General features: G+C 36.9%; 5 protein-coding genes across 7 annotated transcripts in view; 1 reads left to right on the forward strand and 4 right to left on the reverse strand.

The window, feature by feature from the left end:
* The window catches only part of LOC106059806 (thyrotropin-releasing hormone receptor-like), a 3146-nt gene extending 1532 nt beyond the window's left edge, over window positions 1–1614 (forward strand). The window contains exon 2 of the mRNA XM_013217484.2: window positions 1–1614. This exon is cut by the window's left edge and continues 460 nt beyond it. Coding sequence (XP_013072938.2) covers window positions 91–1119 — 1029 coding nt within the window. The 5' untranslated portion in view covers window positions 1–90 and the 3' untranslated portion in view covers window positions 1120–1614.
* A 3244-nt stretch (window positions 1615–4858) lies between these two features.
* Window positions 4859–5782, reverse strand: LOC129928372 (mucin-3A-like). Its single transcript, XM_056042588.1, has one exon. The coding sequence runs from the start codon at window positions 5780–5782 to the stop codon at window positions 4859–4861; it is 924 nt and encodes a 307-aa protein (XP_055898563.1).
* Window positions 5783–9796: 4014 nt separating this feature from the next.
* LOC106059808 (uncharacterized) lies at window positions 9797–21686 on the reverse strand. Its single transcript, XM_013217487.2, has 4 exons — window positions 21529–21686; window positions 14871–15003; window positions 11678–11837; window positions 9797–10083 (listed from the first exon to the last, which is right to left on the reverse strand). Exons 1-4 carry the CDS (start codon window positions 21541–21543, stop codon window positions 9966–9968), a joined length of 426 nt encoding a protein of 141 aa, XP_013072941.2. The 5' UTR covers window positions 21544–21686; the 3' UTR covers window positions 9797–9965.
* A 3199-nt stretch (window positions 21687–24885) lies between these two features.
* LOC106059807 (myosin-3-like) lies at window positions 24886–74055 on the reverse strand. 3 transcript variants are annotated; one of them, XM_056040216.1, is made up of 10 exons: window positions 73842–74055; window positions 71266–71550; window positions 67668–67736; window positions 34156–34248; window positions 33880–33998; window positions 32352–32447; window positions 31048–31167; window positions 29936–30678; window positions 27786–27984; window positions 24886–26293 (listed from the first exon to the last, which is right to left on the reverse strand). In XM_056040216.1, the coding sequence occupies exons 2-10, from the start codon at window positions 71337–71339 to the stop codon at window positions 26265–26267; spliced, it is 1542 nt and encodes a 513-aa protein (XP_055896191.1). In that variant the 5' UTR covers window positions 71340–71550; window positions 73842–74055; the 3' UTR covers window positions 24886–26264. The 3 variants fall into 3 exon arrangements, with proteins under 3 accessions (XP_055896191.1, XP_055896192.1, XP_055896193.1); XM_056040217.1 differs by lacking the exon at window positions 73842–74055 and adding an exon at window positions 73672–73819; XM_056040218.1 differs by lacking the exon at window positions 67668–67736 and having other exon boundaries at window positions 73842–74054.
* Window positions 74056–83927: 9872 nt separating this feature from the next.
* LOC129928373 (uncharacterized) lies at window positions 83928–86075 on the reverse strand. The gene is made up of 2 exons (XM_056042589.1): window positions 86025–86075; window positions 83928–85580 (listed from the first exon to the last, which is right to left on the reverse strand). The coding sequence occupies exons 1-2, from the start codon at window positions 86073–86075 to the stop codon at window positions 83928–83930; spliced, it is 1704 nt and encodes a 567-aa protein (XP_055898564.1).
* Between the last annotated feature and the right edge of the window lie 58104 nt (window positions 86076–144179).

The raw sequence follows: 144179 nt of genomic DNA on the forward strand, positions 1-144179 counted from the left end.
CTTACATTGAAAGAAAAATCTATTTTTTTTAACGGGGTGTGATTTATACAGGGGAGCAAATCGAGAAAAGTTTTTCAAACTGTCTGGAAAATGTCTTCTGAGTTATCTATCTATTACGTGAACGTCGATTTAAACTACCAAACGTCAGACTTTGAAAATAACTCTGTGTATCTATTTGATCTCATTAATCTGTCCATTCTTACCACCATTTTGTGTCTGTTGGGAATTGTGTCTAATATATTGAACTTAATAGTGTTTTATAAGCAAACAATAACTACAGTGGCTATTAGCTTGATAGCCTTGTCCATCACTGACCTCATCAACGTCATCTTAATGGAGTGGGTCAGTATCAGTTCGTACCCTTCCCTGCTTACGCTCAACGACCTGATCATATTTCCAAGAGACGTCAGTTATATGACCGGTGGGTTCCCACATGGCTGCATGTCTAGAATCACGGCCTGGATCACTGTGTACATGACAGCTGAGAGATGCCTCTGTGTAGCGTTGCCTCTGCGAGTGAAGTTTCTGATAACGCCAAGGAGAACTCTTGTAGCAATGTTCTTCATCTACGCATTCAACTTGTTGCCACTGGTACCGTTATATTTGTCTAGTGGCTTAGGTTGGAAGTACTCAACAGTGAGGAATCAATCTCTGATAGGCAGAGTGTACACAGCAGACCTAAGTTACTTGGAAAATATTGGTTACTTTATATCTACTGTCTTAATGATGGTCGCTTTCATTGCTGTCATCTTTCTGACCGTACTGTTGACAGTACAGCTACACAAAATGACCAAATGGAGGAATAAAAATTCTGCTGTGAAAGATGGACTAAAAAACATCACAGCCAAGGAGAAAGTGGCGCTCAGGACAGTCCTGGTCATTGCCTGTGTCCTTGTTATCACATTCATTCCAAGCTTTACATTTTGTTGGATATTTTTTGTTGTTCCAGACTTTAGGCCCGATGGTCATCTGAAAGATGCTTTCTTCGTTATTGCCTCCTTCTCTTTCGTGTTCGACTCTTTGAACGCCAGCACCAACACTGTTTGGTATTTCAAAATGAATTCCAATTATAGAAAGACGTTTCACAGGCTGTTTCTGAAATCTTTGAATCAAAAGTGAATCATTGATAATGTCACGCTAAGACTGATGTTCAAAATACCGACCTAAGTAAAGGAGTGCAAAAATAGTTGCTACTGGTTGAATAGAACAGTAATATACGAGCACGCATTTCACCAATTTGAAGTTTATAATCAGGCATTGAAGAAAAGATTTAAGCTACAGTAACTTTTGTTTGAACAAATGCCTATGAAATGTAGGCCTGAAAATATTTTTTAGTGGTAAACAAATCATCACTACATCAAAGTTTGATGTCAGTTGAGAAAAATAAAAGTTAAATAATCATTAAAAACTCATTGAATGTAATAAACTCACTAAATAAACTCAAGATTTAAAGTAATAAGATACTATAATTCAGTGTTTTCCAAGTTGTTCTGCACAACCCCAGTATTATACGAGACCTGAAAATGTGTTCCATAAACAACTGGAATAATGAACTATTAGGTCACCACGGGAAGTAACCTCTTTAAAAAATATGTGAAGTGTATAGTTCTATACTCAGTATGTGCGAAGTGTTCCATTAATTTAAACATTTGGGAAACACTGCTATGCTTCATTATTATTATTATTGTTCACGTACATCTTTTTTTTCAGATATTATTTCCATCGATAAGTAAACGTAACACTATTGAAACATAATGAAAACACTAGAATTGAATGAGCTAATTGGTTTCTTTTTACTTTTAGCATGTATTAAATCATAGAAGATACGGTAGAACTGGAAATTCTCTAAGTCAACAATCATTTAGTATAAAACAAAAACATACAATATGTGTTGAATGTTATACATGTCAATGTAATTAACAATATGTATCTCTATATCAACACAATGATCACAGGTACTGGCCGCCACTTTCTAAGCTGGTCGAACTTCAACCCAATCTAATTCATTACCTATTATCCTAATAATTACAAACTCCTTTATTCTTTTATTCATCCTTTTCTTCCTTTCATCCCCACACCACTGCATCCAAGAGGCCAAGAAAATCAATTTCTAGTTACTAGTTCATCTGTAACTTCCAGGTAATATTCTATCTTTTTAAGCACCCATATGGAACCTGACAGTGTTTTGGGAGTTTAATTTCTCATTTCAGGGAGAGACCACATTCGCATCAGTCCCTTCACTCTATCTCTCTCTCTCTCCATTGCATCCTTCATGTCGACGGGAAGTTTCATGTATTCGTAGAGATTTGTGCTTCACTTTCATGCAACTTTGACATCTGGGATCAACTTTTTCTTCGATTCCAGGTGGACAGTAGCCTGTCATCATCAGAATCACTTGATGCTTTATGTCTAGTTGCAAGGGTTCAACTAAATTGTTAATTGCATTTCTTAGTTTATTTATTTTATTGCTTTTGCATTGCATGACTTCCTTGTTTTGTATCCCAGAGCGCCATGATCCTATCTCTTCTGTGCTCCAGCTTGGGGAGGTTTTCATACTGCATTTAGGTAATCAGTTAAAAAAAACTCTGTTCAAGTCGGGATTCGAACTCAAGCCCCTTTGATGAGTAGCTGAGCTACACAACCTCTTCATTTCTGTATTTTTATCACATGTGATGTATAGTTCGAAATAAATGATACAAATAGGTCATAAAATGTTAAGCTATCAATAGCACCTTTCAGGCCCTGGACAACACACAGAGGTCCAAGTTCTGCACTTTGTAACCACTAAAGTCTTGTTATTTAGTCTAAACTATTCCGACGTTCACATTGTGTCACCAAACAGCTCAAGAAATTATCTTCAAAGAACACACACGAGTTCGTTCAGTGTTTGTCTATACTTTGAGCTGATCCTATAGTACAACACAGTGTTTACACTTGCGTTCACTGAGTCAAATAAGAAACTTATAGATACGCACACAATGTAAATATTATATAAATGACTCAGATTAAAATCTGGGACAATAAATGTGATTGAACATACAATTAAAGATGGTGTAAAGGACACGATGAGGAAACACGCCAGGATCAACACAGTCTTGGAAGCCTTATTGTCTCTCCGTGTTAAGACTTCTAATCGGTGGGCATTGAGGTTTGATTTTTTTCGGAATTGAGAAATTTCCCTTAGTTTAGACATTAACAAAGCCGTCAAAATGACTATACAACAAAAAGATGTCGTCGACACTATAGAATAGATAAAGTTACTTACTCCAGTTAAGTAGGTGTACTCTGGGCTAGTCACCAAACCTACAATAGTTTTGTTCAAAGGCTGGTGGTGAAACCAGTTAAGTTGGTTCAGCAAATACTCTGGAATAAGTGGTAGCAGAGTAAATAAATAGATAGCTATTATAGCAAGCGTCGCACGTCTAGGCGTTATCCATTGTTTCGCTTTAAAAGGTAGGGCGATACAAAGCCATCGCTCAGCTGTCATAAAGACAGTGATCCAGGCAGTGACCCTAGACATACAACCGTGTGGGAAAGCACCTGTTAGGTAAGACACGTCTAGCGGATCAAACGTTAAATCCACATTGTCACTAAACAAGGGATACGTACTTATACTGACCCACCACATGAATAGGACGTTGATGAGGTCAGTGATAGACAAAGCCATGAAGGTAATGTTGACTGTAGACTTCATCCCTTGTCTGTAAAAGACGACTATGTTAATTACATTGGACACTAAGCCCAGTATACAAAACACTGACGTCGCGATGGACCAAGTGACTAATCTTATTATATCTGTTATGAAATCCAGATCATTCTCAGTTTGTTCTCTGTTTTTTGAATCCATCGTTAAAGTTGTATATGTGAGGAAAATATTAGTAAGTTTTTCTTATCGCTCAGGAATGAGACTTAGAAAGAAAAAAAAATGTGATGGTATGTTACGTTGCTAGCATGGCAACATCCATTCGCTAGCCTGAAACTGATTGGCATATGCTGGATTTTATCTTCGTTGTAAGAAGGAGTTATACATTTGTACAAAGCTTCTATCAACTCACTCTGTCTGTTGGGTAAAATGTTTATACACTTTATTTCCCTGACACCCAATCTCGGATCAATCTGAAATTTTGCCTGACAAAACAAAAATCAATTTTTTAAACTTTGCCAATTAGTTAACTATTGATAATTAATTATTTTGTTTGGTAACTTGAACAAAGGAAAGAAATAGTACTTGACTGATGTAGTGATTCAAGTCGAATTACATCCCTATATACTATGTAGGTCACCGCCTTAAAGTTTCAAGCTAACTAGATAACTAAAAACCTTCTATTTTTTTCTATTCATTTGTAGGTGGAAGCTCCGATGAAGTCAGAGGAAATAACTTTTGAAGCCTATTTTACACCTACTTTATATTTAGTTTCCATTTTACCATGGTTTTAATTTATTGGGGACCTTTTTTATATTGGCTACAGCATTCAAAGTAATATATTATTTTGTGTTTTGGTTCCTTGATAGTGCCAAAATAAAGTTGGATTGGTTTTAAAAAATGACTTTGACTAGAACTACTCTTGACTCTACATCTTAATTCCTTGTTTCTGCTTGTGAATCCGTGACAAAGGTCTGCTCTATGCTGCCTATGAACTTCTAAGGGCCATTATAATAGATATATCATTAAGTCGATAAAATGTATTCTACTTATGCTTCAGTAGATTAGTCAAGAAACATATGGCATTGTTCCGAAAATGTTCAACAATTGCCTATAGTGTAGTGCATAAGTAGTTTTATCTTGTATTTCAGAAGATATTTAGTTCCCTGTATTTACTTGATGGACTCTGTTGATTGACTCGGCGTTTGATGGACTCTATTGATTGACTTGGCGTTTGATGGACTCTGTTGACTGACTCGGCGTTTGATGGACTCTGTTGATTGACTCGACGTTTGATGGACTCTGTTGATTGACTCGGCGTTTGATGGACTCTGTTGATTGACTCGGCGTTTGATGGACTCTGTTGATTGACTCGACGTTTGATGGACTCTGTTGATTGACTCGACGTTTGATGGACTCTGTTGATTGACTCGGCGTTTGATGGACTCTGTTGATTGACTCGACGTTTGATGGACTCTGTTGATTGACTCGACGTTTGATGGACTCTGTTGATTGACTCGGCGTTTGATGGACTCTGTTGATTGACTCGGCGTTTGATGGACTCTGTTGATTGACTCGACGTTTGATGGACTCTGTTGATTGACTCGGCGTTTGATGGACTCTGTTGATTGACTCGGCGTTTGATGGACTCTGTTGATTGACTCGACGTTTGATGGACTCTATTGATTGACTTGGCGTTTGATGGACTCTGTTGATTGACTCGGCGTTTGATGGACTCTGTTGATTGACTCGGCGTTTGATGGACTCTGTTGATTGATTCGGCGTTTGATGGACTCTGTTAATTGACTCGACGTTTGATGGACTCTGTTGATTGACTCGACGTTTGATGGACTCTGTTGATTGACTCGGCGTTTGATGGACTCTGTTAATTGACTCGACGTTTGATGGACTCTGTTGATTGACTCGACGTTTGATGGACTCTGTTGATTGACTCGACGTTTGATGGACTCTGTTGATTGACTCGACGTTTGATGGACTCTGTTGATTGACTCGACGTTTGATGGACTCTGTTGATTGACTCGACGTTTGATGGACTCTGTTGATTGACTCGGCGTTTGATGGACTCTGTTGATTGACTCGACGTTTGATGGACTCTGTTGATTGACTCGGCGATGACATTATATCACTTTTTCTTTCAACTAGTTCTGAAAGTGTGTATGTGGGAAGCCGCTCTCTTTAATCAAAGTCTCCGTTAATTATAACTGTCTTCACAAGATGCAGACCACAAATGTAGATTCTATTTTTAGATCGATAAATGTGTTCTGTTTAGGCAAGTCACTCTATAATGAGCAGTTCATTAAACTGAACTTTTTTTTTATTCCTTCAGAACGTTTACCACGTGACCTCGCCTTGACAATTAATTTGCATTTAAATCACAATTACAGTAACATGATTTTTTTAAATGAATTTTGGAACACATTTTTTGAGAAAGACATGTTGACCCAATCTATTGGTAAGTTATAACGAGACAATGTGTTAGAGCAACTCTCTTGTTAAACAGATTTTAGAATTTTAATGAAAGAACTGGTATAATTAAAAAAATAATAATTACTGCAAAACTATCGCAAGTAACCGTAAATGCTGCGTTTTGTGAATCTGCTTTCTAAATACCTATGGTAGACATATTATTACTCGTCGGCTGAAAGGTGAAGCGCTAGGCTTCCGAACCTGGTGTTCTGGGTTAGAATCTTAGTGAAGACTGGGATTTTTAATTTGGGACGCCCCTGAGTTCACCAAACTCTAATGGGTACCTGACTTTAGCTGTGGAAAGTAAAGGCGATTGGTCGTTGCGCTGGCCACATGACACCCTGCTCGAAGAAACATCATCTGCCCTAAAGATCGCAAGGTCTGAAAGGGGGAACTTTACTATGGTGAATATGAGTCATCCTTAAAAATGAACATTATTTTCTAAGATTTAAATTTACCAATTTAAGGTAGATAATTTATTTTTCTTATTGCTAACAAACAGCAATTCTTTAAAGTTGCAACTGCACAAGGAAAGTTTGGTCAACAAAAATCAAGGTGACGGTGGATTATATACTTAGAACCAGGCCAAGACATGTTGGTTTTCAGAGAGACCAAAACTTACGCCCAAGTTAAACAAGAGAAAGAGAAAGTCTTCCGCATAGAGCATTCAGTAAAAGTACACCAGTAAAATATAAAAATACTTTTTTTTTTAACCAAAGCTTATATTCAGTGAGTCAGAAATTAATTTTAATAGATCTAGACTAGCAATAATAAATTGGTGCGATCCGAAATAATTTTATTGTTATTGTTTAGCGCAACTCTCATGCCTAAAGCGGGCATACTTTGCTCGGTTCCGCTCGAACTATGACTCCCAATGCCGTCACTGTGGAGAGAGCGTCGAAACAGTGTCTGAGCAGTCATTTGACTTGTATAGATCTCAAGGTCTGAAATGGATATTTTACTTTACTAAAATACTTATACAAAATAGGTTTTCTTGTCTAAGTCTACACTTTTTTTAGCGCTCCCTCGTGTGGGCATACGATATACAATGGGAAGACTGCACTACAACTAACGATGTTCTTTCGAACTCAGGGATAGACAGTGTAGACCAGTGATTCCCAAAGTGGTCCATATAGACCCCCAGGGGTCTACGAGGACTTCCAAGGGGTCTACGGAGGTGAAAAAATTAATTGGGGGTCTATGATCTGTAAATGGGGATCTACGATAGTGGATCTCATTTAAGCATGTCTAAACTTGAAATTTCATTTTCTATTAATGATTTGTAACTTAGTTAATCCTTTGAATTTTAGCCTTGTTAGTCTAATGATTTTATTTTTACAATTTTAACATCTTATTTTAATTAGCTTAATTTTGTCTGTATGAAAGTACCTAATCTTGTACATGACCGAGTCTGAAAAGAATTGTAGAAAGTCCATTGGTTATTCATTTTGTCCTTGTGAAACAAGCAAATGCATGTGTGCTTTTTATGCAATAAAGTTTAAACTTATGTCGCTATGAAACCATTAAATCTTGAACATCATTTGAGGCAACGCCAACATGATATAATAGATTAAGATTTGAAATGTTTGATTGAATATCACAAAAGAGAAGAGGTTTGTGAACATTTTACAATACTTTACTTTATCAAACTCTAGAAAACTGCACACTGTAGGTAAAAAATAGACTTTGCCAGCCAGTGAAGAGGTTTTGCAACCTGTTTTACACAATCCTATATCCAGTGCTTTTTTTGTAAAAAAAAAAAAGTAGGTGCCGTTACTCAGTAGTTGATTGCCTAACTTTTAACTACTAAAAATTAATAATATACGTTAAAATACGACAAAAATAATATTTTTTTCAAAAAAGGTGCCGTTATGCCATAGCGGTGTGTACCATCACAAAAAAAAAGCCCTGCCTATATCTGATATCATAATCAAAAATTCCTCGTTGCTACAATATATTGATAATATAGTGTGTTATTACTATCATATTTTTCGTTTTTTTATGAATCAAGAAATCATAAAGATTTACTTTTTTATCAATGGCTCCATCACACTGAAGTATGATAGTTGTCAAAAGGCTTATGTGTGACTTAAACAGTGTGAAAACAGTTCTTGGGTGCTAAAGATCCAATTTAAAAAAAAAAAAAAAAAAAAAACACGGGAATTGGAGATGGTCTGTTTAACAGATTTGTTTCATAATTTAATTTAATGTAGTTTATTTGCTGTACCAAGGTGATTGCCTAAATTTTGTCAAAACGAAGTCATAATCTCAGTGTTTCTTGGGAGGATTAAAGGAATGTAGCGTGCATTGAGCAGCATGAATTTTTTTTTTTTTCCAAATTTAACTTAGTCAAACATTATCTAATCGAGAAGGTATAACGTTAAACCTAAATTGAAGCTCAATATGAAAATTTTATTATCAAACTTTTCTACCAATAGTTTTTTTTTTTTTTTATTAGTCAATTCATGTCATGCATATTAATATCAATGTACATACATATCTGCAAGAAAAACACATTTGATATTAATGAATTTTTTTTAAAAAATTCAGGGGGTCTACCGAAAACTGGAAAACATGGCAAGGGGTCTATGAGACAAAAAAGTTTGGGAACCACTGGTGTAGACAGATAGGCTCGGAAGGGCACATATCTCGTAAGGTGCACGACCGTATGCCAAAGGCAATCCTCTATTGATGAGCCGAAATGTGGTCGGCGTAACAGAGTTGCCGCCCTCCCCCCCCCCCCCCCCCCCGCAAACGCTTTAAAGACTATCTTTCGCAAAGATTTCTTTTACTCAAATATAAGAGAGTGCCTGGCAGCAGGCGGCTCCCTTACGCACAGCAGGAGATTGCTTTCAAAAGCATTGGAGACCAGAAGAAAATCTACTGTCGAGGACAGACGTAGGCGGCGGAAAGATAACTTAAATCAACCATCGGCAGGTAACGGTTATGTCTGCGCTGGATGTGGCAAAGTTAATCATAGCTAGGACAATTATATATTAATATATATATAAATGTTACACTCCTCATTAATCTTCGGACTCGGAGACAAGCCTTACATAAGGCTACGATTCCGGTAAATCCGTCATAGAGGAGCTGCTGAAATATTTGATGTAAATAATCCTGCAATTATCGAGTGCTAGACGTTCCTCGATTCTTAAGACGGATATCAAAGTGGTACTCCAGATGACAATGCTTACATGAGGGCAACGGGCAGACTATAAGCTACCTGCAGCCTAAAAGCTACCTGCAGACTACAAGCTACCTGCAGACTACTAGATTTTCGCAGGCTACTTGTACCGCAGTCTATAAAGTACCGCAGGCTACTTGTACCGCAGACTACAAGGTGTCGCAGGCTACATTGTACCGAGGGCTACAAGCTACCTGCAGACTACTAGGTTTTCGCAGGCTACTTGTACCGCAGACTACAAGGTACCGCAGGCTACAGGGTACAAGGTACCGCAGGCTACTTGTACCGCAGACTACAAAGTACCGCAGTCTACAGGCTGCATACGGGCTACCAGCTAGTGCAGAGATGAGGAGCCTGCAAACCATGGGTTAGCATGGCTTTGCTTGTAGGTGAATTAACACTTGTGAATCAGTAGAACGAATCCAGTTTATACTTGTCTCTCTCTTTTAGTGATAGAAATGTAGCAGTAAATGAGTAAATAATATTTTATCTCTACATTTATTAAGTTAAGGAATAAACTAAGAAACAGCAAAATTATAAAGTTTTTTTTTTGTGAAGTAAATGTATACAGAATGAAAAGTACCACTGCACCAACACATAATGAGTAAGACAATTAAATATGAATTATGTTTCTTTGTTCTGTGAGTTTTATCCCTTGTTGTCTTTAGCACCAGTGAACAGATGGAGGAATCCAGGATCTTCTACGTGGCTGGATAATGGAAGCACTTTGTTCGCCTTTCTGTTTGACATGGTAGCCATCAGGCGTCTAAACACAAAGCAAAGGTCGACATTGGTTATAATGTTAGTCATAGGCAATGCTTTTTAGAACATTAGATGATTGTTTCATGCGTTAGCTCTAATAAATGTATTTAGACTAATCATATACAGGGAGAGGAGGAAGGGGAGAGAGAGAGAGAGGACGAGAGAGAAAGAGGGAGATAGAAGAGAGGGAGAGAGGACGAGAGAGGAATAGGGAGAGAGAGAAAGAGAGAGAGAAAAAGAGAGAGAGAGAGAGAAAGAGAGAGAGGGGAGGAGAGAGAAATAGGGAGAGAAAGAGAGAGAGAAAGAGTGAGAGAGAGAGAGGGAGAGGAAGAGAGGACGAGAGAGAAAGAGAGAGAAGAGGAGAGGGAGAGAGGAGGAGGAGAGAGAAAGAGGGAGAGAGCGGGGAGAGACAGTGAGAGGGAGAGAGGACGAGAGAGGGAGAGAGAGAGAGAGAAAGAGAGAGAGAAAGAGAGAGAGAGAAAGAGGGAGGGAGAGAGAGAGAAAGAGAGGAAGAGAAAGGGTGAGAGAGAGGGAGAGAAAGAGGGAGGGAGAGAGGGAGAGAAAGAGGGAGAGAGAGAGGGAGAGAGAGAGAGAAATAGTGTGAAAAAAAAGAGAAGTACAACAAGAAAAACAGACACAAAAAATTTAAAAACAAATCAAGGCTTATATGAAGTGTAATCGTTACAATTAGTTCGGTTCAGTCTAGACCAGGCATGTCAAACACGGCCCGCCACCACTTTGCATGCGGCCCGCTTGGCCACCTTAAAAGTTATCAAAATAATGCTAAACTATTAAGCTGGAAAATAAGAGATGACAAGCTACTGGAATTGAAAAATAGTATTTGTGAAACTGAACAACGAGAGTGAGTCTGCAGTGAAAGCCAACTACATTTTGTCAAACTTCATTGCAAGCCATAGCAAATCATTTAGTGAATGTGATTTTATGAAGGAGTTTTCGTTAAAGCCGAAGTAATTTGTCCAGAAAAGGTGAAAGCATTCAAAAGACTAGCGTTAACTAAGAACACTGTGGCAGATAGAATAAATGACATGTCAATCAGCTTGCGTGAACAATTAAAGAATAGTTGATTTTGAATTATTTTCTTATGTAACGGGTGTAGCACAGTTGGCTTATTCATAAAGGGCTAGCGACAGGAATTTTGAGATAAACGAGAAACTACTTGAGTTTGTTCTATGCATAACACCACAACAAGCGAGGATGTTTTTGAGAAATAACAGGAGTCTAGGAGGGGATATTGCATTACAATTTATCTTTGGTAAAGCTAGCTAGTCTAACAACGGAAGGCGTACCAACCATGAAATGAAATAGTTTTGATGCTTTGTTTTTAGTCACTACATAATGACCTACAGTACACAACGCTTCACGGTGATAGATTCGATGGTGCGCAAGGTCATTTGGGAGATTGAAGAGTTTTGTGATTGCCAGAGAGGAACTCTCTTTTTTACAGCGACTGAGAGACCCTGAAACAGACGCCTTTGTGAGATTTAAGTCCTCAATAAAATATACTATATCCTATGTCTTCCATCACTACTATCTGTTCCCAATGAGCCAAGACACACCGCAGACGTGAGAATACTTACTGCAGACGTTTCGCTAATAGATCGGCAGGGGAGATAAGTGTGTCAATACTACTCCTCTGGTAGAAAGAGTTGATGTTATTGCCACTGTACTCTGTGTTGTAACTAGGTGCTGGGCTGGGATGATGGTGTGGGGTATAAACAGCTCCCGGTACGAACGTTTCTGAAACATATAGATTCATTATTAAAAATCAACTATTTCTCTATATCTCTCTCTTTATCTCTATCGCAATCTATATCTATATATATAGTTATTTTATATAAAAAAAAAACTTGCAATATTCACTGTATGCATTGTATAGACATTAAAGGAGAACAAGACTTAGTAGGCCTTAGTTATTTAGTAGGTATACTTATAGTGGTACTACTGTGTCGCATGTCGCCATCAGTTTGACTTCCTCTTGTAGTCCTGTTAGGTCATTGTTGACATATGTCATCACAACACCGCCGTCGTCTTGCTTATAATGATCGAAACTCGCCTTCAGCAGAATTAAGTTGTGACTTCAATACATTCTACATATCCTGTGGTGTCCTGCTTTGAAGCTGTACAGCCTAGAGTAGGGCCTCCGCCTCGTAGCTTTCAACCAGACCCAGTAAGACTGCTTAAATCTTGCCTCCCTCCCTACTTGTCAGCTGACTATAGTCTATTATTATCAATCGACTATAGTCTATTATTATCGATCGACTATAGTCTATAATTATCGATCGACTATAGTCTATTATTATCAATCGACTATAGTCTATAATTATCGATCGACTATAGTCTATTATTATCGATCGACTATAGTCTATAATTATCGATCGACTATAGTCTATAATTATCGATCGACTATAGTCTATTATTATCAATCGACCATAGTCTATAATTATCGATCAACTATAGTCTATAATTATCGATCGACTATAGTCTATTATTATCGATTAACTATAGTCTATTATTATCGATTGACTATAGTCTATAATTATCGATCGACTATAGTCTATACTTATCGATCGACTATAGTCTATTATTATCGATTGACTATAGTCTATAATTATCGATTGACTATAGTCTATTATTATCGATCGACTATAGTCTATTATTATCGATTGACTATAGTCTATTATTATCGATCACTTCAGCCCGTTTTATGCCTTCACCTTGGGTCGTCTCGTTATGTACGGACCTCAACGAATCCATTGGAGTGTAATCAGTTCTCTCAGATGCCTTTATCATGTACTAGTCTACCCACGGCGTAGCATATGCCCGCTATTTAGTGACAAGTGAACACTTCCTGAAAGCCAGTTGTCCGAAAGGGGTGGGTTAGGGCAAACGACTGTGAGTGAATGAAAAGAAAAAACTCTGGAGAAAGCAACATACAATTGTCCATGGCTGAAAACAGGTTTTGGAAAATACAGGCATATATTTTTGAATGTTTGGAATTGTGCTTTATTAATGTCTTCGCGTAAAGGTAAACGGGAAATTTGAATATGATAGACTAGAGTCAGTGATATCCTTGGAATAAGGACAGTTTGGGAGGTAACACCTGCGATAGTTTTACTCTTCAATACCTTGCGCTAAATAGCAGGGATATGGAGAGACGTTGACCCGGATTGTAAACTCGAGGAGAGTCATGCGGACGTTCTCGGAAGTGAATAGTGATAGTAGCGAGAAGTATTTGAGACATCGACACAAGTTCAGCCTCCCCACCATAGACGCCCGAAGTATTCATGTAGGCAGCGTATTGACGAGCAGAGTGTATGACTGTGCTTCCGTCACAGTAGCTATATATATATTGACTACCAAATTACGGACATGTTGAGGCCGACTATAATAATAAGGTTTGTCTTCGAGTCCAAAGGTTAGTGAGGAATGCAGCCCCAGCTGTGACCTACATATTTTGCCACATCCAGGGCTAGCATAACCATTGTCCGCAGGTGGTCGAATTAGATTTTCTTTACGCCGTTTGCGTTAGTCCTCGGCAGCGGATTTTCTTTTGACCTCAAATGTGTATCCTGCGGCCTTTGCAAGTGACCTCAAGCTGTCTCGTTCTGAGGCCGCATGCATCCAGGTGCTCTCTTCTATGTCATCTTAGGCAAGTTGACTGCCTAAGCTGATCTTTGAAGCGTTTCCGTGGGGCGTCACTGTTACGTCGACCACCTTTTAGCTCACCAAAAAAGACTGCCTTTGGCATACGTTGGTCTCCCATACGGGATACGTGCCCTAACCCAGCGTAACTTTCGAACCATAAGAAGTTCCTCTATACTGTCCATACCGGCGTTCGCAAGGACATCGCTGTTTGTAGTGCGGTCTTTGCCACCGTATGTCCATGATGGAGTGCAAGCGTCTTTGGTAAAAGCGCTCAAGTAGTCTTACTGCTTTTAGTACAGTGTCCATGTCTCAGATCCATAGAGAAGGGTTTAGAGAACCACCGCCTTGTAGACATTGATTTTTGTAGGCAGGCGGAGCGATTTGTTACGCCAAACTCTCGCATGAAGGCGTCCAAAGGCGTTACTCGCCCTGGCCAGACGGTTATTAACTTCCCTTAAAAGTGAGGCGTCATTTGATACTATAGGGCCGACTATAAGTTTGTATGAAAACACACACTACTTTTGATAATTTTTTTTTCTTTTTAACATCAATTAGTTTTTTTTACAAAGCTTATATCAAATCACTATATCTGTGTGTTTGGTAAAAAATGTGTACACACTATTTCCAAGGCTACCAATATTGGATCAAGCTGAATTTTGCATAATTATTTGTTTTACTTGACAAAAAAAGAATCAATTTAAAAATATAACAAATTAGTTAATTAGCTATTGGTAATTAATTATTTTGATTGGTTTGTCGAACAAGAGAAAAAATTGTACTTGACTGAAGTGGTGGCATAATCTAAATTACATCCCTTTTATTGGTGGCCGCTTTAAAGTTTGAAACAAACAACAGATACGTTTACACTCTTGTATTTTAAGAATACGGTTAGAAAGGCGGCTTGATGAGGCGTGAGTCATGAGCTCGTTTCAGGTCGTTAAATTTCTTTCAATTTTTTCCTTTAGATTTTAAAATCTAACCGTGACAAACGAACCAACAGACAGCTACGATGACAGACAGTTTTGAACAGATATCTAAGATGACAGACAGTTTGAAAAGATGACATATAAATAATAGAATATTTACCAAATCACGACCACTAAAGTAATAATTGTGATACATTACCTTGATGGGTACTACTTTTTAAAAATCCAGAATCAGGAAAAAATCCAGCTTTTGTGTCGACATCCGGTGACGCCATAAAACTGTCCACATGACCGTAAATTAGACCAATCAAACAAGAGAAGATAGTGTTGATCTACATAGACGAGAGATAAATATAAGATACAAAGACATTCTATTGGTCTATAATTAGAGTTCAAATGTTTACCCAAACGACTATTGTGAGCTGTATTTTTATTCAATTATTGAAAGTATCACCACTTCGTGTTTCCAAATACATCTACATTGAAGTGAAATGACGTGTATATAGGTCTACTGTAAATACATCTACATTGAAGTGAAATGACGTGTATATAGGTCTACTGTAAATACATCTACATTGAAGTGAAATGACGTGTATATAGGTCTACTGTAAATACATCTACATTGAAGTGAAATGACGTGTATATAGGTCTACTGTAAATACATCTACATTGAAGTGAAATGACGTGTATATAGGTCTACTGTAAATACATCTACATTGAAGTGAAATGACGTGTATATAGGTCTACTGTAAATACATCTACATTGAAGTGAAATGACGTGTATATAGGTCTACTGTAAATACATCTACATTGAAGTGAAATGACGTGTATATAGGTCTACTGTAAATACATCTACATTGAAGTGAAATGACGTGTATATAGGTCTACTGTAAATACATCTACATTGAAGTGAAATGACGTGTATATAGGTCTACTGTAAATACATCTACATTGAAGTGAAATGACGTGTATATAGGTCTACTGTAAATACATCTACATTGAAGTGAAATGACGTGTATATAGGTCTACTGTAAATACATCTACATTGAAGTGAAATGACGTGTATATAGGTCTACTGTAAATACATCTACATTGAAGTGAAATGACGTGTATATAGGTCTACTGTAAATACATCTACATTGAAGTGAAATGACGTGTATATAGGTCTACTGTAAATACATCTACATTGAAGTGAAATGACGTGTATATAGGTCTACTGTAAATACATCTACATTGAAGTGAAATGACGTGTATATAGGTCTACTGTAAATACATCTACATTGAAGTGAAATGACGTGTATATAGGTCTACTGTAAATACATCTACATTGAAGTGAAATGACGTGTATATAGGTCTACTGTAAATACATCTACATTGAAGTGAAATGACGTGTATATAGGTCTACTGTAAATACATCTACATTGAAGTGAAATGACGTGTATATAGGTCTACTGTAAATACATCTACATTGAAGTGAAATGACGTGTATATAGGTCTACTGTAAATACATCTACATTGAAGTGAAATGACGTGTATATAGGTCTACTGTAAATACATCTACATTGAAGTGAAATGACGTGTATATAGGTCTACTGTAAATACATCTACATTGAAGTGAAATGACGTGTATATAGGTCTACTGTAAATACATCTACATTGAAGTGAAATGACGTGTATATAGGTCTACTGTAAATACATCTACATTGAAGTGAAATGACGTGTATATAGGTCTACTGTAAATACATCTACATTGAAGTGAAATGACGTGTATATAGGTCTACTGTAAATACATCTACATTGAAGTGAAATGACGTGCATATAGGTCTACTGTAAATACATCTACATTGAAGTGAAATGACGTGTATATAGGTCTACTGTAAATACATCTACATTGAAGTGAAATGACGTGCATATAGGTCTACTGTAAATACATCTACATTGAAGTGAAATGACGTGTATATAGGTCTACTGTAAATACATCTACATTGAAGTGAAATGACGTGTATATAGGTCTACTGTAAATACATCTACATTGAAGTGAAATGACGTGTATATAGGTCTACTGTAAATACATCTACATTGAAGTGAAATGACGTGTATATAGGTCTACTGTAAATACATCTACATTGAAGTGAAATGACGTGTATATAGGTCTACTGTAAATACAAGTGAGGTGTAAAAAAAAATGCTTTTTACACACACACACACAAAAGCTTATATAAGGTAAAGAAATGCACATTTACAGCCATATTGTTCAATACTTTAAGATTTATTTCCCTTTTCTATATAAAACAAAATTTATTCATTAATTTGTATTTGATTCATGTGCTGTTATGTACAATGAATTGTTGTGCAAAATGTCAACATGATCCGACAATGGGAAAATGGAGAAATAAGATGTACAAAAATGTGTACCAGACAGACAGACAGACCGAGTTGCTTTGTAAAAAAAACGTATGTTCATTTTTGTTTTAAAAGATAATTGTTCAAATTGTTTTTAACGTTCTGCATTAGGAATACAATAGATCTACAACTACATGTTGAGAGCTACAAACCAAAGACCGTGGGCAGGATTTGGCTTGACGGCCATAGATTTGGCATCTCTGTAGCATGACAAGCGTGCCATTCATGTTTTATTCAGGTTAAAGGAAGTAGCCAGATTTTCAATTATGACTGATAACTATAAATAGTTTGCTTTTTGAGTGTTTTCAGCCAACAGACATAGGGATAGATGTGTGGATTAGCTCTGTCATTAAGAAGGAATAGGATAAAGGCTGTGCACTTTTAAGCACTGTAAAATTTAAGTTCTAAGCTCTGTCGCTTGTAGCATACACAAGTGTTTCTTATATAGTTGACAACAGTGATCTTTCAATCTAACGTCCTTAGGGCAGATGATGTCAAGATCATGTGTTTCTTTGACTAACAGTTAACGAGCAGGTTGTCATGTGGCCAGCACAACGATCAACCGCATTTACTTTCTCCAACCAAAGTCAGGTACTCATTAGAGTTAGGTAGACTAAGGGAAGCCCTGAAAATCCCAAAATTCAAAATCCTAGTCTTCCCCAAGATTCGAACAATAGAACCCATGTTCATAAGCTAAGAGCTTATCTACTCGGCCACCGCACCTCTCCTTCTTTGGCATTGTTAAGAATAGAAAATATTTCGTGAACACCTCGGATACATCTCTGCTAAGTATCTGTCATTTGGTAACCACTTCTAATCCTCAATGTTCTGTATTCAACATTTCTATTTGTCAGTGTTCTATATTCAACATTTCTATTTGTCAATGTTCTATATTCAACATTTCTATTTGTCAATGTTCTATATTCAACATTTCTATTTGTCAATGTTCTATATTCAACATTTCTATTTGTCAGTGTTATATATTCAACATTTCTATTTTTCAATGTTCTATATTCAACATTTCTATTTGTCAATGTTCTATATTCAACATTTCTATTTGTCAGTGTTCTATATTCAACATTTCTATTTGTCAGTGTTCTATATTCAACATTTCTATTTGTCAGTGTTCTATATTCAACATTTCTATTTGTCAGTGTTCTATATTCAACATTTCTATTTGTCAGTGTTCTATATTCAACATTTCTATTTGTCAATGTTCTATATTCAACATTTCTATTTGTCAATGTTCTATATTCAACATTTCTATCTGGTCATACTATTGTACACGTTATTTCTCCCACTTCCCGTTCTCGGATCAAATTTAAACTTTGCACACAGTTATTTATTGTCAATGGCTTCTCACGAATCAATAAAACAAATGAGTTAATGAGTACGGAAGACTGATTCAAAATAATGAATGCAATGTCACTAAATATAAGCAAGGTTTTTAAAGTGCATATTGTTAAATTGTATAAATCAAAGCTTTAATCTTAATGGCAGAAATGATTTTAAAACAGCTGAGATTCACTATCGAAATTAATATTTAAAGCCTGGAGTGTTTTTTTTTTTTTTTTTTTTTTTAGTTTTGTTTTAAATTAAAGTTAAGGAAGTATCAAATGAAATTTGCATTGTTTTATGTTTCAATTTTTTAACAGTTAATTAATTATGTGAGTTGTGTAGATTCTCTTTTGAGGACATTTTTTTAAAATGTTAAAATAAAACCCCAATTTGTTGTATTTTCCAGGATCAATAACTCCTTGTTCGTGTCAGTCTTATTGAAATAGATCCTTCAAACAAAATGAATGACGTTCTATCTTTGTCTCCGTGCATTTGTTTCCCTTAGCTCTTGGTTTAGGCCTTTACAAGGTAGTGGTTTCTGCTAAAGATAGCCACATCATTAGTTTGTGAGACAAACACTTGACATCAGAACGACATGACGCACGGTCAATCCAGGAAATGTAAAGAGAAACAGAAGTCCTTAGGAAACAATCAGATGGGGAGAGAAAGGAAGAGAAAGCAAAATAGTGAGAGGAAGAGAGCAAGATATAGAGATTGTGACAGAAAAAGAGAAAGAAAGAGAGAAAGAAAAGAGAGAAAAAAGAAAGAGAGAGAGAAGAGAAAAATATAAAGAGAGAGAGAGAAAGAGTGAAAGATAAAGAGAGAGAAAAAAAAGAAAGAGAAAGTGAGAAAGAATAAAAGAGAGAAAGAGAAATATAAAAGAGTCAAATACAAAAAAGAAAGAGAGAGAGAGAAAGTGAAAGAGAAAAAGAGATAAATAAAAAAAGAAAGATAAAGAGAGAGAGAGGGAGATAAAGAGAGAGAAAAAGAGAAAGAGAGAAAGGGGTACAATGGCGTAGTTAGGGTGTGGGAGATGGGGGAGTATTTGAAAATCTACAGGACCCCCAATTGAGGGAGCCCCCCAAATGAGTGTTTTCACATTAAAAATTAAATATTACGCAAAATACAGGGGCCCCAAAAGAAGTCAAGACCCCCCCCTCGACCCTCTTAACGATGGGAAATTCCTAGCTACATCCCTGGAGGTAGAGAAAGAAAGAGAAGGAGAGAGAGAGAGTTAAATAGAGGATGATAAAGAATAAGAAAAAGAGGTAGAGAAAGAAAGAGGAGAGAGAGAGAGAGTTAAAGAGAGAATGAAATGAGAGCGAATAAAAAGAGGTAGAGTAGACAGTGCAATAGGGAGAAAGATAGATGAGGACAATGAGAAAGAGAGAGAGAGTCGTAGGTTCAGGAAAGAGGGAGACGACCAAAAAGAGCAAACATGTTGAAGTATTTAAATGTCACACGCCCACATCGTGTTCATCTTCGTCACTAACACTCAGTGTCACGTGACTGTCACAACAAGGTGCTACAGGTAGAAGCAGTCATGGGCAGGGCCCTGCCTAACAATAGCTAGCATAGTGTCTAGGAGAATACATACACTAGAATGTCAAAATGAAGTCAGATTCTAGAAGAACACATACAATAGAATGTCGAAATAAAATCAGAGGCTCTAGAAGATTACATACACTACAATGGCGAAACGAAGTCAAAGACTCCAGAAGAATACATACACTAGAATGTCGAAATGAAGTCAGGGATTCTAGAAGAATACATACACTAGAATGTCGAAATGAAGTCAAGGATTCTAGAAGAATACATACACTAGAATGTCGAAATGAAGTCAGGGATTCTAGAAGAATACATACACTAGAATGTCGAAATGAAGTCAAAGATTCTAGAAGAATACATATACTAGAATGTCGAAATGAAGTCAGAGACTCCAGAAGAATACAAACACTAGAATGACAAAATGAAGTCAGAGATTCTAGAAGAATACATACACTAGAATGACAAAATGAAGTCAGAGATTCTAGAAGAATACAAACACTAGAATGACAAAATGAAGTCAGAGATTCTAGAAGAATACATACACTAGAATGACAAAATGAAGTCAGAGATTCTAGAAGAATACAAACACTAGAATGACAAAATGAAGTCAGAGATTCTAGAAGAATACATACACTAGAATGACAAAATGAAGTCAGAGATTCTTTCCAATTTGTTTACATTTCTCTAGCTAACAAGTAGATGTATCTATTTCTTCCTTGAGAATAGAATTACGCCTTAAGCGTGTCTCAAGCTAGTCGTGCGAGTTAATCAGAGACTAAAACTTTGCTAATTGTATTGTCTGATTCAGACAACCCATTCCATCCTCTAATGGCACTATTAAAAAATAAAGAGCACGTGCAAGAACTAGTCCTAGCCTATGGAACAAGAAATATGCCTTTATTTTTCTGTCTTTCTGAGCAGATCATTCGGTTGTGTTTTTGTATTTGTAAGTTTAGTGTTTAATGTACCGTTTCTACTTTAAACTCTTCTGTCCTGAAGTGTCTCTACATTTAGTGAGTTTACTTTTGGTGTTAATCGAATCAAATGGAAATATTCAGTTGCTGTAAAATCAAAGGTTCTGTTTTTCGATTGTTATAGTATTTTACAAATGTTTTTTTTTGTATATTATAACAGTGATCTATCGAAACATAGTTATGCACATAAGCTATATAGTATATGTGAATATGTTGTATCATATGATAAGCTTATGTATATATCTATCTTGTATATATATTGGTGTGTGTGTGTGTGTGTTGGACGGGATGTGTCAGCGAAATGCCACTCTAAACCTTGGCGTGTGACACAGTGCAACATAGTGTGACTTAACAGTTTAGACAACAGCTAAACTTTGTCACCAAAAAAGAATCTTACATTTCCGCATCAGTTTCCATGACTCCCTATGTTGTATTAGGTTTAGGTTAGGGTATAGTCTAACACAGATGTTTACGTTTTGACCGCATACAATCTTATTCCATTATTTATTGCATTTAGCGCGAAATAAAAAAAAACAACAAAAAACAAATATGAACAGAGAGAGAGAGACAAAAAAAAGGTTGAAGTCAACTTACCTTGACTGAGAACATGATGTGAGTGGTACAGGTGAAACTCCCCTTCTGTTGTGGCGTCTATGAATAAATCTGTTCTCTGTTTCCTGCCCTTATCCTCGTATACAACAAATATCTACCTGAAGACAGGGCTGTCACTGTGACTGGGACACCTTAGTTAGGTGTTTTAGTTTGTTTGTAAAGTTCACATTGGTTATGTATATTAAGTAGCTAGTCAATCCACCAATCAGATCTGCTCTGATTGTTAGTTTTTTGGTTTTTTTTTAATTTAAGAAAAAAAAACGTGTTTGAATCAGCAGAAAATACAAACTGCCTTTTCTTTTGTATGTAATATATCAGAAGAGTGTTTTGACATACTCTTTTCATATAGTTTTAATAAAATAAACAACGAACAGACTATTATCGGTAGTGAGATTTCTCCTTATAGTACATTTTGTAATGACCGAATAGTTAGACGCGTAGAAGTTGGTTTTAATCGGGAATCTCCTTAGTAACACGACGGTGGTACATTAAAAACAAGGAAGAACAGAAATAGCCTAGAGACAAGAGTAACGGCCAAATTGAGTCATTTAGTAGTCTTTGGATAAGGCGGTTTTTTTTTCTTGATCTGATGACATTGGACTGATCTCTTCTTTTGTTATTAAATCATTGTATTATTTTACAATGCATTCTTTTATTTCTGGTGTGAGTGTTGTTTTATAATAAAAGTAAATAGAACTCGCGACTATCAACCATTAATATCTCAAGTCACAGCAGACACACAACCTTCTCAACAGAAGTGACACTCTCTCACAAATGTATTTATTCATTTATCAAAAGGAGATATCTGCTTTTGAATATCTTTTCATATTATTTAGAATATGATTATGACGGGTGACATAAAGAAAGGTATAGCTCATAGCCTTACATCTAACGAGGGCCATTGAAAGGGAAAACAGATTATTTAATTTTTTTATTTTTTTTTTTTGGGGGGGGGGGGCGGTCTATAATAGCTCTCTGTGTGCACGGAAGGCATGCCACTGTATAAGCTGCTATACATTACATTTTGGGAAAATATTTCCTTTCCGTGCTGCCTTTACCAAAACATTGCACTGCCCTAATTGAGTTTTGAGCCTGTTCATGAACACTTTCGCTCAGTGTACTAGTGTTGTTGAGTCCTCTCTCCATTTTATCTTTATTACTAACGATTGCATTAAACCATTTGACATTAGCGGGATCGAGGTCTAAATACAAAAATTTTGAAAGGTATAGAATATATAACTTATATTACTGACAGTTTTTTGTTTTCACAAACTATGTGATTTCTCCACCAAAATACGGCACCCCCAACCAAAGGAAAAAGGACTTGTTGTATCTATCGCCTCCCACACTGTGTAAGATAATACCGATATTACTAAAGTTGAGTTGAAAGTGTGGTAAGACATGTTAGACTAACAATAAGCAAAATATGTAGATATTTGAACAATTTTGTTCACAAATTGAGATTTCTGATCAAAAATTAAATCGCCCCCTTACCTCTAGCCTAGCGGTTGGTGTTCGTGGGGGTGGGGGTGGGTGGGAGGGAGTAGAATCAATCGCATTCACTCTCCACACCCCACCCAACAAAATCTGGCAACATTCTAGAGGGAGGGGGGTGATTCATGATGTTGTTAGATCTAGAAATAATTGCTTAGTAATTACTACAGCAGTGCTTCTCGAGTTGTTGTTTTACGCTATTATGGTACAGAGTTATCACTTGAAAATGAAACTACTACATTATATATTGTTATAAACCTGGTGATGGCACAGAGGGGGGTAGTGGTGTGTGTGTGTAGTCAGCCGACGCAAATCGCCCCAGGCCAGCGCTAGACGAGCGGTCAACCGTGACAAGTTACGACGATCAGCCGAGTCGAGTGTCAACAGGACGGTTCGGGAAGGATCGCCGTCGTGAACAGAGCTCAGGGGCGTCATGAAAGTTGTAGTCATCTGACCACCTAGAAGCGTCGAGCGGCGTTCTGTCCGGTTCGAGAACCTATATAAGAGCGGAGGTGTCGCAGTCAAGACGGTTCACGGCAGGAGTTCAGAGCCCGGTTCACTACAGTCCGGTCGACTACAGCACAGTTCAGCGGTGTGGTTCTGTACGGAGCATTACGACGGTTCAGTGCGGAGTACTGTCAAGTACAGTTGAGACGGCTGGCGTCTTGATCTTGGTCTGCGATCGAGTCCGACACAACGAGCCTAGTGTGTGAAGTCGGTCCTGAACTGTTGAACCCAGTGCAAGCCCGGAACGAGACGGAGAGGCCAGTGCAAGAGTTGATACGGCGGTACAGTGTTATCGGAGAGATATTTGTACAGTGTACGTGTTGCCAATTGTACAGTATTGGCTGTTATTTATTGAACTATTAAAGTGTTACGTTACTTCGGAGCCCTGAGTTGTCAAGTTCTTTAAGTTGGTGGTGTATGGTGCAGTTTGCAGAGAGCTTGGATAGCGAGATTCGTAACAATATCTACAACTTTGTGTTTCTTCCCTGACTACTAACCTGTATGTAGATACAGAATGTTCTAGAACGTCACGAGCACGCTGTGTTAGAGCTAATATTAAATTCATTGTCATAAGCTCCTCAAAGTCTCTGCAGATAAAAGACTAAGTTGGCTTTTATGCTGAATCATTTTTTTTAGTATCTTGATTGTCTTTTTTAACGAAACACACACACACAAACACATGTATATTGATAGAACCTTTATGAATGTACAAATCAAATTTAATCATTCAATGTCATACTGTTTCTAAGGCAATCACTATAGCACACATAGAACGTATCACAAAAAAATATATAACATTATTAAATATCTACATTTTGATGCATAGACTCTCAATAACAAGTAGTTTATACATTGTTGAAAACAGTGAAGGGTGTCTTTAATAGAAATGATAAAGACAATAATACTAATACACATTTTAAAAAAAAAGATACTATAATACAAAAAGATTGTTTTAAAAAACATATTGAGCATGCATCTAGGACATGGTAAACATTCTTTCTTGTGGGGCTACATGTACAGCTTTACACAAGCCAGTAACTAAGTTGAGAGACTATGTTGAATGTCTGTGGAAGCCTGTTGCACATGTTCTAATCAAAATGAACCTAATACATAAAGGATCATTACGCAGAAGAAGAAAACCTATACTATGATTGTTAATTAACTTCTTTGTTGTAATTTCTAGGCATATTTTGTTTGTTAAGTTTTGTTACTCTTCAATTCCTCTTATCAGCTTGCTAAGTCTTCAAGGGTTCATAAATCATCAAAAACCTGGTCACGGATCATAAAAACGCCTCTAACGATTTTCCTAGAAATTTGAAATTTGTATGTTTATTTAAAAAAAAAAAAAAAACTAGCTAATTGGCTTCATAGAAAAATTTCGGTTTGAACATTATAAATTTTCAAATTATAATCATTTTAAATTTAAATTTTATCTTGAGGTCTGAGGGTTTAGACGAGTAGTCATATATCAAATATGCATGTCGCAATTTGATTAAAGTAGTCATGTGAAACACTGCATTCAGACGTAATCTTCGGAATCGTAGACATTGGCTTTTATTTTTTATTTTGCCTTTAAAAGCTCGATTAAATGGCCTCTATCTTTTTTTTGTTCTAAATATGAACAACTCCCATATTTTCTGAGTTGAGTCTAAATATAAACGCATCTTTCACAGTGACATTTTATAGATCACAATGTATGTCTACACTTCAATGTCAAAATCATACATCACCATTCAAAATATAGACAGAAATCATGATGTCAAGTATAAAACAGACATATTTAAACTCATAATACATTAACAATTCACACTCTTCACCACCAGTCTGTTGCAGATTTTGGCGAGAACTAAAACAAAAACTACAATATTTATCACTCCACATTGATATCTGCAATGCAGGAGACCATATTTACTTTTATCCAATGGCATAGCAATTCACTCATGGGCGTGGTTTTTAAGTACGTGAAGATTGGTCCCCACCCTTTTCAAAGTTGTGTGTGACAGAAACCAATTGGTCTAACCTTTATGATCATCGCAAAGACAAAAAGACATTATAATGTATATATCATTGGTCATCACTCTCAAGTCAGAGAACTCTCTATACTAATACTAATTACTATTGTCACAAAATCCTTTGCTTCTACCAATAAAAACAACAATGGCATCTGTATGCTCCTAGTAGTCAAAAGTCTGAGATGACCACTTTGCGCCATGGTTGCTATGTCACTGGATTGTCTTTTACTGAAAGAAAAAAAATATATACTATTCCTAAAAATGAATAAACTATTTGGGGTCATAGTTTTATGATGTAAGCATATCATCGCGATAAGACGTCACAGAAGATAAAGAATCGGGTGACAAGGTATCTTTGTTTTTTCCCGCCATCGCGATTATTCAATGAGCCTGACATTTCATCCAACTGACTCATGGGAAATCACGACATGGGCTTACATGAACAGGTTCACGAGCTGATTCTAATACTCCCATCCTACCAAAAATAGGTATACAAGGAAAGCTCAGGGTCATCTGAGGTTCATGTTATTTTTAGACAAACATTTTATATATCTGATGGCACAGTCAGACGAATGGTATTACTATCTTTTTTTTTTTTTTAGTATTGACATCTTTTGTGCTTAAGATAATAAACTAAATTCTAAAAGGTCATTAAGGAAAAGAGTAGTACAACATGTTCTCAACATTGGATGCTTCAACTTGTGTTTAGCCTCTAGAATAGTCATCACAGCTGCCTGGAAAAGACAAGAAAGAAAAACGTTTTTTAAAAATCTGGTATATGTAATGTTTGTTTTTTTGGTGGCTTTTTTATTTGTTATGAAAGCTTGATATCTATTTTAAGATTTTTTTAAACATGTGTAAATTTTTTTCAGCTTAGCACCATTTATTACGTCACAGGACAATGTGGATTGAGAATACGAATAGAGTAATTATGATCGGACACAGAAGATTAAAGACATTTCTCACGTGACATCAAACATAGAGGGTAAGGGACATTTCCCACGTGACATCAAATACAGACGGTTATGGACATTTCCCACGTGACATCAAATACAGAGGGTTATGGACATTTCCCACGTGACATCAAATACAGACTGTTATAGACATTTCCCACGTGACATCAAATACAGACGGTTATGGACATTTCCCACATGACATCAAAAAAAGACGGTTATGGACATTTCCCACGTGACATCAAATACACAGGGTTATGGACATTTCCCACGTGACATCAAATACAGACGGTTATGGACATTTCCCACGTGACATCAAATACAGACGGTTATAGACATTTCCCAAGTGACATCAATTACAGACGGTTATGGACATTTCCTACGTGACATCAAATACACAGGGTTAAGGATATTTCTCACGTAACATCAAATACAGAGAACACAAGTCTTCAAACAATATGCATAATTTAAACTAAGATAATTATGTGTTTCCTACACAATAATAAACAAAACACATTCATAATAAGTACCTACTATCTATTTTGAACTATAAGGTTGGTTGAACCAAAAGCAAAACGAAAAAAAAAATAATTTTGTTTTTCACTCTGGCCTCGTTTATGTACAAAACATCCAACAAGTTTTATTTTTGTTTCTAAATGTTACCTCCCCCCGCTCTACCTAAGTTATCCGTTTGTTTTATATGCTAGTTGTCGTTGCAGGGTCACGCTATAACTGTTTGTCATAACCTGGATGAAATCATTTACGAATAGGCCTTATAGGCGATGGATAGGAACTAATCTATTATTTATTTGAGCATAGGAACTGTGGTGTCCTTTCAAAAAACCAAAAAAGTCCCTAGTTTTTCTACATTTTTTCGCATGTTCCTTAAGAATTTTCCTGATAATTTTTTTCTATAAACTAGCCCAAACCACCTGCACGACAGCGTCATAAATGTGGGGAGGGTTCGAACTATCAAGACAAAAGTCCAGAGCGCATTCCACACGACCAGACAGCCATACATCCAAAACTTGTCGATCCACAGACAAACAGGTCCCCCCCCCCCCAGCTGACAGAGCTGGGAACTCATTCACTGGGCATGATACGCTATTGTATCATACTTCCTCGAATGGTGACAAGTCGAATAACGTCTTGCGAAACTTGCGCCTGATGGCTATTTGATAAGTGCCGTTTTTAGAACCTGGCAACTTTGGAACAGAGCACTGAATTATTTGAAAATACTTAGCAGTGACGACATCCAAATACCAGGACTTACATTGTGCCATTTTTTCTTCCAATATTGAAATCTGTTGACTAAGGGAGGCCAGTCTGTCTAGGGGCATGTCTGTTTCAAACATATCGTAGGGAGACGTTGACGTCATCAAGTCTTGTGTAGTTTGCTCTCTGTGTTGGAAGGCGTTGACAGAAGACTCGTAATTTGTCATTATCAAAGTTAGATTACTCTGTAAGACTTTCTATTTAATAAAAATCAAAAACAAAAATAAATACCAATGTTTAGATAAAAAAAAAAAGTTAAAAAAAAAAACTAAATCACAACTCATCAGTTCGTACACTCGGAAAACTAAACTACGATTTTGTGAACATGTAGGGTTACGTAATGTATGCGTCAAGGTCTCATGGTTGGAATATAGTCAGCCTAATAATGATTCCAACTACGTCACCGTATCATGTGTTTTACAAATAAGACTAATTTTGTAAATAAATTAAAGGAATTTTGAATCATTAAAATATGTACTCGTTGGTGCTGTAATTATCAATTAATAAATGTAGATAATTATAACACTTAATCAAGTGACTATTTATTCAGTTCTTAAAAAAAAAAAAGATTCACTCATATATTGTCTTTTTTTGTCTATGTTTTCTTTAAATAGCTATGCTTTCTGAATGTATTTTTCTATGCTATGATGCGTTATCTCATAGCTTATTCAAGAGAGGTAAACCTAAACACCGCACATAAATTCACTTAACATCGCTTCTCTCCCCTGGTATCAATTTTCCTTATTTCCCATCAACCGGTGTTATGTGACGATTGTACCTGATTGTCTTGAGAAACCGTTTCCATCAACACCGGTTTGAAGAACTGAATTTGATTTCTCACATTTTGTACACCCACGTACCTATAGAACTTGGCCTATATACTGACTATAGAGAGTTCTTAGTTTGTATTATGAACAAATAATTATAAACAAATAAAAAGAGTAACAAATTCTTGTGTGTTGTTCAGATTGTTTATGAATGACATTGTTTAGACGAAACATCATAGATCTAACTTCTGAAAAATGTTGAATAAATTGTGTAGACTTCACGCTTTCTGTATTATTGCTCAATCTTTCAATATCCTTTTCGCCATAGTTATGTAGCTTTATGAGTTTTTTTTTTTTTTGGAAAACTCATACACAATAAACTTTGTATATATATATATATATATACAATGAAACACCACTGACTCACTTACTGATAAGGACTCATCACAAAATGTGCAGAACCATTGAATGGATTTGCCTGAAATTTTGTACCCTGGATTTTTTTTACCCCTTTGGTGCTCACTAAGAAATGATATGATTCACAATGTAACAGTGGAAATGTTCGCTAAACTGCGAGCTTTTGATAGCATTTGTAAAAACTTTTTCATAAATTCCTATAACGTATCTTAGTGCATTATTCTAAAATGTATGTAGGACCATTTTTGTATTGGTGGAGGTAAGGAGGGATACTAGTATTTACGGGCCAAAAGCATGGGTTTGGGTACAGTTGAAGTGTTTTTCCATTGAAGGGAGCCAACAAAGAAACAAAAATGGATTCCGGCCGAAATAAATAACATATAGCCTATCCATTGTTTCACTGTAGCGAATGACGAGTAACAGGGGTATTAGAATTCACGGGCCAAGAGCAAGAGTGGGAAAGCTTCATGTTTTAACAGGGCACGAGAGAGATGAGCTCATATATAAGATAACTTGATTTTGAGATATCTTAGCATACACTGACAGTACTAGATTGGGATAGATCAGTTTATATGAATTAAAGCAACATCTACATAATTATGGGATTGGAGTGTATGAATATAAATGTCTTCATAAACTGTTTCAAGACTTTTAAATCTTTCGATGTAATAGAGTTTCGGAGCGATATACGAGCATAGTTTTGTTTGCAAACATTTTTCAGAATGTTTTATACTTTAAAATTTAACTATTAAGATAAGACTTATAATGCTATGTTATTAGAATTTAATAAGTGTTTATATTGTTTTCGTTCCAGGACTGCCTGTGTAATTTCAATGTATTTTTAGGATACCAAGTGCCTACTGTGTGTTATACTGCTATAAAGTTAAATTTTGAATTGTTTTGTAAGTATAAAGTTATTCCGTCACTAAAACGTTGGTAAAAAAAAAACATCAGAATACTTGACCTTATCATCTTCTAGTTGCTTTACACGTGACGTCATCTCGATCAGCTGTTTCCTTAAATCTTCACCGTCTCCAGACTCTGACGTCATCTCCATGACCCTGTCCACTTGAGTCTTCAGCCTTGGAATTTCTTCTAATACAGGTCTCAGAATTTGTAAAGACTGATTGACAGCTCGGACTTGAACCACGTCAGCCTTATCACGGGTCAGTTTGTCCAGTTGTGACCTGATCATGGTCAACTTGGATGTTGTGTTCGCCAAGAGAAACAGTTCTTCAATATCTTTATGGATCTCAGGAATGGTGTCAGCTAGAACTTTCATTTCCAGCAAAGTTTTCAGCTCTGATTTTAGCTCTTGTAAAGCCTTTACTTGTAGCTTAAGTTCCTGTAAATCGTTAACTTGCTTTTTCAGCTCACGCAGTGTGGTAAGCTCGTGTTTAACTTCTTGGAGTTCTTTGAGCTGATTCTTCAACTCCGACATAGCTGCTGTGTCGCTTTCTTGGTCTTCTTTTAGGGTAGACATTTCAATTTTGATGTTGTCTATGCTTTGCTCGATGGCACGGTTTTCCTTTAGGTTTTTCATCTGCACTTTGAGATCTCTGAGTTCAATTACATCTTTCTGAAACTCTTCAAATTTCAAGGCTCTGTTCTTCATGTCTTGAATGTCATCGATTTCTTGTCTGACTTCGGCTACACTGTCCATCTGATACATGATGTCTTGAAATTCTTTGGTACAAGACAGACAGACTGCGAAATATGAAAATACGGTGGAATAAAATGCATAAGAATAATATGTGTAAATAGTTACAATTACACTTGAATGCACAATCAGATAAATATGTAGACCTCTGAAATAGATTAGCATAAGCAATTAATATTTTTGCATCTAAAATGTTTTAAAAAGTGTTTTACATGTTTTGGATGCTCTCTCAGATAATCCTGGCCCAAACCTCCCACCGGATGATGGGGGGTGACAGCGGGCAGAGTATAAATCCTGGACCATTGAGACAACCAATCAACAGTTCAGCGAGCATTACTGCACGACCAAGCAGCCATAATCAGCTAACAAAAATTACTAACACTACTAGCGAATTTTAGTTCGAGTGGTCCACTTACGTTCACAACCAAAGCCATCTTCAGACACTTTAAATCCTTCCCGGCATGCACATTCGTAACTTCCTGGTGTGTTGATACAGATTTGTTGACATTTGTGTCTTGCTTCACACTCATTGATTTCTGGAAACACACACACACACAGAGAATCATTGCACAACGTAATGTAAAGAAAGAAATATATGTGTTATGTATTTGTAGGTTCTATTTGATAGGCTGTCTATCTAGTTTATGTGTTATGTATTTGTAGGTTCTATTTGATAGGCTGTCTATCTAGTTTATGTGTTATGTATTTGTAGGTTCTCTTTGATAGGCTGTCTATCTAGTTTATGTGTTATGTATTTGTAGGTTCTATTTGATAGGCTGTCTATCTAGTTTATGTGTTATGTATTTGTAGGTTCTATTTGATAGGCTGTCTATCTAGTTTATGTGTTATGTATTTGTAGGTTCTATTTGATAGGCTGTCTATCTAGTTTATGTGTTATGTATTTGTAGGTTCTCTTTGATAGGCTGTCTATCTAGTTTATGTGTTATGTATTTGTAGGTTCTATTTGATAGGCTGTCTATCTAGTTTATGTGTTATGTATTTGTAGGTTCTATTTGATAGGCTGTCTATCTAGTTTATGTGTTATGTATTTGTAGGTTCTATTTGATAGGCTGTCTATCTAGTTTATGTGTTATGTATTTGTAGGTTCTATTTGATAGGCTGTCTATCTAGTTTATGTGTTATGTATTTGTAGGTTCTATTTGATAGGCTGTCTATCTAGTTTATGTGTTATGTATTTGTAGGTTCTCTTTGATAGGCTGTCTATCTAGTTTATGTGTTATGTATTTGTAGGTTCTATTTGATAGGCTGTCTATCAAGTTTATGTGTTATGTATTTGTAGGTTCTGTTTGATAGGCTGTCTATCCTGTTGGTTTTTTAAGTAATTATTAACGAAAAGAAAAGGATATCACCAAGCCATATGATATTGTAAACATGTATCTTATATTCAATTAATGTGTTAGTGAGACTTATCTACCACCAAGTGGATGAAAACAAAGAACTAATTGCAGCATTGGTTTAACAAAAATTTGGTGCTTTTTATATCAATCATAAAGAAAGTAAAAATCCATCAAAATGTTAGCTACTAGGCTACCTGTTTGTATGTAGAATAATAAGAACATACTTTTGACCTACGTTTTAAGTTTCACTTAGTGTACATCGTTTCAAGAATAGGACCATCACACCATTCAAATTATCACAAGGCGACATAAAATACATTTTGGCAAGGTTCTAATATGAAGTAACAGACATTTGTACAGACCTATTTGACAACGGTATCCTGTATATCCGTCTCCACACATACACACATTAGGTGATATACACTGGCCACCATTTTCACAGCCGTCTTGACAGATGGCTAAAGTTGAGAATAATCGCAACATTTATTTCTGTTTATTTCACAGATTACCTTTAAATGTTTCATTTAGACTGGAGAACAGAGGGAAGGAAGAGTCAGAAAAAGAAGAAGAAAAGAAAGAGAAGATAGATAGATAGATAGATAGATAGATAGATAGATAGATAGATAGATAGAGAGAGAGAGAGAGAGAGAGAGAGAGATAGACAGATAGACAGACAGACAGAGAAAGAGAGAGAGAAGATAAGGAGAGAACGAGAAACAGCGAAATATATTTGCGATAATTTCACAATAACACTTGATAAGTTGGATAATACTTGAATATACTTGAATACTTTGGATAATATAATTACTTGATAATACACATCTGAACACAACCCATTGACTTCAATGATTCTTAAGATGTTAATAATATCGTACAAATTAACACCCTTCACAGGCTATGAGAATTATTTCTAAATAAAAAAAAATGGTTATGAATTAAAGAAAAGCTTTATAACTTTTTATCCAAACAAAGAATAAAGAAAAGATAAAGATAAAACTAAAAGATAACGACATAGCTCCCGGCACTCAAAATTGCGTTTCTTAGTAAAGGTCACATTCTCGTATGCTTTCGAAATTTGGGTTTCTAATGCAGAATTAGAGAATAGTGAACAAAATAAATGAGAAACAGACAAGCTCTCATCAGAATCACAAGAAGAACAATGCATCAATTATAAGCTATTCTAATCTTTCGCTTCAGAAGCGGACACAGCAGAATGAGACAACATATGTTCGGAAAGCTCAATTGGAACCAGTGAAATCTGCCTATGTGGAGTGTCACCAGAGAATGCTTATCATGTCCTTCAAATCTGTATTCTTTACCTAGAGGCCCGAACAAGCCTTGGCCTCAAAACACCCCAATAAAAAGAAAACTATATGGGGAGTTCCCTCTTCATCTCCTATATTGTAGTCATCTGAAGGCTCCAAAATAATAATGAGAACGAGGTAGAAGAGAAAAGGATGCAAGCCATGGACTCGAGATGCTACAGAAGGATCCTTGGTATCACCTACAAAGACAGCTTCACAAATGAGGAAATCCCAAAACAGGATCACAATAACAATTGGGCCCCACGACGACCTGCTGACCACTGTCAAAAAACGCAAACTAAAACTTTAGGATCAGATCATGAGATCCTCAGAGCTCGCTAAGACTTTTCTGCAGTGAACAGTACCATAGTATTGATGAAGAGCGTGAGAGATAAAGGGAATATGTGGCAAAAGACTGGAGTGGAGAGAGATGGTCAACATATCATAAGTGGTACCCCAATGGTCCAGCAGACTAATGGAAAGGTAAAGGTGGAATATAAAAAAGCACAAAGAGCTAAGTAAAAAGAAATACTAAGTATAAAGAACGACTACTTATACTCTGATAAAGAAGACCACATCTCCTTACGTTTAGAGCAGCCCTGCTCGTGTGGGGAACTTTTCTCCCAGCCTGGACAGCAACCATTGGTCTTTTGAGATTTGAGCTGGACTTTGACGACCGTCCTGTAGGCCGTTTGGTAAGTTATACTGAAACAAAAATGAAGCAATATCTATCTAGTAAGTTTTAACTTATATTTTCATGTTAATTGGACCCAGAAAGTCAATCTCAAATAGTAGTAGACAAGAAACACATAGTACAATGCTGATGTCCCTTATGTAGAAGGTAGAAGCCTTGGGTACTCACGTGTTGAGCTCAGCGTTGTATATACCCCTAGTGTAGCTTTGTCTTACGGGCACTGGTATGGCTAGCTCCTTCTCCTGTGTACACACGTGACGTCTGCAAGGAAAGCAAAAAAAATATTTTCTAGAGCGTCCTCCATCCCTTCTAGGTTTAATATTGATGTCTTTATCCTTTCTAGGGTAAAATTAAATATCTTTTTTTTTCTGGATTTAAAACATTTCTTTTATCCATTCTTCCTTTAACTATTTTCTTTTTGTATACATTCTAGGTTTGAACTTGTTTCCTTTATCTACAGACTAGGACTGTTTTTATTGATTAATCATTATCAACTTATACAATATTATATAATGAAGTAAAAAAAAAAGTAAGTAAAATTCCCCTTTTGGTCCTTGTGGTCTATACGACTGATGATGTAAAGGTCATCTGTTTCTGTGGCCCACCGTTAACAAGGGTGTCATGTTGCCAGCACAACGACCAACCGCCTTTAGTTTTCCCCAACTAATATCAGGTACCCATTAGAGATGGGTGGACTCAGAGGCGCCCAAAGATCCCGAAATTAAAAACCCCAGTCTTCTTCAGGATTCGAACCCTGGACTCCGGAAGCCAAGCGCTTTACCGCTCAGCCACCGCGCCTAATGAAGTGTGGCTGAGTGACATACAACATTTGGTTACCTAACAATGGGAAATGAGAACTATTCCTGATGTAGACCAGACATTTTGACTTAGAGCTTGACTCTACTTGTGCTGTATTGTGTGAGAGACAGCTTGGAAACTTCTCCCAGATACCACTGTTTAATGAACATACTAAACACGCTCTTTACAAAAGCAATTCAAAAATGTAAATTACTTTTTTCAAACAAGTACCATAGCCATACACAGGCACTACTTTCACATGCAATGTTTACTGACGAGAATGCCTCTAATTAATAGGATTACATTTTAAATACATTTAATCAGGCCGCATTTAATAGAGGACAGGCTACTGCCCAGGTACCTTAACAATAAAGGAAAAATTCATATTTCGATGTGTCAGAAAGTTTACTATTTTTGTTATAACTATTTCTTTTTCCGTCAATACTTTAAATTTTACTATTGGCAACACTGTCGTTGCTTAGACCAGGTTTCTCAAACTCATTTCAGCATGTGGGCCACAGTGGAAAGTAACAACCATTCAGCGGGCCACACCACAAAAAGATAATGTTTTTTCATTAAATTTTACGAACACTACCGTCACTGCAGTTAAATGCTAAAATAAAGTGTTGATAATTATTAATTACATTTAGTGTAGCACAGGCAGTTTAGTTGACCAGACCATCAACGTTAGGTCTGAGGTCGCGTGTAGTGGCAAGCCGCAAGGTTGCTCTCAGATGCTTATCAGTCAGTCTTGATCGTCATGCTGTTTTTTTTATCTTCATTCTGGAAAAAAACTGTTCGCAAACGTACGTACTCCCAAACATCGCTAGAATTCTAGCAGCTCCGCAGAATAAGTTTGGAAATTTCTCTCTGGGAAGAAACTGGTAGAAATCTGGAACACCAACATCAGCGTATTTTTGCTTCAGAACAGTGTCACACTGCAGGTCCAGTAGTTCCATCTGGACTTCCTCTGGAACGTTTTTCACTTCAACTGCGAACGGAGTGGCAACAAGGAAAAACTGTGGTTCGAGAGCAGTGAATTGCTGAAAGCGGTGTTCAAAATCTTCCAGTAGTCTCTGTCTTTCATTGCCATGAACAATGCTATTTCCCGTCTCAGTTCAAAAAATCTCTGCAGCACTTTTCCACGATTCAACCATCTGACTTCCGTATGATAAAGCAACTCTCCGTATTCCGTTTCTAAATCAGCTAGAAAGACACAAACTTTCTGTGGTTGAGACCCCGTGCACGTATGAAGTTCACCGTCTTCACAAACCTACATCACGTTCTTCATTTGTAGACTTTTGCCGCAGAGTGCTTCTTGGTGCAGAATGCAGTGTATGGCTGCAAAAGGTCCCGCCAAGCTGAGCTGATACCGTTTCTCTACCATTAATCCAACAACACCAACCTTCTCTGAACACATTGCTGGTGCACCGTCCGTAGCCACTGAAACAAGTTTTTTTCCCACGGTAGCCCATACCTGTCAATACAAGCTTCCAGTTCTTGAAACACGTCGCGTCCAGTCGTCGTTCCTTTCATGGCTAGTAAGTCCAATAGCTCTTCCACAATGTTCAAGTTTTCGTCGACCCCACGAATGAATACAGCACAGTATGCGGTGTCTGTTACACCAGTAGACTCGTCCAGTGCAATGGAATATACTACTAAGTCTTTTGCAGCGGCAATCAGTTGCTGTTGAACATTTGTCGCTGACTCAGTGATCCTGCTTGCAACTGTGTTCGCAGACAAACTTATCCCTTTGAAGAGTTTCTTTTTCTCGGGGCAGATAATTTCACACGCCTGCAACATACACTCTTTTACAAACTGGCCTTCAGTGAATGGTCGTGATGCCATCTCGCTAACAACAAAGCCTGCCTTCACAGAATCTTCGCTTGCAGTGGGCGGACACCTCATTTAATGATTTGTGCAGTTGTAAATCATTTCACGGCTTATATGTGGTCATTGTAAATTTTATCTAATTTTTTTAAATTCGCGGACGTGGTCGCGGGCCACACAAATTTGTTTCACGGGCCACATGTGGCACGCGGGACACGTGTTTGAGACCCCTGGCTTAGACTGTGCTTGCAATGTACAGAAGTAGTTCCGCATTTACTTCATTGTGTAAGCCATACATTCTTAGGCCTACATTTTCACGAAAGGGGAAAAGACGCTATTAGTTTTGTGCGAAATGTCTGTCCGTCTGTCCGTCCGTCCCGTTTAGATCTCGTAAACTAGAAAAGATATTGAAAATCCGACATCACAATATTTTAGTCCATTCAAAGTTCTGATGCAACGGCTACTTTTTTTTTTTCTGAAAGCGAAAAATCTAATTTTTAAAATCAGTTATGCAAGCAGTTTTTTTTAAAGAGAAAAAGCTAATTAGTATGCATTATAAGTTATACCTAATTTAAAATGAATAGTAATCTTATAAACTTTATTTTTCTAAACTTTTTTTTTTATTTCGGAGTTTTTTATTTTTTATTTCTTTGAGGAACCGAATAAGAGATTGAGCCTTTTCAAAACAATTAGATCAATTATAAGACATCAGTTAGGCCAGGGAGGCGTGGTGGCTGAGCGGTAAAGCGCTTGGCTTCCGAACCGGGGGTCCAGGATTCGAATCCTGGTGAAGACTGGGATTTTCAACTTTGGAATCTTTGGGCGCCTCTGAGTCCACTCAGCTCTAATGGGTACCTGACATTAGTTGGGGAAAAGTAAAGGCGGTTTGTCGTTGTGCTGGCTACATGACACCCTCGTTAACCGTAGGCCACAAAAACAGATTAACTTTACATCATCTGCCCTATAGACCACAAGGTCTGAAAGAGGAACTAGTTAGGCCAGGTTCACATCTAACTTTACATTCACTTTCACCTATCCTTTGATCTGCGGGACCGTTGAGGCACTACACAAGATCTGTTAACCTTTTTTCTCCATTCTTATCTCTCATTTGTCTTGATATAATTTCATTCGGATGTTCTTTCTGAAAATATTGAAGCCTGCCTGGGTGGACCACTTCCACACAAACTGTCTTTTGTAACCTTGTTTGTACTAAAATTTGGATATTAAATATTTTTTTTTAAACGAAGGAAAATAATTAAATTTACAAGTTTATAATAAATGTTTTATAATATGGCACATGCTTTTAGATATTAGTATTTCCTTGAATAATTTGTCTTTTATTCCAGCTTTTGAAACGTGTAAGGGGCCTGCACACACATTCTTCCCGGGCCTGCACACACATTCTTCCCGGGGCCTCCACATACTTCAGTCCTGAATTAAATTTAGATTTTTTTTTTCTAAGCAATGAAGAGTTACGTTGATTATGTGTCCAGATCAGATGTATATGTAACTACTTCCAGACACAGTACATCTCGACAGGTCCTTAGGCAACAAATGAAACACCAAAGCTCCAACCAACCTAACATGAGAGTGCACAATCTAATATATAAAGTAGAAAGTAAGACGTATGTGTGTATGTATGTCCCTAATAAAAAACCGTTTGACCAATATTGATACAACTTGGCATAGTAGTTCCTTAGATCATGGCGGAGACCGTAGTGTATGTTTAATGTTCCCGAAGGGACCAAGAAATAGACAAAAGTACTTAATTGTACCTCTTTTAAATAACAAGACATTTTAACAAATCGGGTAAACCCGTTTTCACATAAAATTTATATTCTGGCTGAACGGGTAAATCCATTTTCACACAGCACTTTCATTTTCGTGGCAAAATTAAAAAAAATGTGTTAATAGAACATTATCCAACTTTGATATAAATTCCATCCACATGATGCAATACATCCATAATACCTAAACTAAGGCCCGCAGGCCGATAGTCTTATTCGGCTAGTAACATAAATGTTTCCAAGTCAAAAAAGCTAGGATGTCTATTCACGAATCTAAAGCTAGGATGTGTCTATTCACGTATCTAAAGCTAGGATGTGTCTATTCACGTATCTAAAGCTAGGATGTGTCTATTCACGTATCTAAAGGTAGGATGTGTCTATTCACGTATCTAAAGCTAGGATGTGTCTATTCACGTATCTAAAGGTAGGATGTGTCTATTCACGTATCTAAAGCTAGGATGTGTCTATTGACGTATCTAAAGCTAGGATGTGTCTATTCAAGTATCTAACGGTAGGATGTGTCTATTCACTTATCTAAAGCTAGGATGTCTATTCACGTAACTAAAGCTAGGATGTCTACTCACGTATCTAAAGCTAGTATGTCTATTGACGTATCTAAAGCTAGGATGTCTATTGACGTATCTAAAGCTAGGATGTCTATTGACGTATCTAAAGCTAGGATGTCTACTCACGTACCTAAAGCTAGTATGTCTATTGACGTATCTAAAGCTAGTATGTCTATTGACGTATCTAAAGCTAGGATGTCTATTGACGTATCTAAAGCTAGGATGTGTCTATTCACGTAACTAAAGCTAGGATGTGTCTATTCACGTACCTAAAGCTAGGATGTCTATTGACGTATCTAAAGCTAGGATGTGTCTATTCACGTAACTAAAGCTAGGATGTGTCTATTCACGTACCTAAAGCTAGGATGTGTCTATTCACGTACCTAAAGCTAGGATGTGTCTATTCACGTATCTAAAGGTAGGATGTGTCTATTCAAGTAACTAAAGCTAGGGTGTCTATTCAAGTATCTAAGGTAGGATGTGTCTATTCACGTAATTAGCTATGATGTGTCTATTCACGTACCTAAAGCTAGGATGTCTATTCACGTATCTAAAGCTAGGGTGTGTCTATTCAAGTATCTAAAGCTAGGATGTCTATTCACGTACCTAAAGCTAGGATGTCTATTCACGTTTCTAAAGCTAGGATGTCTATTCACGTATCTAAAGCTAGGATGTCTACTCACGTAACTAAAGCTAGGGTGTCTATTCACATATCTAAAGCTAGGATGTGTCTATTCACGTATCTAAAGCTAGGATGTGTCTATTCACGTATCTAAAGCTAGGATGTGTCTATTCACGTATCTAAAGCTAGGATGTGTCTATTCACGTACCTAAAGCTAGGATGTGTCTATTCACGTACCTAAAGCTAGGATGTGTCTATTCACGTATCTAAAGGTAGGATGTGTCTATTCACGTAACTAAAGTTAGGGTGTCTATTCAAGTATCTAAAGGTAGGATGTGTCTATTCACGTAATTAGCTAGGATGTGTCTATTCACGTACCTAAAGCTAGGATGTCTATTCACGTATCTAAAGCTAGGGTGTGTCTATTCAAGTATCTAAAGCTAGGATGTCTATTCACGTACCTAAAGCTAGGATGTCTATTCACGTACCTAAAGCTAGGATGTCTATTCACGTATCTAAAGCTAGGATGTCTACTCACGTAACTAAAGCTAGGGTGTCTATTCACATATCTAAAGCTAGGATGTGTCTATTCACGTATCTAAAGCTAGGATGTGTCTATTCACGTATCTAAAGCTAGGATGTGTCTATTCACGTATCTAAAGCTAGGATGTGTCTATTCACGTATCTAAAGCTAGGATGTCTATTCCGGTATTTCGACTCTGTATCCTGCTATTGTTTACCTGCCACGCCCTCAACATAAGTCAACTGGGTTTATTCCACCAGCTTTAAGTGGCGGGAGAGATTAGGGTACGGAATGTTTCTATTGACACGAACCATATTTGTCAAGTTTTAAAAATAGACAAACAGTTGAGTGTTGGCCTTGGTGGCTGAGTCACATTGTTAGTTCATCTTGATGTCGAATGAGTTTCTATTTGTTTGGTTTCCTCACTCAGAGATAGTGCTGGCATCCTTCGTTTTAAAGTGTTGCTGTTGATACAGGTAAGATGGTGGGTCTATGTGGGGGGTTAGAATGGGAGAGAATCAAGTCACGCGTTTGAAACAAAATGGTTTACGGGCCACGAAATTGTATATTGTTGTGTTCGATGCATCTTTAGCTACTAAAGTCTGGATTAAAATGACAGCTGCGATAAGTAATCTAAAACGAACGTCGCACCGAAAGAGTTAGTTGGTTGTAACTATCTATTGTAATCTAGTACTATTAGAATGGAGTTCTCTTGGAACCCTCATAGAGACACAATTATTAGAAAATGAATTAATCCGTTACGGTTTAATAATTTAAAAAAAAAAAAACAAGAATGTAAAATGCATTTTAAACTTGGTTACAAAATATAAGAATGAGCGTTTGGGAATACATCAAGAAACTAGAACAGACATAGACAAAACAGAGCCGTGATATTTACAATAAAGGAAAATTCACATTTGGCTAGAGTAACACATTTAGTAAAATTTCTAAACTTAAGACACTTTAGGACAGAAAAATGAAGAGTAATGTACCAATAATACATACAATACTGAACCATTACTTATAAATACAGAAACACAAACTAATCATAGACTCGGACACAAAGAAAAAGACACTTTTCTTATTCTCTATGCTAGGATAAGTTTGTACAAGAGGCATTGTCGCAATTAGAGAACTCTTTTACCGGTGACGCCCCCTTACAAAAACACCAAAGGTTTTCGCCAACCAGAACTCCTCTCCCCCCTCCCCCCCCAGATGGGACCTAGAGGAAGTTCTAAAAGTGGTGCTTGGGAAGGTTCTACAAATGTAACATGAAACACTTTGTGGTGGATGAGTGGCAAAGCGCTTGGCTTCCGAACCGAGGAGACTTCGGTTCGAATCCACCCAGTTTCAGAAAATCTGTATTTAAAGCATGGAATGGGCTGACCGAACCAGCTTGAAATACCAATGACTTTATAGACTTCTCAAACTAACAAGCACGACCCATGCTTACGTGTAGAACGGATCTATCTTCATTGAAAGAACGCGTGTAATTTGGAGTCAGCTACCATTCACTTTATATTCAGAAGCCCTAAAAAGCAAAATGTCTTAGGAGCTAAAACAAGGGGGAGAAAAAAAGAAAAATGAGCTGCATAATGTCTTTCTTTTCCTTAATTTTCCTTATTAGCTTGCAAAATCTTTGTGTTTAAACTGGGTGGAACATGTGCACTGGACGGGTAAGAAATGTAAGAAAAGTTTATGTCTATTGTTGTCAGAAAAATTACTAGCTAATTTGGCCACATAATGGAAACTACAAATTGAATGTTACAATTTTTCAACATCTTACAATAGTATTGAACTGTTTAAAACAAAACTACACCAGGTATAAACGTTCTCGACTCTTAATCCTTTTTGAGTGCAGCATGGAGTTGAATAAATAAATAAATGTTCATGAGCATCTTGCGCACCGTCTACTGTAGAAATTAGCTGGACTTTAAAAATAGACCTTAAGTGTGCAATAGTAAGCATTACAAGAAAAAAAAACCCATATAGTCCAGCTTTATAAAGAAGTAATAGATTTGAAAAGAAAAACTTTTTTTTATGTTTTTGCGTATAAAAATGATTTTCTTACTATAATTTGAAAACAAAAAAAGCAAATCTTATTCTGTCTCGATTAACTTCCAAACAAAACCCTAAGAGGCTTCACTTCTGAGGCCTGACGGTATAAATGTACTCTTTGAACCTTTTTCTAGGTTGAATCCTGGCACACACATACACATGAAAAACTTTCAGTGACGTAACAGTAGGGACACAATTAAATGGGTCACCACCAGGTAAGCTGCAAGTCTATTTATAGTTGCCTACCAGCGGGCTGAAGAAGACATCTGCCAGGGCACGGAGCAGACAAGGCTTCAGATAAGGAGGGAGAAGAATGGAAGCAGCTGGAGATGGAGTTTCAAATGGAAATTGTCAATGAAAAGCTGATCTGGTGATATTTCCTTCAAACGTCGACACTGTCAGAAGTGGTGAGAGAGAGAAGGGAGGAAACCTACAACGCTCAGGATAAGACTTTCTGAAGTGTTTTTAATAGTCACCAGGAAATATTTATTTCAGACCGAAACTATAAGGAATGTGGCGTCTTAAACATTAATTTAAAAAAAAAAACAAAAAAAACCCAAGAAAAACAAGGTTGCAAAGACAGTTTGTGTAGAAACACAAACTCTAAATGGGCCCCCAAAGTGGTCCACCCAGGAAGTCAAAAGGCAGATTTCAATATTTTCAGAGTGAATATTAGATTTAAATTATATCAAAGGCATATAAGAAGAAGAATGGAGAAAGAAGGTTGACAGATCTTGTGTGGTGCCCCAGGGCCTCGAGGGGGAAAAAACATTTTCGTAAATGAATAACAATTCCTTTAGTTCAGTGATTTTTGTTTACACTACAGAAGTAACTTCACGCAATTAAATGACAATAATATTTATTAAATTGTTGTTTTAAATTATGTTCCACTTATATGTATACTAAATAGATGTTTTCTCTTTAAAAAATAAGTAAACACTTTTTTGGAAATGTTTAGTTAGTACGACAGTTCTGTCGTACTAACTAAACATTTCCAAAAAAAAAAAAAAAAAAACCACACCCTTTCAGTGGCGCAGGAATTTACCTACTTGGGTTCAACAATTGTCAGTTACCTAGACTTAGACATCGAGCTGACAAAAAGGATAGGAAAAGCTACCACAGCATTGGCAAAACTCTCCAAGCGCGTCTGGGAAAATGGTAAATTGACCACAGCGACCAAAATCCTAGTCTACAACGCCTGTGTTGTGAGCACTCTCCTTTATGGCAGTGAAAGCTGGTCAACATACATGTACCAAGAGCACAGATTGAATAGTTTCCACTTGCGCTGCCTGAGACGCATAATGGGCATCTCTTGGAGGGACCATGTCTCCAATCAGGAAGTTTTGAGACTGGCCAATATGAACAGCATGTATGCTCTCCTGACACAAAGGAGATTACGCTGGCTCGGACATGTCACCCGCATGCCAGATGGTAGAATCCCGAAAGATATCTTATATGCTGAGCTTGTGGAAGGAGTCAGACCCAAGGGCCGCCCAAGACTAACATATAGAGATGTCTGCAAGCGAGACATGAGAGCCTCAGGCATCAGTGAAAGTATGTGGGAAAACATAGCCAAAGACCGGAGTGCATGGAGACAGACTGTGCGTGCTGGGACAACCCTTGCTGAGAACAAAAGAATTGAAGCGGCTTTAATCAAGAGGGAAAAAAAGAAAGCTGCCCTGTCTGCTAGCCCTAAATCAGAGGCATACAAATGTACGAATTGTGGCAAAGTCTGCCGTTCTAGAATTGGCTTGATTAGCCACACCAGATTCTGCCCCGTCTCAAGATTAAGCCAAAACCAGTGACTCACTTGGGCGCATCCATTGCCTTTCGAGACAAAAGGAGCCATATATATACGACAGAACTTACTAAACTTACCACTACAGGTGTAAACAAAAAATGTTGTCAAAAAATCTAAAACTGTTAGCATAAATGTGTTGAAAATATGCTAAATAGTCATATCCCTTACTAAATAGCCTTCCGCGTTTGTTACTATTAATAGTGAATAATTGTAAAAATGGTCTATTTTTATGAAAAAACTGCTTTCATAGTGGATTTTAAAAATTAAATTTTTCGTATTTAGAAAATAAAAAAGTAGCCGTTACATCAGAACTTTGAATGGTCTAGTCTAAAATATCATGATGTCGGGTTTTCAATATCGTTTTCAGTTTACGAGATCTAAACGGGACGGACGGAGGGACGGATAGACCACACAAAACTAATAGCGTCTTTTCCCCTTTCGGGGGCTGCTAAAAATTTAAAAAAATACTTCGAAAATAAAAATTTAATAAAAATGTATACAAATTATAATTATTATATCAATTAGTTTGGAACAGCCATGTATTAAAATTGGTGGTAGATTTAAATCAATGACAATAAATCTGAGCGATTAATAATATTTTACCAACTGTTTTTTGTTTTGTTTAGCGCTATTTCAAGTTTTTAGCTTTCTCACTACGCTGTGATCCTATCACTTTCTCACTACGCTGTGATCCTATCACTTCTCTGGACCAGTTGGGAAAAAAGAGAAGGGAATAAAGGGATATCTGGGTGGATTTGACCGTAACTGGTTTTTAAATGAAGATGCAGACAGAGAAAGTGATGGGAAGACAACATTTACGAATGGACGGGCCTGTCACTGAAAGAATTATATCCAAGGCAAATAAACAGAGGAATGGAGAAAGACAGTCAACAGATTTTTAGTGGTGCTCCAACGGTCCAACAGACCAAGGGCTAGGTGAAGGTGACAGTGATTATTTAGGTAGCCCTGTAAATACATTTGACTAAGCCCCTCCCACCCAAGTCCAAATAATCTCTTCTTGATTGTACCCTTCATGTTGAATGCCAGGCACTACACACGAAGTGGTGGACGCCGAAGATACAAAGTTCAATCATCAAATGTGGAATCAATGAGCCCTTGTTCCATCTAGTGCAACCCTTGTTCCATCTAGTGCAACCCTTGTTCCATCTAGTGCAACCCTTGTTCCATCTAGTGCAACCCTAAGACCGTAAGCTGTTCATACAAGTCGGTGATTGTGCGGAGAGAATCCTATGAGGGAAGAAAATAGAAAATGAAAGGTCACGGCTTATAGAGCATAGATGTTTAGGCTACTCTTATACAAGAGAGGTTCTCAAATTATTTTTCTTGTACTTGGAACTACATCAATTTTTTAACTTGCCATTAGTTTTCATTGTTTGAACTGTCGCAAATGTTGACTGCCAGTCATTTCTATATGTGACAGACTATTTACTACCAACAAACATGAAAACAACTATTGTGAAATGAATAGAAAATAAATCCAAGAATCAATTTAAATATCACAAGAAGCAGTGACGTAACCCTTAGTTGACCTTTTATCTAGTATGACGTCATTTACACATTTATAAAGTTACAATTACTCCTCTAAGTTTTCTATCTCTTCATGGGGTGGAACCTAGACACCAGCATTACAAGAAATAAACAGAATGAGAAATTAAATAAGCTTCTGAAAGGAGGATTTGACGTTTTGAAATTAGTTTTCTTTATTTTTACTTGTTTTCAAGAAGAAGTTTCGGGACATTGTTTTAATTCTATAGAGTGGCCAGGAAGAAACGAGATTAGTTAAACTAAATTTATATATAGGAAAAACGAAAACAGATTCCGTGATAATTCGTTTCTTCATTCTGTGAGATAAATCTTAACCTATGAAACCTTCAGACCTTGATTTTTGTATTGTAGATTTTATGTAGTGTATTTCATTAAAGTATTCCACTTCATTGAACATTTGTGTTTCTTGCACTTGATCTCTTGATGAGCTGACATGACGCAATACGTGTAGAGAAGGAGTTGTTACATCTAGTCATCTAAACGAGTCGAGTGAGTCGAACCACATAGCCAGTGTAACAATGTATAGAGATTCATTTAAACTATTTAACAAGGATTACAATCTAAATTTCTATTAAATAGGGTATTATTATGTTCCCTTTGTCATAAATTAGTATTCTAATTATTTCATTACTATAGCGCTGTTGAGAAATGCAATCAGGGTTCAAGGCACTGTAAAAGGATAGATTAATATCGTTATATTAAAAATAAACAGCATTTGATTGATTCCTACTTAGGGTCATTCTAAGACTCAGTATTTGTAAGATCAATGTAATTAACTAAATATTAAATATTACTTCGTTCTAATGAAGTGATAAAAACTGCCCAAAATTTAATATAGACTTTAAAAATGTAAATAACTAATTGACACTTCATCTTTCATAGGAAATAGAAATCTCCAATAATAAATGTACTCTATTGCCAATCACATACAAGACTCAAGGTACTCATGTAATAAGAAAGTGAGAATGACCATTGTACGCAGACGTATAGGTTAGACATCTATCCTGCTGTGTCCTCTTGACATTTCATAGTAGTTACTTCTTGACGACAGGGGAGAGAGGCAAGGTGTCGGATTCCAGCTTCTATAAATGCAGATGCGAGTTATCCTTCTTTTCACCCTCGGCACGAGCTAAGTCTGTCTAGGTTTTACTTGTTCATGTTGTTGTGCGAAAGATTGGGATTTGATAAGAGCATGCAGTAGGTGTAACATGTTGAGATCTACGGTCCCCTTTGTTCCAAGTTGACTTTGTTTCCAAGTCATTAACTTTCTGTTTATGTTAGACTGTGTCTTTTGTTTAGGTTTTTGTTTTGTTTTGTTTTGCGCATGTGCACTAAATTGGCGCATAGGTCAACGAGAACTTTCTCTAGTTTACTGTCTATGAAAAAAAAATTATTAGGCAAAACATTTTTGAAGTTTGTGAAAGGCGAAACTCTAAAACCAGACACAGTTTTGGATTTCTCAGTTTTCTCTTTGTTAATAGAACAAATCAGGTACAATGTGAAAGAATGAAGTGTCGCAATAAGACTTCAGACATTGAATTAAAAAAAATATAATTAAATAAACTATAATCTAAAACGTCTCAAAGGTACTTCTAGCAGATCTTGAGGAAATGAAGTAATGGTCATGTTTTTATGGGCGACTGTTAACGAGGGTGTAATGGGGCCAGCACAACGACCAACTGCTTACACTATTCTACGACTAATTTCAGGTAACCATTAGAGTTTGGTCGACTCAGGGGCATCCTAAGGAATATACTTTTTTTTTCAATATGTTACGGTAATGTATGCTTAGAGTCTATATAAGAGTTTTTATCTTAAGCATTTTTACTTGATATTAGATTTTAAGTGAAGGCTTTATAATGAATGCATTGAAAATGCTTCTTGTATTATACACATGTTTAACTCTATGATGGTCTTCATTATGCTTAAAAAAAAACTACATTAAAGCAATTGTTACCAGAACCCTGCTTAATCTGAAGAACAAGATGAAATAGTTTCAACATAAAAGCGGTGACCGATAGATGACGAGGGTTTTGTGTGACCAGCACAACATCCAACAGCATTTACTTCTATTCACAAATATCACGTATCCATTAGAACCTGTGTTTTGACACAGAAGATGGCTGCGTTTACTTGTGGTTTGCGCTTCAGATTGTTATGACGATAATCCCGGGTTTGAACCCTGCCCGCTATTTTCCCCTGTCGTCCTGAAGGATGTTTGCTCTAGGACTTATTGACCTTGCTCTAGGACGTATTGACCTTGCTCTAGGACGTATTGACCTTGCTCTAGGACGTATTGACCTTGCTCTAGGACGTATTGACCTTGCTCTAGGACGTATTGACCTTCAAGTCTAAAGGAACGCCCGAAAGTTATAAAACAAACAAACACGGAACACATTCTTGATTCCACGTGTATTTGAACTTGATACCCTCGGTACACCAGACCAAGCGATATATTACTGGACCACCACACCCTTGGTGAAATGAAGAAACTCACTAGATCTAGATTTCAACATTCATCTTCAGCTAGCAGACATAATAGTTCCTCCCCCCCCCCCCCCATGTTTATACGTGTACCAAGACACGGGGCACATTCCACAGCCAAGTCTTCACATCTGCAAGCTGCCTACATTTATTAGATCTGACAGCATCGTGGGATATGCGATATACCATTGTTTTGTATTATTGTATGCTCCATATCAGTTTATAATCACGATGCAACTCCTCACATGCTTAATAATGAGCAGTCCCAAAAAACATGCGGTCAATGTCAATAACTCATGAGTTGGTCTTTGGCTGAACCACTTGTGAATAGGTCCTAGGACAATTAGAAGAGAACATAATAAGGGATGCTTAGTATGAAACAAATAGAACATAGAATGTGATTGAAGGATTCATTCAATACCTCTATTCAACTCGTATATTCGTAGAAGGCGGGTTGGGGACACGATTGTCGAGCTCGAAATTAAACAGTTGGTGTCGCTGGGAAAAGAATTTCTAGCTTATTAATAGCTCATTACTAGCTTATTACTAGCTCATTACTAGCTTATTACTAGCTTATTACTAGTTCATTGCCTACACGGGGACCATTGTATTATTTTTCACAGTAAAAAAAAATAAATTTAAATTTGGCTAGAGTACCAGTCTTATATCTAGGTTTATATCTAGATACAACGCCGATTTTGAAAGGACTATCGCCTTCTTGAAAGAACTATCGCCTTCTTGAAAGGGCTATCGCCATCTTGAAAGGGCTATCGCGTTCTTGAAAGGACTATCGCCATCTTGAAAGGACTATCGCCTTCTTGAAAGGACTATCGCCTTCTTGAAAGGGCTATCGCCTTCTTGAAAGGGCTATCGCGTTCTTGAAAGGACTATCGCCATCTTGAAAGGGCTATCGCGTTCTTGAAAGGACTATCGCCATCTTGAAAGGACTATCGCCTTCTTGAAAGGACTATCGCCTCCTTGAAAGGACTATCGCCTTCTTGAAAGGACTATCGCCTTCTTGAAAGGACTATCGCCTCCTTGAAAGGACTATCGCCTCCTTGAAAGGACTATCGCCTTCTTGAAAGGACTATCGCCTCCTTGAAAGGACTATCGCCTTCTTGAAAGGACTATCGCCTCCTTGAAAGGACTATCGCCTCCTTGAAAGGACTATCGCCTTCTTGAAAGGGCTATCGCCTCCTTGAAAGGACTATCGCCTTCTTGAAAGGACTATCGCCTCCTTGAAAGGACTATCGCCTTCTTGAAAGGGCTATCGCCTCCTTGAAAGGACTATCGCCTTCTTGAAAGGACTATCGCCTCCTTGAAAGGACTATCGCCTCCTTGAAAGGACTATCGCCTTCTTGAAAGGGCTATCGCCTCCTTGAAAGGACTATCGCCTTCTTGAAAGGACTATCGCCTTCTTGAAAGGGCTATCGCGTTCGAGATTTCCGTGTAATATGCAGCGGTATTGATTCAAGAGTGAAATAAATTAATTTTCAGGAAAATGTAGCGAATCATCGTCTAAGTCTAGATCTAAAGGCCTATCATTGGAACATTATAAAATGTAGTAGATCTATACATTCAATTGCCCAAGTTTTTCTCTCTCGTGGAAGGCTGGGAATGGGGCGGTGTAAAAATGGATTCATTGTTTTTTTCATCTAACATACATTAGTTATTAAAACAAAACAAAACAAGATTACAAAGAGAGTTTGTGTTACACAAACTCAGAGGCGGCCCCCGTCGAAGTCGGATCCCTGTCGGATCTGGATATTCGCAAATAATATTCAAGAGGTGATTTAATTTTGATGTAAAATGTTTTACACGTTTCGGATGTTCCTTCAGAGTTGAAGATAATTACTTCCTAGTCCAAACCTCCCGCAGGACGACGGGGGATGGGAGCGGGCAGGGTTTGAACCCTGGGCCATCCATAAATCTGAACGACAGTCCAGCGCGCAAACCGCACGACCAGGCAGCCATCCGATGGTCAAAAGTAATAATGTTTCAAAGATTCATTTGCCGTAAATTTAAATTTAAATTTAATAAAAAAATAGTAGATTAGTTTTAGTATTTTAAAACATTACAATATTGATCAAAACGTTTGGAAATGAAAATCTACACTTTTTTTTTACACTTTAAGTTTAGAAATTGAAATTCTACATCTTAATCTAGTCTATTTTAGTCTAAACTAGATCTAGAAATTCTAGATCTAGACTCTAAAATAATTTTAATTAGAATATAAATCCAGATCTAGATATACTGTAATAAAAATCTAGATCTAGTTTAAAAAATCTAGATTAGATCTAAATCAAGATATCATTCCTTTTTTAAACGCGAGTCACATAACGAGGCTTAATAAACATTACTATACCGAGTTCTTTTTTCATTTCATTTGAAGAATTAATTCCATATAACGTCAGAGGGAGAAAAAAAACACTACGTCACACGGCCTAGCTAGACTAAAAATCGCCTTCATCTATAAGAGCCATTTATCGAGTGTTCATAGACTTTGGTGCACCGAGTGCGTTCTTTAAACATTTCATTTAAAGAATTCATTCCATATGACGTCAAAGGAAAAAAAACACTACGTCACACGGCCTAGCTAGAATAAAAATCGCCTTCATCATTACGAGCCTTTTATAGAGTGTTCATAGACATTGGTGCACCGAGTGCGTTCTTTTAGCATTTCATTTAAAGAATTCATTCCATATGACGTCAAAGGAAAAAAAAACACTACGTCACAAGGCCTAGCTAGACTAAAAATCACCTTTATCAACACGAGCCATTTCTCGAGTGTTCATAGATATTGGTGCACCGAGTGCGTTCTTTTAGCATTTCATTTAAAGAATTCATTCCATGTGACGTCAAAGGAAAAAAAAACACTACGTCACACGGCTTAGTTAGACTAAAATATGTTTTCATTAATACAAGCAATTTTTTCGAGGGTTAATAGACATTGGTGCACCGAGTGCGTTCTTTTAACATTACAATTAAAGAGTCCATTCATATGACGTCAAAGAAAAAAAATTCCATTACCACACAATAGGCTAGTACCGGTACCATAAAAAAAAATGTCTTTATTTACACGAGATATTTAACGAGGGTTCATAGACATTGGTGCACTGAGTTCTAATAGATATTATTTAAAAAGGATCAAAGCCACATTGTTTTTGCGTTTCGTCTGTCAGTCGGTCTGTCCGTTATCTTGAAATAAAAAAACAACTAAAAGTTATTAAAAATTGATTAACCTTTATTTTACGTTTCAAAACATCGCAATAATTTTTAGGTATGAATGAACACAATTGAAAAGTTTATATAATAGATTGTTCCGGATGTTTGTATAAATAGTAAAAGAAAAAAGAGAATTTCAGATAAATGTAATACCGTTAATTAAATTTTTTGGATGGTCTCGTATAAAAATTAGATGTACTACAGCCACGTGGAGAGATTTTCATACCTTACTTTGGTGTTTGGATTCTGTTTTCCTTAAAAATCGGAACATAATATTAACGATAATTAGATTTTTTAATGTTTTAGGTAGAAAGTTAAATGTACTGTAAGAGAGTAGTGAGTTAAAATATTTTTCATAAAAATCCGTAAAAACATTATTTCGTAAATGAGAAGATTATTTGTTTATTAATTAGAAGAGGGAGTTCAAACAATTATTTGGCGTTAGTAGATTTTTAAATAAATTCGGAAATTTCTGGCGACGATTTGTAAGAAACAAAATCTGGAACTTTCTTTATCGATTACAAAACTTCAATGTTATGTTTTACAAGAAAATTAAATGTCTAAAAAGTAATTTTCAGTAATCAATTCTAGTAAATTACTTTTTTTAAAAGCCTTATGCGATTTCAAACAATCATTAGGCATAATTCATGTTTTATAAAACAATATCCGGAACATTTTTACACTTAATGAAATATAAGTCAGTATAGAGATTATGATTTAGCATTAATATGCTATTTACATAAAAAACGGAACAACATATTATTGATAATGTGTTTTTGCAACGTTTAAGCATGGAAATTGAATGTAATATAAGTTAGAAGAGCAAACAAACATTTGTTGGCGTTGATTAGTTTTGCACAAAAAAATCCGGAACAATCAATTTTAGATACTTAAAACTATTGAGATGTTATGGGAGGAACATTAAAGGGTAAATCAGATTTTCAATAGCTTTTAGAGTTCTAGTTTTTTAAATCTAATCGTGACGGACAGACCGACCAACAGACAAAACGCACAAAAATAAGCTTCTTTTATTCGGATGGGGGCACTAAACAAAAAATAAATAAAATCTGATTTTTAAAAAAAGTTTAAGGAATTGGTTTAGCACCTGATCATGTTGCGACGTTACGCTACTGCACGAAAATCGCTGCATAAAAAGTCCATTTAAAAAAATGTGCGTGATATTTACATACAAAGTGCATAATTAGACTTTATAAACAAACAGAAATGTTTTCTTTTAATTTTAGCAGCTAGTTGACCAGAAAAAACGTCTTTAACTATTATTTGTATTTGTTGTAAACATTTCCTGTACATTTTAAAAATATATTTGACTTAGTGATACTGAAAATACACAAAAATTGTCCATCTTTGTTAGCATATTGTAACATTGCCTCCCTTACATTTACGTAATTGTTTTAGAATTGGTGTATTTTTATGAAAAAATCGCTTGCATAATTAATTTTATAAATTAAACGGTTTGCTTTTAGAAAACCAAAAGTAGCCGTTGCACCTAAACTTTTCAAGCCGGATTTAATGATGAAATAATATTTTTCATATCTCTTCTAGTTTTCGAGATCTGAGTGTGACAGACGGACAGACGGACAGACGGACAGACGGACAGACGGACAGACGGACAGACGGACAGACGGACATTTTGCACAAACCTAATAGCGGCTTTTTCCCCTTACGGGGGCCGCTAAAAATCGCTCTATTATTGTATAGAGGAGATATTGTCTTTAAAACAAATGTTTTTAATGTGTTCTTGTTTATAACTAAATTTCCAAAAAGTCTTAAGAGAAATCGTTGTGTCTCTGTGTTAGTGCACGTTGTTTGACTTTAAGCAACACATTTTAGCAATCTTCAATTTTGAAATGTTACTCGCAAATGTTCTGGATTATTTCTGAGTTATTTCCCTTAGAGAATGTGATGCATTTTTCACGTTTCATCAATGACTACATTATTTGGAGCATGTCCAATGCTAAATTATTGAAGAGAATAAATGACTTTCTACCTGTTTTTCGTGCGGACGCGGTAGCTGTGTGGTTAAGCTCTTGGATTCTGAACCTCGGATCTTGAGTTCGAAATTCGGTGAAGACTGGGATTTTGAATTTCGACATTTTATGGGCCCCTGAGTCCACCCAGCTCTAATGAGTACCTGATTTTAGTTAGGAAAAGTAAAGTTGGTTGTTCGTTGTGCTGGCCACATGACATCCTCGTTAACCGTGGGTCACAGATGACCTTAACATCATCTGCCCTATAGGTTGCAAAGTCTGATAAAGGAAACGTTACTTTATCTGTTTTTCTATAATCAGACTCCGTTATCTTTAGATCCAAATATTAACAGAATTTTCTGAATAAATGGAAATGACAATCTATCGAAACATTTGTATAAGATAATAGGCATCATTTAACTCTACTCTCCTAACTGACGATACCAGCGTTGATTCTACCAGAATGTGGTAAATAATTACGGAGAGAAAGAGTTAAATAATCATTTATAGAGTCAATGTTATGGAGTAATGGATCTTGCTCCTTCCCGGTGTGTGCCTTTATTTTAGACCTGATATGATCCTCTAATCAAACACAATGAAAGGCACAAGTCAGCACGAATGAAGGCTGAAATGTTTATGTGTCTTTGCTAGGAGTGTAATAGAGAGTGTGGAGATATGCGCACACTTCCTGGCGAGATGCAATGAGATCTGATGCACTTGAAAGAAATGGTGTGTACTTTTAGAGAAAACTAGAAATGATATGAAACATGTGATAGCATTCAGACATATAGTTCTCCATTTTCTTTTTTGTTTTTTTAACTTATGAAAAAAAAAAACGGAATGAAACAGATTTTAACGATCCGATTTTTTTTTCTTTTTTCATGTTTCTCCCTCTCTCTCTCTTTCTCTCTCTCTGCATTACTTAATCCCCATCTCTCTCTCTCTCTCTCTATTTTTCCCTCTCACCAATTTATAAGAAAATATCTTTATGTTATAAGATCTTCTTTTTACAAAGCTTATATTACCTCACTCTGTCTGTCAGCCTGTTAAAGATTGTGTGCAACATATTTCTGTATGTTCCCGCACCCACTCTCGGATCAAACTGACATTTTGTTTTTATAACTATTTCTTTTACCTGACAAGACTAGAATCAATATTTAAAAGTAACCAATTAGTTAATTAACTATTGGTAATAAATTATTTTGTTTGGTATCTCAAACCAGAGAAAGTAATTGTATTTGACTGAAGCGGTGGCCTAAGCTGAATTAGACCCATTTTTTAATCTCCGCTTTAAAGTAAGTTTAAAACAAACAATAGATAATCTTCAATCTTCTTTTTTCATAAACACCTCACTAACAGAATAGTTAATATGTCGGATTGAGGAGACTTGAGCCATGAGTTCGAATTCAGAATGTTCATCCACCCATTTATTATGATTTTAAAAGCCAGATATCTCTTTTTTTTTCTCCCTCCCCCCCCCCCGTGTCCCAACTGGTCCAGTGATAGGATCATAGCGACGAAGATAGTGTATTGAGAAAGCTAAAAGCATGAAATTAGCTAAAATTAGCTAATTAGCTAAACAAATCAATTGATAAAAATAGCTTTAATCGCACAGATTTATTGTTGATGGTGTTGGTCTGGATCTATTACAAACTGAATGACTGATACAAAGTAATTAATACAATTACACTTCGTAGAAGCTTTGTTGTTGTTGTTTGTTTTATTTAAAGCATTTTTTTTTCTACTTCAATAACATTCTTTCGCCAAGGCAATCAGAATGATGTCTTATTATGATCGAATATATGCCAGCAAAGGTCTCAGCTAGTTGGGACACAGGCCATGAAAAGACATTATGTCAATGTTATTTTTGCGCAGAAATGTCCAGAGGGCTGGTATTGTAACTTGCTTCATTTCCGAGCCAACTGTATCAACTTTAAATCCATGTGAAGTTTGAGATTTGTAAATTAATGTAAGGATTTTACGCAGTGTAAATAGTTTTAAAGAGTTTCTAGTTCTCTAAATGACTTCCAAGGCTAATACACAGAGCCTTTGTTTGGAATGTAGAGTGGGGAGTACTACAAAAATATTTTTTTTTGTACAAAAATCTTACAAATATTTATTTTTAATTTGTTTAAAGCTCATTTAATATTTATACTTTGTAACATTTTACACTGACCTATATAACATCTTAGGCTTGGCAGACCAGAATGTAACACAGCATGCTAACATAACTTTACACTAGGAACAAAGCACATTGAAAAAAAGTTCATTAGTGAATCGTCAAAATGTTAAGAGAACCATTTTTTTATTTTTTTTAGTGGAAAAACTCCACATTAACACATGAATTAAAACTAAGACCTAGATGAAAACTTAGGATAAGCTATTGACACAAACTTTAATATATATCTTATGCTTAACTAGAATAAGAGCTTGGAAGCCATGAAAAAAAAACTAACACGAGACCATGGAAAGTGTCGTGTTTTTACTGAGCTCTATGTCCCATGAGGAACGCATAGGAAAGATGATGATAAAGTTTTAGAGACTAGTGATTTTCTATTTAGAAGTTACAATCTATCGTTCATTCTAGCATTAAGGCAAAAGTCACTTAGATTTAAACTGAAACACGTTTTTCTGAGAGTGTATCGTGATGTTTCAAAATGTTTAGGATATCAGTTTGATGCTGTTTATTAAAATGTTTTCAGGAACTTAAAAAAATTGCAGGTTTGACCTTCATCTTTGTGCATGACTTGCTACATTTCATGATTTCTTGATCTCTAGTGCTGACAGAACTTTATGACGCTGTGCATAGATTCAAGCCACACTGGTAGAAGAGACCAATGTTTACCACGTCCTGGTCTACATAAATACCTCCCAACGGAACCCGTACCTATGACGTCAAGCACTAGAGCTCGTAGGTTACATCCTACGATAAAATTGGCAAGCACCTCACTGGGCCTACATGAATGGAACCTGTTCTGCTCACAATAAACATGTCGCATTGACCCAGCCCTACTTAAACTTATCAGTTTACGGAACAATATGCACTCATTAGTGTAAGACCTAACAGAGAACACACCTTTGACCTTTAAGATCATGTCCAATTAGACAATAGATGCCTGGAAGTTATTTTAGTCTACTTTAGATGGGAAAGAACAGATTCAAGCCAGAAGTAATAGTATACTTTATAAAGTTAATTAGTGCCATCCTTTGGTAAAACAAACATTAACGATATGCACTAATTTTTTATCACTACAAGCTTTGGGCTGACATCATAATAACTACAAAAAAAGAGCGACAATTTTTATTTTCTGTATTACTTATAAAAAAATAAATAAATGCCGATTGTTTAGAAAGATATTGTGTAATGCATATATATATAGTATATACGTTTTGTACAATTACTTACTGTAATAACATAACAATATATTTTTGTAAACGTTTTGATTTAGATGGCATTCAGAAAGATAATAAACTAATTGAAAACTTATAATAATTAGCTCATAGTTAGTAAAATTAATTTCCCCTTTCAGACCTTGCGATCTATAGGGCATATGATGTTAAGGTCATCTGTGGCCCATGGTTAACAAGGGTATCATGTGGCCTTCACAATGACCAACCGCCTTTACTTTTCCCAAATAAAGTCAGGTACCCATTACAGTTGGGGCCCTTAGAATCCCGAAATTCAAAATCCCACTCTTCACCCAGGACCACAGGTTCTGTATCACATTTGTTTCAGCACCTAGCTTCAACTTCATATTTACGTTCACAGCTGAATTGCTCATGCCCACTGAAGCTTCTATATGTTATGTGTTTATGTTGTCCACTTGTCATTATGAGAGATACACAATTAGATAGAGCCATTGTTTGTCTAATACATGCCTAACGGCTGTCTGTGTCGGCTCTATTGAAGCTGTTGGTGAACGGATGCTGCGAGGTGGCGGAGGAGCTAGCTAGGGCTTGTGACCTTTGACCACTGGGATGGTAATTTGCATACGAGCGAAATGACTCTGGATCAGAAGAATGTTTTTTTGGACATTCCGATGGTCTAGAGGTTAAGTTCTCTTAGTGCTTTATCGCTAGCCGGTGGTGTCGAATTCAGAGTCACAGGTTCGAGCCTCGGTCGGCGTATTCCCTTATTTTCGTAGCATCTTAATTCACTACTTTCTCTCTTAAAAACTTGGTCCCTGGTGCTGCTATCCATTTATATCTAATATATGTATGTATCATATATGTAAATAAGTATAACATATTGTAAGGTGGAGTTTGAATTTAACTTTTAGTGTTTCTGTTTGTTGTAGGGATGTCAATATTATCTTGAGCATATTGCGTGATGTAATGATCGAAGGTCAAGGTCTGGTGGAAGTAGGGAACATCTTTTTAGAGACAGAAGTACGATTACAATACTTCTGATCAGGCCGCTCTGCGCTCATAATGTATCATCAAAGGCAAAAGGTGTGGTAGAAGTAGGGAACATCTTTTGAGAGATGAGAACGACTAGACTACTTATGATCTTGTCGCTGATAACTCCTGAAGGTCATCTGTCACTTTATTTGTCAGTCGTTCTGTCTTCAATATGAGCGTGTCAGTTCAAACCCTGTTTCAAACATTTTATTTATTCTAATACACGCTGACTTCAAGAATAACGCAAACACTGGCCAAGAATATACAAATGATGTACAGCAATACGAATCAAAGAATCGTCTTCTGTACCTACTATCAATAGCCAACCTTATTGATTTCAATTAACACGCAAAAGCAATTTTAACGTTAGCTCTATAGATTATATTCTATTCTTATTTATTAATGTTAATTCTTTTTTTGTTATGTAAATTAAAAAATATGAAATATTGTTAATTTCATACATTTTACAATTATTATTTGATGGACTAGAGGATGAAATGACCAGTGGATGAAATGACCAATGGATGAAATGGCCAGGGGATGAAGTGACCAGGGGATGAAGTAAACGGGGATGAAATGACGGGGACCGTATGGAGAGAAAGAAAAAAACAGAGCTAAAAATAGAGAAAAACAGAAAAACAGAGAGTTAATGAAAAATAAAGAGAAATAAAGAGCGACATATATTTATCGAGAGAGAGAGAGAGAGAGAGAGAGAGAGAGAGAAATAAAGAGAAAGAAAAGGAGATAAGATGTATGGAGAGGAAAAAAGAGATGGAGAGAGAAAGAGAAAAAGAAAGTTAAAGAGAGAAAAAGAGAGATAACGAGAGATACAGAGAAAGAGAGAAAGTGAGAAAAAAATTACTTGGTAGAAGAAAGAACTTCTTGAAAACGAATTATATTTGACGACTTAGCTAGAACTTGGAATTGTGAAACATGAGCAGGTGTTGCGTTACGGGTGTTTAATTAGCTCGACTTCACACAAACACACACACACAATTTTCAGACCAAATGCTCTGACACTAACTACTTATGACAGTTTTGACAGATGGCATGAAATGTTAGAGGTAAGTCTAAGTCAAACAAACGTACAAGTCCTATGTTTATTACCTGGTTAGTCTACGAATAAACTACAAACATAACGCCAAGTTATGAATACATTGTCTATGTTCCAATTTACTACATACAGTTTGAAGTTTAATGACTTCATTTGTTTTTGTTTCTTCAACTATTCAAAATTAAGACAAAAAAAAAGACATTAACATTTAAACACATCAACAACAACAAAAAATGGTCAGAAAATTAATGTGCCTAAATGAATGCATGCAACTTTATCCCGATTTTAAGTAAACCTAAAAATAATTCTAGGCTATAGAAAAATGTGGTAATTTTTATTACAAAACTTATACAAAATCTGTCTGGCAAAAAGTGTGTACACGTTATTTTTCCGACACCCAATCTCGGATGAAGCTGAAATTTCGCACAATAATTTCTTTTACCTGACATAACAAGAACCAATAAAAAGAAAAATTAACCAATTAGTTCATTAGCTATTTGTAATGTTAGGCGTTTCCATACTGTGTCTTATGCATATAAGTCAAACGGAGGTAACACTCAAATAATGAAATCCAATAAGGCCAACACTATAAGTTAGTCGACGCTGGTAGTGAATGTCGAACACGATTTTTAATGATAACGAAGGGAACTGTCGAATGTCGACTAGCTACATCTCTATGTCCATAAAAACTGTCTCTCTCTAAGGCCGTCAGAATCTGTCTACATTTCGCTATTCCTCCTCAATTCCTATTCTTACTTCCTATTTTTACTAGTCGCGTCCTTGTCTCTAAGTCAAAACATTTCCTTTCTATGAAACAAATAAGTAATTGCTTATCGAACATTAACAGTATTTCATTATTTTGTTTGGTATCTCGAACCAGGGAAAGAGATTGTAATTGCCTAAAGTAGTGGTATAAGCTGAATTAGTCCCCTGTATAGGTCTCCGCTTAAAATAAGTTTGAAACAAACAAAAGATAACTATACCTCACTATCTCACCACACCTCAATGGTAGACTGGTTAGTATGTTGGCTTGAGGAAATGTAAGCCATGAGTTCGAATCCAGGTCTTTCCCTTCTTTTTTTTTTATTAATGCTTTTAAAAGTGATTACAGTACAATTCTCAAATATATACCACTATTTCTTCCCCTCCCCCCATTTTCCCAACAGGTCCAGATGAGTGTAAGGATCATAGCGTATTGATAAATCTAATAGCATGAAATGGCGATAAACAAAAACAACGGCTACAAATATTTCTAGATTTAGTGTTATTTGTAAAGATCCTTTACAGACTTCATTACATGAGTGATCCCAACTAACTGATACAACTACAGTTAATATAAGGTTGGTCTGTCTGTCTATCTGGTTAAAAGTTTCTACATGTTATTTTTTCCTCACCAATTTTCTGATCAAGTTTAAACTTTGCACAATTATTCATTTTTATAGACGAGACATAAATCAATATTACAAAATAACCGATTATTCAATAAGGGAACAAGGGAAATTGATCCTTCAGTATTCAAAGATACGCTAAATATATAGGGTCTCGTCCCCTTAGATAATTGAACACGTTATTTCTCCCATTAAACAATTATTTTTTTGTACCTAACCATTATTGGTAATTATAGATAATTAATCATTTTGTTTGATTTAGGCTATGGAAAAAAACTTCTACATTATTGAGATATATAGTTGTAAGTGTGGAGTTCTTTCTCATAGGCTTTGTTGTTGTTGTTTTTCAAAGGATTTTTTTTTATAATTTTGGTTGTTCTATTGTATAATTATTGATATTTAAAAAAAAAAACTATTCAGAATTCAGAAGTTTAATATTTCAGCACAAAAAAGATTTTTTTTTAAGCTTTCCTAAAATAGAGAAAAAGCCAATATTTGTTTTACCGATACAACTAAAAATGGGTACAGAGATATAGGCAATAATAAAAGTGCTTTATCGCAAGCTAAGAAACAATCACTGATCAGACAGTCTTCAAGTTATTTTTAACAGGAAAATATTAAAGTATACATTTCATTTTATATATAATATTAAATATAATTTCAAAGGTCTAAAGTCTAAGGGTAAATCGACAGAATACATCTATAGCGTGAAGGAATGTACAATTGTGTACATCTGAAATAGAATTCAACTGCTATAGAATAATACATTCAGTACAAAGATTGTCAAAGCTATGACAGAAACCAGAGTTAAAGGGGAGTAACTAACTACAACTCAAACATTCAGATGAAGAGCTTGGCTGATGGAAAGAAATTGCTGGTTCAAAACGTATTTTAACACTTCCCCACAGCTGCCAACTCACAGACCTTCATATGTAAACACTTCCCCACAGCTGCCAACTCACAGACCTTCATATGTAAACACTTCCCCACAGCTGCCAACTCACAGACCTTCATATGTAAACACTTCCCCACAGCTGCCAACTCACAGACCTTCATATGGAAACACCCACGTGGATTATAACTCAGTAATGTGAATAATTTATTTTTTCCAACATGAAGTGAGAAATGCATTTTTTTTTTTTGAGAATTTTGAATTAATTTATAACTAATCTAAAAAAATGTGTTTGTTTTTAAAAAGCTCGCTCTATACTGTTCGCGTTATAATGTCCGATTCATGCTGTTATATAATTAAACATTGTCCAACGACTTTTTCTCGCCATCTCTAAAGGACATTGTATAGATGGAGGAAAATGTACAAATAGAAAGATGTTTTAAGTATCCGGTGTACAAAGTACTGAAGTAATGATAGGTTAAGTATTTATAAGTAACCCTATAATACTTTTAGTGCTTTTCTAAACACCTGCCTGAACAAACTATTACATCATAGTGCAGGGCGGGTCATTGTCCATTTGGTTTATACATTTTGCAATGGTCATGCCAAACTTCCACTCACAGCTTCCCCGCTGCGGGGGAATGAAACAGTCTCCCATATTCTTTTCGACTGCAAAGACTTGTAGAGTCTGTCTTGACAGGTCTCATTTCAGCCACGGTTCATGTATGGTGACAGACTCTTCGAAATCGACACTAACAGCTGGGAAAAGAAGCGGCACTGGATAGATACACATGGAGATCGAGCATAAAGGAGAAGTCTCGGATTGCAGATGCCATACACAACAGAAATAGAAAGAAGGGTGAAAATGCAACATATGTCTAACCTGAGACCGCAGCTGTGTGTCAAGTATTGGCTTCTTTAGCCACACAGGAAGTTGCACAGGGAAATGATTGTCTTTAGAGACGCACAATTCCAAAGGATAGGACTCAGTTACACACAAGATCCGGGTTTCTGTCCAGGACTTTAGCAAGAGAGGAACTGAGCCTCTCAGGCCATCACTTCAAAGTAGTTTGATGATAAAGAGAGGAACTGAGCTTCTCCGGCCATCACTTCAAAGTAGTTTGATGATAAAGAGAGGAACTGAGCTTCTCAGGCCATCACTTCAAAGTAGTTTGATGATAAAGAGAGGAACTGAGCTTCTCCGGCCATCACTTCAAAGTAGTTTGATGATAAAGAGAGGAACTGAGCTTCTCCGGCCATCACTTCAAAGTAGTTTGATGATAAAGAGAGGAACTGAGCTTCTCCGGCCATCACTTCAAAGTAGTTTGATGATAAAGAGAGGAACTGAGCTTCTCCGGCCATCACTTCAAAGTAGTTTGATGATAAAGAGAGGAACTGAGCTTCTCCGGCCATCACTTCAAAGTAGTTTGATGATAAAGAGAGGAACTGAGCTTCTCAGGCCATCACTTCAAAGTAGTTTGATGATAAAGAGAGGAACTGAGCTTCTCCGGCCATCACTTCAAAGTAGTTTGATGATAAAGAGAGGAACTGAGCTTCTCAGGCCATCACTTCAAAGTAGTTTGATGATAAAGAGAGGAACTGAGCTTCTCCGGCCATCACTTCAAAGTAGTTTGATGATAATGATGATCCTCAAGACGCCTTTCTCTGTATTTACGGTTCACACTCTCATGCTGTTAGACTGTTTACATTTTATATTTTAAATCGTTTATGTATTTCTTGTGTGAGAAATATCCATGTTATCTCCTAGAAAATGTTGGGGGCACTTGGCATCCGAATCGAGAGGTCTCGGGTTTGAATCCTGGTAAAGAGGTGAATTTTGAATTCCGGAATTTTTAGGGTGCCCTTGAGTCATTAGCTAGGCGAAAGGTAGTTTGAGTTGTGCCCCATGACACCCTCTTTAAACGTGGGTCACAGAAACATGAAATTCACTTCTGCCCCATTGTGAGGTCTGAAAGGGGAACTTCCTTTTTTTAAAAATATTATTATACGTTCCTCCATTCGATCATCTGTAGTGTAAAAAATTAACTCATTAGGCAGGTTGGGTAGCAGTAGTGTAAATAAATATACTCATTTTGCAGGTTGAGTAGCAGTAGTGTAAATAAATAAACTCATTAGGCAGGTTGGGTAGCGGTGATGTAAATCAATAAACTCATTAGGCAGGTTGGGTAGCAGTAGTGTAAATAAATATACTCATTTTGCAGGTTGGGTAGCAGTAGTGTAAATAAATAAACGCATTTGGTAGGTTGGGTAGCAGTAGTGATCAGACAGAAGGTAATGAGCTTTATATTTTATGATGAGCATCGCCATAGTTTATGGAACTACAATAGCATAGAAGCGTGCGAAATAAATAAAATTAAAATTGTAACAGTAAAATGAAATGTTAATGCTTAACATATTTAGACAATAAATTCGTGAAGGAAAATTGGTTGTTAATTTTTTTATATTACCATATTGTGTCCTATGTGGTTCTGAGACATGGACACTATACAGAAACAACTAAGACTTCTTGAGCGCTTCCACCAAAGATGCTTACGCTCCATCATGGACATACGGTGGCAAGACCGCACTACACACAGCGGTGTCCATGCGAACGCCGCTATGGACAGTATAGAGGGACTTCTTATGGTCCGGCAGTTACGCTGGTTAGGCCACGTATCCCGTATGGTGGTCGACGTAACAGAGGCGCCCCACGGAAACGCTTCAAAGACCAGCTTAGACGTCAACTTTCCTTGGCTGACATAGAAGAGAGCACCTGGTTGCATGTGGCCTCAGAACGAGACAGCTGGAGGTCACTAAGGAAGGCCGCATAATACACATTTGAGACCAAAAGAAAATCCGCTGCCAAGGACAAACGCAAACGGCGAAAAGAAAATCTAAATCTACCACCTGCGGACAATGGTCATGCTTGCTCTGGATGTAGCTAAATATGTAGGTCACAGCTGGGGCTGCACATCCACGGGAAATACTGCACTCCTCACTAATCTTCGGACTCGAAGACAAGCCTTATTGTTATTGTGTCCTATGACTTGAAAAAATTGATACATTTTTAGCTTTACCATATTGTTCCATGGCTTAATCATGTGTCTGTCTATAATAGGACTATACACAGGTTTCTTGACGCAGTAGACTGGCACTAGGCTATACATCAGAAGACAAATCAACGTATTGAACTATAAAACGATGTCAAATAAAATAATTTGTTTAAAGAACAAACTAATGAAGACCAAACCTTCGAGAGCTGGTTAACAAATATGTAGCTAAGCGGTTTTTAATCATAAGTCTTTTTAGCTCCTATCATTAGCATAGTCCTCAGTTGAAACAAGACTTAAGATCAGAGTCAATTCTATAATTGCTCAGATTTCAAAACAATATTAATTAAAACTTTATTAAGTAATTTTGATATGTAAATGGTATATGTAAATAGAGTATGGAACAGTTATATGTATGTGATAAATATTTTAAATTATATTATTTCATGTAATTGTTTAATAGGATTGTACTTTTCAATCTGCTATATTTAATAGGTGTACTTACTTTTTCAATAAGACTGTTAGTTATATATCTAGTACACAATAATATAATTATAGAGAGAATGAACTATAATTTAAGAGATTTTATGGAGAGATCATAGAGATAGAACGTATAGAGAGAACTTGAAGACTGAACAGATAGAGAGAACTTGAGGAAAGAACGAATAAAGAGAACTTAAAGAGAGAACTTTAATAGAGAACGTATAGAGAACTTAAAGATAGAAATTAAAGAGAGAACTTAAAGAGAGAACTTAAAGAGAGAACTTGAACTTGAAGAGAGAAATTAAAGAGAGAACTTGAAGGCTGAACAGATAGTGAGAACTTGAAGGCTGAACAGATAGAGAGAACTTGAGGAGAGAACGAATAAAGAGAACTTAAAGAGAAAACTTAAAGAGAGAACTTATATAGAGAACGTATAGAGAACTTAAAGATAGAACTTAAAGAGAGAACTTAAAGAGAGAATTGAAAGAGATAACTTGAAATGAGAACTTAAAGAGAGAAATTATAGAGAGAACTTAAAGAGAGAACATAAAGAGAGAACTTAAAGAGAGAACTTAAAAAGAGAACTGAAAGAGAGAACTGAAAGAGAGAACTTAAAGAGAGAACTTAAAGAGAGAACTTAAAGAGAGAACTTATAGATAGAACTTAAAGAGAGAACTTAAAGAGAGAACTGAAAGAGAACTGAAAGAGAGAACTTAAAGAGAGAACTTAAAAAGAGAACTGAAAGAGAGAACTTATAGATAGAACTTAAAGAGAGAACTTAAAGAGAGAACTGAAAGAGAACTGAAAGAGAGAACTTAAAGAGAGAACTTAAAAAGAGAACTGAAAGAGAGAACTTATAGAGAGAACTTAAAGAGAGGAACTTAAAGAGAGAACTGAAAGAGAGAACTTAAAGAGAGAACTTAAAGAAAGAACTTAAATAGAGAACGTATAGAGAACTTAAAGATAGAAATTAAAGAGAGAACTTAAAAAGAGAATTGAAAGAGAGAACTTGAAAAGAGAACTTAAAGAGAGAACTTATAGAGAAAACTTGAGGAGAAAACGAATAAAGAGAACTGAAAGAGGGAACTTAAAGAGAGATTTTAAAGAGAGAACTTATAGAGAGAACTTAAAGAAAGAACTTAAAGAGAGAAATGAAAGAGAGAACTTATAGAGAGAACTTGAAGACTGAACAGATAGAGAGAACTTTAGGAGAGAACGAATAAAGCGAACTTACAGAGAGAAAGAGAGAACTTAAAGAGAGAACTTAAAGAGAGAACTTATAGAGAGAACTTATTATAATAGAGAAAGTTCAACTTTAAAAAACAAATGTAATTTATTATTAAAGCATAATGACAACTACAAGACAACTCTAACTAGCCAGGCATCTTCGATGATATATCCACTTTAACAATACACATAGTATTACCAAAACGAGTTGCATCCCCCTTTTTTTCCTGGCTCCTGCGCCATTTAAGTTAACTCGTTAGAAAATTGAAGGTTGTGTATACAATCAATTACTTCAAGTATTTCTAAGCAGGATACCTGAGACCAGGAAATGAGACTCCTTCACAAAGACGAGGAGAAATATAATCCTCAGAGCAGAGTTTAGTAGAGTACTACATTTATTTATTTTGATAACAAACACGTGACCAGAGCCGGAACTAGTCAGGCGGAAGTCAGAAATGGTAAGGGCAGTAATAAAACGTCATTAACTGTAAGCTGTGAGTAGAGGAACTGAAATAAGTTCACTCTTAACACTAGTCTACACTCTACAGTAATGATGGCAATGTCTTCGCTTCCGAAGATCAACGTGCAGTGATTCACATGACTATACAGACCCAGTTTTGACCTGCATATTTTCCTGTAACTCATGCAGACAAAGCCGTCTATTTAAGTTTTCTTTCCGTCTTCTGCGCCTGTCTTCAATAATGGCTATTCTCTAAGTCTCAAATGTTTGTCCCGCAAACTTAGTGAGAGCTCTCCAACTGTCTCTCTCAGAGGCCATCTGCTGCCAGCTACTTTCCTCTATGCCAGTGAGGGCGAAATGGCGCATGAGTTACTTATTATACACTTATCCCGCATGGGAGACGACCGCATGCCAAAGGCTATCTTCTTTGGCGAGCTTTAAGGAGGAAAGCGTAACAGAGGTGACCCACGTAATCGATATATAAGATCTATAGTCAATAGTAAGGAGAGTTCATAATACAATTAACTCCAGCTACACAAAGAGACTAGGAATAATTGGGAAATGAGGATGGTGGTGATGATGGTGGTGGTGGTGATGGTGGTGGTAGGGTGGTGGTGATGGTGGTGGTGATGGTAGTGGTAGGGTGGTGGTGATGGTAGTGGTAGGGTGGTGGTGATGGTGGTGATGATGGTGGTGGTGATGATGGTGGTGGTGGTGATGGTGGTGGTGGTGATGGTGGTGGTAGGGTGGTGGTGATGGTGGTGGTAATGGTGGTGGTGATGGTGGTGGTGGTGATGGTGGTGGAGGTGATGGTGGTGGTGGGGTAATTTTTCGAAATTCGTTTGCGTTAATGAACATTGAGATTAATTTCATAAGCCATTGGAGAATATCCTACATGGTGTAAATACTATAAATAGCTATCATTTTGGTGTCTCGGGTGAACAAACTAAAGAGAACTGATTGGCTAAGGCAAATGTTTTGTGTTACCGCTAGAAGATACTTTTGTGTTCAATCTTTAGGATCAAGGTTGTCAGCGCTTCTTGTTTCTAGCACAACATTAATTCAATATCAAGGAAATATTAGACCTTCACTCTACGACATAAAACTCACTTAAAAACAAATGGACACCTTAGAAGCGGTACAAAACAAATTGTTACAGAGATCATTTGCTAGACATTGAGAAATGTTGATATTAGAAGCTCAAAGCTTTTCTATTTAGTTTGCAACAGAGACATCCTACTACACACACACACACACATCCATTTCGGCAGTAAATTTGGTGTAAATTCGTGTAAATGAAATACTCAAGATGAACTAAACTTAATCCAATATATTTTCTAGTGCAGATGTAATAAATAGATCAGTGAGTCATGTCTCTATTTAGTGACACTTCTGTGTTGGTGATACAAACATTGTGACTATAGTGACAACTAGGTCAACAACTTTTGGTGCATGTAATGTGTAAGTAAATCTAAACCTGCGCTCGGTCTCTGAAGTCTTCTGTACCTTGATAGAAATGTTTGATGCTAGTGGAGACTGTGTTGATCTAAGCAGGAGGTCACATAGAGAAACACGTAGAGAATTAAACAAAGGAATATAACTATCTATCTATCTATCTATCTATCTATCTATCTATCTATCTATCTATCTATCTATCTATCTATCTATCTATCTATCTATCTATCTATCTATCTATATCTGTTTGCGTTGCTTCTTCCCCGTGAGTTTCTGAAGCTGAAATAGATTCCCCAAGCACTAAGCGTTTGTCTTTATTTCTGATATACAGAAATTTTCAGAAAGAAATACAGTTTATGAAGTGTTTACACCGCAATTTTTATCTCAAAAAATTGCAGTTCAAATATCAAATATGCTCTTTAAGGCATTCTATTAATGGAGCAACAGGTCAATGTGAGTTGGTGTTTTTTTCGGTGGAGGGTATTGAACCTCAAACTTGCCTCCACCCTGGCTGAGCACATATTGTTCGAAATTCAAATTTTAGCTAGAGAAACTTCGAAGTGTGACCCGGAAGTCATATTTTATGTGTTGCTTTTTAATGTTTACCATGTCAATGGAATAGATCTACATTCTAGTCGTTAAGCTGATCTAGATCTATGGTAGTCACTCCCTAATTTGATCTACATTCTAGTCGTTAAGCTGATCTAGATCTATGGTAGTCACTCCCTAATTTGATCTACATTCTAGTCGTTAAGCTGATCTAGATCTATGGTAGTCACTCCCTAATTTGATCTACATTCTAGTCGTTAAGCTGATCTAGATCTATGGTAGTCACTCCCTAATTTGATCTACATTCTAGTCGTTAAGCTGATCTAGATCTTTGGTAGTCACTCCCTAATTTGATCTACATTCTAGGCGTTAAGCTGATCTAGATCTATGGTAGTCACTCCCTAATTTGATCTACATTCTAGTCGTTAAGCTGATCTAGATCTATGGTAGTCACTCCCTAATTTGATCTACATTCTAGTCGTTAAGCTGATCTAGATCTATGGTAGTCACTCCCTAATTTGATCTACATTCTAGGCGTTAAGCTGATCTAGATCTTTGGTAGTCACTCCCTAATTTGTTCTACATTCTAGGCGTTAAGCTGATCTAGATCTATGGTAGTCACTCCCTAATTTGATCTACATTCTAGTCGTTAAGCTGATCTAGATCTTTGGTAGTCACTCCCTAATTTGATCTACATTCTAGTCGGTAAGCTGATCTAGATCTTTGGTAGTCACTCCCTAATTTGATCTACATTCTAGTCGTTAAGCTGATCTAGATCTTTGGTAGTCACTCCCTAATTTGATCTACATTCTAGTCGTTAAGCTGATCTAGATCTTTGGTAGTCACTCCCTAATTTGATCTACATTCTAGTCGTTAAGCTGATCTAGATCTATGGTAGTCACTCCCTAATTTGATCTACATTCTAGTCGTTAAGCTGATCTAGATCTATGGTAGTCACTCCCTAATTTGATCTACATTCTAGGCGTTAAGCTGATCTAGATCTTTGGTAGTCACTCCCTAATTTGATCTACATTCTAGTCGTTAAGCTGATCTAGATCTATGGTAGTCACTCCCTAATTTGATCTACATTCTAGTCGTTAAGCTGATCTAGATCTATGGTAGTCACTCCCTAATTTGATCTACATTCTAGTCGTTAAGCTGATCTAGATCTATGGTAGTCACTCCCTAATTTGATCTACATTCTAGGCGTTAAGCTGATCTAGATCTATGGTAGTCACTCCCTAATTTGATCTACATTCTAGTCGTTAAGCTGATCTAGATCTATGGTAGTCACTCCCTAATTTGTTCTACATTCTAGGCGTTAAGCTGATCTAGATCTATGGTAGTCACTCCCTAATTTGATCTACATTCTGGTCGTTAAGCTGATCTAGATCTTTGGTAGTCACTCCCTAATTTGATCTACATTCTAGTCGTTAAGCTGATCTAGATCTATGGTAGTCACTCCCTAATTTGATCTACATTCTAGTCGTTAAGCTGATCTAGATCTATGGTAGTCACTCCCTAATTTGAACTACATTCTAGGCGTTAAGCTGATCTAGATCTATGGTAGTCACTCCCTAATTTGAACTACATTCTAGGCGTTAAGCTGATCTAGATCTATGGTAGTCACTCCCTAATTTGATCTACATTCTAGGCGTTAAGCTGATCTAGATCTATGGTAGTCACTCCCTAATTTGATCTACATTCTAGTCGTTAAGCTGATCTAGATCTATGGTAGTCACTCCCTAATTTGATCTACATTCTAGTCGTTAAGCTGATCTAGATCTATGGTAGTCACTCCCTAATTTGATCTACATTCTAGGCGTTAAGCTGATCTAGATCTATGGTAGTCACTCCCTAATTTGATCTACATTCTAGTCGTTAAGCTGATCTAGATCTATGGTAGTCACTCCCTAATTTGATCTACATTCTAGGCGTTAAGCTGATCTAGATCTATGGTAGTCACTCCCTAATTTGATCTACATTCTAGGCGTTAAGCTGATCTAGATCTATGGTAGTCACTCCCTAATTTGATCTACATTCTAGTCGTTAAGCTGATCTAGATCTATGGTAGTCACTCCCTAATTTGATCTACATTCTAGGCGTTAAGCTGATCTAGATCTATGGTAGTCACTCCCTAATTTGATCTACATTCTAGTCGTTAAGCTGATCTAGATCTATGGTAGTCACTCCCTAATTTGATCTACATTCTAGGCGTTAAGCTGATCTAGATCTATGGTAGTCACTCCCTAATTTGATCTACATTCTAGTCGTTAAGCTGATCTAGATCTATGGTAGTCACTCCCTAATTTGATCTACATTCTAGGCGTTAAGCTGATCTAGATCTATGGTAGTCACTCCCTAATTTGATCTACATTCTAGTCGTTAAGCTGATCTAGATCTATGGTAGTCACTCCCTAATTTGATCTACATTCTAGGCGTTAAGCTGATCTAGATCTATGGTAGTCACTCCCTAATTTGATCTACATTCTAGTCGTTAAGCTGATCTAGATCTATGGTAGTCACTCCCTAATTTGATCTACATTCTAGGCGTTAAGCTGATCTAGATCTATGGTAGTCACTCCCTAATTTGATCTACATTCTAGTCGTTAAGCTGATCTAGATCTTTGGTAGTCACTCCCTAATTTGATCTACATTCTAGTCGTTAAGCTGATCTAGATCTATGGTAGTCACTCCCTAATTTGATCTACATTCTAGGCGTTAAGCTGATCTAGATCTTTGGTAGTCACTCCCTAATTTGATCTACATTCTGGTCGTTAAGCTGATCTAGATCTATGGTAGTCACTCCCTAATTTGATCTACATTCTAGTCGTTAAGCTGATCTAGATCTATGGTAGTCACTCCCTAATTTGATCTACATTCTAGGCGTTAAGCTGATCTAATCTATGGTAGTCACTCCCTAATTTGCTTCTGCATTGCTCTCGTTAATTGTGTGTGTGTGTGTGTGGTGTATGAGGATATGTGTGCATGCGGATATGTCCGAGTATGTGTGCGTATATCTGTGTTATATTCCAACTGTACAGTGGGTAGATTCAAACCCGATTACTTACCCATTATCTTGTACTGACAGAGCCACATGACTCAGAAGGAGGAGTGCTGACATAAGATGGTGTGAAAGTGACATGATCCCAACTGTACACAAGAGTCCAACAAAACGCACTCTGCTTGATGTGGAAATATTTCTTTTTTTTTCTCCCTTTCCTATCCCAGTTCTTAAGGAAGAGAGTCGACTAGCGGAGATAATGCAATAATCCAAGGGAAATCACTCTTGTTAGCTGGCCTTAATGGCAGGATAAACCTCTTAGTGTAGACTCTAGCACTTGTCTATGATGGACCTGATAAGCATAAAATAGCACTTACAATCTGGTCATTAAGAAACGTAAAGTCAGTTCTTTAATACAGATCAAGTGTGAAAACAGAACAGACAGGAATCACTCGATCCAGTAAAACAACTAATGAGCATAACATTAAATAAAAAGATTTGTTCACAACAAACATATCATGGTTTGTGAGTTAGCAGTCGATGCAGACTGATCTAACACAATATAGGAAGCTATCTATAAAGGCGTGGCATAAACTGGTTGACTACCTCACTGAGGTTTGGGTTCGAATCTCGATCGATATAATTTTAATTTAGATTTCACTCCAGCTGAGGTGTATTTGCTGAGCGACATAAACAGCATGGAAACCTTAGCCCTAATAAATTAAACCCATATGTCCCAACAAAAGAGTTCTTACCTGAGCGCAATGAGTTACGATATACAAAATAAATAAAATAATAATAATACGTAAAATATTATCATAAAAGGAAATAGCAGAATAGACAAAACCTTTCTTTAGCGGCCCCCGAAAGCGGAAAAGACGCTATTAGTTTTGTGCGAAATGTCTGTCCCTCTGTCCGTCTGTCCGTCCGTCCGTCCCGTTTAGATCTCGTAAACTAGAAGAGATATTGAAAATCCGACTTCACAATATTTTAGACCATTCAAAGTTCTGATGCAACGGCTACTTTTTTTTTTACTGAAAGCGAAAATTCTAATTTTTTAAATTAATTATGCAAGCAGTTTTTTATAAGAAAAAGCTAATTAGTATGCATTATATGTTAGACCTAATTTAAGACGAATAGTAATCTTATAAATATCATTTTTATGATCATATATATAGCGGGATTTTTTTTTTTTTTTTTTTTTTTTTTTTTTTTGGAGTATTCGAATATGAGATTGAGCCTTTTCATTACTTCGAACCGAGGGTCCCGGGTTCGAATCCTGGTGAAGACTGGGATTTTCAACTTCTGAGTCTACCCAGCTCTAATGGGTACCTGACATTAGTTGGGGAAAAGCAAAGGCGGTTGGTCGTTGTGCTGGCTACATGACACCCTCGTTAACCGTAGGCCACAAAAACAGAAGAACTTTACATCATCTGCCCTATAGACCACAAACTAGTTAGGCCAGGTTCACATCTAACTTTACATTCACTTTCACGTATCCTTTGATCTGCGGGACGGTTGGGGCACTACACAAGATCTGTTACCCTTCTTTCTCCATTCTTATCTCTCATTTGTCTTTGATATAATTTCATTCGGATTTTCTTTCTGAAAACATTGAAGCCTACCTGGGTGGACCACTGGTCGTGCGGTTTGCGCGCTGGACTGTCGTTTGGATTTATCGACGATCGAAGGTTCAAACCCTGCCTGCTCCCATCCCCCGTCGTCCTGTGGGAGGTTTGGACTAGGAAGTAAACTATCATTTTGAGTTTGTGTTTCAACACAAACTGTCTTTTGTAACCTTGTTTTTTATAAAATGATTCAAAATATACAAATTTGTCGTTTGGTCCTACTTTTGGGATAGCCCAAGATAATATGTTTTCAAACACTAAAAGAGTCTATCCATGAAGACAATGTACATGAATACTTAGTGATTTATTATCAAACCTTGTATCAAACATCTATTTCAAATATTTATTCAGCTCAAGCAAGTTGAGCCAACAAGAGCCATTCAACATTAACGCTGAATTGACATTATTAAATAAATGATTCTTTGATTCTTAAACACATACGTGCATGGATGTGCACCGCGTCTATGGCTGGAAAAAGCCCACATGGTTTGAAGATCCCTCATTTACATGCACACTCACAAACACAGAAATAAAAAAATCGAAGTAAAAACTAAATCCTTTTTTTTTTCAGGATCTGCGGTAAATAAATAGCCTAGCTAAAATGTTTCAATGACCGACGATTTATGAGCGTCTCATGTTGTCGGGACAATTACTAAGTACCTTTAATCCCCTAAACATTTCAGAGTTCTAACCGAGATTCGAACACTTGACCTCTTGTTTCGGTTGCTAAGCATTTTACAATTTGTGTATCAAGCCCACAAAAGAATATAGAATGATAAAAGACTTGAAAACGCATTAATTTCCTTTATTAAAATTCAAGCTGAAATCTAAAGGCTATTACTTACACAACAGGAAAAAAATATATTTGTTCCCTCTAAGTCAATTAGTACAAACTTGACAACACTATATAAGAAAGTACATTTTCATAAACGATGTAAAAACTCTCCCAGAATTCTGTGTTCCTACGAAACAAATATTTGTGTGCGAATTAAAGTAATGTGTTTGACATACTTACATGTCATTCGAACACGTGCTAGTAACAGCTCCGGATCTATTCAATCTTACAAGCATCACGTCACCGTCTGCAGTCAGTTCACTAATTAGATGTTTGCTATCTAAGTACATCGGACGGCCTGTCGACTCACTACGCCTGCAGACTGTCGTCTGCTAGTTTCACAACTCTTCCTCGAGACGTCGCTCGCGCCAGCCTCCTTCTAGATCTACCTACGTTTTGTTTGTGTCTATTTCTTTTTCTATGATTATTTTCTCTTTTCTGTTCTAAGTACACAATAAGTGTGTGTGTGTGTTTCTGTGCGCGCTTGTGTGAGTTTCTTTGTGGCTGTAAGTGTAGTGATAATGTTTGAGTGAGTGAGTCTGTACGAGTCTGAGAGTATTGTGAAGGTGTGTGTGTGTGTGTATGTGTGTGTGTGGAGGGATTGTATGCGTGTGTCTCAAGATGGAACCAGACATTTATTTCAGAAGGAAAGACATCGATTGATAGTGAGACCCCTGACCCCATTAAATCGGTTGTGTAATGAGCAAATGATGTGGTTATTTTTAAAAACTCGCTTTTAAATACATCCAGGGCTTTTTTGGTGTGACGGTAAGCACCGGTACGGCGTACCATCACCTTTTTGACAAAATTATGACTTTTCTTGTATTTTAACGTCTATTATTAATTTTTAAAAGTAGTTAAAAGTTAGGCAATCAACTACTGAGAACCTGCACCTAATCACTGAGTACAGGCATCTATTTTTTTTTTTACAAAAAAGCACTGATTATACATCCAATAATAGAATTAGAGCTCCATTAAAGTTTCATGATGAGACAAGTGGTTTAAAAAGAAGAGCTTAGATCGGTATGTAATGATTGCAGGAAATATGGATTTGATATTCAGAGGAGTCGTCAGGGGTGGTGTCATCCCGTGCGGTAAGCGAATTTTTGTCCACCTTACCGCCTGTAACCCACTACTAAAATAATCTATCTATCTATCTATCTATCTATCTATCTTTCTGTCTATCTATTTATCTCTTTTTCTGTCTATCTATTATCCTGTCTTTCTGTCTCCACTAATATAGCTAGGAAAGCTCTATATGTCAGAATCACAGAAAAATACTCCCAGAGCTAATCTGATCTACATAATCCACTTATAGATATAGATCATTTAACTATTTCAGTCGAGTCATTGATAATGAATGTTGCTGTTTCAGCCACCTACACAAAAATATAATTACTGGTCAACAAGTGGTCAAGAGGTCACAGCTCTGACCGCTTGAGGTACTAGAGAAATTGAACTGTGTAGAGGCAGACCAATTGGTGATGCATTCATAGTCATTTTTTCCCCTTATACTTAAAAGTCTTCACTAGTTTTGGAAATTGTAATTTTTGGGGGGATCTCTTTTTTTTTCTCATCTGAAATCAGGCCAAAACTGTCCAACTTTCTTTTTAAAACGTTTATATCAACTCTCTCCATCTGTTGGCCTAATGGTTGGAGTCTTGTACAGTCTCTCTCACTTACACTTACGGATTAAGCTGAAATTGTGCACAATTATTCATTGCCGATGACTACACATAAATAATTTTTTTAAAATGTACAAAATAGTTAATCAGTTAGAAGTTTGTCGAAATTAATGATAGATGTTTTATATGGAAAAAAGGGAGATAATGCTTGCAATTTTAAAAATTACTGCATCGATTGAATAGTGCTCTCTCTCTCTCTCTCTCTCTCTCTCTCTCTCTCTCTCTCTCTCTGTCCACTCAATATAAGCTTTGTTTTTAAAAAGTATTTTTTCCTATGTTTCTTGTATTTACTCTCCAGACTTTTCCACTTCAACTCTCCACCAAGACGTACGTTGTTCAGACATGGCTGACTTTGAAATTACGTTTTAATTTTTGTAATGGAATTTCAGGAATTTATTTTTCTAAACGTTGATCTCAGAGTTCAATGAATTAAATAAAGAGAAGCAGGAGTAATAAAAAATAAGATATCATGGGGGGGTAGGGGAGAGTGGTTGAGGAAACAGGTCAGAGAACGGCAGTAGATCCAAAGTGTTTCTAAATTAATTACAAGAACATATCTCTCACCAGAAGAATTATTATATCTAGACCTAATGTTTTTCTCCACCTCGCTACTGCCTTTTCCCATAATGCCAAATGCTAAATTTTCTAAACCAATTATTTTGTGGCTTACTAATAACGGACCCTGATGTAAATTAAGATTTATAATTATAAAAACGAAATCTGTTTTAATTTTAACTCAGTGTTAAAAAATTGTAAAACTAACCAAAAAGATTTTTGAAGCATTTTCATGTAATCATCGGTTTCCTCGTTCACGCACATACAAATATGATACGCATAAGTAAAAAATGTATGATGATAACAAAGTGGTTATTGTAATGCATAGTATTAATATTATTTTGTATGCACGTTACTAAAAAATGTCCATAATAATTTTTCTTTATTTTTATTTCTAAGTTAAACGATGACAACCAAGACTACATCAAGTCTAGATAAAATCATCATGACTGATGTACTACATCAAGGTCTGGATAAAACATCAAGTTTGATGTACAACATTAACAAATATCACATTTTAAAATTAAGGAGGGGACGCGGTGGCTGAGTGGTTAAGCGCTTGGCTTTCGAACCTGGGGTCGGTTCTTAGGTTCGAATCTCTGTGAAGACCGAGATTTCGAATTCGGGATTTTTAGGGCGCCCCTAAGTCCACTCAGCTCTAATGAGTACCTGACTTTAGTTGGGGTAAAGTAAAGGAGGTTGGTCCTTGTGCTGGCCCCATGACACCCTGCTCATTAACCGTTGCCTTAACATCATCTGCCCTATAGACCGCATGGTCTGAAAGGGGAACTTGACTTTTGAAGCTAAGGAACTCACCGAAACGTTGAGATATCTGTCTCTTGTGTTAGTTTCTCATTCGATTCAATAACAAATAGAATCTTGCATGTACATTAATACAGAGAACCAATGGTGTCAGAGTATAGAAGAGTTTTAAAAAAATGTAGACAACTCTTAGACAGATATATGCAGAAATGAAGGCTTTAAAAAACAACACCCATGTATGTACTAAGGTTCAGCAGCCCTTAAGGGAAAGATAAGCCCCGGAGAAGCTGCGCATCACTGACTTGTTTTGACATGCTATTCTTTCCCTTGACACCATGAACCTTCAGGGATTCTAATTTACTCATCAAGGAGCATGTCACGAGGATCCGCATTCCGAAAGCTACTTGAAAAAACCTGTAAGGGAAGGAGGGAGGTGCAGCCTAGAGTCGTGGGAATCTTCATCAGTGCAGCTCGGTCTTGTTCAAGAATATCATCTGTACGCCGCAGGTTTTAAAACAGAAAACATGTCTACAAACGCAGTAACATCTGAGCTTCATTGGCTTTCATTATCTCAGACTGACTAACATCATGTGGTAATTAAAAGTGAAAATGAATTTTAATTTTGCCTAACAGTTAATTTTTTTTAAAATTACATTCTGATAAAAACATTTAAAGCCAAACATCAAAATATGAAAAAAAAAAAAAAAGAAAAGAAAACAAATACTGGCCATGGGGACAATGAAGTCCCATAAGTCAAGGCAGGGCCGGATTTAAGTGTGTGGAGGCCCCTACAATTGTCCGAAAGCTTTAATAAAGATCCACGTATGAATGAAGATACTTATGTCTAAGAGCATGCTATATCTTAGAAAATTGAAATAAAATTTTCCAAATTCTAATATCACATATTCCTTGCAAAAAATATTTACTATGCATATTTTAGTTTTGAGTTTGTGTGTTGGGTAAGACTGTTAGTAGACACACTGTAGTCAGTCCGGTGCTGTATTGACTTATTCTGAGCATGCTACAGGTTATGTACCTCTTAATGACGACATTTTTACTGGCCGTAAAAATGAAAAAAAAAAAAAAAAGAAACTTAAAAGTTTCGGACCCGTCTAAATTCGGACATATTTTTATCTCTTTTGTGTAGGCATTTTCTTGTGAAGGTCCACTGGGCTGTAGCCCTGCCTGCGCTACTTTAAATCCGGCCCCGAGTCCACCCCAGGCACAGAATAACGCTATTGAATTCTAAGACCTGAAGACTTCCATTTACTATCATTTAAGGGCTATTGTACATTTTGGGAACTATTCCATGCCGTTTACTGTTTCTTTTTCCAAGCCTTGTTCTAGTTTTTGTTGAGGTTCTATCCGTTAAATCTTTTGACTCATCGAAGAGGATCCTTTTTTTAAAATATTATACTTAGAGGGTCAGCAATTGAAAGCTGACAGACAGACAGGGTGTGCAATACAGACTTAATGTCATTAATTGTGACAAGTCAAAAACTCGCTGTCAGAGTCACTCTAAATTATCACAGCATTAATTATTATTTTTCATTATTTATTTATGTTATTTTAATTATTTCCCCATCCTACCCCTAAATTATTCACCCGCCACACCTTTTTCCGCTCCAGGCTAGACTTAGTTGACCACATTGGAGATAGCTAAGGCGCGTCCTTTCATTTATCTTCCCTTGACCGGGGCAAAAATACACATAGACTCTTTGATCTTATCGCAGGATGTCTGACAGTCGCAGTGGACACCACCTTGTGTGGAATGCAAGTCACTCCCCCCCCCCCCTTTCTCCTATGCCTCTCTTTGATCTAGGAGACCACGAGGACAAACACGCCCATTGACCTCCCAATGTGCGAATCCCATCTCTTGTCGGACTTCACCCACGTGTAAGATAAATCTTAGCCTAGGACATTTCCTGTGTCCGCCCACATTCTCCAGGCCTGTATATAAGGAAAATTAAATCGAGTCAGACTCTCTCTCCTTTCTCATTATATCTGAGCAATCGAGTCTGGACTACTTCATTTATTCTCACTCCTAGAGGAATACCTGGTGGTAAGCCGAACTTAATCACAAGTTCCATCTTAATTACTTTTGTGCTATTTCCATTGGATATTATCATGTGTATTTTGCTTAGTCATTTATATTTAATTAGTGCATTGTGTATTTCTCACTGGCGTAAGTAGAAAACATAAACATGTGCTATGTATGTATTTTAGTATTGCATTAATCTATTAATGCTATGTTGCTCAATTGATCGTTGATACAACCATGTATATATTTGTACATCTTATTTTATTTCCTTTATCTCGGTTGGCCGCCTTGATAATTTTACTATCGCACTAATACTGTTCTTAGAAAGGAGATATGAGTTATCTCCCCTGTATTGAGTTATCTCCCCTTTACTTATTTTACTCTAATGAGAGTGGCGCCGCTTGAACGGACACCCTCTCCATTCAAGCGCGCTCCATTGTTCTCGACCCACGGTCATATGTAAACAAACCATCTTGGTCGCTGACCACCGCCCTATTCCCCCCCCCCCCCCTCTTTCTCTATCCACCTGTGTTATTTATTTGAATTATTATTTCCCCTTTTATGTACATTTTATATTATTACTTTCCCTTTTATGTACCTTTTTATATTGCTACTATCAGCCATCTATTTTCCAAATCCCATTTGTCATCATCTCCTCATTGTGCTCTAAAGCAATTTCACCAATCTGACGAATGCACCTCAGTCGAGGGCATCGATAAGATGTATGAGAGACATGTCCTAACTTGTCTTTATTTATCCGCAGCCTCCCTCAGGTGTCTGCCTATCTATTTATTGGATCAACGATCTATTTACCTGCCTATTTACCTATTTATGTGCTTAGTGCTATTCAGCCCTGCACTTGCTTACTGAGATCTACTCAACTCTACCACTTAGCGCTATCGGCATTGCCCGCCTATTCGACAGCCCACCTGTCAAGCTATTAGGTGCGACGTCCCTATAGATTCAGATCTGTGTGAGACGACATAGCTACACCAACCCTCTGCAACTAACTGGACATATCCTGTCAACTACGCTGCCCACGGCAGATCCGCTCTGCCCGCAGTAACCTTGTGCCCACGGTAGCCGGCCACCCGCCCTACTGTGCCCACTACAGATATTAGATTTTGGGGATTGAGACTCCACAAGAACTATATCACCGGCGTCCCTCTACCCGCTAGAGCGCCACCTCCAGCTGCAGAACCTCAAGCCAGGACACAGACAGCTGCGACATCAACAGGAAAACCAGCTAAGTCAGAGGATAAAGTGACATACTCTCTTATTAGGTGCAAGAGTGATGATTAAACATAGTATTCACTAGAGATAGATGCAAACCCTCCCCCTTTTTATTCTTATATGTATATTTATGTAAATAAATATTCTTCATTTTAACTTTTGTATCTATCTTTCATTGCTTGTCTAGTTGCGTGTCTGCTCCCGATTCATATGCTGATAGGTTGGTGTGTGATAGCTTTAAAAATAATCATCCCCTAGACATTAAACGCGCCAAACACACGTCACATTCCCCCACCTGTCACATTAATGTAAAGACTTACACGTGCCTAACATTGTAAAGTATATCTATGCAATATTAAATGTCTTTTGATTGGGAGATTCTTCACCACTGTTAAACAATGTTGAAAGTCTCACCCCCCTCTCTCTCTCTCTCTCTTGGTATAATAATTGTGAGACATATTTATAACATTGACAAAAAGCAATATTTTACATTCAATCCTTGAGACTTAACTTATTCTCAGCAAGAATTAAATTCAGCCATTTGTCTCCATAGCTTAGTGTTTTATACCTAAAACAGGATTTTTTAAAAAATGATGCAATAAACAAAGATGTCTACAACACTCCCTAATGACATTTAAATAGACTTATTGCTACCAACACTATAAGCATGTGTACAGTGCATACCTTCAGCCAAGTCTTTGATTTAAGTTTCAGTTGTTTATAGAAAAAAAAAGTTGACGGAAGAAAAGGCTGTTTAGAGAAAAAAAAAAGGTGTCTAGAGTGAAGGTAATATCATGATGCACCCCAAGGAAGTAATTTCAACTCTGTTTCATGTTTTGATAGCACCGCAGGGTAAACATCAATCATTTCTCTAGGGAGAACAAAACATCAGGATGTGTGAAGTGGATACATCAAAGTCTGATCATAAAGGTCTCACCTTTAACAAGATAGCTTTTTCGTACTTGAAATTAGATCCACTCTAAGGTTGGTGGCATTGAAACTGTTGTTTAAAATCAAGATTATTGATCACTTTGTTGAAGGATATATACAATAAGTGACTTGATCTGTTAGCTATCTTAAAAGTTGATGTTGCAATCTTTGTCTTCACTTTCGCAATCTTAGTTGTATTTATTGACTGATGTCGAACATTGGATACTTCCAAAACTGACACACACACACATATATGGTTCGTCCAACATGGTTCGATGATGACCACTTTTGTCATCCCGGTGAAAGGAAGGATGAAGCCTTTGGTCTAAAGTATTATGCCTCTCCTATGTGAGCCCGGAATGTTTGGCTACTCGCTGGGCAGGTTATTCCAGCTGGAGCTAGTGTCATTGGCCTTGCTTTTCTTCTCTAGCGCTTTACTTTTGCCAGCGCTGTTCTCTTGTCCTCTTGTTTTTACAGCGCGACGCTGAAATCTAGAAGCAGAGGCAGTCTTTGAAGTTGCGAGCAGTGGCGACTACCCAGAGCCTCCAGCCAGAAGGGGCACCGAGATAAAGAAATTCTTAGTTCACTATCAGCCTATCATATAAACATAAGGAGTCTCTGCTAAAGTCTTCTCTAAGCTACTGGACTAAATAGACTATACCACAATAATGTGGGTCTATAGGCAGTTCCTCGAAACTATGACATTATGCTTAATTTTGTTGAAGACTTTATGCTAATTATAACAATTAAAATGAACGACCTTTGCATGATATAAAAGGGACGAGTTAGGGTTAGCGTCCCGCATTTGATATTGACACGATACTCTGGGTACGGTTGGAGCCTCCTATCAATAGAATACTTTCAATAATTCTAATACACAATAGACAAGCACACATAAACCTACTGAAATAGAACTTTGTTAAAGAATTTTTAAATAATGAAGAATGTAATAATATAAAAGACATAACCCTAAACAATGGTAGTGTCAACAGTGCCAATGATTACGAGTGTGCATTATCATTTAAAGTCTTGTTTGTAACATACAATCAAAGCTGCAGAAAGACTTCTGTATTACTGGTTCTTACATTAATTGAAATCTTCTCACTTCAATAAACTATTATCTTCTCTTCCCATCCCACCCTACCCTAAAAAAAAAAAAAAACGTCTTGTATTAAAAAAAAAATATATATTTACACAACAGTATATTACATTTTTTTTCTCTTTCAGTTCAAATTGAAAATTTAGTTTTGCAAAGAAAGTTGTCTGGTCTTCACTACGACTCTGAACTGAGCTTAAGACGTAATTAGTTTCGTTCCGTTAATGACACGTCAAGTATCCGTGCTGAAATATCAAAGCAGGGGAGAACACTTCATCTTCCGGGCATAAGTAGAGTTATCCCTCCTGCCTTTATTTCTCACCCTTTGAACTTTTACATGCATATACCCTCTCCCCACCCCACGCACACACACAGGAACAGGCACGCATAGACCTAAACCGCAACTAGAGGGTAGATTTCAGGGTAGTTCCAAAATCAATGACCGTGACATTGAACGCAAAGCTCTGAGAGATCAGAACATCTGTAGATGCAGATGTGACCTAGATTCTGCCCATCCTTTGAACGCCACACATGTTTGAAGCCGGGTGACGATAACAAACACACAACTGTGCATGACGTAGCGCCAACTTTTGAATTTTCAGTACAAGTATGCATGTGAGTCAGGAAATAAGATCAACAAATATATGAAGATAAGTCACCTGTACTTAGACACAAAAAATGTATTTACAAAGGGGCCTACTCCAAGGGTACGCAACATGTTGGTGCACCCTTTTTGGCGTTCAATTTTGGCGCAGCCATTTTAGCGCGAGAGGTTCTGATAATAATTTCTCAAACACAAATTTTTTGTATGATAACATTGTTTTTTTCACTATACAACAGCATAGGCAGAACACATTTTTTTCTCCCAACTTCCCAACCCCTAAAATAACAAAAGTTTTTTACAATATAATTATTTTTATAAACTAAACGGTTTGCTTTTAGAATACAAAAGCTTTGCAAGTCACAACGTATGGTGAAATAATATTTATAATTTCTTATGTAGTTTTTGAGATCTGAGTGGGACAGATGGACAGACGGACATTTTGCACAAACCTGATAGCGGCTTTTGCCCTTACGGGGTACGCTAAAGTTGACCAAATAGTTAATTAATAATTAATAATAATTATTTTGTTGCCTCGAACAAGAGAAAGAAATTGCAGTTGACAATATACATCCACATTTCTCACTAAGTAGCATTTATTTCCCCTATTTCAAAATCAAATAAAATAATTAATCACCAACAATTAATTAACTAAGTTTTAACTTGATCCAAGAATGGGGAAAATACATGTTCAAAATTTTTACCAGACAGATATACATACATACAGAAAGATAGACAGACAGACAAAATGACAGACAGTCAGTCAAACAGACAGAAAAACAGAAAGACAGACAGACATAGTGAGTTGATATAAGCTTTGTAAAAAGAAAAAAATATTACCCTTCCCAATTCCCCACCCCACCCCACCACCAAAAAAAAAATGTTCCTGGTCCTTTGTATCCTGGCAGAAAGTCTCTATCCGTCCGGCATGTGCCCACATACCTGACAGAAGGAAGACCTTGTTCTAGGGATTATTTGTCAAAGCCAAAAGTTCTGCGACACTCTCTAGAGTTATACAACACATCATTGTGTTCAAGTTCATGTGCTCTAGTGTCTGTTAGCTAACTCATTCAGTCTATTCTGGCGGTAATTGTGTTCAAGTTCATGTGTTCTAGTGTCTGTTAACTCATTCAGTCTATTCTGGCGGTAATTGTGTTCAAGTTCATGTGTTCTAGTGTCTTTTAGCTAACTCATTCAGTCTATTCTGGCGGTAATTGTGTTCAAGTTCATGTGTTCTAGTGTCTTTTAGCTAACTCATTCAGTCTAGTCTGGCGGTAATTGTGTTCAAGTTCATGTGTTCTAGTGTCTTTTAGCTAACTCATTCAGTCTATTCTGGTGGTAATTGTGTTCAAGTTCATGTGTTCTAGTGTCTTTTAGCTAACTCATTCAGTCTATTCTGGCGGTAATTGTGTTCAAGTTCATGTGTTCTAGTGTCTGTTAGCTCATTCAGTCTAGTCTTGCGGTAATTGTGTTCAAGTTCATGTGTTCTAGTGTCTGTTAGCTCATTCAGTCTAGTCTGGCGGTAATTGTGTTCAAGTTCATGTGTTCTAGTGTCTGTTAGCTCATTCAGTCTAGTCTGGCGGTAATTGTGTTCAAGTTCATGTGTTCTAGTGTCTGTTAGCTCATTCAGTCTAGTCTGGCGGTAATTGTGTTCAAGTTCATGTGTTCTAGTGTCTGTTAGCTCATTCAGTCTAGTCTGGCGGTAATTGTGTTCAAGTTCATGTGTTCTAGTGTCTGTTAGCTCATTCAGTCTAGTCTGGCGGTAATTGTGTTCAAGTTCATGTGTTCTAGTGTCTGTTAACTCATTCAGTCTAGTCTGGCGGTAATTGTGTTCAAGTTCATGTGTTCTAGTGTCTGTTAGCTCATTCAGTCTAGTCTGGCGGTAATTGTGTTCAAGTTCATGTGTTCTAGTGTCTGTTAGCTCATTCAGTCTAGTCTGGCGGTAATTGTGTTCAAGTTCATGTGTTCTAGTGTCTGTTAGCTCATTCAGTCTAGTCTGGCGGTAATTGTGTTCAAAATCATGTGTTCTAGTGTCTGTTAACTCATTCAGTCTATTCTGGCGGTAATTGTGTTCAAGTTCATGTGTTCTAGTGTCTGTTAGCTCATTCAGTCTAGTCTGGCGGTAATTGTGTTCAAGTTCATGTGTTCTAGTGTCTGTTAACTCATTCAGTCTAGTCTGGCGGTAATTGTGTTCAAGTTCATGTGTTCTAGTGTCTGTTAGCTCATTCAGTCTAGTCTGGCGGTAATTGTGTTCAAGTTCATGTGTTCTAGTGTCTGTTAACTCATTCAGTCTATTCTGGCGGTAATTGTGTTCAAGTTCATGTGTTCTAGTGTCTGTTAACTCATTCAGTCTAGTCTGGCGGTAATTGTGTTCAAGTTCATGTGTTCTAGTGTCTGTTAGCTCATTCAGTCTAGTCTGGCGGTAATTGTGTTCAAGTTCATGTGTTCTAGTGTCTGTTAACTCATTCAGTCTAGTCTGGCGGTAATTGTGTTCAAGTTCATGTGTTCTAGTGTCTGTTAGCTCATTCAGTCTAGTCTGGCGGTAATTGTGTTCAAGTTCATGTGTTCTAGTGTCTGTTAGCTCATTCAGTCTAGTCTGGCGGTAATTGTGTTCAGGTTCGTGTTTTCTAGTGTCTGTTAGCTCATTCAGTCTAGTCTGGCGGTAATTGTGTTCAAGTTCATGTGTTCTAGTGTCTGTTAGCTCATTCAGTCTAGTCTGGCGGTAATTGTGTTCAAGTTCATGTGTTCTAGTGTCTGTTAACTCATTCAGTCTAGTCTGGCGGTAATTGTGTTCAAGTTCATGTGTTCTAGTGTCTGTTAACTCATTCAGTCTATTCTGGCGGTAATTGTGTTCAAGTTCATGTGTTCTAGTGTCTGTTAACTCATTCAGTCTAGTCTGGCGGTAATTGTGTTCAAGTTCATGTGTTCTAGTGTCTGTTAACTCATTCAGTCTATTCTGGCGGTAATTGTGTTCAAGTTCATGTGTTCTAGTGTCTGTTAACTCATTCAGTCTATTCTGGCGGTAATTGTGTTCAAGTTCATGTGTTCTAGTGTCTGTTAACTCATTCAGTCTAGTCTGGCGGTAATTGTGTTCCCCATGAAACCCCGAGACTTGTGTAATTCTCTTTTACGTCTAATGGACGTAGACTATCCGTTACTTAATACGTCTATAACTAAATGGTCTTATGTGTTGCTTTACATCTCTTTTTAACTACAGACAATAAAAAATGAGGAGAAAAAAAAAAGCATCTATTTATCAATATGAAACCACTGAGTATCCAAGCATTCGGTTTCCTCTATGTGTTTTTTAAATTTCACTTGAAACAGCTCTAAAATGTCTTCATATTTAAAATTCAATCTTTATTGAATTTGTATTTAATTCTGCGAAGGACGTGATCCGAGTCTGATTTCACTCGTTACCCAGACCGAACTGTGACCTAGATAATCTATCACATCAAACGCGGACAATGCCATTGTCTACAGAAGATCGATGAAGATCTCCTTTCGCCATTATCGCCAGACATAGCTGATGTTTTTTCTATTCTAAATCTCAAGCTTAGGTCTCAGAGTTTTTGTAAGAGCTCTCCAGCAATCTTTTTTCGAAAGCCTTTTCATGCCAGGTATTCCTCCTTATGCAAATGAAGTTAAGCTGGTTCCTGTACTGTAAATAGTCACCGAAAGAGGTAGACCGCTTCCTAGCACGGTATTCAGTACGCAGGATTTTCCAGACAGAAGGATGACAACTGGTTTATAGCTAGCAGCACTAATGTCTCCCTTCTAACGAAAGTCTGGTGGACTAAGTCAAACCATAAGAGAACAAATATGCATATCTTTCAACCCAGTGATTTGTACAACTCTTACGTCTTCCAACCAGTGATTCTCACAACTCTTCCGTATTCCAACCAGTGATTCTCACAACTCTTACGTCTTCCAACCAGTGATTGTCACAACTCTTCTGTCTTCCAACCAGTGATTCTCACAACTCTTACGTCTTCCAACCAGTGATTCTCACAACTCTTCTGTCTTCCAACCAGTGATTCTCACAACTCTTACGTCTTCCAACCAGTGATTCTCACAACTCTTAATTCTTCCAACCAGTGATTGTCACAACTCTTCCGTCTTCCAACCAGTGATTCTCACAACTCTTACGTCTTCCAACCAGTGATTCTCACAACTCTTCCGTCTTCCAACCAGTGATTCTCACAACTCTTACGTCTTCCAACCAGTGATTCTCACAACTCTTACGTCTTCCAACCAGTGAGTCTCACAACTCTTCCGTCTTCCAACCCATGATTCTCACAACTCTTACGTCTTCCAACCAGTGATTCTCACAACTCTTACATCTTCCAACCAGTGATTCTCACAACTCTTACATCTTCCAACCAGTGATTGTCACAACTCTTATATTTTCCAACCAGTGATTGTCACAACTCTTCCGTCTTCCAACCAGTGATTCTCACAACTCTTAGGTCTTCCAACCAGTTATTCTAAAAACTCTTACGTCTTCCAACCAGTGATTCTCACAACTCTTCTGTCTTCCAACCAGTGATTCTCACAACTCTTCCGTCTTCCAACCAGTGATTCTCACAACTCTTACGTCTTCCAACCAGTGATTCTCACAACTCTTAGGTCTTAAGTGATTCTCACAATTTTTTCGTCTTCCAACCAGTGATTCTCACAACTCTTACGTCTTCCAACCAGTGATTCTCACAACTCTTACGTCTTCCAAACAGTGATTCTCACAACTCTTACATCTTCCAACCAGTGATTCTCACAACTCTTACATCTTCCAACCAGTGATTCTCACAACTCTTACATATTCCAACCAGTGATTCTCACAACTCTTACATCTTCCAACCAGTGATTCTCACAACTCTTACATCTTCCAACCAGTGATTCTCACAACTTCTACGTCTTTCAACCAGTGATTCTCACAACACTTCCGTCTTCCAACCAGTGATTTGTACAACTCTTACGTCTTTTTACTAGTGATTCTCACAACACTTCTGTCTTCCAACCAGTGATTCTCACAACTCTTATATCTTCCAACCAGTGATTGTCACAACTCTTCTGTCTTCCAACCAGTGATTCTCTAAACTCTTACGTCTTTCAACCAGTGATTGTCACAACTCTTACATCTTCCAACCAGTGATTGTCACAACTCTTCTGTCTTCCAACCAGTGATTCTCTAAACTCTTACGTCTTTCAACCAGTGATTGTCACAACTCTTACATCTTCCAACCAGTGATTGTCACAACTCTTACATCTTCCAACCAGTGATTCTCACAACTCATATATCTTCCAACCAGTGATTGTCACAACTCTTATGTCTTCCAACCAGTGATTCTCACAACTCTTAATTCTTCCAACCATTGATTCTCACAACTCTTACATCTTCCAACCAGTGATTCTCACAACTTAAATGTCTTCCAACGAGTTATTCTCACAACTCTTAGGTCTTCCAACCAGTGATTCTCACAACTCTTCCGTCTTCCAACCAGTGATTCTCACAACTCTTACGTCTTCCAACCAGTGATTCTCACAACTCTTCGATCTTCCAACCAGTGATTCTAACAACTCTTATGTCTTCCAACCAGTGATTCTCACAACTCTTCCGTCTTCCAACCAGTGATTCTCACATCTCTTACATCTTCCAACCAGTGATTCTCACAACTCTTACATCTTCCAACCAGTTATTCTCAAAACTCTTACGTCTTCCAACCAGTGATTCTCACAACACTTCCGTCTTCCAACCAGTGATTTGTACAACTCTTACGTCTTCCTACTAGTGATTCTCACAACACTTCTGTCTTCCAACCAGTGATTCTCACAACTCTTACGTCTTCCAACCAGTGATTCTCACAGATCTTACGTCTTCCAACCAGTGATTCTCACAACTCTTCCGTCTTCCAACCAGTGATTCTCACAACTCTAATGTTTTCCAACCAGTGATTCTCACAACTCTTACGTCTTCCAACCAGTGATTCTCACAATTCTTCCGTCTTCCAACCAGTGGTTCTCACAACACTGAACAAGTTTACTGCTTTATAAAAAAAAAAAAAAAAAAACTAAAGCTTTACAAGTGATGTACCTGTGCTCCATTATAGTCAATCATTTTTTGTCCAACATAAATGAGACTAGTGTTACAGAGTTGTCTCTGCTTTAAAGACCAGGTCATAAAGACACACATAAATACATTACGGTGGGCCCTCATCATCATCATCAGCAAACTCCATTAGAGTGAGGGCTTGAGAGGCTCAAATCCTCTCTTGCAAAAGCCCTGGACAGAAACCCTGCTGTCTTGCGTAGTGCATAAATGTCGCCATACAGGTCGAGATTTTTGGGTTCCCAGACCTGTTGAGACGGAGCAGCAAGTCTTGGGCAGTCAAACAGAATATGAGGCACGGTTTCCTCTTCTTCCCCGCAGGGGGGCACCGTGAATCAAAATTTGGCCATAGCCGCGAGAAATATGAGCCAACAGGACAGTGGCCTGTCCTGCACTGTGCTATAATAGCTTGCTCAGGCCTGGACAGCCTCCACCACGGGGAAATGCGGTCAGGGCGCCTCATGCGCTCCCAGACTCCACGGCCTTTTTGGTACTTGTCCCAGCACTCAAACCACTTTTCCATTTCTGTTTTTTTGTATTATAGCCAGGGCTTGATGATCAGTGGGTGGAATTTGCCCTCCCTGGTGGGCCAAAGAGTCTGCAATTGTGTTGCCAGTCACACATATGTGACTCGGTACCCACTGCATTATTACAGGGACGCCATAGCGTTGTTTTATGTTATGTGAAGCCATGATGACAGTGTTGATATTTGGGGGCTATGGTCCCGGGCTTTGCAAAGCCTGTAGTACAGATTTTGAGTCAGTGACCACAACAATCTGTGTTGCCCTCAAATGTCCCTTGCCGAGTTGAGAGTAAATGACTTTTAAGGCTTCACAGACTGCCATGGTCTCCGCATCAAAACTGCAAACACTACCACATGGTCCAAAGATTTTAACTGTGTAAGAGCCAAGAAAGTCGATGTATGCTCCATAGCCTGCTCTTCAAGAATCTATTGATGCCGACCCATCAGTGTATGCAAAAATAGCACTGGGCTTGAAGGTATTAATTGTCTCCAGAGCTAGGATTTGAAGGTCGTTAGATGAACGGCTTTGCTTAGTGGCATTAGGGTCTACTAATTTCAAGCATATGTCTGGGGTCGTTGGGCGACACCAAGGGGGAAGGGGATGAAAGCGTTGAATGTTTTGTCGGTTGGTGGAGAGGCCAGCCTCATCAGATAGTCTAGTGGCATGATGCATAAAAGACTGCATCTGGATACGTCTTCTGCATCTCCAACCGCTCATAGCAGGTCAGTACTGACCTTTCCCTCCTAAGGTTTAGTGGACCTATGTTAGCCATTATTTCAGCCGCATTCACTGGGCTTGTCCTAAAGGTTCCACAGACAAATCTTAGGGCTTGGGACTGTATTTTATCAAGTTGTTCAAGAGCAGTCCTAGAGCCATAAATTTGCACAGGTAGGCTGTAGTCTATCTGTGATCGGACTGCTCCTAAATACAGGGATCGGAGCATGTCTGCTCGGGCTCCCCACTTCGTGGATGCCAGCTTCCGCACAATGCAAAGTTTCCCTGAGGCCTTTCTTACAACATCCTGGATGTGCTTACACATTTTTAGTTTGCGATCTAAAGTTACAACAAGGTACTTGGGTAGCTTTTCCATGCTGAGAGCCACTCCGTTTTGGGAGAGCTGGAAAGGTTACCCGAGAATGCCAGTCCCGAGCGTGAACAGAGAATATACCGTCTTGGAGGTTTTTTGTGTGTATGAGCAGAGCGTATGGAGATCTTCTTGTAACACTTTTTGTATAGAGGTTGCGCTCCTTCCGGATTTCCAAAGGACAATATCATCAGCATATAGCAGCTTTTGGCATTTTAGCTGAGTCGGTAGGTCATTTATGAAGGCCGTGAAAAGGGCGCATGACAGGACGGAGCCCTGGGGGAGGCCGTGCTCGAGGGTCATTTCCCTTAAGACTTCTCCGTACATCCTTTTTCTTATTGTACGCTCTTGTAGGAAGTCTCTAATCCAGTAATATATCCGTCCCCGCACCCCCACGGCTCTTATCTTATGAAGCAAACCAGGCCGCCATACTTTAAGTCAATGAATACTGCGTATGTGCTTTCGGTCCTTTGGAATCCATCTGCTACGCTCTGCACAAAGATGTAGACTTGGTCTATAGCGGACATTCCAGCCCTGAAACCAGCCTGTTCTGGAGCTATAAGACGGGCACTCTCAAGGTACCAAACCAGACGCTCATTTACCATTTTTTTCAGCCATCTTTCCCACACAAGATGTGAGTGAGATGGGCCTGTAGCCCTCAGCAGTGGAAGCATCTTTTCCCTTTTTTGGTATAGGAATAATGGTGGCACGTTTCCAGGCCCTGGGCAGATGGTAATCTGCCCAGGTTCTATTTACAAATGGCAAGAGCACGGCCCTTCCTTTCCCACCTACATGCTTAAGCATTTCGGGGGTGATACCATCCGGCCCGGGAGCCTTTTTAAGCTCGCATTTCCTCTTGGCAGCCTTGTTGATCTAAGCAAAATATTTGTTCAACAAGGTGGCAATTTTCTTCTTTGATGAAATGGTTACCCCACTGGGTGAAGATAATGGGGTTGCTGTTTTCGTACGCCCAGCATTTTCGAGATTTCTCAGAAGACTCCAAGCCTTAGAGCTATCCCTTAGGTTTAACCTTGCACAGGTGTTGGTCCAACGTTCTCGTTTTTCCCTGTTTACAGACGTTTTGACTAGTAGGCTGAGTCTGTTGTTTTTCTGCCTGAGTGTCGGATTGTTTGGGTTCTTTTGGACCTTTTTGTATGCCCTTCTCCGAGCCATAACAAGTTTGTTGATTTCAGCCGTCCAAAAGTTTTTGAATTGTTTACAAGGGTAAGTTCGAGGAATAAACTTTTTAGCCATGCCCAGGATAGCTGTTGTTATTTGACGGTACACAAGATCGACAGAGCTAGACTCTACATGGATTTTTTCAAGGGCATTGTCGACAGCTGTCTCGTATCCTTTCCAATTAGCCTTACTATAGCACCACTTTCGTGCTTCTTTAGTGGTCTTGGTGTTCATTTTAGAAAGAGTGGCAGTCAGTAATATTGGAAGGTGGTCACTACCAATATCGCCTAGTACTTGATAAGTTATGACAGATTCCAAGTTAGCAGAGACTAAAGAAAGATCTGGTCGTGATAGTGAACCATAGCTAGCATGCAGAAGAGTAGGAGGAGAGTGGCTTATTTTGCAAAAGAAAAAGGTTAGTAGAATTGCACAGGTCATGAACTTTTTTACCAGACTGATCAGTGTCATCATAGCCCCAGGAAGGTGAATGGGCATTTAGATCTCCAGCTATGATAGTGTCTACAGTTATTGTCTCTCTGACATCTAAAGCCAGTTCTTGTTTTGGTGGATTATAAACATTGATGCACTTGAAGAGTCTATTATTTTTCCAAATTTCTAATACCAAAGTGTCTGTCCTCCCCTGACTCAAGTCTGTGGACACTTTCTTGGCGACCAGAGCATTAGCCACCAATGTAACCAGGCCTCGGCAATCCCTATAGGAGCAGCAGAAAAAAAGAGTACTTGGGTATTGAGACACTTCTTTTTTCACCTATCAGACATTCTTGTAGTAAGGCAACATCCACACACTCTTTGTGGAGCAGGTTAGTTATTTCAAGTGTCTTTGGAATAAGTCCTCGGACGTTACATTGAAGGACTTTGAAAGTTTTAGCATCAGATTTGGAAATTTTAGGATCATGTTGCTTTATCTTTCCACCTAAATTAGTGTGTGGGATACTTACTTTCCCAGTATGAGGTGTTGGTGTTGGGTTAATTTTTTCTGAGACTTTTGGTTTTTTAATTGTAGTGTTTGTTTGGGGGAAAAAGGATGTTATCAGAGTTTGTGTGTTGGGAAGAACGGTAGCTCTTTTTTCACAACGTGGCCCGTTCTCCCTATGTACCAACGTTGCGAGGCGATTAGTAGCACATTTTTCGATGCCAGGCCTAATGCCCTTTACCTGGCCAGCGGAGCCTGTTAGGGTCTGCTCAGACCCGCTTTTCTTTGTAATTTTACTCGACATTGGTATGGGTTCCTCCAGGGGGAGGAGATTTGGGTTGCCCCTTAGAGCGAGCAGTGAAAAACAGTCCGGACATGAACATTGAACTATGAATCGATCGAAAGATCAGTTAATTCAACCACTCGCTCGTATGGGCAGGGTTTAATACACGAAAGTGGAGTGAGGCAGGAGACCTTTTTTTAAAGCCACCAGTTTAGGGCCCGCAAATTTTGATGGCTTGACCCTCCACTAGTCTCCAGGGCGGCGGCTGATCAGTTCAGCATTAGCTAAAGCCCCGACAGACACAAATCCCTACACCAGACGAGCGTGCAGAGGTTAAGTCGATCAGAGCCTAGCATTACCCAGACCTCACCAGCAGAACTCTGCACCAGGAGAGCATGAGAGCCTGCTAGGAAAGTTGGGGCTCCCGCAATATATATATATATATATATATATATATATATATATATAGAGAGAGAGAGAGAGAGAGACGCATAACATCAGACTATTAACACAAAAATGTGTTTATGTCTAAGCATGTTAATTGATAGTGCTAGCTACTTCCACTTGTGTTTAAAAGTATATCTGAGATTCCAAATAAATGTGTTTACAGCCATGCCTGCCCAGATAAAGAGGAGTGGGGGCAGTGAACACATCTCAACGTTGCACTGGCAAAGTGGGAAGTGGAATGGAGGTATCAGAGGAAAAAAAATACAACAAAAGATTGTAGTGAGCAACATGATAATGGGAGATAAGTCCATGGATGACAGGATAAGTGACAGCTCATGTCTAACATAACCATCTGATTATCTTTAGGATTAGTTAGTAATTTTTTAAAGAAATGTTTTCCTTAGCGTAGGTTATGCATTTTTCTTTAATTATATTTCATTGTTTCAAAATAATCTATATTTCAAGCACAATTTACCACTGACAGATATATATATCGAATGATCTATTATACTAGCAAAAGGATTCACAAGAAATGTCACACAAAAGTTTACTTTACCTCTCACTATCCACTAAGACATTGTTTTGGCAGATCCGTGGCAAGAACGCCGCAATATGCGAAAAACCGCAAGCTTTCTGTAAAACCTTAGTTTTATTATTATAATGTTTTTGTTTGGTGTAATGCACACATTGTAAGACAAATTTCCATACGAACACTAAAGATTATTATTATTATTTTTTTTTTTTCCCCAAAAGGCAGCATGATATATTTAAAACATAAAAACAAAAAAAATTCCATATTTTTAAACCATATTTCCTTTCTAGTTTGACTTAAGTCACTCATTTTTGTATTAGCTTTTCTTTTAGTAAAGAACAAAGAAAATATGGGCATTGAACTGGACCTTCGGAAAATACATTCTCTCCTTAAGACTGTTGAGTGGTACAATACTTTAGGATTGGAGGAGGAGAAACACAAGTAAAACTATATTTTAAATTGGAGAGAAGAAAAGTGTGAGGGGTCGATCCCTTGCTGGATGTGACAAGAGTTAGGGGTGAAAAGTAAACAAAAATTGCGATCTATGAGACAGATGATGTAAAGGTCATCTGTTTCTGTGATCCATGATTAACGAGGGTGTCATGTGGCCAGCACAACGACCATCCACCTTTACTTTTCCCCAACTAATGTCAGGTACAAATTAGAGCTGGGTGGACTCAGAGGTGCCCTAAAGATCCCTAAAGTAAAAATCCCAGTCTTCACTAGGATTTGAACCCAGGACCTCCTGGATCGAAAGCCAAGAGCTTTACCACTCATCAACCGCGCCTACGAGGGTAGAAGAGGCCCGTCAGAATGGCGACATTGAGCAAATACTAAATATGTTGATATTACATTGAGAAGTCAAAGAAAAGGATAATTATTTTGGACAGGATGGCCCGGGGTGGGGGGGGGTGGAAGTAAAAGAGACACTACAATTGATAGTAAAACAATTAATGTTCATGTGTTAGTCCTGGGGAGGGAACCTTATAAAACTGCTCTCTCCAATTCAAGTCAAAAGTCTATGTCGGAGAACATAATGCGCAGGTTGAAGAAAACAAAAACAAATAGAAGGTTCCAAAGAGAGAGAGAGAGAAAAGGAGAGATAGAGAGAATGAGATAGAAAAGGAGAAAGAAAGAGAGAAGGAAAGAGAAAGAATACAGGTCATTTTAATTGAGTGTAACATACTAGAAATGATGGGTTAAAAAGTTCCTTTGGGGAATAGTTGAAATGAGACAAATTTGTTAATTTAAAAAAAGTAAAGGATTTTCCGTCTTAAATAAAGAATAGATAGCCCTTGCATGTATAAACGAGCGTCGCCGGTGTGTAATGCTAGTAAGGTTATATCTGTATATTTAATTCTATACGTCGCCCAACCATGCAGGACACCACGCACACACGCCGACTCTCTAACCAGCCTCCCGATGTAGGGCCTAAACTAAACACATAATGATTGGATAGGCTACATTAGGCTCTTAATAGGAGATATTAAATATACTAACATACAATAATTAATGAGCATCTTGAGCCCTTGAATTCACTTTTATGATATTAGGTCTACATCTATTATAATAGTATCTAGACTCTAGATCTAGTTCTAAATATATGTAGGCCTACAAGCAAATGTTTTTATTAAAAATATGGATTTAGGTCGATTCGCTATTTTGATAGCTCCATTCATACTATTTTTACATTCACGCATTCGCTTTCTTGTAACATTATTATTTCGTTGAAATGTTTCCAAAAGACTCTCAGTGACTGTATCGACAGTGATACTCAAATTATGATATGGCTAGTATCCATTATTTATATTACAATCGAACTTGATATAAATATTCATTGCGGAGACCGCGGTATATGTTACAATTTTCCCTTTGCAACTTTTTGGGTGACTAAAGAGGCCAATCCTTGATACAAAGCTGCGCTCACAGGTTGGGCCTCTGTAAACACCAGGTACCGTTGTACTTTCACCATTCTTTCCGCTACTGTTGTGTAGGCATATGCGACCAGAGACCCTTCCTTTATGTTCGCTCTCAATGTGGATCTATCCAGTGCCACTTTTTCCCAGCTGTTAGTGTCGATTCTGAAGAGTTTCCTGTCGCGTTTGCATACACCAGTATACCTTGGAAGAAAGTGTACTAGATTTAGGTTTTAAACTAATATTGCAAAAGATAAAAAAAAAACATTTTCTCCATTTGCCAGTGCAGTGATGTGAATCATGTTTGAATGTAATGCAGCCCCCCCCCCCCCCGACTGATTTTTTGCTTTGATGGGCCTATTGTTTATTTTATGTGGGTTTTGAGGTTAAAACCTTCTCTTCTATAAAACAAAACAAAAATCCCCTCCAGAGAGTTTAAAGCTGATTCCAGCGGGATTTGAAGCTAAAAGCCACCGCTTCAATTGAAAATTAAAGCTAACTACAGTCACAAATCTCTATGAATGTAGCCAAGGGAGGGGAGGGTTTGATTTTACCCTCCCCCCATCAGAAGGGCTTTAAGTTTAAAACCCCTCCAGATTTTTTTGAGTTTCAAACTCCACTACAGAGATTTTTGAGGTTAAAATCCCCCTCTAAAATATTATTTTAAAGCAAACTACACTCACCAAAATTTTACGAACATAGCTAAGGGGTTTTGAGTTTGTTTTTAAAAAAAAACAACCTCCAGAGAATTTTATTTCAGCATTCTTTTTTTTTGTCTCTGTCCGATCCTAAGACTGATGTAGATTCGTTTCGAAACGAAACAAGGGGAGTAACTATGTTATGATTTTACTGCACGATGGTGTCAGTAGAACTGGGGGAAAGCAATAAATTAAACGACAAGAATGAAGGAAATTTGTTTTCTTTTGACTGACATTTCATCGCAGTCTGAATAGAAATGGTGGGTAAATAAATCACAGTTATCAATGTCGAGATGACCCTAACAGCACAGGTAATAATCATCTATTAAAAATGTCATATTTCAAATTAAGGGGAGGCAACCCCACAGAGTGTGCGATTGTATAAGTAGCGCACGTGCCAGGGGGGAGAACTGAGGAGGTGGGAAAGATACCACAGCGAGAAAGAGGAAACAGTTACTTTATATTTTCTTAAGTGTGCTAACACATATCGGGTACACTTTATTTACGGAGATATTGGTTCACTATGCCTGTGAAGATGTTGGTTCACTATGTCTGAGAAGATGTTGGTTCACTATGTCTGTGAAGATGTTGGTTCACTATGTCTGAGGAGATGTTGGTTCACTATGTCTGTGAAGATGTTGGTTCACTATGTCTGTGAAGATGTTGGTTCACTATGTCTGAGAAGATGTTGGTTCACTATGTCTGTGAAGATGTTGGTTCACTATGTCTGAGGAGATGTTGGTTCACTATGCCTGTTAAGATGTTGGTTCAATATGTCTGGGAAGATTTAGTTTCACATTGTCTGTGAAGATATTACTTCACTATACCTGTGAAAATATTGTTTCACTATGTCTGAGTATATTTAGATTCACTATGCCTGTAAATATATCGGTTCACTATGTTTGAGTAGATTTAGATTCACTATGTCTGAGAAGATGTTGGTTCACTATGTCTGAGAAGATGTTGGTTCACTATGTCTGTGAAGATGTTGGTTCACTATGTCTGAGAAGATTTTGTTTCACTGTCTGAGAAGATGTTGGTTCACTATGTCTGAGAAGATGTTGGTTCACTATGCCTGTGAAGATGTTGGTTCACTATGCCTGTGAAGATGTTGGTTCACTATGCCTGTGAAGATATTGGTTCACTATGTCTGTGTAGATGTTGGTTCACTATGTCTGTGAAGATGTTGGTTCAATATGTCTGTGAAGATGTTGGTTCAATATGTCTGTGAATATGTTGGTTCACTATGTCTGTGAAGATGTTGGTTCACTATGTCTGTGAAGATGTTGGTTCAATATGTCTGTGAAGATGTTGGTTCACTATGTCTGTGAAGATGTTGGTTCAATATGTCTGTGAAGATGTTGGTTCAATATGTCTGTGAAGATGTTGGTTCACTATGTCTGTGAAGATGTTGGTTCACTATGTCTGTGAAGATGTTGGTTCACTATGTCTGTGAAGATGTTGGTTCACTATGTCTGAGAAGATGTTGGTTCACTATGTCTGTAAAGATTTTGGTTCACTATGTCTGTGAAGATGTTGGTTCACTATGCCTGTGAAGATATTGGTTCAATATGTCTGTGAAGATGTTGGTTCAATATGTCTGTGAAGATGTTGGTTCACTATGTCTGTGAAGATGTTGGCTCACTATGTCTGTGAAGATGTTGGTTCACTATGTCTGTGAAGATGTTGGTTCGCTATGTCTGTGAAGATGTTGGTTCACTATGTCTGTGAAGATGTTGGTTCACTATGTCTGTGAAGATGTTGGTTCAATATGTCTGAGAAGATGTTGGTTCACTATGCCTGTGAAGATGTTGGTTCAATATGTCTGTGAAGATGTTGGTTCACTATGCCTGTGAAGATGTTGGTTCAATATGTCTGTGAAGATGTTGGTTCAATATGTCTGTGAAGATTTAGTTTCACATTGTCTGTGAAGATATTACTTCACTATACCTGTGAAAATATTGTTTCACTATGTCTGAGTATATTTAGATTCACTATGCCTGTAAATATATCGGTTCACTATGCTTGAGTAGATTTAGATTCACTATGTCTGTGAAGATGTTGGTTCACTCAGCCTGAAAAGACTTAGATTCACCATGTCTCTAATAAGAAATGGATGTGTATTGAGTCTTTTAGGAAATGTGCATGATTTTATTTTTACATTAATTCTCACCGAAGCCTATAACCATTCAATAGACTTCACGACATTAGTACTTCAACATTCTCAGTGCAGTCTGATCCTATCTCTTTTTGCGACTCATGAGAGATAGGGGGATATCAAATGATACAGTCACTTGGTCTCTTGGTCACTTGGTGTGGAAGTAAAGGTCAGTATCAACCACTCCGAAAAAATAAAAATCCTTGTGCCCAGAGAGAGTACATTGACTATGACAGTGCAGCGAGTTGACTACTGCCTACATTACCTTTGCCGACTTGGAGATTTCAGACTCATGTCTCAATGTCACATCGGCTCAAAATATTGTCGAGTACAATGGAACCTGATCCTTTGCGGCTTTTCAAAGTGTATGGACTCAATGGATATTTGGAAATTTCATCACTGACCTATATTTCATAAGTACCCTTTTTTTTAATCTTGCGGTCTATAGGGCTCATCAGTTTCTATGGCCGACCTTTAATAAAGGTTTCTACGACCAAACGCCTGTATATGGATGTTTGTTCCATATTGTTTTTACATAGTTATATCAACTCACTTGGTTTTTCTAAACAAAATTTCGAACACGTTATTTCTCCAAATTTCATGCTCTGAACATGTTATTTCTCCCACACTCATGCTCTAAACATGTTATTTCTTCCACACTCATGCTCTGAACAAGTTATTTCTCCCACACTCATGCTCTAAACACGTTATTTCTCCCACACTCATGCTCTAAACAAGTTATTTCTCCCACACTCATGCTCTGAACAAGTTATTTCTCCCACAATCATGCTCTGAACAAGCTATTTCTTCCACACTCATGTTCTGAACAAGCTTTTTCTTCCACACTGTCAGGGGTTCTTATTATATATATGTACTGCTGCTTGCTGCTATGCTCTCTCTGCTTGTCTCTTGTTCTTGTTGACTAGGCTCGCTAGGGGTATGAATCCTCAATAACACTTAACAACTTTACCACTTCTATTGCCTTTCTTTCTAATTCTAATTTTGATCTTTCTAGATTTAGTTTTTGTCGGTTTAAATCTTTTAATCTTTCTAGATCTAGTTTTTGTTGGTTTAAAACAAACTCTCGTAATTCATCACCCTTAATTCCAAACATGTGGGCCTGTTCTATTAATACCTCAATTGACCTAGGTTTAAACTCGTCCAGTTCTATTTCCAACTTTACCACTTCTATTGCGTTTCTTTCTAATTCTAAATTTGATCTTTCTAGATCTAGTTTCTGTCGGTTTAAATCTTTTAATCTTTCTAGATCTAGTTTTTGTTGGTTTAAAACAAACTCTCGTAATTCATCACCCTGAATTCCAAACATGTGGGCCTGTTCTATTAATACCTCAATTGACCTAGGTTTAAACTCGTCCATGGTAATCACAAATAATAAGAAATATTACTGAATAAGCGTAAATTAACATATAAAGGTTAAGTTAAGTAACGTTCAATTTACATAAGACAATAAATTATAAAAAAGATCAACAAAAAAAAAATTCACCCTTTATCTCCCCTACTGAAAAGGCAATGTACACTCGACCCTGAATGCTCGATACAACAGACAAAAGAAAACTCAACTTATCTGTGTCTGATGCCAGGAAAGAAATGACAACTCTTCCCACACGACGTGTTACTTTAAGAATGTAGAACTTCTGGAGTGTTCGCCTCCTTGTAAACACTTTATGACTCACAGCAGATTTAGAGAATGAAACAAATACAAAACAAAATTATTCAAACATTGATATGATACTAATAGTAATAATAATGGGTGCATACAAAAAAAAATGATTATCTAGTCAGTTAGTGCAATAATAATCCAAAAGATACCAGATATACAAACAATCAAGTCAGTCCCATAGGTTAGACAGTGATACAGGCACTTGCTATCTCCCTTACGTTCAACGATGACCAAGAGGGCATCGATGCGCTAAAGTCCAGTATAATCCATCATCAATGTAACAAAGGTAGATAATTCACGATTTCTTGAGTAATTGCATTCATGTAGAATAATCCAATAGTAAGTGAATACTAGTAGTAGTAGTAGTGTCTCTTTAAATGGCGATGTATCCAAATGGCGATGTCTCTCTAAATGGCGATGTCTCTTTAAATGGCGATGTCTCTAAATCCAATAGTAAGTAAGTAGTAGTAGTGTCTCATTAAATGGTGATGCCTCTTTAAATGGTGGGTGACGCAATGACCTCGGTATACAAGAAGTAGCTGCAAGTCAAAATTAGTCGATGACCTTTGTAGAGTTCTAGTAGACTGTTTGACTTCAACAATAACGTGTTGATGGCGAAACAAACAAATAGTTCCTCCGTGTTCTCAAAAATGTAAACAATGTCAAGTTCTTCAGTGTGTGTCGAAAGACTCTCAAATACTGGCCGAACGAGGCCCAAAAATGTCAACGAGTAGTAGGTTACAAATAATACAGATTGCCTTGAATCCAACTTTAGTAGACAATGTCATGTACAATAGTTACTGTCCCAGACCGGACGAAGCTCAAAAAATTCGGTATCCTTTTCTTTGCTTGTGTTGCTTATTCTTTATTTTCTTATCGATTTCTTCAACGTGACGAATGACATAACAGGTATAACTGATCTGCCCGGATTAGCCCTCAGATAGATGTCAAGAATAATACTGTATTAGTACACCGGTTAATACACTGGTGTTTAATAATACAGGTAACAGGTACAACGATACCTGCCCGGACGAGCCCCCAGATGTCAGGGGTTCTTATTATATATATGTACTGCTGCTTGCTGCTATGCTCTCTCTGCTTGTCTCTTGTTCTTGCTGACTAGGCTCGCTAGGGGTATGAATCCTCAATAACACTTAACAATACTTGTTTAATTACTCAAATTAAAACAGTTTCCACTAGATAGCCTACACATCAACTCCAACTCCAAATCTCCAAGAATATAACAATATTTTAATATCTAATATTGCTCAAATAAATATAAATAAACACCAGTCCAGGAACATAATACAACTTATAAATATATGAGTACCAGTCCAGGAAGTAAACGTCCAACCTTCCTAGACCGGGAGCAAGACCTTACTGACTAACACATTCTCTCGCACGATCAACGAAGACTTATCACTCAGTTCACAACACGTGTAACACTTCGCATTCATAACAAGGGGATATATCAATCATACCAAAATATCAAACTAACATTCATTCTCGCCATACCTCTCCCTGACACACACTCATGCTCTGAACACGTTATTTCTCCCACACTCATGCTTTGAACAAGCTATTTCGTCCACACTCATGCCCTGAACAAGTTATTTCTCCCACACTCATGCCCTGAACAAGTTATTTCTCCCACACTCATGCTCTGAACAAGTTATTTCTCCCACACTCATGCCTGCACAAGTTATTTCTCCCACACTCATGCCCTGAACAAGCTATTTCTCCCACACTTATGCCCTGAACAAGCTATTTCTCCCACACTTATGCCATGAACAAGCTATTTCTCCCACACTCATGCTCTGAACAAACTATTTCTTCCACACTCATGCTCTGAACAAGTTATTTCTACTACACTTATGCCCTGAACAAGCTATTTCTCCCACACTCATGCTCTGAACAAGTTATTTCTTCCACACTCATGCTCTGATCAAATTATTTCTCCCACACTCATGCCCTGAACAGGTTATATCTTCCACACTCATGCCCTGAATAATTTATTTCCTCCACACTCATGCCCTGAACAAGTTATTTCTCCTACACTTATGCCCTGAACAAGCTATTTTTCCCACACTCATGCCCTGAACAAGCTATTTCTCCCACACTCATGCCCTGAACAAGCTATTTCTTCTACACTCATGCTCTGAACAAGCTATTTCTTCTACACTCATGCTCTGAACAAGCTATTTCTTCTACACTCATGCTCTGAACAAGCTATTTCTTCCACACTCTTGCTCTGAACAAGCTATTTCTTCCACACTCTTGCTCTGAACAAGCTATTTCTTCTACACTCATGCTCTGAACAAGCTATTTCTTCTACACTCATGCTCTGAACAAGCTATTTCTTCTACACTCATGTTCTGAACAAGCTATTTCTTCTACACTCATGCTCTGAACAAGCTATTTCTTCTACACTCATGCTCTGAACAATCTTTTTCTCCCACACTCATGCTCTGAACAAGCTATTTCTTCTACACTCATGCTCTGAACAAGCTATTTCTTCTGCACTCATGCTCTGAACAAGCTATTTCTTCTACACTCATGCTCTGAACAAGCTATTTCTTCTACACTCATGCTCTGAACAAGCTATTTCTTCTGCACTCATGCTCTGAACAAGCTATTTCTTCCACACTCATGCTCTGAACACGTTGAAACTTTCCTTTACTATTTTTGCAGGCCCTACCTAAAAAATGCGTACCAATTAAACAAAATAATCAATTAGTCAATTATTTATTGGTATTTTATTATTTTGTCTGATATGGTTGTAAATGTGTAGTTATTCCCCCTAGATAAGCTTTTTTTTTACAAATGTAATTTTTAATTATTTTTCTAATTCTCCTCTCCCTTGAAGCGATCCTTCGCTTGGTCTTGTTAGTTGTGACTATGTTCTTTAAACACGTGTGTCTCTTATCACTGCTGTTAGACTCTGGAAGCTATTGAAATGCACACACACACCAAACAAGTCAACAGTTTCTACGACAGAATGAATGAAGTGTGAGAGAGAGAGAGAGAGATATGGAAGCTATTGAAATGCACACACACACACATACCAAACAAGTCAACAGTTTCTACGACAGAATGAATGAAGTGTGAGAGAGAGAGAGAGAGATATGGAAGCTATTGAAATGCACACACACACACCAAACAAGTCAACAGTTTCTACGACAGAATGAATGAAGTGTGAGAGAGAGAGAGAGAGATATGGAAGCTATTGAAATGCACACACACACACCAAACAAGTCAACAGTTTCTACGACAGAATGAATGAAGTGTGAGAGAGAGAGAGAGAGAGATATGGAAGCTATTGAAATGCACACACACACACCAAACAAGTCAACAGTTTCTACGACAGAATGAATGAAGTGTGAGAGAGAGAGAGATATGGAAGCTATTGAAATGCACACACATACCAAACAAGTCAACAGTTTCTACGACTGAATGAATGAAGTGTGAGAGAGAGAGAGAGAGATATGGAAGATATTGAAATGCACACACACACCAAACAAGTCAACAGTTTCTACGACAGAATGAATGAAAAGTGAGAGAGAGAGAGAGAGAGATATGGAAGCTATTGAAATGCACACACACACCAAACAAGTCAACAGTTTCTACGACAGAATGAATGAAGTGTGAGAGAGAGAGAGAGAGATATGGAAGCTATTGAAATGCACACACACACACCAAACAAGTCAACAGTTTCTACGACAGAATGAATGAAGTGTGAGAGAGAGAGAGATATGGAAGCTATTGAAATGCACACACACACACCAAACAAGTCAACAGTTTCTACGACAGAATGAATGAAGTGTGAGAGAGAGAGAGATATGGAAGCTATTGAAATGCACACACACACACCAAACAAGTCAACAGTTTCTACGACTGAATGAATGAAGTGTGAGAGAGAGAGAGATATGGAAGCTATTGAAATGCACACACACACACCAAACAAGTCAACAGTTTCTACGACAGAATGAATGAAGTGTGAGAGAGAGAGAGAGAGATATGGAAGCTATTGAAATGCACACACACATACCAAACAAGTCAACAGTTTCTACGACAGAATGAATGAAGTGTGAGAGAGAGAGAGAGATATGGAAGCTATTGAAATGCACACACATACCAAACAAGTCAACAGTTTCTACGACAGAATGAATGAAGTGTGAGAGAGAGAGAGAGAGAGATATGGAAGATATTGAAATGCACACACACACCAAACAAGTCAACAGTTTCTACGACAGAATGAATGAAGTGTGAGAGAGAGAGATATGGAAGCTATTGAAATGCACACACACACCAAACAAGTCAACAGTTTCTACGACAGAATGAATGAAGTGTGAGAGAGAGAGAGAGAGAGATATGGAAGCTATTGAAATGCACACACACACACCAAACAAGTCAACAGTTTCTACGACAGAATGAATGAAGTGTGAGAGAGAGAGAGATATGGAAGCTATTGAAATGCACACACACACACCAAACAAGTCAACAGTTTCTACGACTGAATGAATGAAGTGTGAGAGAGAGAGAGAGATATGGAAGCTATTGAAATGCACACACACATACCAAACAAGTCAACAGTTTCTACGACTGAATGAATGAAGTGTGAGAGAGAGAGATATAGAAGCTATTGAAATGCACACACACACACACCAAACAAGTCAACAGTTTCTACGACAGAATGAATGAAGTGTGTGAGAGAGAGAGAGAGATATGGAAGCTATTGAAATGCACACACACACACCAAACAAGTCAACAGTTTCTACGACAGAATGAATGAAGTGTGAGAGAGAGAGAGAGAGATATGGAAGCTATTGAAATGCACACACACACACCAAACAAGTCAACAGTTTCTACGACAGAATGAATGAAGTGTGTGAGAGAGAGATATGGAAGCTATTGAAATGCACACACACACACCAAACAAGTCAACAGTTTCTACGACAGAATGAATGAAGTGTGTGAGAGAGAGAGATATGGAAGCTATTGAAATGCACACACACACCAAACAAGTCAACAGTTTCTACGACAGAATGAATGAAGTGTGAGAGAGAGAGAGAGAGATATGGAAGCTATTGAAATGCACACACACACACCAAACAAGTCAACAGTTTCTACGACAGAATGAATGAAGTGTGAGAGAGAGAGAGATATGGAAGCTATTGAAATGCACACACACACCAAACAAGTCAACAGTTTCTACGACAGAATGAATGAAGTGTGAGAGAGAGAGAGAGAGATATGGAAGCTATTGAAATGCACACACACACACCAAACAAGTCAACAGTTTCTACGACAGAATGAATGAAGTGTGTGAGAGAGAGAGATATGGAAGCTATTGAAATGCACACACACACACCAAACAAGTCAACAGTTTCTACGACAGAATGAATGAAGTGTGAGAGAGAGAGAGAGAGATATGGAAGCTATTGAAATGCACACACACACACCAAACAAGTCAACAGTTTCTACGACAGAATGAATGAAATGTGAGAGAGAGAGATATGGAAGCTATTGAAATGCACACACACACACCAAACAAGTCAACAGTTTCTACGACAGAATGAATGAAGTGTGTGAGAGAGAGAGATATGGAAGCTATTGAAATGCACACACACACACCAAACAAGTCAACAGTTTCTACGACAGAATGAATGAAGTGTGTGAGAGAGAGAGATATGGAAGCTATTGAAATGCACACACACACACCAAACAAGTCAACAGTTTCTACGACAGAATGAATGAAGTGTGAGAGAGAGAGAGATATGGAAGCTATTGAAATGCACACACACACACCAAACAAGTCAACAGTTTCTACGACAGAATGAATGAAGTGTGAGAGAGAGAGAGATATGGAAGCTATTGAAATGCACACACACACACCAAACAAGTCAACAGTTTCTACGACTGAATGAATGAAGTGTGAGAGAGAGAGAGATATGGAAGCTATTGAAATGCACACACACACACCAAACAAGTCAACAGTTTCTACGACAGAATGAATGAAGTGTGAGAGAGAGAGAGAGAGATATGGAAGCTATTGAAATGCACACACACATACCAAACAAGTCAACAGTTTCTACGACAGAATGAATGAAGTGTGAGAGAGAGAGAGAGAGATATGGAAGCTATTGAAATGCACACACACATACCAAACAAGTCAACAGTTTCTACGACAGAATGAATGAAGTGTGAGAGAGAGAGAGAGAGATATGGAAGATATTGAAATGCACACACACAACAAACAAGTCAACAGTTTCTACGACAGAATGAATGAAGTGTGAGAGAGAGAGATATGGAAGCTATTGAAATGCACACACACACCAAACAAGTCAACAGTTTCTACGACAGAATGAATGAAGTGTGAGAGAGAGAGAGAGAGAGATATGGAAGCTATTGAAATGCACACACACACACCAAACAAGTCAACAGTTTCTACGACAGAATGAATGAAGTGTGAGAGAGAGAGAGAGAGATATGGAAGCTATTGAAATGCACACAAACACACCAAACAAGTCAACAGTTTCTACGACTGAATTAATGAAGTGTGAGAGAGAGAGAGAGATATGGAAGCTATTGAAATGCACACACACATACCAAACAAGTCAACAGTTTCTACGACTGAATGAATGAAGTGTGAGAGAGAGAGAGATATAGAAGCTATTGAAATGCACACACACACCAAACAAGTCAACAGTTTCTACGACAGAATGAATGAAGTGTGAGAGAGAGAGAGAGAGATATGGAAGCTATTGAAATGCACACACACACACCAAACAAGTCAACAGTTTCTACGACAGAATGAATGAAGTGTGAGAGAGAGAGAGATATGGAAGCTATTGAAATGCACACACACACACCAAACAAGTCAACAGTTTCTACGACAGAATGAATGAAGTGTGTGAGAGAGAGAGATATGGAAGCTATTGAAATGCACACACACACACCAAACAAGTCAACAGTTTCTACGACAGAATGAATGAAGTGTGAGAGAGAGAGAGAGAGATATGGAAGCTATTGAAATGCACACACACACACCAAACAAGTCAACAGTTTCTACGACAGAATGAATGAAGTGTGTGAGAGAGAGAGATATGGAAGCTATTGAAATGCACACACACACACCAAACAAGTCAACAGTTTCTACGACAGAATGAATGAAGTGTGTGAGAGAGAGAGATATGGAAGCTATTGAAATGCACACACACACCAAACAAGTCAACAGTTTCTACGACAGAATGAATGAAGTGTGAGAGAGAGAGAGAGAGATATGGAAGCTATTGAAATGCACACACACACACCAAACAAGTCAACAGTTTCTACGACAGAATGAATGAAGTGTGAGAGAGAGAGAGATATGGAAGCTATTGAAATGCACACACACACCAAACAAGTCAACAGTTTCTACGACAGAATGAATGAAGTGTGTGAGAGAGAGAGAGAGAGATATGGAAGCTATTGAAATGCACACACACACACCAAACAAGTCAACAGTTTCTACGACAGAATGAATGAAGTGTGAGAGAGAGAGAGAGAGATATGGAAGCTATTGAAATGCACACAAACACACCAAACAAGTCAACAGTTTCTACGACTGAATTAATGAAGTGTGAGAGAGAGAGAGAGATATGGAAGCTATTGAAATGCACACACACATACCAAACAAGTCAACAGTTTCTACGACTGAATGAATGAAGTGTGAGAGAGAGAGATATAGAAGCTATTGAAATGCACACACACACCAAACAAGTCAACAGTTTCTACGACAGAATGAATGAAGTGTGAGAGAGAGAGAGAGAGATATGGAAGCTATTGAAATGCACACACACACACCAAACAAGTCAACAGTTTCTACGACAGAATGAATGAAGTGTGAGAGAGAGAGAGATATGGAAGCTATTGAAATGCACACACACACACCAAACAAGTCAACAGTTTCTACGACAGAATGAATGAAGTGTGTGAGAGAGAGAGATATGGAAGCTATTGAAATGCACACACACACACCAAACAAGTCAACAGTTTCTACGACAGAATGAATGAAGTGTGAGAGAGAGAGAGAGAGATATGGAAGCTATTGAAATGCACACACACACACCAAACAAGTCAACAGTTTCTACGACAGAATGAATGAAGTGTGTGAGAGAGAGAGATATGGAAGCTATTGAAATGCACACACACACACCAAACAAGTCAACAGTTTCTACGACAGAATGAATGAAGTGTGTGAGAGAGAGAGATATGGAAGCTATTGAAATGCACACACACACCAAACAAGTCAACAGTTTCTACGACAGAATGAATGAAGTGTGAGAGAGAGAGAGAGAGATATGGAAGCTATTGAAATGCACACACACACACCAAACAAGTCAACAGTTTCTTCGACAGAATGAATGAAGTGTGAGAGAGAGAGAGATATGGAAGCTATTGAAATGCACACACACACCAAACAAGTCAACAGTTTCTACGACAGAATGAATGAAGTGTGTGAGAGAGAGAGATATGGAAGCTATTGAAATGCACACACACACACCAAACAAGTCAACAGTTTCTACGACAGAATGAATGAAGTGTGAGAGAGAGAGAGAGAGATATGGAAGCTATTGAAATGCACACACACATACCAAACAAGTCAACAGTTTCTACGACAGAATGAATGAAGTGTGAGAGAGAGAGAGAGAGATATGGAAGCTATTGAAATGCACACACACATACCAAACAAGTCAACAGTTTCTACGACAGAATGAATGAAGTGTGAGAGAGAGAGAGAGAGATATGGAAGATATTGAAATGCACACACACACCTAACAAGTCAACAGTTTCTACGACAGAATGAATGAAGTGTGAGAGAGAGAGATATGGAAGCTATTGAAATGCACACACACACCAAACAAGTCAACAGTTTCTACGACAGAATGAATGAAGTGTGTGAGAGAGAGAGAGAGAGATATGGAAGCTATTGAAATGCACACACACACACCAAACAAGTCAACAGTTTCTACGACAGAATGAATGAAGTGTGAGAGAGAGAGAGAGAGATATGGAAGCTATTGAAATGCACACACACACACCAAACAAGTCAACAGTTTCTACGACAGAATGAATGAAGTGTGAGAGAGAGAGATATGGAAGCTATTGAAATGCACACACACACCAAACAAGTCAACAGTTTCTACGACAGAATGAATGAAGTGTGAGAGAGAGAGAGAGAGAGAGATATGGAAGCTATTGAAATGCACACACACACACCAAACAAGTCAACAGTTTCTACGACAGAATGAATGAAGTGTGAGAGAGAGAGAGAGAGATATGGAAGCTATTGAAATGCACACACACACACCAAACAAGTCAACAGTTTCTACGACTGAATGAATGAAGTGTGAGAGAGAGAGAGAGATATGGAAGTTATTGAAATGCACACACACATACCAAACAAGTCAACAGTTTCTACGACTGAATGAATGAAGTGTGAGAGAGAGAGATATAGAAGCTATTGAAATGCACACACACACACACCTAACAAGTCAACAGTTTCTACGACAGAATGAATGAAGTGTGTGAGAGAGAGAGAGAGATATGGAAGCTATTGAAATGCACACACACACCAAACAAGTCAACAGTTTCTACGACAGAATGAATGAAGTGTGAGAGAGAGAGAGAGAGATATGGAAGCTATTGAAATGCACACACACACACCAAACAAGTCAACAGTTTCTACGACAGAATGAATGAAGTGTGAGAGAGAGAGAGATATGGAAGCTATTGAAATGCACACACACACCAAACAAGTCAACAGTTTCTACGACAGAATGAATGAAGTGTGAGAGAGAGAGAGAGAGATATGGAAGCTATTGAAATGCACACACACACACCAAACAAGTCAACAGTTTCTACGACAGAATGAATGAAGTGTGTGAGAGAGAGAGATATGGAAGCTATTGAAATGCACACACACACACCAAACAAGTCAACAGTTTCTACGACAGAATGAATGAAGTGTGAAAGAGAGAGAGAGAGATATGGAAGCTATTGAAATGCACACACACACACCAAACAAGTCAACAGTTTCTACGACAGAATGAATGAAATGTGAGAGAGAGAGATATGGAAGCTATTGAAATGCACACACACACACCAAACAAGTCAACAGTTTCTACGACAGAATGAATGAAGTGTGTGAGAGAGAGAGATATGGAAGCTATTGAAATGCACACACACACACCAAACAAGTCAACAGTTTCTACGACAGAATGAATGAAGTGTGTGAGAGAGAGAGATATGGAAGCTATTGAAATGCACACACACACACCAAACAAGTCAACAGTTTCTACGACAGAATGAATGAAGTGTGAGAGAGAGAGAGATATGGAAGCTATTGAAATGCACACACACACACCAAACAAGTCAACAGTTTCTACGACAGAATGAATGAAGTGTGAGAGAGAGAGAGATATGGAAGCTATTGAAATGCACACACACACACCAAACAAGTCAACAGTTTCTACGACTGAATGAATGAAGTGTGAGAGAGAGAGAGATATGGAAGCTATTGAAATGCACACACACACACCAAACAAGTCAACAGTTTCTACGACAGAATGAATGAAGTGTGTGAGAGAGAGAGAGAGATATGGAAGCTATTGAAATGCACACACACATACCAAACAAGTCAACAGTTTCTACGACAGAATGAATGAAGTGTGATAGAGAGAGAGAGAGAGATATGGAAGCTATTGAAATGCACACACACATACCAAACAAGTCAACAGTTTCTACGACAGAATGAATGAAGTGTGAGAGAGAGAGAGAGAGATATGGAAGATATTGAAATGCACACACACACCAAACAAGTCAACAGTTTCTACGACAGAATGAATGAAGTGTGAGAGAGAGAGATATGGAAGCTATTGAAATGCACACACACACCAAACAAGTCAACAGTTTCTACGACAGAATGAATGAAGTGTGTGAGAGAGAGAGAGAGAGATATGGAAGCTATTGAAATGCACACACACACACCAAACAAGTCAACAGTTTCTACGACAGAATGAATGAAGTGTGAGAGAGAGAGAGAGAGAGATGGAAGCTATTGAAATGCACACACACACACCAAACAAGTCAACAGTTTCTACGACTGAATGAATAAAGTGTGAGAGAGAGAGAGAGATATGGAAGCTATTGAAATGCACACACACATACCAAACAAGTCAACAGTTTCTACGACTGAATGAATGAAGTGTGAGAGAGAGAGATATAGAAGCTATTGAAATGCACACACACACACACCAAACAAGTCAACAGTTTCTACGACAGAATGAATGAAGTGTGTGAGAGAGAGAGAGAGATATGGAAGCTATTGAAATGCACACACACACACCAAACAAGTCAACAGTTTCTACGACAGAATGAATGAAGTGTGTGAGAGAGAGAGAGGGATATGGAAGCTATTGAAATGCACACACACACACCAAACAAGTCAACAGTTTCTACGACAGAATGAATGAAGTGTGTGAGAGAGAGAGATATGGAAGCTATTGAAATGCACACACACACACCAAACAAGTCAACAGTTTCTACGACAGAATGAATGAAGTGTGTGAGAGAGAGAGATATGGAAGCTATTGAAATGCACACACACACACCAAACAAGTCAACAGTTTCTACGACAGAATGAATGAAGTGTGTGAGAGAGAGAGATATGGAAGCTATTGAAATGCACACACACACACCAAACAAGTCAACAGTTTCTACGACAGAATGAATGAAGTGAGAGAGAGAGAGAGAGAGAGATATGGAAGCTATTGAAATGCACACACACACACATACCAAACAAGTCAACAGTTTCTACGACAGAATGAATGAAGTGTGTGAGAGAGAGAGATATGGAAGCTATTGAAATGCACACACACACACCAAACAAGTCAACAGTTTCTACGACAGAATGAATGAAGTGTGAGAGAGAGAGAGAGATATGGAAGCTATTGAAATGCACACACACACACACACCAAACAAGTCAACAGTTTCTACGACAGAATGAATGAAGTGTGAGAGAGAGAGATATGGAAGCTATTGAAATGCACACACACACACCAAACAATTCAACAGTTTCTACGACAGAATGAATGAAGTGTGAGAGAGAGAGAGAGAGATATGGAAGCTATTGAAATGCACACACACACACATACCAAACAAGTCAACAGTTTCTACGACAGAATGAATGAAGTGTGAGAGAGAGATATGGAAGCTATTGAAATGCACACACACACACACCAAACAAGTCAACAGTTTCTACGACAGAATGAATGAAGTGTGAGAGAGAGATATGGAAGCTATTGAAATGCACACACACACCAAACAAGTCAACAGTTTCTACGACAGAATGAATGAAGTGTGAGAGAGAGAGATATATATGGAAGCTATTGAAATGCACACACACACCAAACAAGTCAACAGTTTCTACGACAGAATGAATGAAGTGTGAGAGAGAGAGAGAGAGATATGGAAGCTATTGAAATGCACACACACACACCAAACAAGTCAACAGTTTCTCTGACAGAATGAATGAAGTGTGAGAGAGAGATATGGAAGCTATTGAAATGCACACACACACCAAACAAGTCAACAGTTTCTACGACAGAATGAATGAAGTGTGAGAGAGAGAGATATATATGGAAGCTATTGAAATGCACACACACACCAAACAAGTCAACAGTTTCTACGACAGAATGAATGAAGTGTGAGAGAGAGAGAGAGAGATATGGAAGCTATTGAAATGCACACACACACACCAAACAAGTCAACAGTTTCTACGACAGAATGAATGAAGTGTGAGAGAGAGAGAGATATGGAAGCTATTGAAATGCACACACACACACACACCAAACAAGTCAACAGTTTCTACGACAGAATGAATGAAGTGTGTGAGAGAGAGAGATATGGAAGCTATTGAAATGCACACACACACCAAACAAGTCAACAGTTTCTACGACAGAATGAATGAAGTGTGAGAGAGATTTGGAAGCTATTGAAATGCACACACACACACACACCAAACAAGTCAACAGTTTCTACGACAGAATGAATGAAGTGAGAGAGAGATATGGAAGCTATTGAAATGCACACACACACACACCAAACAAGTCAACAGTTTCTACGACAGAATGAATGAAGTGTGTGAGAGAGAGAGATATGGAAGCTATTGAAATGCACACACACACCAAACAAGTCAACAGTTTCTACGACAGAATGAATGAAGTGTGAGAGAGAGAGAGAGAGATATGGAAGCTATTGAAATGCACACACACACACCAAACAAGTCAACAGTTTCTACGACAGAATGAATGAAGTGTGAGAGAGAGAGAGAGAGAGATATGGAAGCTATTGAAATGCACACACACACACATACCAAACAAGTCAACAGTTTCTACGACAGAATGAATGAAGTGTGAGAGAGAGAGAGATATGGAAGCTATTGAAATGCACACACACACACACCAAACAAGTCAACAGTTTCTACGACAGAATGAATGAAGTGTGAGAGAGAGAGATATATGGAAGCTATTGAAATGCACACACACACACACCAAACAAGTCAACAGTTTCTACGACAGAATGAATGAAGTGTGAGAGAGAGAGAGAGATATGGAAGCAATTGAAATGCACACACACATACCAAACAAGTCAACAGTTTCTACGACAGAATGAATGAAGTGTGAGAGAGAGAGAGAGATATGGAAGCTATTGAAATGCACACACACACACCAAACAAGTCAACAGTTTCTACGACAGAATGAATGAAGTGTGTGAGAGAGAGAGAGAGAGATATGGAAGCTATTGAAATGCACACACACACACCAAACAAGTCAACAGTTTCTACGACAGAATGAATGAAGTGTGAGAGAGAGCGAGAGAGAGATATGGAAGCTATTGAAATGCACACACACACACCAAACAAGTCAACAGTTTCTACGACAGAATGAATGAAGTGTGAGAGAGAGAGAGAGAGAGATATGGAAGCTATTGAAATGCACACACACACACCAAACAAGTCAACAGTTTCTACGACAGAATGAATGAAGTGTGAGAGAGAGAGAGAGAGAGATATGGAAGCTATTGAAATGCACACACACACACCAAACAAGTCAACAGTTTCTACGACAGAATGAATGAAGTGTGAGAGAGAGATATATGGAAGCTATTGAAATGCACACACACACCAAACAAGTCAACAGTTTCTACGACAGAATGAATGAAGTGTGAGAGAGAGATATATGGAAGCTATTGAAATGCACACACACACCAAATAAGTCAACAGTTTCTACGACTGAATGAATGAAGTGTGAGAGAGAGAGAGACAGATATGGAAGCTATTGAAATGCACACACACATACCAAACAAGTCAACAGTTTCTACGACAGAATGAATGAAGTGTGAGAGAGAGAGAGACAGATATGGAAGCTATTGAAATGCACACACACATACCAAACAAGTCAACAGTTTCTACGACAGAATGAATGAAGTGTGAGAGAGAGAGATATGGAAGCTATTGAAATGCACACACATACCAAACAAGTCAACAGTTTCTACGACAGAATGAATGAAGTGTGAGAGAGAGAGAGAGAGATATGGAAGCTATTGAAATGCACACACACACACCAAACAAGTCAACAGTTTCTACGACAGAATGAATGAAGTGTGAGAGAGAGAGAGACAGATATGGAAGCTATTGAAATGCACACACACACACCAAACAAGTCAACAGTTTCTACGACTGAATGAATGAAGTGTGAGAGAGAGAGAGACAGATATGGAAGCTATTGAAATGCACACACACACACCAAACAAGTCAACAGTTTCTACGACAGAATGAATGAAGTGTGTGAGAGAGAGAGATATGGAAGCTATTGAAATGCACACACACACCAAACAAGTCAACAGTTTCTACGACAGAATGAATGAAGTGTGAGAGAGAGAGAGATATGGAAGCTATTGAAATGCACACACACAAGTCAACAGTTTCTACGACAGAATGAATGAAGTGTGAGAGAGAGATATGGAAGCTATTGAAATGCACACACACACACACCAAACAAGTCAACAGTTTCTACGACAGAATGAATGAAGTGTGAGAGAGAGAGAGATATGGAAGCTATTGAAATGCACACACACACCAAACAAGTCAACAGTTTCTACGACAGAATGAATGAAGTGTGAGAGAGAGAGAGATATGGAAGCTATTGAAATGCACAACACATACCAAACAAGTCAACAGTTTCTACGACAGAATGAATGAAGTGTGAGAGAGAGAGAGATATGGAAGCTATTGAAATGCACACACACAAGTCAACAGTTTCTACGACAGAATGAATGAAGTGTGAGAGAGAGAGAGATATGGAAGCTATTGAAATGCACACACACATACCAAACAAGTCAACAGTTTCTACGACTGAATGAATGAAGTGTGAGAGAGAGATATGGAAGCTATTGAAATGCACACACACACACCAAACAAGTCAACAGTTTCTACGACAGAATGAATGAAGTGAGAGAGAGAGAGATATGGAAGCTATTGAAATGCACACACACACACACCAAACAAGTCAACAGTTTCTACGACAGAATGAATGAAGTGTGTGAGAGAGAGAGATATAAAGTGTGGGGAGGTGGAGGTAGAGCGCGTGCCCGATATAAGTCAAGTAGTGACCTGCCTGTATGGACAAGCTCCATGTCCAGTTGGATGGTACTGCCAGCGGCATTGTGTCAAGTAGACCTTTATTTAGCGCATCCGGCGCCAGGACGACATGACCACAACCCTTCCTGATACTGGAGAAGTTTGACTGTGTCGGGGGGGGGGGGAAGTCCTTACAGAGCAAAGAGGTTTTTGTAAGGGGGAGCGGGGTAAGGGAGGTCGTGAGAGTCTAAGAATAGACAAAAAGAATATTTAGGGAAACTTAAAGTACCAAAAAGAGAAGAGAATCAGAAAGAGACGAGGAAATAAAACGAGAGAAAGAGAAAAAAAAAGAGAAAAAGAAGAAAAAGAGGAGCAAGAAGACCTATGAAAGAGACTATTGACCTTTTATCAGAGTGGCTCTGGAGAATTAAGATTGGTCTTCTCTTTCCAAAATATCAAACGCTGAACGGAAACAATTTTGGACAATAAAAAAAAAACACATCCCTGTAGCAGAAACTAAAGTGAAAGATTCTCAATCTTGAGTATGCTTACTTCTCGTTAGTACTCGGCAAAACTGTTTGGAGTTACTCTGTTGCTATCAAACGACTCAATGGTACTCTAATATATATGTGCATGGACATAAGGTCTAGATACAAACTTTACCAAAGCGCTACTTGCTAGTCTCATTGCAAAGAATAGTTACGAAACTATAACTCAGCATGAAAAAGTAGCTTAGCAATGTGCAATCTGTCAATATTTCCAAGTTCCCAAGTCGACTAAATGTTAAAGGACCAAAGTAGAAGAAAAGTTTTCATTTTTCCCTCTCTCTTTTCTTTTCTTCAAGCCCTTTCCTAAATAAATCAGGTCACCACAACCTGTCCTTCAGTTTTGTTTTCTGTGGTAGATCTCATCAAACTCATCAATCTGGCCAGACATTACGTCATCAGCGCTACATGAAACGTTGCCTGACCTTGAAATCAAATGCATCACTTCCTTTCACTGTGCCAACAACGCCTCGGCGTGAAAGGTTTGTAAAGCAGAATCCTATGCACTCAAGAGAATTAACTTTGGTCTTCATTTTATTTGCTTCCATTGAAGCGACATTTCAGAGTGATACAGCATCATTGAAGCGACATTTCAGAGTGATACAGCATCATTGAAGCGACATTTCAGAGTGATACAGCATCATTGAAGCGACATTTCAGAGTGATACAGCATCATTGAAGCGACATTTCAGAGTGATACAGCATCATTGAAGCGACATTTCAGAGTGATACAGCATCATTGAAGCGACATTTCAGAGTGATACAGCATCATTGAAGCGACATTTCAGAGTGATACAGCATCATTGAAGATGATTTTATTTAGGACTACTCGTCGAAGTGTCCAAAATGGTTCGAGATCAATCCCTTTTATGAAGCTTTGACCCGGGAAAGAATTTTATCTCGGACCAGGAAGGCGGATTGGCTCTTCACTGACCCCTCTGTCTGGAGGCCCCGTTAACTCGATGACCATTTAATCACATCCATTTGTAAGTACCCCACTACCTATAAAATGCTTCCTAATGGCTTGCGCCTCAAATAGCCTTTGACAACATGTCCAACTGGCCTTCCTTTGATCGAAAGAATGAGGAAAGAAATAATGCATGTATGTAATTTATATAAGCTATCTATCTGTATTTATATAAGCTATCTATCTGTATTTATATAAGCTATCTATCTGTATTTATATAAGCTATCTATCTGTATTTATATAAGCTATCTATCTGTATTTATATAAGCTATCTATCTGTATTTATATAAGCTATCTATCTGTATTTATATAAGCTATCTATCTGTATTTATATAAGCTATCTATCTGTATTTATATAAGCTATCTATCTGTATTTATATAAGCTATCTATCTGTATTTATATAAGCTATCTATCTGTATTTATATAAGCTATCTATCTGTATTTATATAAGCTATCTATCTGTATTTATATAAGCTATCTATCTGTATTTATATAAGCTATCTATCTGTATTTATATAAGCTATCTATCTGTATTTATAAACTTAATAACTCATTATGTTGCCCCCTCCCTTTTTTTTTCACACAGCTTAGTTTCACTATGTGATGTTATTGTTGAAATTATCTAGAAAACATTTATTAGGAAATATAAATCGAGGGAGGCGCTATACGTTTTAAAATTTCAAATTAAATGCCCATCCACTTTTTCTAATCCGTAAACAAATACTAACAAGGTTACAAAGACAGTTTGTGTGGAAAAGACAAACTCAAAATCGGCCCCCGAAGTGGTCCACCCAGGCAGGTAAAAAATATTTTCAGAATGAACATCAGAATTAAATTTGATCAAAGACAAATGACAGAGAAGAATGGACAAAGAAGGTTGACATTTTGTGTGGTGCCCCAGCGGTCCAGTAGACCAAAGGATATGTGAAAGTGAATGTGAAGTTAAATATGAACCTGGCCTAACCGATGTCTTATATGAATATCTAATTATTTAATTGCTTTGTAAATGGTCAATCTCTAATTCCTAAAAAAAAACAAAAAGAAAAAAAATCCTTTAGTTAAGTGTTCTATAACCATGTTGCGGCACTGTAGTTTACGCGATGCTATGGGAAATTACTTATTAATTGTTGTCTTAAATTATGCCTAATTTATATACATACTAAATAGATTTTTTCTCTTTGAAAAAAAAAGTAAAAATATTTTTTTTGTGCAAAAGTAGTAATTAGTATGACTACTGTATGATAGAACTTACTTAATTTAGCAATAGAAATGTAAAAAAAAAAATTTTTTTTGACAAAAAAATCAAAAAACGTTTGCATAAATGTTTTCGCATTATGGCAAATTGCAACCTCCAGATTTTGTTACCATAAATAGTGAATAGTTGTAAATGTGGTGTATTTTTATGAAAAAACTGCTTGCATAAGGGATTTAAAAAATTAGATTTTTCGGTTTTAGAAAAGAAAAAAGTAGCCGTTGCATCTGAACTTTGTTGGACTAAAATATTATGTCGGATTTTCAATATCTTTTCTAGGTTACGAGATCTAAATGTAACAGACGGACAGACATTTCACACAGAACTAATAGCGTCTTTTCCCCTTTCGGAGCCGCTAAAAAAACGGAATCTAAAAAAACCTCTCCTTCTACCATGAAGTACAAGATTCTAGATCCACCCTTGCATCTCAATGACCAACGAATTCAACTAATAACTAAACAGACGGGAAACACCAGAACATCGGTCAGCATCATTTGCTCTTTTCACGTGAATCCCCTACTTTTTTTACATTCTCGCTGCACGTGCGGAGTATACTTAAGTACTCACTAATTAGAGCCTAATTACGTCGTAAGTGCACAATAAAGTACATTCTCGCTTCATCTTCTAGTATTTGCAGCGCCAGAGGTTCTCAAAATAACCATGAAATAAAAATATCTTAAAAATATATTATCCTAAGTCGTTAAAAATTACACATCTTTACCCTTTTTTTTAAGCAAATTTTAATGGCATCGGTGCTTGTTATCAAAGATCAAGGGCTAGGCCTAATGGATATTATCGTAACATGTCGTTTTTAAATCATAACATCATAGCATAAGTAGTCCTTACATCTAGATTTATATAGATTAATTTAAAAAAAAACATGAACAAGAAAATAAAATAAATTTTGACTTATTATTGGTCAAACGTTATTCTGTGATGTCAAGCGTGACATTATACACACAAATGGGAAAATGCATATTTTGTTTTACATTGAAAACTACACAATGGTTCGTGTTATTAAGGATCTTGTGCTTGATTTGTTTGTATTTTGTTGTGATAATACTTTTACTAAGACCATGGCTTGAATAGTTTTTGGTCTATGGGCGGATCCGTTAAGAGCTGTATCTGAGTTTGTGTAATAATCTTGATGAATTTTTGTTTAGGTATTTTGCTTAGGTTTCATTAAATCGTCACCACATTTCTTCATTGAGGTTTCTCTTCTTGTTCTCTGTTACTAAATTTTATTCCCAAATGAAAGTAAAAGAAATCTAAAACTCAAAATGTAAAACAAAAAGATTACTGTGATATTTTTCCACTATGAAATTCCCAACAATGAAAGCATTATGTATAGTGATAATCTCTTTATGTAGAATTTCTCTGATTTCATGAAGCTATAGTCTCATCCTTACATCGATGTGCTAGTCACATATCCCTCTATTATGATTTAATGATAGTTCTGAAGATATAAAAGTTTCATGAGTATAAAACTGCCCTTATTTATCATGCATTTTTTTACATTTGAACTTACCAAAAACTGGTTCAGTGTTTTAAGATTTCTATTATGACTTTCGTGTTTTATATCTTTTTTAAAAAATAAGTTAGGTAAATTATAAATGTATTTTACATGTATATATTTACTTTATTGAATGTGAAACATTGACAGTATGCCTAAAGATAAAGTGATATGAAAATATATAAAATAATCGCCCCTCCACTTTCCTTGCTCGGTATAGTAATTATGTTTTTATTTTCTTACTATTAATATTAAGTAGGTTTACAAATTATTATTTTTTATTTTTTCACCTACTAGACGAGACTAAAATAAAAAGGGAATAATGACGAACAAGACCAACAAGCCTTCTATATCGAACAGCATAGTTCTGTGGCTGTTATTAAGGGAAACAATAAAGAAATATTTTTTTTATTACTTCAAATTTTACTTAGCTCCCTTTGTCGAACAGAACTAAACATTCTCAAGAATCAGATGGCAATACCATGTGTTTACAATATGATATCAAGAAAATATCACTACCTTCACCTTCACTAATCCCTTAGTCTATTGGACTGTTGGGGCACCACACATTATTTGTCGACGATAGGACCGTCCATTTTTCGATGTTGTCTTCCCATCGCCGTTTCTGTATACCTCTTTTTCTTTTCCTGGTACTGTTCCCTGCAGGAATGTCTTTACAAGCCATGAGCATGTCATGATACGGCCATACATTTGAAGTTTGCCTTTTATGACTGTGATCAGCAGGTGACCCGTTGGCTCAGTTGCCTTTGTGATTCTATTTCGAAAATACGAAATAATATACTTTACACTTTTTAGACTCTAACTTTAAAGTCCAAGATCAGCCTCAGTTATAATAAGAATGCCTAAAAAAACAATAGAGGTTTTAGAGTTCAGGGAAACAGAGAAACGTTTTCTCTTTGACCAATGAAACATTAGCAGTAGAAAGAGTTTCAACATCTCTGCCTTGTGTTGGGTTATCTGAACATTAACTAGAAGATTGATTCTTATTGTAAAATCTGTTCTTTAAAAAAAGGTCCTGCTCCTTTGTATTTCTAAACGAATGGCGGTATTAGAAGAAAGAGATGTTGGTCAAACAATCTTAAGATCTTGGACAAACAAGTCTTAAGATTTAGGTCAAAAAGTTTTAAGATCTTGGTCAAATAATCAGGGGCTTATTATTTACATATATTTTCATAATTTATAGTTACAATGAATTCATATTTATTATTTATTCATATCTATAGTTATACTATATCACTTAATGTATTAATTTTTATAATATATATTACACATATTGAACTGAAATGAAATCTGTTGTTCTTTTTTTGTTCTTTCTCTCTCTCCCTCTCTCTCTCTCTTTCTCTCTGCCCTTGCAAGAAACATCTCGATTGACTTTGTGCTGTCTTTCTGTCTTTTCGTCCGTATAGCTCATCTGTTTATATGGCTGACGGTTATCACAACGCCCGACCAACTTTACTTTCCCCAGCTAATATTCGGTACCCATCTAGAGTAAGGTTGACTCAGGGGCATCCTAATAATTCCGTTATTCAAAATCCTAGTCACTAAGATGGTTTACCACATGGCCACCATGCTAAACTGTACATTTCCTCTGTATAACTTCACAGTCCTGCTAACAGAACTCTGGAATAGTCTAGAAAAAGAAAACAAAATGCTAAAAAATTAGAAATTTTGTGAGATATTTCTATTTATGCTGTCCATTTTTTTTTGCGGCCTTTTGAGGAAATACCGAAAATAAAATACAAAAGTTTGAATGAGCTTGCGGTTTTTTCGCTAATATCTGTCGTCAGGTTGCGAATATGTCATAAAACATTCTCAGTGAGCACCTAAGAGGTATAAGGAACCTGTGTACGAAATTTGATGCGTCACATCTGTTGTGGTTCAGTGTTGTTAAAACTCTAGCCTACAGTTTGACATCGACAAGAGGATAGTTAAAAACCTGATTATTAGCAAATCCGAAGCTAAGGAATCCTGTTTGGAGGTATGGTACTAGGCAGTTCGTTGATTGGGGGTCATGCAAAAGTGCACAACATACACTGCAGAAGTAAAAGAAGTCTGCATAAATGTTCAAACTTTGGCACTGCATAAGCCTCACCCGCAGTTTGTCGATGACTTCAATCATTTTTTTAAAACGATGCTTGTGCGTGTGTGTGTGTGCGTGTGTAACCTTAATATGGCTGTTTTGTGGATTCGTGCTTTTAGAGTTGTGAAACTATTTCCTTTGATGAGTGATTGTCCAAAACACTGATTAGTGGAAATATTAGACGCAGTTCTCAAACTTGTGTAAAACAGTGCGCATGTTTATGGCAGCTATTTTATGAATTCTAAAACGCTGCTGTTACAGATGAAAGTCCCTGATTTAATGTAACACACAGAATTGTTTATAAAGTTTGTGTATGGCTTAAACTTATATAAACCAGATTGATCTCCATTACAAATTACAAATCTATCTACTAACGACTTTGTTTTTCGTTGTAAAGTCAGAGAATAGTTCGGTACTTTAAAAAAAGATCAAATGGAGATCTATTTAAAGTAACGTCTATATTATATAAGATAAGATAAGACTGTCGCCCAAGTAAACGTTTCAGTTACCCCACTAACTCTAAAATACCAAATGTTTGTATTATGGTATAGAATTAAACTATTATAAAAACTGTTTTAATTTCAATGAGCAATACAACAGGTTGGATTTATTTTCAATGAGAAGTTTGTGGCTGTAAACATGTAACATATGAGACAGTTGAGCGCTCTGGAACAGAATAAGGGAGTACTTTGAATGTATTTAGTTGTTTTGATTTGCAGTACATTAGAGAAGGGTAAGATCTCTAATAACTGTACATACATGAAAGTAGTCATCTATGAGTAGGAACACTACTGTTACTATATAAGTTATGAAACTATTCTATGCAAATTTGTTGGATTTTATATGAATATTTGTATAGTAGGCTAAATATTCTCAAGAGTATAAGTTATTTAAACTTTAAAAGACAAGATACATATTTCATTCAAATATATATAAATAACTATAGCATTGAAAATAAAATCAAAGTTTTAATATATTATGTGTCAAAATGATTCATCAATTAGATTAATGATGTCTAATTTCTCATATTTTATACATTTGATTTTATAAGAACAATAAACGGTTTAGACCATGCAGAGATTCGCAAATGGGAAGAAAAAACACTCCGCGCCGATTCCCGGCTTCATTACTTGGTGACTATATGCTTCCTTAACAAGGCTCAAAGCATGTCATCACTACCCTGAAACAGAAGGCTTGATTGCATGGTGACAATATGCTTCCTTAACAAGTAGTCTTTTTTCCACTTGTACTAACATATTTTTTGTATGTTTTCATTTTCATAGCTATTAGAAATCCGTCTTTGAGAGCTAACTCATTTTTTAGACCTGGAATCAAACAACAATAAAAATTGTCACATATTCAAAGACAGTGCTGTAATGAAAGCGGTCCCTACAATAAGCCAAAGATCTGTTTCAATAAGACCAACCGCCGCTAGTGCTAAAGAAAACTCCGCTCATCGTTGTAGAAGCCATTCGCACCATTGGCTCTAGTGTTATAGTCTTCACCGTCTGTATGTTCCCGTCTGTATGTTCCCGTCTGTATGTTTCCGTCTGTATGTTCCCGTCTGTCCTAACTGCAATCTGGTTATCGAAAGGATTTCCAATGTCTATCCAGTTGCTTGTTGTTGTCAACTGGATCACTTTTGTAAACTCAAGCCTTGGCTTTGTCTTGTCATTAAATGTGTTAGATCTCAAATTAAAAAATGTGTCTGCTAATAACATATCGTATGTTGCACTATAATAATAAATGCAATCCTAAATGGAGAATTAGTATTAAAATGTTGTCTTTTTTTTTTTGGTTGTGTTTTACCAGTCCATTCGGAATTAAGGATTATTACATCCTAGGTAGTCTCTACTAAATAAAGATTTGAATATTTATATTGACGATCAAGAACATTTTGTCCGTCTTGTACGCCCGGGCAGATCCAGGGGGGGGAGGGGCGGTAGGGACGATCGCCCCCCCCACACACACACACTCATATAGATTTAGCAAGTTACTAGGAGAGAAATGTTACATTTTTTAATCGTCTTTTTTACAAAATTACCTGCTTAAAAAAACAAACAAGATATGCCAGTAATAAACTAAAAAAACAAACAAGATATGCCAGTAATAAACTAAAAAAACAACAAGATATGCCAGTAATAAACTAAAAAAACAAACAAGATATGCCAGTAATAAACTAAAAAAACAAACAAGATATGCCAGTAATAAACTAAAAAAACAACAAGATATGCCAGTAATAAACTAAAAAAACAAACAAGATATGCCAGTAATAAACTAAAAAAACAAACAAGATATGCCAGTAATAAACTAAAAAAACAAACAAGATATGCCAGTAATAAACTAAAAAAAGAAAATTGTTATTTGTTCTCTTGTTATTTTATAGTATATTAAATCGTCACTAAATTGTTATAACAGTACACAGCCTACATTTATTTTTTTTATTTTGTTATCACCCATTAAAAAAACAACTGAAGTTTAATTATTTTGACGCTAAAAAGCAAACTATAGTGCTGATATGAAGTGTTGTGTGTGTGTGTGTGTGTTTCTATAGTGACGGTGGAAAGAGGTTAGCGATTGGTTGTGAAAAATGCAAGATAGTCGACATTGTCGTCATTGGTGTTAGTTAGGACAGAGGACTCGAGAACGTGTTATTGTAGCTGGTTAGATTTTGTTTTAAAAAAAAGTTATTACTTAAGTCTAGTATTGATTTGATCAATCAACTTGATTTTGTCTTTATTATAATGAAAGTAATATCTTCTTATCTTATCTTATATAATAGAGACGTTACTTCAAAAAAGAAGATGATTACGTCCAACGTGTCATGCATTTAGTCATGCATATTCAATTCAATGACTTAAATTCTACCAAGTCACTGGTTTTCCTGGCTGAATCAGGCAACCCATTCCATGCTCTAATAGCACTAGGGAAGAAGGAGTATTTGTACAAATTTGTCCTAGCATATGGGACGAGGAATGTGCTTTTATCTTTGTGTCTTTCAGAGTATTTTATTAAATTTTGTTTTTGTATTTAGTATTGTTCACAAAGAAGTGATTCAAGTTATGTCAAGTTTGACAAGCTAAGATCTACTACGTCTTCAACGTTTGAGTTGTCTACCAGCAGTTGGGTGCAACAAGTCAACGACAACAACATTGTCTACCAGCAGTTGGGTGCAACAAGTCAACGACAACAACATTGTCTACCAGCAGTTGGGTGCAACAAGTCAACGACAACAACATTGTCTACCAGCAGTTGGGTGCAACAAGTCAACGACAACAACATTGTCTACCAGCAGTTGGGTGCAACAAGTCAACGACAACAACATTGTCTACCAGCAGTTGGGTGCAACAAGTCAACGACAACAACATTGTCTACCAGCAGTTGGGTGCAACAAGTCAACGACAACAACATTGTCTACCAGCAGTTGGGTGCAACAAGTCAACGACAACAACATTGTCTACCAGCAGTTGGGTGCAACAAGTCAACGACAACAACATTGTCTACCAGCAGTTGGGTGCAACAAGTCAACGACAACAACATTGTCTACCAGCAGTTGGGTGCAACAAGTCAACGACAACAAGTACTGTGTCCACCGTTTGATTATATCAACCCTTCTGGTGAACAACTGGGTTTGTCTGGTTACCTGAAACACTTGCACTCATTCGAAGTCTTTGGAATCAAAGACAATGCCTAATTATTTTTATGTTTAACATGTTAATGACCCTAATAGCAACTTGATAATCTTTATATTTCATACTTGATACAACAATAAATGGGTTGAATGACATGTTTAAGAATTTAATACACACTAAGTAACATTGAATCTGTGAGCAACAAAGATTTACAGAAACACAATACCATTTGGACAGTTAAGGTGACCTGATTCTATGGAAACAGTCGGATGTGGATAAAAGTGTTACTAATGAAGAATTAAAATGGTAATAGAAATGTATTTGAAACCTGCAATGGGTCCCGTTGAAGTACTGTACAATATTAGTAGAAAAACATTTTTTAAAACTTTAACAAAAATCACATTGATTAAGTGTAATTGTAACATTTAGTTTAGATCAGTCATGTAATTAAATTTTTAATACATCTAGAGTTCTAGACTAACAATAATAAATCTGCGCCATTACAAATATTTTTACCAATTGTATTTTTGTTTAGCGCAACTTCATGCTTTTGGCTTTTTGTCGATGCGCTATGATCCTATCACTGGTCTGGATCAGTTGGGAAAGGAGCGAAAGGGGAGACAAGAATGTATCGGAGTGAATCTTGCCGTGATCGCTTTCTAAATGCATTAAACAAATTGTGACTTGACTTCGAACTCAGGGCCCAACCTTCCCCAAGGGGAGTCATTTTGTGAAATCATTTTTTGTATTGTCTTTTACTGTCTTCTTTGATAAATTAAAAGATGCAATGACATTTCCCATATTAAGCAGGTCAAACTATGTACAGGTTAAAACAACAGAAATCATTTTTAAAAATAGGTATTTAGTTTCTTGTAGATGAACATTCAAATATAAAAGAAAAAGAAAAAAAAAGTATTTTCTAACAAATGTCTTAATTGATCGCATTTCCCCACTCTTCCTCTTTCTTTCCTTCTTGTAAAATCTATCTCTAGATATACTTCTCTTCATGATTCAACCAAAGTCCTCCGCTCTTTCCGTTCATTAGAATATGAAAGAAACAAAAAGGCCGCACCTTTCCTTCCAGACAGACCTTTCTGTGTGCTCCCTTCACTTACCTTGAAGGATGACTTTTGACAGTGAGTCATCTCTTACAATAGGACCAGCTCAGCTTTTGTCTCTTTACACGTGTAGCCAGCCAGAGTGTTACTTTTTGAAAGCACAAACTCATTTCTTTTCATTTCCTCGTAGCTGATACACAGCATTGATTTTTTGTAGCATTTACACTAAAAGTCTTTTAATTCTTGTGCCAGCGTTTAGTGTCCATTTCTCACAACCATATAGGACTATAGTGACCACAGTAACTTTTAATTCTTGTGCCAGCGTTTAGTGTCCATTTCTCACAGCCATATAGGACTATAGTGACCACAGTAACTTTTAATTCTTGTGTCAGTGTTTAGTGTCCATGTCTCTCTCACAGCCATATAGGACTATAGTGACCACAGTAACTTTTAATTCTTGTGTCAGTGTTTAGTGTCCATCTCTCACAGCCATATAGGACTATAGTGACCACAGTAACTTTTATTGCTTGTGTCAGTGTTTAGTGTCCATCTCTCACAGCCATATAGGACTATAGTGACCACAGTAACTTTTAATTCTTGTGTCAGTGTTTAGTGTCCATCTCTCACAGCCATATAGGACTATAGTGACCACAGTAACTTTTAATTCTTGTGTCATTGTTTAGTGTCCATCTCTCACAACCATATGGGACTATAGTGACCACAGTAACTTTTAATTCTTGTGTCAGTGTTTAGTGTCCATCTCTCACAACCATATGGGACTATAGTGACCACAGAAACTTTTAGTTCTTGTGTCAGCGTTTAGTGTCCATCTCTCACAGCCATATAGGACTATAGTGACAACAGAAACTTTGTATCTTAAGTTTTGGTATTCTCTTTTTTTCGTTTCTTGGCCTCAAGAATATTGACAGATTTTGGTCAAGTTTTTGGCACATATTTTGTGAGATATTGCTGTAAAACATTTTGTTCTTGTTCAGTAAAAAATAGTCACAATTAAAATAAACTTTTAATTCATGTGTTAAAATTATAGTTTTTTTTTTTAGCAGGAATTAAAGGCACTGGCGGATCCAGAACTTTGGAGTGGGGGGGGGGACGATTTTTTTCCAAACCCTAACCCTATGCATAAACGTGCGTACAGCACACACACACATATATATATATTATATATATATTAGAATAAAAAAAACAGGATTTCTCAACCTCCGTCTAAAAACAAAACAACTGGAGCAGCGCTATAAGGTTTCCTAGTGGGGCTCGGGGCAAAGCCCCGACTCCAAAAGCGTTTTCTTGCATTCTTCAATGCAGAAACGCATTCTCCTGACATCTACAGCTCATTATTCATCAGTGGGGTTCCGACGCCAAAAAAAATTTCTTGCATTCTTCACAGAAGAAACGCATTCTCCTTACCAAAGGCTCATTAGTCATATTATTAAAAAAGGACTTTTCAAATAATGTTGTACTTGAAAAGTATTCTAATATGAATTTATAGGCCCTTAATACATTGGAAATAAAACCGATTTTTTCCTTGAAAAGATAAGATAGCCCACATATTTAGATTTTGGCTTTGAGGATCGACGCCGAAAACATAATATTCAATAAAATTCAAGTATGAATTTTGAGTTATAGTCCCAAATTTATTTAATTAGCAAAATATCAAAGGTTGGGAAAAAGGACTATGCAATAGACATTTGGGTTTAGAATTCATCTCAATCGTGACTCTTATACTGAAGAATTTCGTTTGAATTCTAACTTTCTTAAAATAATTATTATTAATTCATGTGAAATTACATAAACTCTGTCTGGAAATGGGAGGAGCGGTAGAGTTAAAACGATTAATCCTCGCTCCTTTAATAATTTCTGTAAAGATTGCATTTGGCATTAAAGAATAGGGGTGGGGCGACTCAACTAATTTTGTTCACAAACTATGAGTCTCCATAAAAATAGGACCGCCCCCCCCCCCACTCAGAGGGCTAGAGTAGGGAGGACAGTACATGCAATCGCCCTCCCTCAAACCCCACCGAATCGGCAAGATACCTGAAAGGGATTGACATAATATAGAATTTATATATTAATTGAATTAATGTTGTTCACAAACTATGATTTCTCCCTAAAAGTTGGACCGCCCCCCCCCACTCAAAGGGTTTAGGTGGGAAGGGCAGTAGAGGTATTCGCCCCCCCCCCCCCAATCGGCAAACAGGGAACGACATAATATAAAGATCGGTTAAAATATCAATAACAAGTTTTAATCATATAGATATTTAATTGATTCTGTTAGCAAGCTGTGATTTCTAGAAATAAATTGGACCGCCCCCCCCCACTCGAATGTGTACGGGGGGGGGGGCGGGATTGATACCATCGCTCCCTTCCGACCCCACCAAATCGGCCAACATACTAGAGGGGGGGGCGAAATAATCTAAAAATAGGTTGAAATATAAATAATTAGTATATATTATTAACATAAGTAATAAATTCTTATACAAATTGTGTAAATTCTATACTAAAATTCGTCCACCCCCCTCATCCCCCGTAGGTCCGAGTAGGGGGGGGCGATCGATTAGTTCTTCGATAATTTTTTTATTTTCTGTTGGCCTAAACACTTCTGTACAGCTAATCTCACAGAGTTAATGCCTAGACACAGACAAGAGTTTAAAGTACTATTCAAAAATGTTAAATCATAGCACACAATTAATATTTCATAGGTCACTTGATAACCCTTATGCAACAGGATGGAAGAAATCATTGTTGGAAACCAACAAACCGTAAAGCCAACGACTATGGAGCCTACAGTCCGTATTGCCTTTATCTGTTTTCGTAATCGCCAATTGGGCCGAGTCCTGACGTTAGTTAAGTCATTTGTTAGATTCTCTTGCGTCGGAGCCTGAATACGAAACAAAAGCAGTTGTTGGCTTATTGTATAGATCGTCTGTGAGAGAAATGTAGGTCGGATTGAATATTTTGTTGGCGCTTTGTTTTGATGCATGGGATTTCTTATTCGTTTTGTCCATGTTTGAATTGTCACTAAAATTAATATGTACAAAATGTAACTAAGGGATAGGGGCGTTAAAATGAGCACAAACGTTGTGTAAAAATGTTGCTGATCTGTGTGCTGAAAAACATAGGTTTTGAAATCTCCATTAAAACAAATGTCATTGTCGTGGTACATCGGAACTCGTAGACATAAAGGTATCAGCATAATAGTCATAGGCACAAGCCATGACAAGGAAACCATGATATAACCTGTTTTATCTGGCAACATCCTGTGTCTTGTTGGGTGGCAAATAGCCAGGTATTTGGTGAAAGCCATGCTAAATATATGGTTAGCAGAGACGCAGTTGAACAAAGTGCAGAAGACCAACCAGAGTTTGAACATTGGCAATCCCATCAGCCACTGTCCATTGTGTATCAGCAACAAAGCTCCAGGCGGAGCAGTAAATAAAATGATAACCACGTCTATAACGATAATCGATGTTACAATCGTTCGTGTGATTCTGTTATCGCTTGACATCGATCTCCTATAACGAAATAGGGAGATGAGAAGAGTGATATCGAGCATGACAGTGAAGATAAAGATCATCAGAGCAAGGACCGTCAAAAAAACAATTATATTCAAGTTGTCAGTTATCTTAATCTTAGAGCTGAACTCTGAAACTGCACAATATGTTTCGTTCCTTGAAGTTTGATTGGCCATGTGTAGAGATTATTGTGCACTGGGAGATTGTTGTTGCTTTAACTTCAAAATGAAATGAAACTTCTGGTTAAAATTCTTCCAATACATTTTATTAGCAGAAATAAATTAATTTAACTCCATAAATTCGTGTTTACATTATACTGGGAAGTTACATTTGCAATTACAAAGTGACCTATCTAAAGAATCAAATGGACTTATGCTAATTTGTGGGTAAAGTTTGCCTACTAACACAAAGTATTTAGAATATGCTACAAGCGTAAATTGTTGGTTGCAGATCCGATCCAATATTACATCCTATGCCCGAATTTCTTGAAGTCAAGTAAATGTGCAGAAACAACAGCCTCACCTCTCCAAGTGAAAAATGTGTAACATAGCGCGTGCACCAATGAAGCTGGTTCAAAATGTTTACATGAAGAACATTGGAACGCTCAAAATTAAAAATACAGCTATAAATAAAATATACAGCTTTTAAACTCACCGTACACAGAGCTAACTGAAGGAATCTGCAATCAGTCTAGCAGTAGCTTCATTTCTAGACATTTCTAAAACTAATAAATCAATGAGTTACATGTTCAGTCAACACACAAAATGTCCAGTAATGACAAAACAAACCTGTATCTGTAATGTGATCTTCATAAGCACACAGTCCCACACGAGTCGTCCACGAGTTTGTGTATTATAAAACACATTTAGTTGGTCTCCACAGTCTCTTCAAGAGAATTGTGAATAGGTCTGTGTTTAGAGAGTATAGCTTTTCACGTCCAATAATTTTGATATTGACACTACATTAGAAGTTTGATTACGTAAAGTGCCGTGAATCAGCAGAAAGAAATTTTTCAGTATTTTATATTATCTAATACAGACGTTACTTCAAAAAAGAAGATGATTACGTCCTACGCGTCATGCATTTAGCAATGCATATTAACCAATGACCTAAATTCTGCTAAATCACTGGTTGTCCTGGCTAGCTCAGGCAACCCATTCCATGCTCTAATAGCACTAGGGAAGAAGGAGTGTTTTAACAAATTTGGGTATTTTATTAGCTTTTGTTTTTGTATTTGAGGATTATGGTTCAGTGTTTTATGTATTATTGCTAATTTACTTTTGAGTCTTCTATCCTGAAAGCTTTCTAAATTTAATGATTACTGTAGTCAAATGTGAATATTCGTTTGTTATGAATCTCACTGCTCTATTTTGTGTCTGTTCTAGTTTCTTAATGTTTTCTTGAGTTGAGGGGTCCCAAACAGAGGATGCATATTCTATTATTGGCCTAACCAAGGTTAAATAACATTTTAGTTTTATGTTCTTATTTGATTTATAAAAAAATTCTTTTAATAAATCCTAATGCTTTGTTTGATTTTTGATAGTTTCACCAATATGGGGATTCCATGACAGTTTTTCATTTATTATAACACCTAAGTATTTTGCGTTTTGAGACTGTGTTACTGGTTTACCTTGAATAAGATAAGTGGAATTAATTTGTTTTAGTTTTTTTGTTACACTTAATAAATGACATTTATTTTCTGGGTGGAAAGACATGCTACTATTTGATTCCCATTTCTGTAATTCATCTAATTCTCTTTGTAAACTTTCTGTGTCTTGTGTTGTTTTTATTGTTCTATATATTATGTAATCATCTGCAAATAATCTGACTTTTGTTCTTGAACTAATGCAATTTGGTAAATCATTTATGTAAATTTAAAATAGTAGTGGACCTAAAACTGTTCCTTGAGGTAAACCTGAGTTCACTGTTATTTGTGTTGATTTAGAGCCATTTATTATTACAGTTTGTTCTCTCGATATCAGAAAATCTTTAATCCACTGATGTAATGGACCATCAATGCCAGAATATTTTAATTTTTAAAGTAAATTATGGTGATGAACTTTGTCAAAAGCCTTGGAAAAATCTAGTAAGATAGCATCTATTTGCTCACTGTCATCTAAACCTTTTGAAAAAACATCAATTAGTCCTATTAGTTGTTTTTCACATGATGTACACTTCCTATAGCCATGTTGGTATGGAGTAAGGACATTATGTTTGTTTAAATGGTTTATGACGTTGCTACATATTATGTGTTCTAGGATTTTACTTGTGATGCTGGTTAGTGAAACTGGTCAGTATTTTCCTGGATCAGATTTTTCTCCTTTTTTTAAATACGGGGATGACATTAGCTTCTTTCCAGTCCCTTGGTACTCTGCCTTGGTTATGATATGCCTGAAAAAGTATTTTGAACACTGGTGCTAGGCTAGCTCATTGCTTAGTTCTTTGATGAATCTAGCTGGAATACCATCAGATCCAGATGCTTTATTCGGTTTAATGTTTGCTAAGTTTTTAGAACCCTTTTCTTGTACTTCTATATCTCCTATGTTGTCTACTTGGTTCAGAAGGACGAGCGTTGCCACTCGTTACACCTGTTTATTCCAAAAAAAAAAAGTTGAGGAAGTCTCAAAAAATAGAATTGAATCAACAAAAAAAAAATTGGTGAAAAAAAGGTCTTGCTAATGAGAAAGCAACTATTGATCAATCTAGTAAGTTAATAAAAACTAGACTCCTACTACATGCCATACACAGAGCTAACAGAAGGAATCCGCAATCTGTCTAGCGGTAGCTTCATTTCTAGAAATTTTAAAACTAATATATCAATGAGTTACAGTTTCAGCCATCGAGACTCCATCACAACACACAATGTCCACTAATGACAAACGTCTGTCATTATGTAGTCAGGCTAACATCACTATCAGGTCTTGTTAAAACGAACGAGTATTTGGAATGTGAATTTCATAAACACACAATGCCACAAGGGTCCCCCACGAGTTTGTGTTATAAAACACATGTAGTTCGTCTCAACAGTCTCTCGAATAGAGGCGTGATGAGGTCTGTTTCCTTGTTTAAAGAGTCTCGTTTTCATTGCCAATAATTTGAGATTGACACTACATTAGAAGGTTGATTACGTAAAACTCCGTGAATCAGCAGAAATAAATATTCAATAGGACAGGCGTTGTCACTCTTACACTTGTGATCTACATCGTGTTCAGATATTTGTTAAGAATATTACACAAAAAAAAGAAAGGGAAAAAAAAAAGGGGGGGGGGAGATGTCTAGAAATATATTTGGATATTTGTAATCTTGTAGTATAAAGTAAGTTTTATAATTCAGTGTCCTTGACATTGTCTTTCAACATTCTTTTTATTTGGCCACGTTTTTTTCTTAGGTTAGGTTTTAGGGCTTTACATTTCTCCACACCGCTGACATGTCCATAACAATGTGACTTTACTTGATCAGTGTTCTACCAAGTAGACATTTTGAATGTTAAAATCTCTACTTGGTTTGTCAATCTGAACATTGAATGATATTATTATTACATTGTTTTAAAAACTGCGAATTAAATATTTGGTTTTAAATGAGACTCCATTCGTTTTGTGTCTCTGTAGGAAAAGTGATAATTAAGAAAGGCAAAATAAGCAACATAAAAAGTTATTTTTTGTAATATAAATTCCTCCTTTATGATGTCGATGGAGATCCACAATTTCTTGCAATTCTTGAACAATGCTTTAAGTCTTTCCAGTGAAGTTGCACAATTAATTTCTTCTATTACAGTCCCGCTAATCTTTAAATATGCACGATGCGTTAAATATACATGGACTTCATTCTTTACTGTTAAAAACAAATTGTGTGCATAAAAACCCGCTGAAAGTGTGCTCATAAAATGATTATATTTTGAAAAAGTATAACGATGAAACCAGGGTTTTCATTGTGTGACCAATTACGTAGTATATTTTTTTTTGCCCAAAGATATGCACAAACGTCTACTATTAGGAAAATCGTTAAAGCCAATATCGAAATATCTGTTCAGTGTCCTGGTTACACTTTGAATGTAGTTTTAGTTCCAACCATGAACACGCTAATAAAAAAGAAATTGTTTTAAAACAACTTTTTCTTAACTCATAATGGATAATTACAATAGGTCTTAATAACACACAAATCAGAAAAAAATAAATTTTAAATACGTGTGATAGAAATATTAGATTAAATTTTGTAGAAATAAGTACTTCATCATTGGTATATACTTAACAATCAATGTCTAAACTATTGCGAGGATACACGGGTATATGTGTACTTACATGTGTACATAAGTATTTATAATTACAAAACATTTTACTTTATTCTCAATATTTCCACTGTAAATAAAGTAGATGTTAGCTTAGTAAATGAATTCTCAGGGTCTATGAGAGAACAAGCGACTTAGAGGCTAAACGTAGTACGACATGACTTGAACTCATGTGCCTGATCAAATATAGGATTGAAATAAAAACTGGTCAGTAAAAAAAAACAACCTATCATCAAGCGGTCCATCTCATAATTACACGAAAACTAGACTCATTAACAAGCTGTATGTGTTTTTATTAGCTGGATAGAACATTTCGTGCAGACACAGTAGATGACAGTTAAAAAGTACAAGCATTAAATAAATTGTTAATTGTTGAATTCATTTCAAGAAACAGTCAAGTGAAAAAAACGTGTTACTGGTTATACTAACATATATATTAGTATTTAAGTATAATGACTCTTTAATGAAAGTTTAACCAATCAATGAAACAACAAGAAAAAAAAAAAAAATTTAAGTCCAAAAAAAAAAAAACTTTTGCTCTTCTAGCATCTTACTAGTATAAGTATAAGTATAAGTATAGGTATAAGTATAGGTATAAGTATATGTATAAGTATAAGTATAGGTGTAAGTATAAACATAAGTATATGTATAAGTATAGGTATAGGACCGTATAGGTATAGGCATAAGTATAAGTATAGGTACCGGTATAAGTATAGGTATAAGTATAGGTATAAGTATAGTTATAAGTATAGGTATAAGTATAGGTATAAGTATAGGTGTAAGTATAGGTATAAATATAGGTATACGTATATGTATAAGTATAGGTATAATTATAGGTATAAGTATAGGTATAAGTATAGGTATAAGTATAGATATAAGTATGAGGGTACCGGTATACGTGTAAGTGTAGGTGTCAGTGGGTGTTTACAAAATACGTTTCTTAAATTTATTTTTATGTATATTCTCTTTTTATAATCTGTTCAAAGTAAAACCTTCAATTTGTAGTCATACTAATAATTATTTTCATACATTGTCATCCTGTGACGTTGCACAATTAAAAATCAATCATAAAATATAACCTCATAGATTGTGTTTATGAGGTTGTCCTCATTAGACTTTTTTTAGTTGCATTTATTCTTAACGGTTACTATTCAGAAATTAATTCCATTAACATATTTTAATATAGGCAAGTTTATAGAAAATTAAGTGTAATGTAATCTATTTTTATCCTGTTTTAGCAGATAATAAAATAAAATAATTGCCACTTTCATAAAAATACTTTCCAGTCTGATCTGATACACCAGTTGTAAAGATATACATTGCATTATTCTAACACACGTCTAACAGCTAGACGAACAAATTTAACACTTACACACAAAATGGAATTGAAGGTGCAGTTCAAGTACATCACCCAACAGGCAGACATAAAGATTTCCATGCCTATGTGATGACCTTGGGACAGCAGGATGGACGTGGTCATTGTTGGTAGCCAACCAATCGTAAAGCCAATGACTATTGACCCGATGGTACGTACAGCTTTGAAATGTCTCCGACACTGAAGTGCACTTTTGTATTTTGTCTCAGTCCAGGCCGTTGAAGTATTCTTCTCAGTCAAGTTTTGTAAGTCAAACAACGCAAACCTCTGACTTATCTTAAATAATGTCTCTGGTAAGACTTGGACTTTTGGAGCCGCAGAATCGTTTGGTTTGGTTCTATCACTATGTACGTACTTCTCTGTTCTTCTCACCCATCTTCGAATTTCCAAGAAAATTAAAACGTACAGAATGTAACTTAGCAAAACAGGTAATAGAATTAAAGTATATACTGTTAATAAATTGAATTTATAGAAATTTTGAGTTATGTATGCAATTATGTCTCCATTAAAGCAAATGTCATAGTCAGTATTTCTGAGACCTTGTGATGGTACGCTAAAAAGTACAGCAAATGAACCGAATGGCACAAACCAAGCCAATGCAGTCATGATATATCCAATTTTATCTGAAATTACCCGATACCTCGTTGGACGAGAGATGGCCAGATACTTATCAAGAGCCATGCTAAAGATATGATTGGCAGCCACGCAGCCTAAAAACGCGCTGTAGCTTTGCCAGATTTTGAACATTGGTAATCCCAGAGTCCACTTTCCGTTGGCTATCCACAATAAAGTTCCAGGTGGTGTTGTGAACATACTGAGCAGTAAATCAACAAGTAACATAGATGTCATTATGATCCTTGTGATGTTGTTTTCATTGGACAAAGGTCTCTTAAAGCGTAACAGTGCTATGAACATTGTAAGGTTTAAAAGAAAGGTGAAAACTGCTATCATAGCGCCGATGACTGCAAAGAAAACAATGGCATGTAAGTTGTTAGAAATTGTATTCCTTGATATTCCTTGTGTGGGCAAACACTGTGTCATATTCAATGAACTGTTATTCTCCATTTGTGACGAATGATATACAAGTACACATTGAATCGAATACAATGCAAGTCTAATAGCAATGTACTAGTGTCAGTTGCTAGTTTATAAGCTATGAGTTTACCTTAAATCATCCAAGGTTATTTTCTGAATGTTATTGCTTCTTCTACACCATGCGAATGCTTTTTTTATATCCAAAGCTAATTATGTCTATCACAGGAGAGCCACTCTACAACAGTCTGATTGCTGCTTGCAACTATCTTCGAGAGCATCTTTTGCTGATTCAACATTTATACCGTAACATTTATTGCTCTGATCTAGCTTATCCTAGTATAACATAGATCAATAGAAACAAAAATACAAACATCAAACGCTGCAAATATAGGCTTGTTTACAGTCATTGCTTGATATTTAAATCTTACTATAAATCAGAAGCGACCATAGGAGGTGGCGAGTGGGGGCCTGGGAAGCCCACGATGAAGACAATTTTCTGTCTCAGTCAGCTCATAATACAAATATTCGTGGACCTGATATGTCACTCGCCCATTTCCCCGCGCATTTTAAGGCCGCCCCTGTATAAAAAGTATCTTTAAAAATTATAAATCAGGATTTTTCAAATATATTTTATGTTAATAATGTTCACACCAAGGCATTATCTATGTAACAACAATCTGAATTTTGTTACTGTAGCTGTTACACTTTGAATTGAATATATAATAATGATAATCTTGTAGTAATAAGGTAACAGTAAAAACAATAAAAGATATACAATTTAAAAATAGTCAATATAATGGACAATGTCATGTCTATGTAGACTAACACGTTACTGTTGTTTCAATCAAGAAACTGTTCACTGTAGAAGGAAACCTGCTTACGCCTTAACCTAGGTATGAATATGTTTTTTCATTTCATTTTGAGAATATTCAATAGTTGACCTTGATTCAAGTGTGGATGCTCTCTTATTGTAACAAACACAAAACTTTTGGTTATTTACAGTTTGTACACTTAATTTAAAAAAAGTAGCTGCTAGCAGAAGCGATCAATCTGGTCAGGTCCCAGTCCAGTATTTCTGTACAACTTGTAGAACATAAGCCTAAAAAACATTTCGGAATCACACATTAAAAAAACACTGGGTTATGATTTAAATATGCTGAAAGTTTAGTTAAAAAAAACACACTTTGAACAACACATAGTAAAAATGCAACACTTTAAACACCAGGCATTGAAGTGTTGGTTTCCTACAACGCTTGAAACATTAGTTTTGGTTCTATCAGTTATGATGTTTAAACAATTGTGTACAGTTTACATTTTGATAAAATATCAGAAAGACCAATACAAATAGCTTTTATCTTTTTTACAATTTGACATTTATTTAAATGACATCAATATTATTTGTATCTGTTTGGCATATGGACGCGTATAAATTTTGTCATCAGTTGTGCATATAGGATCTAACTCTTTCTAATTCACTCTCTCTTTCAATATCTATCTACCTCTCTATTTATCTTTTTCTCTATCTCTGAATCTTTATTTTGCACACATTATCCCGTGAAAATGAAATTGTCATTCACCAAATACTCAAACCTAGATATAATAATCATTACAGTAAACATATACATCTCACTTTAGGTTAATGCACACTATTTAAAATTCCGTATTTGGTACATGGTTTTTTTTTTTTTTTTTTTTTTATTTCTTTCAATCCAGAATTTAATTTCTGCCCAATAAGAACAAATGACAAAATTTCTAAAAATAAAAAAAAATCTTTAGGGTTTATTGGAGGACATTTTAAAATAATCAATCAGGAACATAAAACTGAAGTGGTACAATAGAATGTCGTTTATCCGATTAATTGGAAACGGGTCACGGATAATCGATCGTCCGGATAACCAACTGCAGAACATTATAACGGTTTATTTCAATAGAATGAAAATTCATACTTTCGCTGCATATCTGCAAGACCACTTAGATACCGTACTGTAAAAAAAAAGTCCGGATATTTAATGTTCTGGTTAGCTGACGTCCAGATAAACAACGCTGTATTGTACTGAACCTTGATTAGACCAATATATATTGGATCCTTCAATTCAATTACAACAGATTAAAACTAGAGCCGTGACATTTGTAACAAATAGATAATCACAATTGACTAGAGTAAATAAAATCAATAAATTTTGAGAAACTTTAGAACAGAAGACTAAAAAGCAAAGTATCAATAATACATAAAGCATTGAACCCTTACTTATAAATACAAAACCAAAATCTAATAAAATACCCTGAAAGACGCAACTATTACAGCACATTCTTATTGCACAAGCTGGGACAAAATTAAATACTCAAAATCTCTTGGCATTGTAATCAATGGAAAGATACCACAGAAGAATCACAGAATACCCATTTTGACGAAATGGTGTTCCTTCTTCCCTAGTGCCATTAGTGTATCGAAAGGGTTGCCTGAATCAGTCTAGAAAACCAATAACTTAGCAGTCTAAGCCTCTAATTAACACGCACGACTACGACTAACACTTGAATGCGTGGAGGCATAATTATCATCTGTTTTGAATGAACGTCTGTGATATATAAGATAATTTAGACGATTTAGTGTTTATTAAAGAAATTAAAATGGATATAAACTATTGCATTAGCCTTTTATTATTTTACTTTGCTCAAGATTTGTAAAATCCAAAGATCATTTCTTCATTAGGGAAGTAAGCATAAAAGTTTATTCAGAGATTTTCGAACAAATTTGACACGAATACAAAGCAAAAGATTGAGGGTTGAGTTTAAACAAGCAAACCAGCTGGTTGTTAGAAATATTGCCATGGTTATGTAATATCCTTGACACGAAAGAATGTAGATAATCAAACATGGAAACCAGCAGACAGTGAAGCTTACTACGATTGAGGCTATCGTGCGAATAGCTTTTAAGTTTTGACGGCATCTAATTGAACTGTTACCCTTCAGTTCACTACTTGCTCGTTGCTGATTTACCGCAGAAGATCCGGCCAAATCCGATGACAACTTTGTGAAATTTATAATTAAAAGTATTTTTTGGCCAATAGCACGAACTGCCTTCCGTACACATCTCCTACTTTGAGACTTGTGATGTTTCACGTCTTTCTGAGTTGGCCTTGTCTTTCTTTTGTACCATTTGCGAATCTCAATGTAAACCAAGACATACAGAACGTAGCTTAGCAGCAACGGAATAAAAACTAATGTGAAATCTAATTTCATATGCACACTGAAGAACAACTTTAAAATGTAGATCTCCAGCTTCTCAATGTCGTTGTCCTTGTCATCTTCGCTAACAACTTGTCCAGGGAGACTGATCGAAATCAAGAGAACAAATGTCGGTACTAGCCATGAAAGTATTATTACAATATATCCAATTTTATCTGGCAACACTCTATATTTTGTAGGATGGCAGATGGCCAGGTATTTATCGAGAGCCAAGCTAAATATATGACAGGCAGACACACAACTCAAGATGGTACTGTATCCTAGCCAACTATTGAACATATATATCCCCAGCGTCCAGTTTCCGTTAGTTATTAGTAAAATGATTCCTGGAATAGACTCCGCCAATGTAATCAGCAAGTCATTAACGGCCATAGAGATGATGACCTTCCGTGTGAATCTTTTCTCATCATCAGAACCTTTGGCACGGCAGCACAAGGCAGCGATGACTGCAACCCCTAAGAATACTGTGAACACAACAATGAGGAAAGCAACTACTGAGATAATAACAATAATGTACAAGTCCTTAGTAATATGTGAGTCGAATCTAAAGGTAGAGCAGTTAGTCAAGGCACACAATGACGCATTCTGCAAGTCTATCCACATGTTGGATCAACCAGTCTTCACCTATTCGCCTTCTCTAAATAGTTGAAATGGAATATAGAATGAACTATAAAGTGTGTGAGTCCAGAAAAATAGTTTTTTTACACCGTCTAAAGCAAGATTTCCGCTACAGATTTAATGGGTATTTGCTACTTTCAAACGGCTTCATTGTCAATTTGAGCACTATAATTAGATCAGAAAATATGTTATTAAATGACGTTGTTACTCATGAAAATCATTTTAAAAACAAACATTCGTGACATGCTAAAATGGATTATCGCCCTTTTCAAAATTGTCAACATTTCCTACCATTACCATTGTTTTTGTATTGATCAGTATCAGTACTGTGGCCATTAGCTAACCATTTAGTCACGTGATAAACACACCAGAACCACTCAGCTGATTGCAATCTAAAAGTAAACATGAACATACTAATTTTATCTATTTGCATTGATCAATTGCTTTTACCATTGTGTCTTGTAGGTGAAGTTTTGGAGAAACATAAAGCTGAAAACCAATTACAAAACTAAAAGTTTTCTAACTTCATTGGGCCAGTGATGGCGAGATCCACCACAGGCAACTATGCATACATATGTTGAGTAACTAAAACGCCAAATACAAAATTAAATCAGTTAAAACTCTGGGTAGACTACGAGATCAGTGTGCTAAAAAATATAATTTCAATATTTCTGATTAATGAATGTTTCTTTATATATGTAAGGTCAATAAATGCTTCCAGAGTTTTAAGGGTAGCGATGGAGTGCCGCCCATGTATACGGAGAGCTAGGCTAGTCCCATAAGAGTTTCCAATATTCATGTTTGTACATTACTAGAACATAAAGTACTGTACTATTGTTTTTATGATTTCACAATCTTTAACATCATTTAACGCTTATGTTGAGTATTTACAAGATTATCTGGTATCTTCACATAAATCAAAATCTTATAATCAATATTATTATAAATTTGATTTATTCGAGGCTTGCTAAACTATTTAGGCCTACGTAGTACAATTATGCATATATAGGCGTTAAGAAAAGCTTATTTTGGAGAATATTACATAGCGGACCTCCTGTGGGAAGTTACAGCACTCCCTTTGGATCCCATAGCTGGTCCTCATTAGGACATCCCCCCCTCACGCCACTGAAGGTACATTCGTGATCTTTCAAAAAAACGGATCGTTAATTTCACATCTTCTGATGGTCCCTGGGTCAAATCTGTTGATGTGAATGAGATGCACTGAAAAACAAATATTGCAGGAGATGTAGTAGTGACCTAAATTTCACTTAAGAGGTTGACTACTTTGTTCTGCTTCTCTTTTCTCTCTCTCTCTCTCTCTCTCTCCCTCTCTGTCTTTCTCTCTCTCTTTCTCTCTATTTATTTTAATTTCGATGGTACCCTGGTTGTTTAAAATGTGCTCTGTACTGTCGCCCCCCCCCCCCGCTATCCCCTCCGTACTGTGGTAAGTTTGGGCTAGGATGTATTAGTCTTTACTATTTTAGGACCATCTGAAACAATAAAAATAAAACAAGTGCGATTCTTATTTTAGATAAATCTATTTAGAAAAAAAAGTTGGAATGGGGAGTTTACAAATTCTATAAAAGAGCACTTATTAGACAAATATTTTTAATGAGCATTACAAAACGTATTTTCCAAAATCAAAATATACACGCAATGTTTGAATAGTATATGGTGATAGTAGTAAATATGATACATTTATTTATAAAACTTTTATTCTAAAAAGCAATTGGTCTAGCAAACATTTACTCTGTTTATTCATGTCTGATACAAATAAGTGAAACGAAGATTACACATCTTCGCAAACTGAATGCAAATAAACATTGACTTAATTGGAACATATAAAAGCGGACTTTTTTCTGTTTGTGCAAGTATTCAACTATTGACAGTTTGGATAAAAATAACAATTGCAATCTGAAAACTTGTTGACTGACATTTTGTTAACAAAGAAGTTTTTTAACAGCTTTTCTAACAAATTTTACCCCGAGACACAAAATAAGGTTTACGGTCGAGTTCATATTGACTAACCAAATTACGAAGAGAAAAAGATGAATAGATATTTCGTAACCTCTAAATATGAGTGAATAGACGATGACTTGTAAACACCAGAAGAGAGTAAAGCTGACAACGATGGATGCTAACATGCGAATAGCTTTTAAGTTATTTCTAGAACGACCAATGGAACGAGACTTGACATTGTACAGTTGAAATGGTGTGCTGGTGATGAATCGAAACACAGAAAATCTTTCACTCATTGTATAAATCCTGCGCGATACGTCATTAGCACCAAGGGAGGCTTGTGTTTTTCTCTCTAGACGAAGCGATTTATTTGATCTTTTTATCCACTTTTGTATAGCTCTATAAATTAATAAGTATAAAATATACGTCATTAATAAAGGAACTATAATTATTATATAAAACAACACTAAAGCCACACTGAAGAAAGATCTAGAAATGAAATTAATCAAATTCGCGTTGTTGATTTCCTTATTCTGAAGATTTAAGCCAAGTCCAGGGAGAAAGAGTATTAGTAATAAGATAAATGTAGGTATAAGCCAGATCAGAGCAATTATGATATACCCAATTTTATCTGGCAACAGCCTGTATCTTGTTGAATGACAGATGGCCAGATACTTATCAAAAGCCATGCCTAAAACATGAAGTATAGACACACAGTTCAGAATCGTACTACAGACTTGCCACATTTGTAATGTAGAGATTCCTAAAATCCATTTCCCATTGGTCAGCAGTAAATAAATTCCAGGAAACTGCGTGAGATTAATTAAAAGGTCATTTACAGTCATAGAGGCCATAACCTTGCGTGAGATACAGTTGTCAGTGACACTGGCATTCACACAGCAACAAAGTGCCACAAGAAGAATGACACCTAACAATTCAGTGAAGACGGCGAGAATTAATTCAAACACCGCCACAACAACTAAAATGTTCAAATTGTCGGTTATTTTTGAATTCCAGGAATTCGAGTCTGTTAAATTACTCAATGATAAATTGGCCATTTCTGAGGGTAGTAAAAGTGTTGCTAAACAATAAAACAAGAAATCCAAAAGCCAGTTGATTGAACGATTGTAATGTAAGAACTCCTGAACAAATCGCAACAAATCTTCAAGATACTTTGCAAAAATGTTTTTTAGAACAATATCCTTTTACACGTAACGAAAATCAAATGAACCAACATCATAACTTGATAGATGGTATTAATTAAATTTTAAAA

The sequence above is a fragment of the Biomphalaria glabrata genome, chromosome 9 (genome assembly GCF_947242115.1).
Source record: "Biomphalaria glabrata chromosome 9, xgBioGlab47.1, whole genome shotgun sequence".
Classification (NCBI taxonomy): domain Eukaryota; kingdom Metazoa; phylum Mollusca; class Gastropoda; family Planorbidae; genus Biomphalaria; species Biomphalaria glabrata.

Bases quoted from the DNA above. Each gene is read 5' to 3' on its own strand.
- LOC129928372 (XM_056042588.1), bottom strand. From the start codon at position 5,782: ATGTCATCGCCGAGTCAATCAACAGAGTCCATCAAACGTCGAGTCAAT.
- LOC106059808 (XM_013217487.2), bottom strand. The intron at 11,838-14,870 runs GTAATGTATCAC...TATATGTTTCAG, and splicing joins AAAAAGTAGTACCCATCAAG to AAACGTTCGTACCGGGAGCT. The intron at 10,084-11,677 runs GTAAGTATTCTC...CTTTGTGTTTAG, and splicing joins CTATTAGCGAAACGTCTGCA to ACGCCTGATGGCTACCATGT.
- LOC106059807 (XM_056040216.1), bottom strand. From the start codon at position 71,339: ATGTCACTTTCACACCATCTTATGTCAGCACTCCTCCTTCTGAGTCAT. The intron at 32,448-33,879 runs GTAAGGAGATGT...TCTCAACTTTAG, and splicing joins CGAGCAGGGCTGCTCTAAAC to CCATCTGTCAAGACGGCTGT. The intron at 30,679-31,047 runs GTAAGTGGACCA...CATATTTCGCAG, and splicing joins AGATGGCTTTGGTTGTGAAC to TCTGTCTGTCTTGTACCAAA.
- LOC129928373 (XM_056042589.1), bottom strand. From the start codon at position 86,075: ATGGCGAAAGGAGATCTTCATCGATCTTCTGTAGACAATGGCATTGTC. The intron at 85,581-86,024 runs GTTTGATGTGAT...AATTACCGCCAG, and splicing joins TAGACAATGGCATTGTCCGC to AATAGACTGAATGAGTTAAC.